This window comes from Abramis brama, assembly GCF_963993115.1.
Source record: "Abramis brama genome assembly, chromosome: 9".
NCBI lineage: Eukaryota > Metazoa > Chordata > Actinopteri > Cypriniformes > Leuciscidae > Abramis > Abramis brama.
Genome location: NC_139971.1, coordinates 5806539 through 5950717, shown reverse-complemented (window position 1 = coordinate 5950717; position 144179 = coordinate 5806539). Strand labels below are relative to the sequence as shown.

The 144179-nt window shown below is 37.6% G+C and overlaps 1 protein-coding gene across 10 annotated transcripts; it reads left to right on the top strand.

Annotated features, from left to right (window-relative positions):
• The first annotated feature begins 26607 nt into the window (after positions 1-26607).
• On the top strand, positions 26608-138552 carry large2 (LARGE xylosyl- and glucuronyltransferase 2). 10 transcript variants are annotated; one of them, XM_084124024.1, is made up of 17 exons: positions 69119-69285; positions 69604-69706; positions 89868-89956; positions 123246-123431; positions 125705-125994; positions 126435-126517; positions 127262-127385; positions 128549-128720; positions 128797-128901; positions 130134-130246; positions 130412-130537; positions 130816-130971; positions 133348-133511; positions 134785-135063; positions 135171-135317; positions 136537-136732; positions 136823-138552. In XM_084124024.1, the coding sequence occupies exons 4-17, from the start codon at positions 123332-123334 to the stop codon at positions 137018-137020; spliced, it is 2253 nt and encodes a 750-aa protein (XP_083980150.1). In that variant the 5' UTR covers positions 69119-69285; positions 69604-69706; positions 89868-89956; positions 123246-123331; the 3' UTR covers positions 137021-138552. The 10 variants fall into 10 exon arrangements, with proteins under 10 accessions (XP_083980151.1, XP_083980152.1, XP_083980150.1 ...); XM_084124021.1 differs by having other exon boundaries at positions 123243-123431; XM_084124023.1 differs by having other exon boundaries at positions 69545-69706; positions 123243-123431.
• The last annotated feature ends 5627 nt before the right edge of the window (positions 138553-144179 follow it).

The following is a 144179-nucleotide window of genomic DNA, read 5'->3' as shown; positions in this document are numbered from 1 at the left end:
CCATAGTGACCACTATGTTTTTAGCCTATGTAATTAAATTGAAATCATTGACCTTGTGGAACATATCATAATGTTCACCCACACGCAAATACACACTGACCGAAAATGTGCATATACTGTATGTGCATTCAGGGATTGTCCATCTAGTTCACCCTAAGCTTCATCCAGGCTTAGCACTTGGTGGATCAGGGCATGTGAGGCAAGAGGATGCCCGCAATCAAATCATTATTTCAGAGCTGCCGACAGAAACAGCATCTGCAGATGGGATGATAGGATTTTGCTCCGTTTTTTAAACACCACATTAAATTACAGCCATAGTTCAACAGTGCAAGTCCACAGAAACAAATAAATATATCAGAGCTGGACCGATTACAGCTGTTTGTTCTTTTCCAACATATATTCTAAGTGCAAACAGAAGTTGCCTAGTCATTCGGGTATGTAGCTTTAGCAGAGGCACATGTGGGAGTTGTAGACGCAGTTGGAATTGACATTATGAGATTCATCACAAATAATGGATTTCCATTTGTTTGTGTTGTTCAATGCACATTTTGCACTTTTTATTTCGCCACCTACCTCTTTGTATGTGTTTGTTGCTCGTGGATGATGCTACACTATAGCAGCCTACAAACAATCACATGCAATTAACAGGCAATTAAAATGACACACACAGCCTGTTTGTTTCTTTTATCCACATGTTTGCTAAAGCCTTGTCTCTCTTTCTCTCTGTCTGTCCATCACTCTTCTGTGTCCAATAAATTACTATAAACACACAAACACAACTGCACAATACCTCTGTCATTTCAACCCATTATCACTGTCAGGATTGTGGGACACATTATTATCATGTGCAATTATCATTTGCATCATTTGTTTTGTCTGTTTTATATGATATTGACGGCTTTTCATGTAGGCCGCAGTGTAAATTGCAACTATTAAAAGGGGTATTTAAATAATTAGTGCACATTTGAATTTGAAATACTAAAATAACACTGCAATTTTAATGGATGCAGTATATAACAGGGGACAGTGGGGTAATATGAGTCAGTTTCTTTTTTTATGAGCTGCTCTTTTATGTACAATGAAAATATAGTTACCAGGTGCTATCAAGCTGCACAAAGGACAAACAAGCTGCATAAAATTAATAGGCAAGTGCTAAATATATCGCTATCATATTGGTTATCAGATAAATATATTTTTATTTTTATTCAGTCTGGTAGTCGATATTGGATATCAATTGTTAAATTCCCATATTTTTGCCATTTAAGTCATGATTCATTGATAATATTCCTATCTGCCATAGCTCTCATTTTCACTTTTTCATATTTACATTGTATTTATCATGGAATTTATACACGAAAATGAGTTTTTACGTGCATACGCAGTTTTCGCGTACATACGATACGCACTTTATGGCGTGTAATACCCACGTACCCCACACCACTAATCCTACCCAAGGGGTTTACAGTGAGTATCATATGAATGTAAAAACGAATTCTCGCGTATAAATTGCACGGTAAACACAATGCGTGCTATAGAGATGCATTTCATGAGATCGGGTTGAATTTAACATCTATGTCATGCTAAGTCTGACGTCAGTGATGCGATTGGTTCGTGGCGAGTGGAAATATGCAGAGTCATCCTCTAGACAAGGAGAAATGGATGGATAGTATAGCCATGGATATATCTAATGGATGGATATGTAATATAGCCTACCTAATTATGTTCCAGGGTGTCTAATTTTAACTAAAATCTAAAAAACGCTGTAGTATATATATGACTTTGCAAAAAAGCTCCAGTGTCCAGACTTACCTTTTGACTTTCCTCAATGTATTCCTGTTAGTAAGAAGTGTGTGTGCGTGTGCGTGTGTATGTGTGTGTTTACCCAATATTTCAATGCCATGCACGTTTGTGAATACAAATTCTGATGCCCTTTTAGTGCCCTCCTCCAGGGGAAGGGCGCACTCTATTTTTAATCAAATTAAACAGGCACGGTGAGGGTGAAGGATGTCTATTTGAAAAAATATTCTTTAGAAAATTTCTAACACTAAGTTACATGCACCTTCATTCCCGTTAGAGGGACTAAATTGATGTTCTGTCTATTTTTTGTACGCATAATTATGGAACATATCACCATCTGATAGTATCACCATCTGATACCATCACTGTCCTATGGTACCGCCACAGTACTTTTTGTAAGGACAGAATGTTTAAGATTCCAGTAAGAAGAACATCAGCTGACTTTAGGAGTATAGTCTGACAGATCAATATTGCACTCATTGAGACTGCCGGTACAAGGCTAACTAAATAGACACTCCCCACACTTTCCTGTCTCAACCGGTGTATTTATCATTAGGATAACACTGCAGAGGATGTGCACTGCTGCAGCGAAACAGTCTAACACTAGAATGAGCAAGTAAATGAATAAATGGAGAAGGATGTTTCGGTTATTGAATCAGGCGTTTTTCTGCCCTTGTTCTCTCTCTTCTGTCCTCCGTTCTCATATTCTTTCAGCTTCTTTTGTCTTTCTTATGAAAAACTAATTTTTGCATTGTTGACCTCACAAGGTTACTGGATATTAATACTAAAGTTTATTGAGATATTTTCTGGGGTTTGGTGTTGTTTACGGCGCGTTTGAAATGTAAGTACCTCCGTCTCATTGATGCAATTTACCAAGCGTGTCATCCTAAAATAACTAGGGATCTTCCTGTCTTAGTCCTTGAACAGCAATGCAGCTGGACTACTAATCACTAGGAGCTGCCCTTGACCAACAATGCAGAGGTGTTTATGTGTGAGAGGAAGAAAGCTGAAGGCATCACATTCGTATGTGAAATAGATGTGGTGTGTGTGTCCACCTAAATATGTGGCCATCTGCTGAAAAGACTTAAAATCCCCCTGTCGTCAATAATTGTATTCCTTAAAATACATCTTTGATCACCAAAATGACATATTTGAACGTTTTTTCCTTGAAAAAAAAACAAATCGTTATGCCTTAAAATAGCTTGAATGTAACTCTACACCCTTGCCTCATTTAGTATACGCGGTTCTATGAATATGCAAATGAGCCCCGCCTCCACTCACTCACACCAGCTCAGAGATCCACTCGTTGATGATCACACGTTGACGTGATTGGTTACAAGGTGACGTCAGAAACACCAGGGATTTAAAACCGCATTTTTGAGACTGTCTTTGGTTCACTGCAGTTTTAAAGAGAAAATACTCAGCAATGGTGTTGACTTATGAATTTGCACACGGTTTGTCTTAAAGCATATTAAAAACACCACATAGACAACATTAAAAGCTTGATTTTCACCACAGGCGGACTTTAACAGCATATAAAGCCCATGTTATGTTTTGGATGCTGTTGAGCTTGTCTTTCCAGGCTTCTTATCTAGCTAAATTGCACAAAATAGCATTAGTTAATTTATTATGAACGAACATGAATTAACAATGAGCAATAGAAATGCACTGTTCTTTGTTAATTCATGATACCTAATGCCTTAACATACTGTTTGGCAGCTATAGTCTTTTCAGCAGGGTATTTAGTCCATTTTAAAACAAAGAAAGTCAAATTAAATAATATTTTTGCTCAAACTGACCTTATCCTCCTTTGAAAGATTGTGAAAGTTTTAAAAGAAGACTTTTGAGAAAAAGCCATTCAAGGGCATCTTCAACGGCTACGAAAAAAAAAATAAAAAAAATAATAATAATCTGCAGAAAAACTGAAAAGGAGTCGGTAACATTTTCTGTTAAATTCACAGAGACTTCCTTTAACTCTAAAACACAAAACAATGCAATGAGCAATTCAACAATATGGGGAAAACACATGTAAAAAATCAATAAGGAGAATTCTCTACATTAGAGAATCCTCTAATGCAGCATGTCTTTCAGGAAAAAGAATACAGCGCATTCATGTGTGGCTGTTAATAGAGTTCCTTTTAAATGCATCTTCATGAAAAATTGAACATGGTCTGAGGAAAGGGCTAACAAGAATAGATAGACCATTCACTGTGAGGGTAACAGACGTGCGGTAAAAGTGCTTATCTCAGAGAGAAGCAGAAATGATGCATATATGCCATAGTCTCTCTTTTTGTACATGTCTCATTCTCCTCTCTCTTTCACTTTCCCACTGCTGACAGCTGCACTGTAGATCCCTACTTCTGTGGAGTCAGGAGACTTCGCATGATTACTCTCTGATGGAGTGCCCCTGCTGCTCTTTGTAGTGGCCTAGAAAGCTAAGGTGGAGGCGGGGCAGGTATTCATAGACAAATACTGAGGTGACATTGAAAAACTTTTTCATTTCATAAAAAAAGAAGACATTTTATCCCCAGATGTCCTTCATGACCATGTCTCTAGATAGAAAGATTAAAACTGAATGAAGCTGCCTTGATGATTTTCTACTCATTCAGTCAAACCCCACACCCCGCGATGGCAAACGCACCTACATCTCTTACTTTTGTTTATTGGAAACTTGCAAGTGCAAATATACATAACCAACTTAATATATACAGTACACTTCATTCACCTTTGTTTCCACAATCAAATGATAATTGGGCTAAGCAAGGTGACACATACACATATGCAACAAATGCTGCTTGAAACACTTTAACATGCTTGCTCAATACTTGATCAGTGTTGGGGTTACAAGTAACGCGGGTTATGTAATCAGATTACTTTTTTCAAGTAACTTGTAAAGTAACGCATTACTTTTAAATGTACAAAATATCTAAATTACTTTTTTCAAATAAGTAGCGCAAGTTACGTTGTTTTCCCATTTATTGACTGACCGCTCTCCTGTCCTCATGTTGAGAGAAATCGTAAGGTTCAGACACGTTGTGTGCGCTGTGTAAACATGATGTTTATTGTAGTTCTAGACTAAATGTGAGCATGCATTTACTCGTCTCACTTGCACAAAAACAGATTCAGTATTCCTCAGAATTAAAAAAACTGTGAAATGCAACCTATATTCCCTGCAATAGTTAAATGTTAAATTACACAAATATACTTTATGTATTTAAGCTCACTTTATTAACCAATGTCTTTCCTGCTTACATTTGGTGATCCAATTCAACCAATAAACAAAAATTACTTTAGTTAAACATCACATTTGTGTTTAATTTTTTTGTTTTGTTTTTATTCCTTAAGTATGGCCCTTTCCCTAGTGGCATGCTAAACACTTGCGGTCTTCCGACGAGTCTGCACTTTTGTGACGTACCTTAAACAAACCTTTATTGTCATTCACAAAAAGAAGCTTTGTTTGGGTAGAAGTCTGCTGCAGAGCTCACTTCAGTGCGGGCTCAGCAAAAGTGTCCATCAAGGGCGCATATTGGCCACAAAGCGGGCATTCGTGAGGACCCTTTTGAAACCTAAAATGACAAATGGGACACCCTACGGACTTGTGCACACAGCAGCCATTGTAAGTCCACAAGACCGCAAGTGCACATGAAGTGTGCCATTTGGGACAGGGCCTTAGAGTATTGAACTTTCTTCTTCAATATGGTAATGCATTACTTTTATAAGTAGAAGTCCCCAACAATGTATTTAATTACACTTGGTGTTTGTTTTTCAAGAGTAGCCCTTCTCTCTTTGTCTCCGTGCGATGATGCGCTTTATGAGTTCATTACACAAAAGGTATTTGTGTCTCGTGAAGAGAAGCGTCTGGAAAGCGTCAAAACTTTATATAGGTTTAGATATTTTTAATGGAAAACAAGACAAATCTTGTTTAAGATCAGTCAGTATGCTTTGTTATCTCCAGATAGTGCCTGATAAGGTAGCATTTTTGAAGTGCTTAAAAGACCCAACACTAAACACAAGTTGAAAATTACAGACTACTCTGCTCTCGTTCATGGCAAAAACAGTGAGTTTTTTTCGATTCAGTGGAGACCAACATCTATTTGTCTGCTGGTTTGAGTCCTAGATCACAGATAAATTCTTAAGGGTATGTTGTAGGGTAAAGATGTATAAGCCACATCAGCTAGCCACTGAAATACCTCAGGGTTCGGTGCTTGGCCCTATCCTCTTCTCAAAATACATGAAATTGCTTAATTTAGGCAAATGGATATCCTTACCACAGCTACACTGCACTCACACACAGCTCTACTGTACTTCTTTTTCGCAAGGGTTGTAATATCATGGATTTAAAAAAAAAAAAACATTCTAGTCTTTCTAGATTTATCCAAGCATCAAGCTAGGACAAGCAAGTTAATAGTGAAGCTAACATTGCACGTTGGAAGAAGAGTAAATGTGTCACTGTGAGGACTTTTAAATGGAGAACAAATTAAATATTAACCTCAATTTGCTTGTTTTGTCCTCTTTCAAGTCTCCAAGGTCTGTTTGACTTGTACTGAGTTAACGTGATCATGAACTACAAAAAGCAGATCCCTTAATTAGTTCTGACAGGTAAGTGTGAGTCCCTGCATTTCACGACTATATGGGGAAGAGAGTATTTAATGTGGAAGAAATTATTGCAGAAGGAGGACGATAGCCTGAGGGTGAATGGAGAAAATTAACGTGTCACTACATTTATTCATGTGTTCTCTCTGCATTCACATACGAGGCTTTCTTAAACATTTCTACCAAAGTTATACTGTGGAATGGCGTGGGCTGTATACCGTATATATTTATGTGTATATATGGCATTATATCACAGTGATGCCACCACTACTTTATTACTTTATGATTTAATGTAATGACTTGAAAAAAATGAAGTGAAAAAAATCCTAAAGGAATGCTAATGGAATTTCTTTCATAATTTGAAACCAATCCAAATGGTATAAAATCAAAATCCGCTAAGAGTGAGGAAGTGAAAAATTGGGACATTTATCCAGTTTGAACATATACATTTGAATCTTTGTAAAGTCAGCCTGTTCATGTCTCAGCACTACTCTAATGCATTTATAGAGAAAACCGTGTCCTCAAAACCCTCAAACCTAGCCCTTCCATTCTCAGACTTACAGAGAGAGAGGTGGGGAGAGCCTAAACTCATCAGATCAGCCTGTCCTAGAAACATTTCTGTTCCATACTGTGAGGTCTCTCGGGACAGTCGTGTTAGTGCAGTCAGTGACCATAGAACACTTTAAAATAGAGAAGGAGAGCCTTTCTAAAATATCAGCATAGGGTTGTTTACCAGCGTGTTCCTCGTCCCATCACCAGAGGAATATTAGCTTTATTATATGTATATTTTTTGCTTTTGATTTTGATGTAAAATACGATCCGGAACGATTTTGACAGGCTTCATGAGATTTGCCCAACACCTTTGAATCAATGACATAGCTGTTGTCTCATCTGGTTGTGTTTGTCAGTATGAGGAAATATAGCTTTTAATCAATTTTTTGAACACATTAACTTCCAGAAGCATCACAGTATCTGTTACTGTAATATATCAGCAAATGAAGATCAGAGATGCACAGTTTCCTCTTTATGCTTTAATATATATGTTTTACTGCGCTTTGGTTTTTTGGTAACGTTGCTTAGCAACATTATAGAAAATAGAACAAAAGATCCACGTGCCACCGGTTAGCGCAGATCTATCAGCTTGCATTCATACTGTATTGATTTCGTTTACCAGACATTTACAGGCTTTTGAGCATCTGAGAGACACATTCAATTAGGCTTGTTGGTGAAAGCAATGACAAGGACTTCCATTTCGTCATCTGTCAAGCTTTGAAAAGCACAAGCTGATCTCTGCACTATAACAGAGATAATGAAACTCAGCCTCCATCAAGAGAAACACAAGCCTAATGAGCTGCTACAAAATGGACTAACTCACAACAACTGTCCATCCCACAACAAATGCCCTGAAAAGAAAAAAAAAGAAAAAAAAACAGCCTGTAATTACAGTTCCACAATGCAACATACTGGCAAAATAAGATTATATTCAAGGAAAATGAGAGGAAAACCTGCTTAATTGAGCAAAGGATTCTGCTGCAATGACTCTATATGTATTGCGATGTTATTAAAGGTTGCTACTAAAAAAAAAACCTCATCTCTTGGGACACATGGTGTGAACAGCATGTCGAGTAGCACATAATGCAGTTATTCATGAAGCATGGCCACATCAAAAATGGGTCTCACCTACAGACAATTTGCTAATTGCGTTTCCATTCTTTATTTAGTTGAAGATCCTTGAGTTTGCAGTGCCTTATGGACACCTGAACATGATTATTCATAATTATTGAGAGCTTCTCAAAGGATTTCTTCAGAGATGTTGAATATTGATGTCTGTTGTAGTCAGTCCTGAAGATCTGTCAGGGCCTTCTGAGCTTTGCTCTTTCTACATTTATTCTTATTCGGTCTCAAATGTTGACGTTAACATGTCTCATTTTGTTTCAAAACACTTGTCGGTCCAGTGCCGTGTAATGAATGGCGAATGACGTATATTTTTATTTTCCTGTCTTTGGCTGTCTGTGTAATGCATGACTCCACTTCCAATTAAAGGCCATTACTGAAAAAAAAGACTGCCTGCCTCCTTCATGGCCACTGACTGCATTAAGCTTGCTCTTATTCTCTCCCTGTTTCCTTCCTCTCTTTTAGTGTCATCTCGTCATGAATTTCTGATGTGTTTATTAGTCACTGTCTGTATTTGCATTGAGATCATCTGATGCTTCCTAATGCTGCTCTACCCGAGGCACCGCTCCCAGCTTTCACTGCAGGCACAAGCTGTTTTCTTTCTGAATTCTTAGTGAAAGGGAAGTAATTCACACTTGTTTCATGTAAGGTATGAAGTGGCATTGAAATTTGCATTAGATTCATTGACCATTACACTTCACTCTATACTTCATTTAAGCATGTATTAGCAAGACTATTTTATGAGATGTTACAGTATATGATCAGGAATGAGCTTGATTCACTGTCGTGTATGAAGAAGTGTTGCAGGAGCATTCATCTAGATGGTTTAATACAGCTTTAACCCCACACACGGCCCGCCCACGTGCATATTGCACAAATAAAACTTGCATTCATTTGTAGGAATTACAAGCTCTAATCAGACTGTCCAACTCTTATGCATCTTCCTTGAGGTGCACAGATTTTTGCCAGTCTGCTCGGAAATAAAATGGTTTTGAAGTTACTGGGTTAATATTAGTAGGGGTAAAAGGTTCGTGCAACTGAAAAATTTTAGGAACTCACCATATATCAGTGCGATATTGTTAATCAGCAGATATTTTACTGCAATTTATTTTCTTCAAGAATTAAATATTGATATTGGACATTTCATTGTGCATGCTCATTTATACTGTACAAATTCACATGTAGCATTTAAAACAATTTATATTATTTTGGCGATAATAGTGTTTGGACTGCTTTTTACAGAAAATTTGTGGGGAAAAAAAGAAAAAAGGTTTGGATGAAGTCATGTCATGCTTTCGTTTCCTCCAGATCGCTTTCTGATTAGGTATCGTTTCATTCCACGTGACAATCTACAGAGTGAGTGTGCGTTTGTCTTCAGGTTAGTGATCCTGAGGTGGAGCATAGTATCAAGGTCCCGCTCCCACAGACTCAGTCACAAGCACAACTGTCAATCATGATGTTACAGCCCTTTTTTATAGCATCCAATAACAAAAAAAAACAACTAAACTAAAACTAAAACACACTTGAACTTGATTTTTGAATTTGGCTCCTGTCCCATTGGATTACATGGAGGGGGCGGGGTTTATGACCTATACTGCAGCCATCCACCAGGGGGTGATCGAAATGTTTTGGCTTCACTTTTCAGGATGCGTGCGGCACACTTTTTACCAACAGAAATGTGTATTTTTCTATTGTCTTGTCTTTTCTGTCTTGTCTATTCTGATCACAATGTTTTAATAAGTGTTCACTGAGATTTTTGTTGCTTCCTATGTCGATCAGACCATCTGTTCCTGTTTTAGTCGGCGGTTCTTGGCCAAAATAAGCTGTATCTTATTATTTGCTTTGTTTTGCTTACAGCTTTGAGAGAAATTCAGAAATATCATTTGGAGAATCCATACTGAGAAACAGTGACTCCTCACAAAAATGTACCCTTGTTATCTGGTAAACTGAATGCATGCCAAGACAGCTTGCTTGTTGAAGTGGCATGTGTGTTTGCATGAACAGGGGTATACATTAATGTACATTTAAATTAAAGTCTAAAACATTCTCAGTGCTGTAATTACTAAGGAGGCCATTAATGTTTTAGTTCATTAAACTTATTTAAGTCAATCCTTCATCAGTTTAGGAAGTCACTGTCTTTGGCACACATGTAGATTGCTCATTTCAGCACGACACTGAAATGTTTCTGAATGCTTGTATTTATAGCGAGAGACTCATACTAATTGCCTAATACTGTCTGATATACTTTAATAATGTTATATCCCTCTGCTAAAATAGAGAAAATTACTGGCATTCTAGCACCCACACAAACAGTTGGCAGAGTGCTAGATTAGAGTTTCTAATTAGTAATAGATTGTGTTCAGCCGGTAATGATTGGTGATTAGGTTGTCTGGTGCTGAAGTAGTTTCCACAGTATCTGCTGTGCTGAGTCACTGACCTTCGGCTGACCAGCAGAATCATTTTCTGCCTCACCAAACAAATTGTCTTGTTGGGTTTCTAAACTGTCAAAATGAAGATAATTTGAAGGAATTGGGTCAAATGATTCGGCTTTAAACAACATTGTGTCAAGGAATGGCCTCATGTCTCGTGCTTAATAAAGTAATTTGTCTTTGGATCACAGACAGGGATACTGAAGGGATATGAAGTACCTCCATCCGTTTTTAGGACACCATAGATGTCGCTGCCTATGATAGGCTGTCCCACAATTCTGTGAGTGCAGTTCTGTGGTTAGTTGAAAGGGTGAAAAGATCCCTAGATTGATGTTTCTTCTGTGATTATTGTCCAAACATGTTAAAATCGATCATTGCTGCTCTCATTTGGCAGTACATTTTCAATCAGGACCAAAAGATTGAGTCAGGAACATGTTCTGGCTTCACTTCTGGTTGAGTCTTTTTGGGGGAAACACGATGGTACAAAAAGCTTTATATTTGTCACTGAACTTGCCCCCCATGAACATGAAATGTGAACTGAAATTGAGAGCCCAAATTTGTGCCAAATCTTATTAGATTGAGTCAGGACCATGGGAATAGATTTGTTTTGTGATATTCCTTGCCCTCAGCTCTGGACACATGTCTATATTGTCTCTAATGGCTCCAAAGTTGCTGACAAGCAAATAGATCCTTAATGTCTCATTAGTGGTTAATAGGCACTCCTGATAAGTGCTTGTGTTCCTTTGCAGAAATATGTTACGTAAGGCTTTCTCCTCTAGTGTTCCATCAGTCTGAAGAGGGTAGGGACCTATTAAAGTCCCCAACTGCTCTCTCCACACAAACACTCCCTATTCCCATCCATATATGTGGATTAGGGGGTCTAAATCTGGGGTTTAGGGTCTTTATAACCCACCTTTTGATGATGAGAATGTGCTTAAGATACATAAAAAACTCAGATCCTTTACTCCAACTTATTTTTTCCAATTATGGGAAATAACTCAAATTCCCTGCTGGAGACCAAAAAGTGTAGGTTATATTTCTCAATGGGTTGGCTAATTAAAGCGTTATGTGTTGTCAGCTGAAAGGAGAGTGGTGGCTGAGCTTTAGTGGAGGAAATGGGTGGAGAGAGAGAAAGGGCAGAGCTACATAAAGCTCAGGTGAGACCTTCATACTGCACACGCTGCACTCTGAGCAGGCACTGATGACAGAGAACCTGCCTCAGCACCAATCTGGGCTTGTAATCACTCCGATTTGTTAACTAAATGAATCGTGTCCGGGCCGGCATCTCCGGGGAGACATTTTTATAACAGAAAAACAGAGAAGCTGGCAGGAAAGGTGGGAGACGAACGCGGCAGCTGTCGGATGAGAGAGTGCTGGAGATTTCGGCTCGCTCGAGTAAATTTCTCATTTTTAAATCTCTAAATATTATGGAAGGGAACAGTTGGGGCATGTATTTTCTTGTGACAAAGACAAATAAGCAGCAGCAGAGAAAGCGTTGTTGCAGAGGATTAAATACACAGCCAAGATCGAGGATTTTTGGAATACCTGGAGATTAGCATTCACATTCATCTTAACGGCAATTGCTTGGCTGGCGGCAGGACGCATCTGATTTGATTTTCTTATGGGCACTCAATTCTGACCTGTAAATGTGACTAATCACTCTGATGCCACATTGAATGAATGTGAGGTGATTGGCCGCAAGAATGACAGTCACAAGCCTGTCAATAAAGAAAGATATTGTTTGCAATGAGCTGTAGTTACGGCATCTACCAGCAGGGACTAAACTGGGGCCAAGTTAGGCATTCCAATGTATAACATTTACATGTTTGCATTATTTTATCCAAAGTGACTTACAGTACAACAAACATAAGCTATTAGGCACTTAAAAAAAAAAAAAAAATTATCCCAAAAATACAGTGCAGGTCCCGCTTTGCCAATTGCCCCATAAAAAGAAAGGAGTCAACAAATTAAGTTGTTTCACAGCTGTTGATCAGTAACATTCTCTTCCTCCATAGCAGGCTAGGCCAAGTGATACATCATTCGTTTTATGTACGTATAAGTACGTTTAATGTTTTTTAGTATTATTTATTTTCTTTTTGCTATATGTTAATTATCTAGGCTACATAAAAACCTGTGATATCTGTGAGGTTTTTATTTGCTAATTAGTTTTATATTTAATTATAAGTAATTCAATGAAATGCCTTGTTAGTTTAACTTTCATGGTTAGGTGTGTGTGTTGTTACTGTCACGTTCACCGTCTGTCTCTACACTACAATTCCCAGAATCCTCTTGGCACACCTGCATTCACTCTCTCCAGATTACTAATCACCTGCACTTGTTCACAATCAGCAGCCTCATCAGCAAGCTCTATAAAACACTCACCACAGCCTCAGTTCATGGTCAAGCCTCCAACAGGAACAGACCCTTATCCATTGTCTCCTGAAGTCTCTGATGCATCACAATTCCGCAAAGTAACGTATACTCACCTGTGAAACACTAACCTCTGTATCATTGTTCCGCTGTCTCCAGAAATCTTGTTTGACTCCATGTTACCAGTGATCCTGTATCCTCCTGAGCTTCCTGTGTTCACTCCGAGCTTGCTTGCTAGCGACTGCATCTGAAAGGGAAAAGTATTATTGAACTGTAACTGCTTGACATCAATTAACCTGAAGATAACATGCTCACCTGTTGTCTGCCCCACACTGAGTGATCTTCACCGAATCTGCACCTGAACTCTGAATACTCACCTTGCACTCTTGTCTATTTGAATAAAACTGTGTTTGGATTCACTTACCTCTGTCTCTGTGCCTGTATCCTGACAGTTCCACATGTTTAAATGTTTTTAGGCTCCACTAGTTAAGTTTTGTTTTAACAGTTTATAGAGTTTTATAAGTCTAATAAAAAGCTGTCTGACTGTTTGTCATTTGTAGTGCTAGCATTACTTTATCTTATGGTCAGTTTAATTAAACGCAATGTTTTATCTCTGTTATTCTGAACGTTTAACATAGCCCTAATGTTTGTGTAATTTTTTTCACGGTTTCTACAAGCTGTAACAGAATGTTTCAGGGTGGGACACACCCCTGGCGAAAGTCATTTGATTAGCCAAAATTCTCTGATCTCTGAACAATGACCATCCCTGCCTCTACGGGGGACTTCAGATTTAATGATAATAATGCTTTTGGGAAATGCACCCGATCAGGGACAATCAGGGCTAGGTAGTGATGACCTTTACCAAGTTTAAATTCAGTACACTAGAGTTTAGTCAAGATACAGCCACTTCATGTTTCTCAGCTTTGGTGCCAAATTTGTTAATGCTTTGTTTATCAAAATGCTTTTAATAACTTTTATTGGCATTGTGTGAAGGAGAGAAATTTGTGTCAGATTACACAGTCAAGATTGATTGCTCAAAAATTATTGCTGTAGAATGAGGATTCCTCCCCCTCCCCCACAAATTTTTAAATGACTGAAAGGTTATATAACTGGCCTTGAAAAGTTGTCATTACATTGCATATGACCCAAAGAGTCTAACAACAGCCAAGTAAAGAGTAAATTGCTTACAAAGCAGTTTTTGTGATCTAAGAGGTGGCTATTCTCCCAAACTGCTTAGATACCCTGAAGCCATGATAATTACCAAGCTTCATCTCAAAGAACTTGAATTGCAAAAACACAGCACTATAGTTGTATTGCTGTGTCGGAACTTAAACAGATGTCACTTACCTCAACATGTCCCAAGGAAGAATTTTAGGCCATTCAGTTCAAAAGTATGAAGCTAAAATGTTAAAGGGTTTGAGACTCCAAATGTGCAGAAGACATGCAGATGGCTATGCAACCCGATCTCACAGGAAAACGTACAAATTCTACGAGGTGGCTAATTCATACGAATTCATACGACCTCACTCGTACGAATTAGTACGATTTTTGCAAAATCGTACATATTTTACGAATTGCCCAATTCGTATGAATTCATACGAATGACCTACCCCTGACCCCGCCCCTAAACCTACCCATCACGTGGGTTTAGACAAATCGTACAAATTCGTACGAGTGAGGTCGTACGAATTCGTACGAATTAGCCATCTTTTTATCATTCGTACGAATTCGTACGAATTGCTCGTGAGATAGTGTTGGGCTATGACATTCACCAGAATATTACAGTGTTTCTACTGTGAATGACAGTGAGACAGTGCTCATTTGTGGGAGTGTGCATGCCCATAATGGGTACCAGTGAGGTCAGGATACGAGGGCTGGATGTCTGATTGCTCTGTCTGCTGGGGGTCAGAGGGGGGGACAGAAGAGAGGGTGGCACTCAGGTTTTTGGAGCAAATTGCTTTTTGTGTAGGATGAAAGACACGGCGGAAAACTCCAGGGAGACACTAAGAGAATGAAGATAGACATAGAGAGAGACAGGGAATAGAGACTTTTAGAGAGTTCACTGAAAAGAGCTCGCACAAAAGTCTTATCATGCTTGACAAGCATCTCTCCTGTCAAAGTCAGGTTCCATTTGGCAAAAAAAAAAGAAGGGTATTTCAAATATATGCTTTAAACAGCGCAGCTTAAAGCCTGACTTGGAATTTAAACGTAAATCCAAAATATATTTCAAGGGGCCAAACATTTTTCAGTTTTAAAATATATTTTTGATAAATGCAAAATGTATCTTTTTAAAATATATATTATGTCAAATATTAATGTATTTAGATTGAAAATAAATGAAGAAACTAAAACTTATTGAAAACTTGTTAATTTATTTATAAATATCTTATAATCTGTATTAGCAATAGATTTTTTAAATGTATTTAAAAATGTATCCCAAAAGATGTTTGTATGTTTGTAAATGGTTGCTTTTTTTTCTTTTCTTTTTTGTTGCTTAGGCCAATGAGATTTAAGGAAATTGTGGATATTAACTTGCTAATCTGCAAACAACAATATACACAAAAAATATTTTATGAAGTTTTTATTCTTATGTTATTAATGTTTAATTTTAGAGCAAAAACCTGCATCTTATTCACTGCAATCCAGTTTAACTAGGCACTATATTTATGTCCCCGTTCTTATTCTCTGTGCTTTCTTTTAAAACATTTATCCAAGCACATTGATCAAACACTCAGTGTGTATGTGTTACGTCTATGTGGAAATGACTGTGTGTGCTTAGCGTACTGACCTGAAATGACCTTGTCCAGATCAAGGCAGCTTTTGTATGCCTGCCAAAACACTTAACAAGCTATATATACTCATTGTGATAACGGGAGTGTGCTGTCAACATTCATTCACTAAAGATGCACATTAACTCAGAATTCCCCTGACCCTCGATTTGAGACGGCACAGTAGGGTGTTTGGATAAGTCACCTCTCCCTGATGAGAACATAAACCAGAGCATCACTGCAGCTGCTGTGTAATCTAATCTACATACTGCTCTCCTCGCCTTAGTGCATTACAGACAGCGCTACCTTTTATATGCCAAGACTTAATAGTCTTCAAGTACACTCCTTAACCTCTGCCCACTCCCTACCCCCCACTTTTCACACAAGAATAGCACACCAATGACTGCGTATGAGCTCAGCGGAGGATGCTTTACTGAAACTGATCTGAAGGGCAGTACAGTAACCATTCTATGCCCTCCTTTTCCTGTAACTCTGAATAGGATTTAGGCCCATTATGAAAAGAATAAGCTTATGTAGACTGGCTGGTGGAAGTGTCCATAAATTTGCTAATATATAGCAGTGGTGCTTAAAGAGTAAGTTCACCCATGTCGTCCCAAACCCGTAAGCCTTTCGTTCATCTTCAGAACACAAATGAAGATCTTTTTGATGAAATCTGAAGGGATTTCTGTCCCTCCATTGACAGCTACACAACTGACACTTTGACGCTTCAAAAAGTTCATAAAGAGATCGTAAAACTAATCCATATGAATTGAGCGGTTTAGTCCAAATTTTCAGAAGAGACTCGATCACTTTATATGACGAACAGATTGAATTTAGGCTTTTCACTTGTAAACATTCATCAACGCACACATCTTATATGGTAAACGGAAGCTCAAGCAAGTTCGATTGACATGCGAGAACAAATGAGGTTCATTCTCATGTAACGCATCACGTTTGAGCTTCAGCAAGAACCAATGAAGTTCATTCTCGTGTTATGCAGCACGTTTCAGCTTCAGCAAGAACCAATGAGGTTCATTCTCGTGTTACGCATCACGTTTGAGCTTCAGCAAGAACCTGCTCATATAAAGCGATCGTGTCTCTTCAGAAAATTTGGACTAAACTGCTCAATTCATATGGATTGGTTTTAAACTGTCTTGGATTTCCTTGTAAAATTCATACCATGGACGGTATAGCGTAAGTGTATAGTGCATCATTTGGGATACAACTATTATAGTCTTGAGGGTGGGCTTTTTTGAACTTGGTCAGCAAGTAATCTCCTAGTGGCACTAGCAACCACCCAAAACTCACCAACTGCATCGCAATGCACTAAAAACCACTCAGAGCACCTTAGCAACCGCATGGCAACACCCTGACAGTCACCCTAACATTATGGAAGTGAGCTTCGCTCAAGCAAATGCTACTATTCAGATAATATAACTGACCAGCAGGGTTTTACATGGGAAATTTGCAGTCACTTTTTATTTAGACAATGTAAAAATCTAGTCTAGTGTTTACAGTTAATCCTAATGGAGCTAGTTCCTCCTTTGATCGGCTTACAAAACGTTCATACGGTTAGAGGAAATGCTGGGTTCACCCCAGTGCAATGTAGGGCTGAGAGGTGTCTGACAGTCTAATCCATGGAGGCTCAGAAAGACTTCTTGGCATTATACTGCATGGATCTTTGTCACGGTTTCACAGTGTCAGAATACAGGAATTCTGGAGTATTCACATTTGCTGTAGAGGAATGCAGGGATAACACTCAATAAATGTAAAACTGGTTATATATTAATGCACACTGACTGCAGTCAAGTATGAACATGCATAATTCAGTCCTCTAACTTCCCTTAAAAATGGACAGTTTAATTAATTGTAGACAAAGATATTTTTAAAACTACACTGTATTTTTTTATTTATTTTTTTGTAAACTAAACTTAATTTACTTTTTACCAACTGATTTGAATGTATTTGAAGATTTTTTTTTTTTTGAAAAAAAAGAAAAGAAAGGTAAAAATCTTTTTAGAATATTTTTTTTTTCACAGTGAAGCTATTGAAAGCGAGTTTTTATTTATTTATTTTTGTGAAAAATGTTCTATGTAAATATACACTAACCCGCCCACCCGCCCGCCTACTCCTAAATCCTAAATACACTCCTAAATACAACCCTCACACAAAACCTTCAGAATGTTTCCATTTTCTGTATACATCATTCTGTATGATTTATTATCTGGTTTCCCAATGTAGGGTTAACCAGGAACACACACTTGCTCTGCTGTAAATCACTGAGCCATTTCAAGTTTTGCTGATGATACTTCCTATTCTTTTGTTTTCTGCCTGCATTAACTATGAGTGAAACATCAATTCATCATTCTGTTTCTGCCACAGCCACCTTATGTAATAAAGGTGAATGGCACTTATTCAGTCATCAAAGATTCACTTATTGTTGTGCATAAAGAAATATACTTACACTGTTACACACCTCGAGTCGTTAGCGACCCTATACTAATGTTTACAAAAAATGAATGGGTAAAGAGGCATTCTTTTATTCTTTTTTTCTTGTTAATTTGTTTATAATGAATTGATTGAGTGATACTAAGAAGGTTGATGTCTAACTTCAAAAAATGAATGAGGAGGAAGGTAGTGAATGACGTTCCAGGTCACTAAAGACCCGATGTATGCATTTAAGGGTTAATAATGAATACTGAAAAGAAATAAGCAAACACCAAAAAGTGTATTAGCTTCCCCTACTCTCTCCCTAAGATCTCTTTTGAGTTCCATAGGTTTATTTGTGTGATGTAGCCAGGTGACTGATTCCTCAAAACCGATTACTCTTTGAGATGACAGATTTCGGACCCATCTCGGGTTTCCATTCATCTCTTCTGTCGCTCCAAATGAAATCAACCGTGCAGATTGCTTGTGTGAAGCTTCCTGTCAGGCTCAGCGCGCTCTGCCAATGCTATCATCTCAACCCTTCTACCCAAATTAAAGATCTGTTGCTTTGGCTCTGTTTTTTTGCTCTTTGATTACTGTTGAAGAATGAGTAAGTACTCCTCTAATGGCATTTCCTTCTACAGCTGTCTCTCTGCTGAAGTGGTTTGTTGTTGTGTATTTGTGTTCATGGGGACAGATCCTATCTTGCTGGTGATGCTTTGTATCATTGGCTTCCCTTACAAATAGCTGTTTTCAACAGAATACAGTTTTTGTGCCTGTCAGAAGTGCTAAATAAGGTTCTACTCACACACAATTTGGTTATGGAAGAGAATGTTCTTTAACTGTAGCGACACCATTTGTTACATTTTTAGAGTCACAGCCAAATTTTGAGAATAAGTTCATCTTGGTATAGTATATGCTGTATGAATGGAAACCGTTATCTAGTTGTCTGTGGACACTTTACAGGTTATCCTTTACTGTCAATTACTAATGTTAGTTAATTCTTAGTGTATACACTTCTCTCAGATCATTAACTACTGATTGGTTGATTGGAATGTTGGTCCTGGATCAATAAAGATGTTGATCCAGGAACATGTACCTGGTGAAATCACGCTCACCCAATATCAGATCTTAATTTCTGCAAGTTTGTTGCAAGTAAACAGTTTGTTGCAAGGTTTTTGTGCTGTGACACATAATTTTGGGTCAGCTGGGACTGTGTGACCCTAAAAAGGATGTAAATATTGTATGTGTGTTGTGCCACCAATTACAGCTCAAAAACAAATTAGGTTTGAGTTGCACCTGCTGAGAGGACATCAAGTGAAGGATGATAAGAAGGACAGAACACCCAAACCCAAAAACAGCCCAAGAAAACAGGAGACATTTCTAGTTCAGTGATCAATATGTGATAGAAATTATCACTTTTTACCTCTACAACAGGGGGCAGTTACAGTTTTGTGTATTTTGACTGTATAAATATCTGTCATACTCCTCTAAATTACATTTAGTCATCAACACTGCACTGTTCAGAGTAACACAAATGCTCATTCTCCTCAAACATTTGCTGGCGAGGAGGTCAACCTACATCCAAAACAATGAGCAGAAACATTTACCATTAGTACAAATAAACAATAATCTCTGAGTGAGAAGAGTGTAAACAAGACAAGCATTAGCCGTGAACAGGCTAGTGATGCTAACGGCTATAAGCTAGAGGATTTTCAGGAATTCTAGCATTCCAATTGCTTTTGATGTAAAATACTATTGGGATATGTTCACCTGCTGTTGAAACAGAGAAAGATAGGTTATAAAATTGATTTTAAGACAAAAACAGAGGATTACAAATCAACTTGACGGAGCTCCAAACTCAAACCACGCAGCAGCAACAAACAGGAAGTGACCAATAAATGTAACAAATGTTTCCTTATATTATGGTAGATGTTTTTACCAATTGCAGTTTTTGTTCTTAAAGTCTTAAACACATGGATGTCATAGCTCAGGATAGTCACTATGAATGGGTTTGTGACTATCAGTGTTCTTTATGAGCAACTATGTGTTGATCAGTATTATAATTTTATGGCTCCAAAAATGATTACTCACATGGCGTTAATGGCTTAGGTTATTGAATCAAAACCCCTGGCTGCAGAACCGAACAGCCACGATGAAGATTTCAGGAGATTTCAAATCATTTCAGGAGGTCTTGGATCAGCCGAGCAATTTCCATTGAGATGAACGGAAATGCTTTTGGATAGCTTTCTCCAGGTTTTAAAGATTTAGTTAGAACGCAGACGTAGGGGGAGAGGTGGACCAAAAGCAGCATCAACAGCTTCCCTTATATGCCTACATTGCTTTTTTTAGAGCATGTGGGTGTTTGTCAAGAAGAGAGAGGACTTTGTACATGTTTACTCTCTTTCTCTGTCAAATAATGTTTCCATCTGTCAGTTCAGATGGTATTGAATAAGAGGCTGTGTAGTTTTTCTAGAATCCAGCATGAGTAGTCTGAAGGATTGGACTTTCTCTCACATGGTTGCAATGTTTTATCATATTTGAGCTGTCTGGAACACACACCTCAGACAGACTGATCAAATTACTATACAGTTCTATGAAACTCCCGGAGTCTAATTCAGTTATTTTCACTCTGTCATAAAGAGTTCTCTGTTGTTCTTCAGTGTGACTTTTGCTCCAGTAGCAGGAGTGGTTTACTTTGTAGAGCAAACATAACAAGTAAAAAACAGATTACCCATGACACTCTGTGACTCCCTATCACTGCAGTGCTGTCAAGAGCAGCAAAACAGCGGCTTTGTTAAAGACGCCATGAAATCAAAATGGAAGTTTTTTGGCTTATAGTATGAATATGTTAGCCTTATTGTTATCTATAAGCTAGTGTGCTCCAAAACAATGACAAAATTGGTATTTAGATGATATAAGCGTTTAAAACTTACGTCACTTCCGCCAATATGGATCAATGATTTTGATGACGTCACTCTGTACTTCAGCTTCTCATCAGATTTTCTGTCCAATCAAATGCGCTCTAGAATCTGAAGCTCCACCCCCTACATTATAAATAGACGCTAAAGCTGCAGCTAAATCGGTCACTTTGTTCACACATTTACTATTTTCTACATGGTGAATGGCACATACTGCACTATATAGGGAAAAGGGAACGATTCAGACAGTGTAAATATGCTTTCCATTGGGGAAAATGAAGTCTGGGTTCACGTTAGTGTCACGCAAACCACCGCAGCTCCAGTCCAGAGACACGAGAGCACAGAGCGGATCATATGTGTGAGTCGGCGCAGACCACAAAACGTATCGGATCCATTTGAATTCTGCACAGAATGCTGTATTTTAAAGCAATATAGAGGAGATTAGGAGGAAACTGCGGCTTTACCGAGCTCAACAGCCCTGGCCGAGCTGTGATATAAACAAAACACTATTGGCTATTTTTTAAAAAGGGGAGGAGCTGTTCAATATGTTCCACTCTGTCTTCCTGTTTCAGTGGTAATTACATCATGTCAGTGGGCCTTTAAAGGAATAGTTCACCAAAACCAAATTAATTTTTTTTTTTTCTCATGTCGTTTTCAAACCTATATGACTTTATTTCTTTAGTGGAACACAAATAAAGATATTTGACTAAATGTTTAAGCTGCTCTTTTCCATTGAATGAAAGTGAAAAGCTTCATCATGACGATAATTTAGTGATTTGATAGTGAGTATTTGATGAGAAGTATTTGATAATCCATATTTTTTGAAAAACAAATATAGAAAGAATATGATTGTCTGTTAAATTCAATCATTCTGAATAACTTTTTCCATGTTGTTTTTATCAAATGTTGTTACATTTTTTAATTAAAATATAAAATGTTTGAATATTTAGTTAAATTTTGCTTTTCATAAACTAAAATGTTGTTTTGACGGAATAATGACTAAACTTAAAGTATATTTCAATCAAAAGAGAACATTTGTAAAAAATTAACACATCAACGACGAATGGTCACAAGGCACACAAGAAACAATAACGTCGACGTCAATGCTGATGCTACCCATCTTAAAGCAACACTAACCCCGGATTTCCACCAACTGCGGAACAGCTGCAGATCGGCTCCGCTGCGTGTCGGCTCCGTGCTCCGCCGTCCTTCAATACTCACCAGGTCCGGATTTGTTGCGGAACGGCTGCGGCCATGACTGACAGCTGAAGTCATGAGGACCCTCGAGATCTCGTGAATTCACGTATGATCACGCGATATATGTGCTGAATTGCTGCGGAGCTCTCCGGCATCCGGCAAAAATAGAAGCTCTGCGTATCTGCTCCGGAGGGCTGCGAACGCAGCCGTTCCGCAGTTAGTGAAAATACACACATTGACTTTAATGGAAACCTATTGACTCTGCCACCGTTCTGCAGCGGATCCACAGCCGTTCCGCAGTTGGTGGAAATTAGGGGTAAGGAACTTTTCCTCTTTGGTCGCCCTACAGGCTGGAAGCGGAATTGTCTATTACCGTAAATAATTTCGCTGCCCGCAGCCTACTGCACACACGCTCGCTGTTTATCCAGCACCGACTTTGGAATGAACGATGTCCACAGACAAGGTAGAGTATGTTGCATGATTTCATGAAAGTATGATGTATTGCGACATCAGAAACTAAGAAAACCTAGATAATCACTATTGTAACGCTTGACGTAAAGCAAGTCAAATTTTTTGTTTTCTTATGTCTCATTCGAACTACAGAAACGCTACCCTGGTAATCCAGAGTTCTCGTGAGAGCACAAGTTGAATTTGCTCAGCAAGTTACTCTGGTGTCGAGTAATGATGCTCATTAAATATGCCCCTCGATCTGAGCTGCACCAATCACATCGGGTTATCTGATATAGGCGGGCCAGAGGCGAGCTAAACAGATGAGGACAGCGCTGTGACGTCGAAGTCATAAGAAAAACATTGCAAGATGGCTATGTCACGGCTGGTGCAATGCAAAAAGGTGTGAAGACTCAAGTGCTGGAGAATGATGTTTATTACAAAAGAAAACAAACAAAACAAAACCCATGAGGGGGAAACATAACTAATAAATACAAAACAAAAACAGAACATGAACGTACTGAGAATCACGGGGAACGGGAAACATTAGACAACGTACCGACACAGACTGCAAACAAGAAGGGACTTATAAAGGGAAACTAATCAGAAGGGAACAGGTGGATGAACTCAAACAATAATCAGATAACAAGGGGGAGGGATCAGACAATGACCCGAGCACATGGCCCAAAATAACAAAACACCCATGTGCAGCACAAGACAGGACAGACATGTGACATTACCCCTTCCCTACGGAGCGGCTACCAGACGCTCCATAAGACCAGGGCGGGACGGAAGGGACAGACCAGGGCGGGATGGGAGAAACAAAACATTTGGGATGCCAGAGCGGCCCACAGGGTTCGGGAGACCAGGGCGGCTCGCAGAGTTCGGGAGGCCAGAGCGGACCATAGAGTTCGGGAGGCCAGGGCGGAGCAGGCTGTGCAGACGGCCAGGGCGGAAATGTCAGTCCATCTGGCGGCCAGGGTGGAGACTTTCCCTCGGGCGGCCAGGGCGGAGACAACCCTTCAGAAGGCCAGGGAGGAGACGACCCTTCAGGCGACCATGGCACAGAAACAGGGACAGGAACGGACACCGGCTCAGGAACAGGCACCGGCTCAGGAACAGAAACAGGCACCGGCTCAGGAACAGGAACAGGCACCGGCTCAGGAACAGGCACCGACTCAGGAACAGGAACAGGCACCGGCTCAGGAACAGGAACAGACACCGGCTCGGGGGCGGCCATCTTGTCCGGAGACACCGGCTCTGTGGCGGCCATCTTGTCCGGAGACACAGGCTCGGCGGCGGCCATCTTGTCCGGAGACACAGGCTCGGCGGCGGCCATCTTGTCCGGAGACACCGGCTCTGCGGCGGCCATCTTGTCCGGAGACACAGGACAGGCTCGGCGGCGGCCATCTTGTCCGGATACACAGGCTCGGCGGCGGCCATCTTGTCCGGAGACACAGGCTCGGCGACGGCCATCTTGTCCGGAGACTCTGGATCGGCAGATGTGACGTGAACAGTCTCTGGATCGGCAGACGTGACGTGAACAGTCTCTGGATCGGCAGACGTGCCAGGTCGCTGGGGTGGCGCCAGCAGGGCGAGCAGCTTGGGCAGGGCCGGCAGAGCAGGACGCCTGGGCGGCGCAGGCAGAGCAGGGCGCCTGGGCGGCGCGTCAGGGATGGCAGTCATCTCCGGGATGGTCTCTGGGTTAGGAACCACCGTACAAGTCGTCGAGGAGGCCTTTCCTTTCTTCCTCCGTCTCCGGACTACCGGACTCGAGACCACCGGACTCGGGACCACCGGCACTGGGACCACCTCCTTGGCAATTCTCTCCCGATGGCGAATGAGACCCTCCACCATCGCCTCAAAACTGACCCAATCGAATGCTCTTCAGATCAGCCAGTCCATCGGCTCGTCAAGCGCATTATTAAATAAATCCTTACGAGCTTCCTCGCTAAGGTTCAACCCCTCAGCTGCGCTACTGAACCTCCGGCTGAACTCTCACCTCCGTCCCCTGCTGACGGATGGAGACTAGCTCCTTAAATTGGAGGATCCGCTCCCATTGCGCACAGGAGACTGGTTGCGCACCTCTTCTCCGCTGAGTCCTCATGTGGTCGGTACGTTATGTCACGGCTGGTGCAATGCAAAAAGGTGTGAGGACTCAAGTGCTGGAGAATGATGTTTATTACAAAAGAAAACAAACACAAAACAAAACCCACAAGGGGGAAAACATAACTAATAAATACAAAACAAAAAAAAGAACATGAACGTACTGAGAATCACGGGGAACGGGAAACATTAGACAACGTACCGATACAGACTGCAAACAAGAAGGGACTTATAAAGGGAAACTAATCAGAAGGGAACAGGTGGATGAACTCAAACAATAATCAGATAACAAGGGAGAGGGATCAGACAATGACCCGAGCACATGGCCCAAAATAACAAAACACCCATGTGCAGCACAAGACAGGACAGGCATGTGACAGGCTATGGATGAACACCAGTTGTTTGAAAAGGCTTTGGCCGCTACAATGAACGAATTAGACTTGGCTTTTTATCTAAAACAGGAACAGAAGACGCCGCTTGAATCGTTCCTTTGCAAGAAGGACGTTTTTGCCGACCGGATACGGTAAGAGTATAATCTACCAGTTAGCTCCGCTGGTAGCTGGGGTTTATTGTTGTGATTGGTCGTAGTGTTATCCAATTGCGTGCAGTGAGATTTTCAAATGCACGCTTGGTGCCGCCCCTCAAGCTGGGCGATTTTCATTAGTTGACGCCAGACCATTAATCTTTCAGATTTAGGTCTGGATTTCCAGGCTACAGAAACGCAACCCGGTTTGGCAAACTTGCATAGTGTGGTTATAGCAGATATAGGGTTGCAAAGCGAATCCAGAAGTGCCTTTCACCCTGTTACGACTTGATGAACCACTGATGCGATTTTGGAAACATTATTTTAAGGTAAAAAATGTTCCTTAGTGTTGCTTTAAATGCACCATGTTTGAACTAGAGGTTGAACAGACCAGGCTGCTCTGCCATGACATCAGCTTTAACCTTGACGTCGACTAGTCACTGATCATTCATGGCCTATAGAGGGCGCAACAGTAAAATAAATCTTTGAAGTCCACTTTTACGCTTCCATTTCAGTTCTTAAAATTACAAATAAATGCATACTCAGAGAGCGCTCCAAAAGACATGTTTGATTATACCATCTGGATGCTCAAACTTGATTGTGTGAATGCACGTTTTACAGGTAAGTTAATCGCCGTTCCAGACTGTTACTGCATTGTAACGCACACACATACAGACAGTTGCGCTCATATCACGTGAAGGTCTTGTGCACACAGAATCATTCAGTAGCGCAAAAATGTATTGTAATTTGTAAAGGCTGTTCTGAAACTGAAATGTTCTAGCATATATTTCTTAGTAGCCTAACTAAAACCCACAGCTTCACTATTTCACTATTACGCTGCCAGGTGCTTCACACACAAGATTCAGGCTTATTTGTTCATCAATAACGACTTCAAAAAATCTGAAGTCGTTCAACCCCTAGTTTGAACTGAATGCAACCCCTCCTTACTTTCTTTAAGTAGGCTACACGTAAGTTGCCTTGTATTTAAATAATATTCATTTACTTTTTTACATATTCTAGAACACTTTTTCTACTTGTTACTCATTCTCAGAAAATAACAACTTAATCAAACACAAACGCTTTTGGATCGTCAGAGCTCAAAATGTGCTATAGTGCGATGCCCCCTGAGGAAATCAAATCATCAAAATATCACTTGTTTATGACTGACTCACAGAATTGCATAGATTCTCCAGTGAGGCATGAACCACAGGGTACATCACAACAAAACCCTCCTTCCCCTGTGATATGCTAGCTAGCGGATGCAGAGCTTACATGGTAGGCTAATTGTAGCACAGCAGTCCAGACTCTATTTTCAGCCTCTCTAGTGAGGAGCCAAAGCTTCTCCTGCCTGAATATAGCAGCAGTGATTCCCATCAAGGGGCCGTTGCTGTCTTGAAACTAGCTGCTCTTGAAAAGCACTCAGAATAGAGCAGAAATATGAGGTTCTCGTCTCCTGAGAGCACAGTTAACTGTGCCACAGGCCTTCAGAGGGAAGCAGTTGAATAAGCGAGATCTGGAAACAGGTGCTCTGTGTTTGTAACATGTTTCAGCTCAGAGAGGTGGACACAGATGTTGAGAGCTGGTTCGGCACTGTAAGTTCTTCACTGAACTTTAATCATAGATCTGCAGAGATGGAATAGATATATATCAAGAAGGATTCTCATCTTAAAAGTGTTCAGAGAGTAAGTCAAATATGTGTTGGTTCTGGGCTGGTTTTCTGGTTATTTAATGCTAAAATAGATAATATTTGTATAAGATAATATATCATATTGCTGTGTCACCTCAGGGTTAAGAAGAAATAATAACTGTCACATTTAAAGTATATCTGCACCATATCAGTTAGCTGCTGACATCATTGATTTTAACGATCTGTATTGGATAGATGAAATAGGGGGCAGATATATAGATATAATTTTTTTTTTAATATATATATGTATAAGTTAGTTTAGTTTATTAGTTTACTATATTTCATTGCTCTTTGTATGTACGTTGATCAATGTTTTAATGACCAATGATGTTATTCATCATATATAGCGATCATGTCTCTTCAGAAGACTTTTTGAAGATTAAAAGTTTTGATGGAATGGGTTTTCAATGGAGGGACAGAAATTGCTAAGATTTCATTAAAAATATCTTAATTTCTGTTTCAAAGATGAATGAAAGCCTTATACTATTTTTTTTTTCCAAGCATGCAAAACATGTCCAAATTGCACATATTTGGATTTGTGCTGAATGAGTAAGGCTTAGTGAGTGCAAATTTATTTATTAGTATTTGTATAGCGCGATTATGGCTTGCCGTTTATGTTGTTTATAATGAATGCCATTATACTTTAAAGTTTCTTTCTTAATACCGTTACATTTAAAGGATTTGTTGTGGAGTGAGGGGAACTCATAAACATGTTTATAGTCTTTAAAATGTTTATAAAAATTTAATTTTATTTACTGGTATTTTACATTATTTCTGAATGTGTTTTTTCTCTCAACAATGCAATTTTGCTCATGCTGTGCAACTTATTGTCAAGTGCAACTTATTTTCGTGAATATATTGGCTATCTTGACTTATTTATAAAACTGAAAAATAATAACGAGTTTGGTTCGGAATTAATTTTGTCCGTCAGGATTTGATAGGAGGGGGAAAGATACCGTCATACAGTCATATCATACAGCTATGATACTCTGTTATTACCTAAAATATTTTTTACCCACCGGAAGCTTGTTCCTGTGATTAGACGACAGGCATGCTTGTGTGTGTTCTGTGATGGTGCATTTGTGACTTTGCACACTCGGTGGCATTGGGGTCAGTTGGCAATGATTCATTTGCAGTCACTAAGATAGAACGGAACATCTGTGACTCACAGCACGGCACTAATAACTCACGTCACAGTGCATGTGTTACGGAGAGAGTATTTTGAGGGGTTGACTGCATTGTCTGATTGTGTTTGGGATGATAATCTTGCGTAGTATACTGTGACAAATGGGGCAAATGTATTTCCTGAATTGCAGATTTTGCACCATCATGAGCCAAGCTGGACTGTGGGAGCCATGCATGCACAATGTTCAGATTTGTCCTAGATTAACTGTTCACCTCTTTTCTTTTCTCTCAGTGTTCATGTCCTCATGAGAATTCCAGCTCATCCTTCTCTCAGTTACCTTGACAGTTCGCTCTTTCTGTTTTGCCTCCTTCTCTCTTCCCCTCGCTGACTGTGTCTTCTCACAGTATGGGTGATTTGGAGCTGGTCTGTCTCTGGGCGGGTTTGTTTGCGTATTGGGGTCTGTTCTCCCCTCTGGTCCTGAAAGACCTTTTCACAGAAATGCACTATGATGCTCCACATCCGCAGTGCTGAATGAGAAATGGCTTGTTTGCATCGTGAACTCTCATGCGTTTGATATTTCGAGGGCTCTCATATCATCATATTTTCAATTATTTTATTATTTTATCTTTTTTCTCTGTGGTCCATTTATACTGTACAGTAATAAGGTTTTACATGAATATTGTCCACCTTCTCTTTTTGGCTATTGAAATGATAAAGGCTGTTGTTTACTACTGTACCATTAAGACCTCTAAATGCTCTTTTTTCATGTGAATAAGTAAAAAAATTAAATAAAAAAAGCCTTTCACTAATGACTATACTGCTAGTGTGTGGACTGTGACATTTAAAGCAGCAGACAGAGAAAATATAAGTACATTTTATGCTTTTAAGAGCCCCCCAAAAATAAATTAATCCCAGCGACAAAGGAAAGTGCACTCTTAAGTTCAACTAATTGCATTTAATATCATTTTAAAGCATAATAATTGTAGATAACATGCAATTAAAGGGTTAGTTCACCCAAAAATGAAAATTCTGTGAGTTATTACTCACCCTCATGTTGTTCCAACCCCATAAGACATAGAAGCCTATGGAGGAGTGAGACGGCTCTCAGATTTAATCACAAATATCTTAATTTGTGTTCCGAAGATTAACAAAAGTCTTACGGGGATGGAACAACATGAGGGTGAGTAATTACTGACAGAATTTTCATTTTTGGGCGAACTAACCCTTTAAGTGTCGGAAAACTTTACATTCAATTCCCACTTAAAGTTCACTCAAAAATTAAAATATTAAAAATTAAAATTAAAATTCTGTCATCATTTACTCACCCTCAAGTTGTTCCAAACCTCTGAGTTCTGTTTAACACAAAAGAAGATATTTTGAAGAATGTGGATAGCCAAACAGTTTCTGGTCCCCATCGATTTACATTTTTCTTCTATACCATGGAAGTCAATAGTGTCACGGACACACAGGAAAAATAGATCCAAACAGGAAAAATAGATCCAATAGCAGTATGTAATTATTAAAGGGTAATCCAATATCGTAGTCATCCAGGCAGGGGTCAAAGTCCATATAATCAATCCAAAAACAAATAAACAAAACAAGAAACAGGCTAGAAACACAGACCTCAGAAGTGTGGACAATATACAACGACTCCGTGACAAACACTAACCAGACAGGGTATATATACACAGACACTAACAATGTGATAGGGAAAAGCTGAGTGCAATGAACAGTGATGAGTCCAGACAGGGATTGTGGGAAATGCAGTTCCAGAAGTAATGGTGACAGAATGGGGAAGAGACCTCTAGTGGACATCCGGGGAAACACAAACCAGACACTGTGACAAATAGGGACCATCAACTGTTTAATTAACAACATTCTTCAAAATGTCTTCCTTTATGTTTAACAGAAGAAAGAACTTCATTCAGGTTTAGAACAACTTAAAAATGACAGAATTTTCATTTTTGGATGAACCATCCATTTAAGTGTATTACAACTCAAAGAGTCAAGAAATTGGGAAGCTTTTAAACTAAAAACTTAAAACTTTTTATGCCATTGGTTTACATGACAACAGCGTTTTTGGTGGGCTGAAAATGCAAACCTTGGAAAACGGGTTTCGAAGTGCACGTTTTTGAAAATACCGCTATCGCCTCTGTGTAAACTACAAAAACGTGAATTTGCGAAAACTGTGGTGTCATACGCATACTTATGTATTACGTGTTCTGTCTATAGGCATGTAGTGTTTCTTTACAAAGTGACATCGCCATCTACTGGCCATCTACTGGATCATTTTGACAACGTTGTCATCTGTACGCGAAAAAAAAGGATAAACTTTTCCGTTTTTAGTGCATCGTTGTCGTGTAAACGTACCCTCAGAGATCCTCAACTTTTCTTGGGTTTGGAAGGAAACCTGTGATTGAATTTTTTATTTTTTTTTGGAAGGGTGTTTAGACATATAGTCATTGATAATCTCATTGTTGTTGATGTTTTGCTTTGTTGTCTACTGTCTGACAAAGTTGGCCTCAGAGAGATCATAATCAAATACAGTTTTCCCTTAATATATTCCCAAATACAGATTTATTTTACCAGTAAAGGGCAATTTAGAAGCGTTAGTTGCATATATTTTTAACAATCAGTGGCATGAATAAAAAGAAGAAACACAGCAAGTTGTGAACAACATGAATTATTCAAATATAGTGTAATTTGCCATAATAAAATCAAAAACAGTGTGCAACAGAGATTCCGAATAAAATAATGAGCCTTTAGAACAAAGGCCTCTCTTTGTGTTTTGGACACCCCTGAACAAAGCTAAATGCTGTCTAGCCCTTTACAAAGACTGTACACGCAAACAATAACAGCTGCAGAGGAAAATAAAATATAAAAACAGAACATTAACACTACTTACTGAACTGAATGCTCAAACACTATTTTCAGTTGCACGAACAGTCCAACAACACCTACTTTGGCATATTTGGCACATAGTAGACCTTATTTTGCAGATTTGATTACAGGTAAAATAAAAATAGATATGATAGTTCAGTCTGATGGGACTGTTGTCCCCCCAGTAAACCAATACCACGGTATTTAAGATTCTATGCTGATTGTATCTATGATTTAAACTTTAAAGTCTGTTTTGATAAACTGAAACATGAGCGAGCTGTTCCAGCAGCTTAAATATCATAAATTATTTGGACAAAAACACAATATACACGATGCCTAGTGAAACCTGAAGTTGTTGGAGTGCAGCGTTTCTGAGCGTTTCAGTGGAACGAAATGATTTCTTAATCTCATATTTTATTTACTTATTGATTTATGCATGGCCTGGCACATTCAGAAATGGTTAACTGTAGTCACGCCAGTGATGGCTGGTGCTTATCAAGTGGGGGAGCCCAGATGTCCTGGCAAAATTGCATATACAGTTAGGTCCATATATATTTGGACACAGGCACAATTTTCATACTTCTGGCTCTGTATGCCACCAGAATAAAATTAAAATGAAACAATCGAGATGAATTTGAAGTGCAGACTTTCAGCTTTAATTCAAGGGGTTGAACAAAAATATCAAGTAAACGTTTTAAGAACTGCAACCATTTTTATGCACAGTCCCCCCATTTTCAGGGGCTCAAATGTAATTGGAAAAATTAATATAATCATAAATAAAATGTTCATTTTTAATATTTTGTTGAGAATCCTTTGCAGGCAATGACTGCCTGAATTATGGAACCCATGGATGTCACCAAAGACTGGGTTTCCTGCTTTGTGATGCTTTGCCAGGCCTTAACTGCAGCTGTCTTCAGTTGTTGTTTGTTCGTGGGTCTTTCTGCCCTTCAGCAAGTGAAATGCATGCTCGATCGAGGTTGAGATCAGGTGATTGACTCGGCCATTGCAGAATAATCCACTTCTTTTCCTTGGAAAACTCCTGGGTTGCTTTTGCAGTGTTTTGGATCATTGTCCATCTGCACTGTGAAGCGCCGTCCAATCAACTTTGCTGCATTCGGCTTAATCTGGGCAGACGGTATATTCCTCAGAATCCATCCGGCTGCTTCTGTCTTCTGTCACATCATCAATAAACACCAGTGATGCAGTGCCACTGGAAGCCATGAATGCCCATGCCATCACACTGCCTCCAGCATGTTTTACAGATGACGAAGTATGCTTTGGATCATGAGCTGTTCCAAGCCTTCTCCATACTTTTTTCTTCCCGTCATTTTGGTACGGTTGATCTTAGTTTCACCTGTCCAAAGAATGCTTTTTTCAGGCTTTTTTAGATGTTTTTTTTTTGTTTTTTGGCAAAGTCTAATCTGGCCTTTCTATTCTTGATGCTCATGAATGGTTTGCACCTTGTGGTGAACCCTCTGTATTTGCTCTCGTGAAGTCTTCTCTTGATTGTAGACTTTGACACCTCCTGGAGAGTCTCCTTCACTTGGCTGGATGTTGTGAATGGGGTTTTCTTTACCATGGAGAGGATCCTGCGATCATCTACCACTGTTGTCTTCAGGACGTCCAGGCCTTTATATGTTGCTGAGCTCACCAATGCATTATTATTTTTTCTCAGAATGTACCAAACTGTTGATTTGGCCACTCCTAATGTTCCTGCTGTCTCTCGGATGGATTTGCTTTGTTTTTGAAGCCTAATGATGGCCTGTTTGACTTGCATGGAGAGCTCCTTTGAACGCATGATGAAGGTTCACAGCAATAGATTCAAAATGCAAATACCGCACTTAGAATGAACTCCAGACCTTTTACCTGCTTAATTGGGGGGTAGCTACTATCAAGAGCTGTAATTCCTAAACCCTTCTTTCAATTTGGATGTAAATACCCTCAAATTAAACCTGAGAGTGTGCACGTTCAGTCCATATTCATTATATAACTGTAGCTTGAATATGTTTTGGTAAAAACCTGGTAAAAAAAACTCTTGGTAAAAAATTTAAATTGTGCCTGTGTCCAAATATATATGGACTGGATATATATATTTATTATTATTTTTTGTTGTTGTTGTTGCTTGCAATGTTGCTCCTAAAGCATATGCTTCTCAAACTCTGAAAAGTGAAATGTATTAATAAAAATATCTGACCAAGCGCAGAACTGTAAAAAAAAATACAGATTACAATATGCAAGAAATACGATTATGGACACAGAAATGTTACGACACACTGTCTAATTGCATGTCTGTATCCAAGGACTTTCCTGGATATTAATTGTGTATTAATAATATATTATAATTATATAATAATTATATAATTAATTGATTATATTCATTTATATATATATTTTATTTATTTATTCATTAATAAATAATGTAATATATTACATAATTTATTTATATTTATATGCAGTATATACTGTTCAAAAGTTTAGGTTAGGAAGATTTTATTATTTTTTATTGATCAAAAGTGAAGTTTATGCTCCAACCTATTTCTAATTTAGTTGCTGTACTTTTGACCTTTCAATTCATCAGAGAATCCAGAAAAAAATGCATCATGCTTTTCACAAAAATATGAAGCAGCACAACTGTTTTTGATTTTGATGATAATGAGAAATGTTTCTTGAGCTGCAAATCAGCATATTAGAATGATTTATGAAAGATCATGTGACACTGAAGACTGGAGTAATGATGCTGAAAATTCAGCTTTGGTCACAGGAATAAATTACATTACTAAATATATTCAAATATAGAAAATATTTATTTGAAATTGTAATAATATGTGACAATATCATTGTTTTTACAGTATGTTTAATAAAATTTGTAATCAAATACAGTCTTGATGAGCATAAAAGTCTTTTTTCCAAAATATTGTAGCTTTTGATGGGCATGCTAAGCCACATTTAACTGCTATTAAAAATGACTGCACGCGAGCAACACTTGCAATGTGTCATGACAGAATATATTAAAAATATGGCAGCAAGGATCTATTTTTGTCAAGAAATAGTACCAGCTTATATAAATGACCATCCAGAGTTTCACTCCCTGGAGCCTCAGGTGTCTGAGCAAGTCTTGACAGATGGATTTATGGGTTTCACACTTTCACCGGTGGACCTCGTGTCACCCAGCGTACGGAGCTGAGTTAAGGGTCAGAGGCGTGCAGACCTGACTGCACAAGTGTGAAGAGAAATTCCCTGACACATGCCATGTCAGCTCCTCTGAGCACATCCCAGTCACAGGGTTAAAAACAGACCGACCACAGGGAACTACCATAGCAGTAATTGAAGACCACCTACATAGGGTTGTATAGAAGCTGAGAGTTGCTATGGTTATTCAAAAGGTCAGGTTGTGCGGTGAAAGTAAATCTGTTAGATCTGCTATAATTTGAATAGGACTACTTTATGCATCAAACTGCCAAGACCTTATAAAGTTGTTGTGTTCACTGTCAGATATGTGACAGTAGGGGAACTCTCCAGTCTGTCTGTGGCCATTCTGTGAATGTGATGTAGAGCGTGTGTTTGCAATATCATTTCAGCTGGGAGAGATTGGATCCCTTCACAAATAAACAATGTTTTATTGCTTGTCTACTATATATTTTATACTGTGACATCAAAACTGGGTTCCTGCTGTCAAAGAGGAGCCATGGCAACCCGCCACAGATACAGTGTCATAGACTGGGGGTGTGGTTTAGCTTGGGCGGAAACAAATCCTGATTACTATAGTTACACATCTATCTATAAATTACAGAAACGTCTGTTTGTCTGTCTGTCGTTAGTCCGATGGATTTCAAACTTGACAGGTGTCTTGCTACAGGCACGAGTAAGTGCAGTGCCAAGTTTGACGTTGTTTGGATTAGAAATGCAAAAGATATCGTTAAATATATCAGTAAACGAAGCTTTAGAAGGTTGTGGTTTAAAAATAAACATTCTGACATAAACACTCTGTCAGCTAAACATTAAGTCAGCTACACTGTTTACTTCTGAATATTATATTTTATTCACGACCATCATTTGTAGTAGCCTATTCACAAACTGTTTGCTCAAGCGTAGCGTTTTTTCGGAGTTCACTGTGTAGCCTGCTCCCTGAATCGACGCGCTTATTCATTTGTGGATGTTAACTGAATCTGTAAGTCAGCTACACTGTTTTCTTCTGAATATTATATCTATCTATAAATTACAGGAACGTCTTTCTGTCTGTGTGTGTGTGTGTGTGTGTGTGTGTGTGTGTGTCTGTTATTCGCATATCTCTCGAACCGTTCAAACTTGACAGGTGTCTTGCTACGTGCACGAGTAAGTGCAGTGCCAAGTTTGCCGTTGTTTGGATTAAAAATGCAAAAGATATTGTTAAATATATCGGTAAAAGATTCACACATCGGCTTTTGCTGCTCTAGCTGCTGGCCACTCCCCCTCTCACACTGCACACTGAGTGAGCACAGCCCAGGACCAGAGACAGAGAGGGTCGAAGAAAGCAGCGGAGCTTAAGTAGCGTTTTCTCGGAGTTCACTGTGTAGCCTGCTCCCTGAATCGTTGCGCTTATTCATTTGTGGATGTTAACTGAATCTGTAAGTCAGCTACACTGTTTATTTCTGAATATTATATTTTATTCTGGTGCACTTAACATTATCGCTACTGTGTAATAGTAGCCTATGCTATTCACCAACTAAACATATCCTATTCAATGCGTTCACAGTCTCTTTCATGGCCATCATTTGTAGTAGCCTATTCACAAACTGTTTGCTCAAGCATAGCGTTTTCTCGGAGTTCACTGTGTATCCTGCTCCCTCAATCATGTAGTTCAGTTTTCCATATTTATTGTATGTCATTATGTCAGTATCAGTATTTGCTTTCTACCATGCACAAATAAAAATGGCACTGAACTTTTGCTGTGTAATTGTAACAATGAGCATTCAGATACACAGAATCAACAATTACTAAAAACACACACAAAAACTGATTTTGCACGGGCACTTTGCACTAGTTAGAAATAAGAGAAAAACAACAACATGGGCTCATTGGAAAAATGTTCCTGTGGCAACATTTTTGCAAAACGCAAAACACTAGAGGCAGTAAAACAGCAAGCACTTTTAATCGTTTTCACACACAATTATGATTAAAGCGGCAGATTGTGAATTAATAAAGACTTGTTTTCACACGGCTCCTTTCACAATTATGTAATGACCTCAGAACACTTTTTACCATAGTGTATGATTTGTAAACTAATATATTTTACAATATATCTGCTCCATATGTTCGGTTTTACTGACTTAAAAATCTCGGGTACGAATCCTGTGAAAGATGAGTCACGATATAAGAGCAAAACAAGCTAAAATGCCATGATTACGTTTTTATGTCGCATTTGCTTTTGTCAACACTATCGGGTAGGTTTAGGGCAGGGTATAGTGTAGGTGCACTGATACGTACAAACTGCGACTTTAATAAAAAATTGCCATATTCATGTTCATCTGTTCCGAAAAAAAAAAAAAAAACTTGCTTTTAGCGCCACTCACTGGTCATTTCACTTTGAACCTGTCACGAAATGTGCACGATGCAACGTATTTTGCATTTCACAAAAATGTTGCCACAGGTAAGTTTTTCGAATGAGCCTGTGCTGGAATTTTTTTTGCTACTTTAAATTTTTAAGTACAATCAGCTTGTCTGTGTAAGTCATTTCAACTTAAATGACATCAAATTGACTTTTTGAATTTTGAATTTGTTGAATCTTGTATAACTTATAAAAAAGTTAAAAAGTGCTTGGTTAAAGTAGTGTAACAACATATGTTGTCATAACTTATTGATCATATCATTTTTTTACAGTTTATGGAAGCTTGTTTCTGCCATGAAAAAAAATTAAAAAGGTAATTGCGACTTTTTATCTCATAATTTTTCTCGCAATTGTGATATATAAACTAGCATTTGCGAGTTATAAAGTTTTATAAAGACTTTTTTTCTTAGAATTGTGAGATTTAAATGCACGATTGCCAGCTATAAAGTCAGAATTGCAGGATACAAACTCGCAATTGCAAGAAAAAGTCTTTTTTTTTCTCAGAATCGTGAGATATAAATTTGCAATTGCGAGTTATAAAGTCAGAAATGCAAGAGATAAACACATTTGTGAGAAAGAAGTCAGAATTGTAAGATAAAAAGTCACAATACCTTCTATTTTTTATTCTGTGGCGCAAGTTTCTATACATTTCTATGGGGGAAATGAATACACTGACAAAAAAAATTGGTGTAGTTTTTACTTTGAAACAATTTTTCACTCAGAAATTGTGTACTCCAGTAATTGTTTTGGATGGATTTATTTACTGTTTATTTTACTGCAATACAATATGCAAAATAAACATCAAAGGTAGCAGAAATAAGAAGAACATCTGAACATGACTTTTAAATTACCCTCAATGAAGTAAGATGCTGTTTGTCCTCATTAATGGTGTACTTTCAGCATACTGGACCGTGCTAACCTTCTAAACTTTGACCTCATGGACTGTAACTATGGAAACGAGTCAAAGCGCACAGCACCAGTTCATAGGTGGCTTTGGTCTGACATCTTTATAGAAAGCGATAGCCAGAGGCATGTTTGAGCTTGGAATGTCATTATCTTTAATGAGACTCACAAATGTGTTGCTCTTTTCTTAAAGGCTATTTAGTTTAATTGTGTTTACTCTTGGTATTGGCCATATAGTAGGTCAGAGTAAACAATCCATTGTTCACTCATAATTCACAGCTCAGTTAAGAACTGGGAAATGTTATAATGTAATATGTAGTGTGGAAAATAAGGAATATTGTGTGGAAAAAGCCATTTATAGGCTATTATATAGAACAGAAATGCAATACTTCAAAGGAATTTTCCTGGAATGTCAACTGTATCATAAAATACAGTATCATCTGCTGCCTGCTGTGACTGATTATGATCTTCAATTTGACCCATCTAATTTCAGAGAAAAGCAATATCACATGAAATTTCATATTCGGGTGGACTTTGTCACTTAAAATTGCACGGTAAACTGTTTTGGTGTTATGTCTTGGAATTGAGCTATATTTATCTTCTTGATATCAAAAGTCAATTTGATGTCATTTAAGTTGTAGAATGTTGGGGACACGCATAGCAATACAGAAACAAAATGAAAACACAATTAAGGCTTATAGGGGAATGATATGATACAAAAATGCAAGATAAATCTGGAATTTGTAAAAGTGTGGAGCATATTTTGTCATCTGAATCTATTTTAAGTTACACTTAAATTTTTTATTAATTGAAAAAATATTGAAACTATATATATATATATATATATATATATATATATTAGGGCTGTCATTAACATTTTTAATCTAATTAATTACATTAATTAGTCGGCACATCAAATTTGGCTGAGAAATTACCCCAAAAGATTATAAAAGTTATTATTGTGTTAAAGGAGAAAGGCATCAAATAAACATTACAAAAAGTAGCTTTAGAAGGAAATATTTTACTTTTTATATTTTATATTTTATAATATTTTACAAACTTTTAGTTAACAATGGCCATATATTTTTTCAGAACCTGCATTATATTATATTATATTATATTATATTATATTATATTATATTATATTATATTATATTATATTATATTATATTATATTATATTATATTATATTATATTATCAGTAAATAATGAAATATTAAACAAAATGTTCAATAAAATATTACTTTCTCTTTACATGCAGTGACAATTAAAGAGTTAAAGACAATAAAAAAAATGCTTTTCCAAAAAGCATAGGCTCTCTACACTAACGTGCATCTGCAAGTACGTAAGATGGAATGACGGCTAAATGTGTGTGTATACCTTACATTTAGATGGCAGGCAACTTCCCGTAATCACAGTTATTCTCCAGTCTGTACTGATACTGTTTCACTGTGACTTTCTTTGAAGTCAGTCCACTCTTCATAATGTTGTTTACACAAAATGGCCCCATGTCATCGACGGTTGTCATGGGAACACCACATTCGGCCCTGAGGCTTTGTATTATGAAGACGAAGGACAAGAGTACACTGTGTCATTAGGCTTGTCTCTTACATAAATGGATTATGCTCTGAATAAAACTAAATATTGATTACATTCACTTCACAACAAGAAAGCCAATCATAAAACATGAAGAAAATCATCATACTGCGAGCTAATAATGTTTTCACGCTGTTCATTTTGGAATTGATTTTGGTGGCGTCGGTTTTCGGGTTGTCCTCAGATGAGACTGAGGTCTGACTGAATCTTCTGAAAGCGTTTATTGTGAGACTGCATGTGTCTTACCTGAAATCCATCAGGCACACAGGCAGTGATGCTCATTAAAGATGACAGCTATGTGTTTCTCTATTCTTGGTTGTCTTTTTCAGAGCCCACCACAAAAAAAACACAAAAAAAAACGGAGATGTCGGAGACGTCAATCAAAATGACACAACGCAACAGAAATATTAATCTAATCCTCAAAATAATTCAGCATTTCTTGAAAGTTTTGCTGAGACTATAGACTTGGAATCATACTGAAGAAAGAGGACACCTAATTTCTTTTGTGGTCGTTTTTGACATAACATTATGTACCGGCAATTCAACTGTGCAAAGCATATGCCCATTTATTTTAAGCAACGACAGTAAATTTACAAGCACAGTTCTTGAACATTTGACAAATACAATTTTTTTTTCCAGACAGGCAATTGATCAAAAATGTTATTATAGGCTACATTTTTTTTTAGAAAAGAAAAACAACAAATGAAATCTCATCGTCACAGATGAGGCTGTATTGAAGCGAACGACAATGGAGTAGCAACAAAAAAAGTCTTTATTATAAAAATATTTATTATTATTATAATCCAGATCGCAGGAGATTTGGATCTAGCAACTAGAATTCAACCACATTAACATTGACAATAACGGACAAATGAACTAGGGAAACTCAGGGCTTAGATACACAGAGAACATAATCAAAGGAGAAACAGAACAGGTGCGTGGAATTAGGAACTATGGAAACTAATTAACAAACAGGCAAACAGAGTGAAAACCAAACTGAAACTAAACCGTTGCCGTCTGTACGGGAAAAACAAACGGAAAAACTTTTCCGTTTTTAGCACATCATTGTCATGTAAATGTACCTTAAAACTATATAAAACATTTCTAATAATTTAATTGAAAAAAAAAGCTAAAGTTGAACAACTTAAACTAAATGAAAATTAGAAATGTTGCCTTGGCAATAAACTGAAATAAGTTTAAATGGAATCACTAAAATTATTAACTGAAATTAAATGAAAACTAAAGTAAAACTGAGCTAAAATTTTAAGTTAAATATAGATAGATGGATAGATGGATAGATGGATAGGTGGATGGATGGATGGATGGATGGATGGATGGATGGATGGATGGATGGATGGATAGATAGATAGATGGATAGGTGGATGGATAGGTGGATGGATGGATGGATGGATGGATAGATGGATGCATGGGCTCAAAATGGGCAACGCAAATGGGGCCCATTTGGGTTTATCAAATGGGTTAGACATTGGCAGACACAATCAGTCCCATATAGGCTGCCTACGTGGGCCCAAGATAGTACCCACATAGGTAATCTCTATATGGGTTATGAATGGGAAAAAGATATGGGGCCCACTTTGATAAACCATATGGGTCAGACATGGGCAAACACAGTCAGTCCTATATAGGCTGCCTACATGGGCCCAAGGTAGTTCCCACGATGTCATGTCTTCAAGAAATACATAATCTTTTAATTATTATTATTTCTAATTATTATTTTGTTATTTTAGCATTGTATAATATTTTGATCAAAAACCACTTCAAAAATCTAAATTTATGTTAAAATCTAATCATATTATTAACAATAATAATAATAATGGATATAATTTCAATCTCAAGAGAGAAGTGACGTTTCAGAATGATTAACGGAGGCTTGGACTCAACTGTTAAACTGTACACTGGAGATTTGAATTTGTGGCGGAAGGAAGTAGTTCCGCATAAAAGAGGACTTTTCAAGGCACTCCGTTATTGTTTCTTATTTATTTACACGCTTGTGCCGTCGAACTGTTGTATGAGCTCAATTCGTAGCCATTCACAGCCATTGATTTAGAGCGATATCGCACGGCTACTCGTGATATTGCTTATTTATTATTTATTATAATAAATATTTATTATATATATATAATAGCTATTTATTATATAGCTCCTTTATGCTTTTTGCATGCCAACAATTGTCATTTCATCCTAAGGAATACATTTCTCCTAAGGAATTTTTAAGAGAACCATCTGAAGCCAAGTTGATACTTCACTTGATAGCTCTATTCTGTCCTCAGAGTCTCCCGAGGTATGAATGATCAACTGAAGAGGCTAGTTTTGGCTGCAGCCGACCAATTCTGTGTTTTAAGGTGATGTTTGTAATCTCTCACGGTAGACTTGTTGATCCTAAGTGGCACATTGTGCTGATGAGGGTCACAATGTCTCCCATTTGCAATCAAAGTGAACTCTTGAGCTGTCATTAAGTGTGTTGCGCACAATCAGGGAGCGACTAGTCCTCGAGTGTCTGCTAGCATGAAAGGTGACTGTTCGGACTTCATTTGTCCCCTGGTCGCAATTTTTTTACATCCACTTGCAGTTCTTATTGTGAGAAAAACTAACTAACTAAATGTCACTTATGAGTCAGCCGCTGCATAAACATTGTGATATGTTTCGCCACGTGCAAACATGGAACAGGACATCCAGAGTGAGCTTTGAGTGGAGGAAATGAGGGCTAAATTACAGGATGTAATTATACACACTCATGTGATCACGCTGGAGAACTTTGTTGCTCAGTGCAGTGGTTGCACTTTCATTGCTCAAGATGAATAATGGAGTTTTCAGTTCCGCTTAGGAGAAATAAAAACCATGAATATTAAAACTCAGATCATTTGGTCTTGGAAGAATTTGATGAGACATATTTGAGTTATTGGTATCTCTGACTTTTAATTGCAGATTTCGGTGTCTTGACAAACCTGAGCACAGTTTGAGACACAGTTAAGGTCTATTCTGAAATGGAGATGTGTGAGATTACTAGGGCCTTTGGTAACACTTTACAATAAGGTTCATTAGTTAACATTAGTCAACTACATTAATTAGCATGAATGAATAATGAACTGCACTTTTACAGCATTTATTAATCTTTGTTAATGTTAATTTCAACATTTACTAATACATTATTAAAATCTTGTTAACATTAGGTAATGCACTGTGTACTAACAAATAATGAATGAGTGTATTTTTATAATGTTCACAAAGATGAACAAATACAGTAACAAATGTATTGCTCATGGTTAGTTCATGTTAGTTAATACATTAACTAATGTAAACTAATGAACCTTATTGCAAAGTGTCACCGGGTCTTTTACTTTTGAGATTTAGAAGACTCTTCATTTATTCTCATTGCTGTCGACGCAAGGCGAAGCTGTCTGAAAGGGATGTCCAGATACTAACAAGGATTGTATCCAAAAAATAAAAAACCACAGTTGCCCAACTCACTGCAGAATTAAATGCCCACCTCGCCTCTCCTGTTTCCACCAAAACTGTTCGTCAGGAGCTCCACAGCGTCAGTATTCATGGCCGGGCTGCTACAGCCAAACCTTTGGTCACTCTTGCCAATGCCAAATGTCAGTTTTATTGATGCCTATAGTGCGAATCTTGGGCTGTGGACAATGTGAAACATGAATTGCTCTCTGATGAGTCCACCTTCACTGTCAAAGAAACGCCAAAGAAACTTAACACTCAGACTGTTGCGTTCCCAGAAACAGACTGTGCTTGATGGGCGCCACTGCCAAGGACGACCAAACCATTCTGGAGGACCATGCGCACCTAATGGTTCAAACATTGAACACCCTGAAGGTGGAGCCGTGTATCAGCATGATAATGCACCAGTACACACAGAAAGACTTGTGATAGGATGGTTTGATGAACATGAAAGTGAAGTTGCACATCTCCCATGGCCTGCACAGTCACCAGATCTAAATCTGTTTGAGCCACATTTTGGAGGCGTGAGTCAGAGAGCGTTTTCCTCTACCAGTATCACATATGTGATATTGGCCGCAAAAGGAGGCCCTACACCATACTAATTAATTACTGTGGTCTAAAACCAGGTGTTTCAGTTTCATTGTGCAACCCCTGTATATCGGCAAGATTAATATAGTAGCCAGGATTTTATTTTATTTTTATTTTTTTGTGTGGCTGATAAGTTTCTTAAGTCTGACTATTATTTTGGCAGCACTGTGAACCTTAGCGTCTGAACGCAGATGCACAGGAGTTTAATGTCTTTGTTTAGCAGTTCTAACTAATCATTTATTAGACACAATTGTTAAACAGTAAACAAAATATGAAAAAATATTACATTTTTTATTAATAATAGAAAAAATACAAAATTACTACTAAATACACATTTTCATCATTAGTATTCGAATATCTAAAAAAATGTATTCCCAGTGTGCACATATTCACCAGATTACTGTTGATTGCAACCTTTTCATCTGTTTTATAATTAAAAAATAATAATACTATAACTAAAATATTAATTGTATTTTACAGGTTTATCGTTTTTATTCTTTTCAGGTTTTTTAAATTTTTATATTGATTAATTTTCAGATTATTTATGTCTAATTTTGTTCAAAAAAAGAAAAGAAAAGTATTTTTTTTTGCTCACTTTTGATTGCAGATTTTGGTATCAAATGTGAGCACATTGCTGAGATCTCTTGTAAAACTCTAAACTCTAGAGACATCAGCTAAAATAATTTGCTTTCCATTTGATCTAATTGCTGCCTAGATAAACCATTGCCACACTAAAGATAAATCGTTTGTGATCTTTTCTGATGGACACACAAGGAATGCACCATGTGTATATTTGAACGTCTCCATCTCTTCCTCTATATGTGTGAACGATACTCAGACTGTCTCAGGGAATGACATACTGTCATGTCACATTTCATGCTCTGTTAGTGCCGCTGCAAGCATCTTCGAGGAGGAGCGAGATCCATGATTGAGATCAGATATATAACGAGAGACTGTAGACTGTCAGGGTTCGTGATAGATTTGTGTCTGAATGCAAGCTGCAATGATGTTTTACTTTTGAATTCAGGCCTAACACACCTTTATAGATTGAAATGCGAGTAAAGTAATATAAACCACAGTTTAGAAAGTAAGACACACATTTATATTTAATTACGGTTATATTTCTTTCTTGCCACTGGTTTGATTGACGTTGCTGATTTATGCACAAGAAACTTAAGTATATAATCACATTTGCATCCAAATGAAACCGTATTGCAGTTTCTCACAATGAGGAATTTGCTAAATTTTCATCACAGCTCCTCAATTATTCATTTTCACTGTTTCAGACTGCATTTGATCTTGTTTTTCAGAGCAGTTCACTAATTTAACTTTGAGAGGCATGTCAGAGCTCTGAGTTATCAACTATGGGAGGAAAAAAAACGTAATGTAACCCACTTTGGCTGGCATCCGCTGCGGAGAGACAGGTTAAATAGCGTCTTTTAACTCAGCAGGCCTAAGAAATTATGTGTATTCTCAAGCGCTTCTTCAGCAAATGTTGTCTGAGTCATCCATTTGACTTTCTTGCTTTAAAAAATACAGCCTGATATACTTTAAGGGAAGGGAGTGCTGGGAGAATCGTCACTGACCCTAGAAACAAACTAATTTTCAGACATTCTACTGTCATTTCATGCTGAATTATTTGTGTGCAACCAGACTATCAAGTGTCTGTCCACGCACACACACGCACACACACACACACACACACACACACACAGCTGCACATATTTAAGTGAGATAGCATAACCCTATTTTGCCGCTCAAGCAGATATTATTCCCCCCCTCTGCTGTTGTTCCTGTCCCCAATTTAATGATAGAGGGAAAGTGTTGGGATCAATTTAATTTAATGCTTTTGCCACAGATATTTCTTAAAGCAACAGTGCTTCACTTTTTCGTCACCTCATACCCCTGGGGGTTTTTCCTCCGCTGAATTATTCAATCAGTGAGCAGAGAAGCACGGGTAGCAATAAGTCGTTAAAAGAGACGTCCACTCTCCTCTGTCGTTTTCTACCTGAATGAGCGCTTCACTTTCTGTGTTAGGACTCACTCAAGCAAATGGACTGTTTCTTCTCACTGATCTGACCCTGTACACTCCCTTCTGCAGTTCCTCACAGCTAGTACACTTCAGTGACCGTTGGGCACGACCTCCTCGCTCCCCGCAGAACTGCAGTGCAGACAAAGCACTTTCGATTAAAGTGAAGTGCTACGCCCAAGGAAACCCTTTGAATTTGGCCTCAGGAGTGGAGAAAGTATCTGAAAGTACATCTCAGTGCTCAGAAATGGATCCAAAAAGTTTTAACTCTGAGAGGAGGACTTGTTTAAAGGAATAGTTCTCCCATAAGCTGTTATTTTGTCTGTGGAATTCAAAAGGAGAATCAATGAAAAATGACATCAAGGACGTCAATCCTGGTGTATCTGTGCACCATTTTTGACACATAAACATGAATGAGATATCATTGCAAGAATATGACTTGACCTCTTCTATGATGACCTCTTTTAGAATAGCAAAAAAAAAAAAAAAAAAGATATATATATATATTTCGTTGTAATCTAAATTATTCAACCCCAAATCAGGTTTATTGACAAACTTTACAGATTTTCAGCTGTTTGGCATTAACAAATCAAACACAAGTAATTGAAATAGCTCAACACAACAAATGTTTCAAGTGGTTTCCCCAAATTCAAAGTTTTTAAGATCCGGACAATCACATATATTCAAGGTGTGAGGAATCATTTTTTACATTTTTCTATTTATCAATGATTCCTGAAAAAAAGTATCAAGGTTTCCACAAAAATATCAATTTTCAACATTGATGATAATCATAAATGTTTCTCAAGCTGCAAATCAGCATATTAGAATGATTTCTGAAGAATCATGTGACACTGAAGACTGAAGTAATGATGCTGAAAATTCAGCTTGGTGTCACAGGAATAATTTTTTTTTTCTTTTTGAGTTTCACAGATGCGTGAAGGTTTGTAAAAAACATTCTCATTTTGTGTTCCACAAAAGAAACATTAAAGACAGCATAAGGTTTGGATGAGGGCAAGTGCATTTGGGTGAACTGTCCCTTTAAAAGTGTTTGTCTGACAGCAAATTTATGCTTGATGGCAGTGTGCAGCCATGCACTGTGCACCTCCTACGGATACTTCTCCAAGACAGTAGAAATGATTTATTACACAACAACTGCAAATGCAAGAGGACTCAAGGCGGTGGAGGATGCCGGTACAATAAGGCCAAGTAGTGCTGTGAGTTTAGAAAACACAGGGGAAATAACCAGTCCCAAGAGAACTTAGGCACATTGATGTAGTTTAAGTAGGTCAGATGTCAGCAGGTAGTCATGTGTGCATATACACTTACACATTTATTGACCAATGAGCACTTGCCACTGATGAGAGGACTAAAGAGCACAACTGGTATTAAATCCGTCCCTGGTAAACCAAGCACATTCCCCTCAGCCTTGTGAAATAAGAAAGATATTTTCAGTTGGCAAGTTTTAGGTTGCTAAGTGACAACTTGCTTATGTGTTTGCAGGTAAAAACACTCTCTCAAATGGAAAACTCACAGCGGGACTGGCAGTCCTGGAGTTACAAGCTGACTCATTCCTTTTATTCCTCTGTTGCTGTGCTGTGGACACTATCTGATCTATAAGAGGTGATGGAGTTGACCTTCTCATGCATTTCTATTAACTTCCTCTCCTCGCTATAGAGGAATCAGTCTATCGCCCAGGTGATATGTTTTTACACATTTCCAATGTGGAGGTTGGCAGTGTAGATGGAGTATAATGTGTGTCCAAGAATGCTTTTGGGTTTTTTTCCTGTGAGAAGTTGTTTGTTCACTTCAGTCTAGTTATGTGTAAATGCATGGTAAGTTGTAAGTACACTAAAAAAAATTATTTGTTGAATTGAATAAAAAAAATTATGGTAAGTGGTTGCACACAATTGATTTTAGCTACATTTAAACAAATGCATTAAGTTGAACTAAAATTGATTAAGTTCAACTTAATGCATTTGTTTAAATGTAGCTAAAATCAATTGTGTGCAACCACTTACCATAATTTTTTTTATTAAATTCAACGAATCATTTTTTTCAGTTAGTTTCCTATCCAGAACATCTTCACCCAAGCAGTATAAATACCAGGAAAATATGTTTTACTTTTTAATGTTGTGTTTACACTTGACTCAAAATCTGTTATGGCTGAATGATTATTCTCGTGCACAGTTGGCAAAACAAGACATTATGACTGTGTAGATTAATAATGAAAGATGAAAATAAAGAGAAACCTGGGACTAAATTGATGAAATAACAATGCGGCGTCTCATGTTTCAGGGGCACAACAGGTTCAAATGTATAGTTCATCGAATAATGCATAACTTAAAAATTAATAAGCAACAAAAATAAAATAATACACATTGCACAAGGAATAGGTCACCCCAAAATGGACATTCTGTCATAGTTCCAAACCTGTATGATTTTCTTTCTTCTATGGAACCCAAAAGAAGATATTTTAAAGAACAATTTTGGGTTGCACTTTATTTTACTGTATGTGTACGTGTACGTGAACATACTGGGTAATATAAGGTAACTAAATGGGTTAAGGTTAGGTTTAGGAGTAGTACCTAGTTATTACCCAGTTATTGTAATTAATGTTATAAGTACATTGTATGTATAGGGGGAACAGGAGTGTAAAATAAATAAAGTGCTATGTTTCCATCCAAAGAAGCAATTTTACCGTATGTGCAAAATTGGAATATTGCATAAAACTTTTGCAAATAAAGCACCATTTAATTTACTGGCTATAAATATCACTAAGAAAAATGGAAGTTTAATCCAGTAGGAGAAGCCACTGTATATATTAATTTTTATTTTTAGCCTATAACCGGGGTATTCAATTAAAGTTCCAAGAGGTCCGGTCTCTATATTTCCTTCCCAGCGGAGGTCCGGACAATACTTTTTTGGAACAGTTATACATTTCCATTGAGGCAGCCGTAGTAAACTTAGTAACTTTGTAAAAGTATAGGTGGATGGAAATATAGTTATTGACTTGCATTGTATGGACAAAAAAAACACTCAATCTTTTTTTTTGGTGTTTCACAGAAGAAAGAACGCCATACAGGGGTGTGTTTCCCATACAAAGATGTAACTCGCTGATTACTTACCATAATTTAGAAGACTGAAACCAATGTCATATTGACCTGCTTGATTTGTGTGTTTTTTTTTTTCATAAACCCCTTTGGGAAGTACGCTAGTCAAGAATGTGCAAAATAGGCGTTCTTCCCTTCCCTGAGTTCTTAACGTCAGTGTTTTGATTTGTGAAATCTTTTACACTGCAGTTTTGGCCAGTTAACCCTTCCACGAGTGCTTAACTTCACTATTGTGATTTGTGAAAGGTTCCAAGCACTCAGGAACCCTTCTCTGAGTGCTTGAGTTCACTCACCAAATACAATGAAAGATATAGAATTAACTGAATGTTATTGTGCCCAAGAGCATGATCTATTTAAGTCCCGTTGTCATTTAACAAGAAACTATGCTTCTAACCACAGCTCGAAAGCTGTAGTTTCAACCATGTAAGTTTGCGATGCTGTTTGCGAATGTTAGTTGGAACTATGGTTATGGAAACGCCAAATCGCTGAACTGTGATGGTAATGACGGAACGTGAGACCATAGTTGGCCAACGATGCTTTCGGGAAACGCAGCCCAGGTTTGGAACGACGTGAGTGTGAGTAAATGATTTTTGATTTAAGTACTTAAACTCAGTTAAAGTAAATAATTGAAACCACTGGGATTTAATTGAGAAATCATGTTGGGATGCCCTACACAACAGCCTCAGATGATAAGAGATGATATTTTAAATGACTGTGCCCTAATGGAAACATATGTGGGATGTGAATGAAGATTGAACGGTATTGAGCAGTTCCTCTTTAAACTCATCAGAACATGAGGTTTGTCCTCTATTGTATGATTTCTGCTCACCGTCCACGGATTAGAGCTGCAGCTGCGACAGACTTTTACAACGGCCAAATCCGCTTCAATTTCCGTCTCTTTGCACATATTCCAACATTCTTGCCTCATGTTTTCATCAGCAGTTCTTGTAGAGCAATCTCTCAGTCAATTACTCTAACTTGATTACATCTGTTCAACCGTAAGTCATTCTGTTCCATCTCTCTATCCTTTCCTAGGGAGGAGACTAACAGATTAAAAGAACAGGCTCTCCGCTCTCCTAATAATTGCTTGTGTTTCGAGAGGTAGGCTTTAAGCCTTACAAATTACTGTTTCTCATTTGTTGCTTCCTTTTACAATAATGCTGAAATTTTCTACTGCAAAAAGCCAGTTTGTGGTGTTTTATTAAAATGTAAAACCCAAAGGCCCAGGCTGCCTTTTAATATTCTCAGTTCTTAACCAAAGTGTTATTGTCATTCAAATGTTTTTGTACAGTCAGTGTCTTTTTTAATAATTAATTAATATAGATTTTCATATCTTTGATTTTATATATATATCTTATATATAGATTTTAAAATATATCTTTGATTTTTACACTGCAATAAAATGTTTATCAATATATTTTTTTCTAGCAAAATATCTTTAAAGCAAGATAAGTAAAGCTGCATTCAGTATTAAGATTTGTTTTATGATAATTTATCTTGAATTAAAATGATTTTTCTAACACATTGGCAAAAAGGTTTTTTTTAAAAGCATAAACCTCACTAAATTAGTTTCATATAGATTAAAAAAACCTCATCAAAAAACTAAATGCCAAATAGATGAGGAAAATAAACTAAATTAAAAGTCTTAATATCTTATGCAGTCTTGCATTTCTGGTTGTTTTAAGAATTTGAGATATTATTACTGAAAAACACAATGGTTAAGAAAATAATTTTTGATACTGTAAAGTGCTTATTTTGTCAAACTGAAACGCTGGTTTAACTAATGACTTAAAAAAATGGAAAGCTTTATTTTCACTTGTTCATGTTCATGAATAATAGTTATTTATTTTAAAGCTGCTTTTTGCAATTCAAGTCATCTGCTTACACACCCACTATGGATTATGACTTTTTTTTTGCCTTAGCTTCTCACTTCCTGCTTTCTGGCCCGATTGATTACCTGTTCTTTTCCGGGCTCAGGATGCTGACTATAGAATAGATGGAGGGAAAAAGAAGGACAAGCTCTCCTCATTTACCTCTTTTCCTCCAGGGAAACATTACTGGACTTAACAAGCAGTGTAATAGAGCACTCAGGCTTTATTGTATTTTCCACTGTCAGCACTTTCTCTTGTTACCACTGCATTCATGCATTCATCCATGTTTAGCCACACCGAGCGTCCATCTCCTCCCTCCGATCTACTCAGGGTGGACACAGCTGTGGTACTTTTGCACAAAAACCTTTCTTGCTGCGTCCACAAGCGCAATCGTGGAGTGATACGGTCCCAGAAAGGAAAGCATGCTAGATCACATAGTCTGCTGAATCCTTCACATTCGGACACTTAGACATTATGCCATGCAAATTCCATTATGCACAGATTTTACGGGAAGTTTGAAATGTGCTGCAGTTTGCATCATTCCTTTGGTGAAAACAATGAAGACAATGCATGCAAATAAACAGACACATCAACACTGCAAAAATCTTTTTCTTGGTCAGTATTTTTTGTCTTATTGTCCATTATATTTATCTATATATTCCTTTTAAGACATTAAGGGCCACATTTACTAAACAGAGCAAATTAGCATGCGGTCACAATCTAATAAAAGCGCCAATGGGAGTGGAAATCTACTGACAATGCACATATTCATGTCATGTCAGGAACAAAAGGGGTTAAGACATGCTTTTTTGAGTGTTAAAGGAATAGTTCACTTAAAAATTAAAATTCTTCCGTTGTAGGAAAATAAATACTATGGAAGTGTTTGGTTTCTGACATTCTTCAGAATATCTTATTTTGTGTTCAGCAGAAGAAAGAAATTCATACAGGTTTGAAACAACTTGAGGGTGAATTAATGATGACAGAATTTTCATTTTTAAGTGAACTATTCCTTTAAATGATGAACACCGCAAGACTTAGTAAATCACATTGCATGGTTCATTTAAATATTCTCCACTCATAAATTTAGCGGTCTGACAGGGAAACTACTACAAATGCATATGCAATAAGGTCAGATGCAAAAATAACTCCTCGTGTCCACGCCTTTTCTCACTGCGTGTCTTTAGTAATCCTGACAGTAGTTTTTTAACGCCAAAACAGGGTTTGCACGCAAGCTTTTAGGAAATCTGGAAATTTTTCTTGAACACCAGAACTGCCTTCATAGATTCAACAAGGTGCTGGAAACGTTCCTCAGAGAGTTTGGTCCATTTTGACTTGATAGCATCACACAGTTGCTGCAGAGTTGTCGGCTGCACATCAATGATGCAAATCTCCTCCAGCACGTCCTAAAGGAGCTCTATTGGATCGAGATCTGGTGACTGTGGAGGCCATTTGAATTTAGTGAACTAGTTGTCATGTTCAACAGTTCAAGAAACCAGTTTGAAATGATTTGAGCTTTGTGATATGGCGCGTTATCCTGCTGGAAGTAGCCATCAGAAGATGGTACACTGTGGTCATAAAGTGATGGACAATAATCGGGTAGGCTGTGGTGTTTAAACGTTACTCAATTGGTAATAAGTGGCCCAATGTGTGCCTACACCATCACAGCATTTTTCAAATCTTCTATTGTCCAGTTTTGGTGAGTCCGTGTGAATTGTATCCTCAGTTTGCTGTTGTCAGCTGACAGGAGTGACACCGGTGTGTCTTCTGCTGCTTTAGCTCTTCTGCTTCAAAGTTGGAGGAGTTGTGTGTTCAGAGATGCTCTTCTGCAGACCTCAGTTGTAACTAGTGGTTATTTGAGTTACTGTTGCCTTTCTATCAGCTTGAACCAGTCTGGCCATTCTCCTCTGACCTCTGGCATCAACAAGGCATTTCGTACTGCCGCTCACTGGATATTTCCTCTTTTTCGGACCATTCTCTGTAAACCCTAGAGATGGTTGTGTGTGAAAATCCCTGTATATCAGCAGTTTATAAAATACTCAGACCAACCCGTCTGGCCCCAACAATCAGACAGAGTCACTTAAATCACCTTTCTTTCCCATTCTGATGCTCAGTTTGAACTTCAGCTGATCGTCTTGACCATGTCTACATGACTTAATGCATTGAGTTGCGGCTATGTAATAAGCTGATTAGATATTTGCATTAATGCACAGCTAAACTGGTGTACTCAAAGATGCCAGTGAGTGTATAATAGCCTATATCATTTTCATCATATATACTTTTAGTACTTATTTGTACAAAGCAGGCAAAGCACTTCTGTAAAAGAAAGAAATGCTTCAGGGTAAATTCAATTTTGCTGAAGTACATTACATCCATCCTTTTGTATGATGGCTCTTGATCTGTTCTGTATAAAGTCATTCTCAAACAGAATATCTATTTTATTAAACCTCCAATAGGCCATCTGGATCAGATTAAAACATGCATTTAAAAGCAAAAGTATCTGAGGTGTCATTTGAAGCCCTGCTTGTCTGGTTTTGAGATCCTGACATGCAGAAGCTTCTCTTTCTTCAATCAAATCAGAGAGTAAGGAGTGCAAGAGTCTCAGTAAGACATAAAAGATATAGCTTTAAGGAAACATACCATAACAGAGATGAGTCAAGCTGCTGGATAATCAAATACTGTTAAAGGCACAGATATTTTTTCAATCTGTTATATTTCTTTTGAAAAGTATCTCCTCGCAACTATATTTTCAGCTTGTGGCTTCTTCTGCAGTGCGAGGATGATCATACATACATAAATCCCTCCAATCAAAGAGAAGGTTCACTTCAGCAATTTATACACTTGTTTTCCAAATTTGCAAGAATAATCCAAGTTCAAACTGTGGCATGTAGTTATTTGTGTCTACCAATCTGATAAAGAAAGGTTTGTGATGTATACCTTTCCAGGTTCACAATGTTAATGATTTGCGATTGCAGTTTTCTTTTCCATGGCAATACACTTGTGAAAAGAAGTAGGCTACACTTTAGCATACTTTTAAAAAGAGTATTACGTAAATAATATACTTTAATAGAATACAGTTTGAACTGAATGTGATGTTTTTGGACACATAATTGCATGTTATTTACAATACATGTAAATGTTTTATAGTTTAAATCTATATGAAATACACCAAATTGAAATACTTCTGTTGTCTAAGAAATGTGCTTAAAGTATTTATGGTAAACTAAAATATATTGTATATGTCATTTCTTTTAAAACATGTATGTCATATTTAAAAATATGTATGTAATTTAACATTTGGAATGAAGGTGCAATTTAGTAGATTTAAAATATATTAACTTTAGATGAAATTTCTAATAACACACTACAGTTAAATTATTATCAAGTGCTTTACATGTGCTTTAGTATGCTAGTCGGCTAAACAAAATAAGTTTAAATTTATTACAATTTTAAATGCAGTTTAAATTAAAACCTTTAATTTGACATTATTACAAAGTGCACTTTTAAAAAGTTTACTTAAAACTTTTTTGGGTTAAAAATTAGCAAGTACATAACCAGCCAGTGTTCAAAACTATCCGCTTGCCTTAGCTCGATTCAAAACAGTAAGCTTGTAATAATGTTTTTAATTCCAGTGAGACTGGTGGATTTCCGCGGGAAATGCGAGCATGTCTTTGCGTCATTACGTCACATCTCTACACATAAAGAAGGAGTCTCGGCTAGTAGGCTATATTGCGTGTGAGGATGTTGGAGGTGGAGATTTATAGCCTTTTCTCACAGCACTTGATATAATTAAACTTATCAATTTGATGGCAGATCCAGAAAGGTTCAAACGACATTCACCAGTGACAACTGGAGATTCACCCGTTGTAAAATGCAAAAGACTTGCAAAAAATTCTTATGTTGGTCATACTTCCAAAAAGTAGAATCTGTGATTTCGAATAACATTATCCACACCACCAGAGCGGTGACTGACAGCCGTACATTCTCCTCAAAACATTGGATTCATCCGCGCTGTGCCGTGCCGAGGCACAACCCACGTAAAGTTGATAATTCCTCGAATAACTGCAATTGCAGACTTCGAACAGAGATGGCGACAAAGAGGAAAAACTAAGGACTGCAGTTTTAAGTGAGTTAAGAAACAGTTATGAAAGTGTACTCACTTTAAGTAAACTAAAGTGACTTTCATAATACTATATTATCTGCAAGTACAGTTTTTTTTAATAAAAAATGTGCTTTTAAGATTTGAAACACACAAGTGCACATTCAAAACAAATAAGCGCACTTCTTTTTTTTTCTTTTTAAAAAAAAAGAAAGGATATCCTATTACAGTTGAGGGAATGCATATCGAAGGGCATCATTTAGTCAATGGCTAGCTAATATGATGGTGTTTAATTTAAAAGACATTTAATTAAAGATATACTGTATATAAGACTATATAAACCCAATAGTATACCAAAACCAGGTGAAATCCAACGCGTTCTCATCCTAGGGCGTCATATATTGACGCTTTTGACATTTCGTCTACATCTAACGCACATGGCACCCTTTAGCGTCAATATGACACGCACAGAGCTTTGTTCGGTTATGGGTAGGTTTAGGTCTGGGGTAGGACGCCTTGGGATGAGATCGTGCTGGTGAAATCACAGTGAGATTGTTTTGGAGACCCAAGGGAGTCTGATTTAGCAGGGGACTGAATCTTGTATGATACCAGAACTAAATGCTAATAAATGAAAGGACATCTGGGTGTCATTTTCCAGCTCTAGAGTAAGTCACATGACATTTACGGCTCAGTTGACTGGCGTAAAAACGAAGATAGCAGATTTCATGTATGCGCCAGCCGATCAACTTCCATTGAGATGATTTTCTAATCTTTATTGATAGTTTCAGACCGGTAGTATAATAATTTAGGGTGGATGTTCTTGCTCTACAATCTTAAAAATAAAGGTTCCAAAATGTTTTTTGCCAATTACGAACCATTTTTGGTTCCTTAAAAATCCTTTCAGTGAACAGTTCTTAAAAGAGCCACTGTTTGTCTTTGCGAGAAGAACTTTTAAAAAATCTTAAGAACCTTTTTTCTTTCAATATAAAGAACCTTGTGATGAACCTTGAATGGATGTTAAAGGTTTTGCAATGAAGATGGCAATAAAGAACCTTTATTTTTAAGAGTGTAGAGATAATTTTTCTGAACAAATATTTGTAGATCATCAATATTTATAGATAGATCTGCTGCAAAAGATAGCCTTTAGACTACCTGTAGTATTGCGAAATGTTTATTTTGCATTGGTTTAGGACTGCACTAGAATATAGATGATCTCAAAGTCAACACAAAACTGAAATTCTTTCTTGGTCTTTAAGCTGTGACAGTTAACTGCAATGAAAAGCACTATCATCTTTTAAAATAAACATTTTTCATTAGCCGTAATTCTGATCGGTAGTTTTGTGTCACTTTGACAAATTTTGCAGTCGAAATTACAAACAATCACTTTGACGAAATTCAATCTGAGAGGAGAAAAAACTTTCAGCGATTGAATTTATAAAGTTTGAATGTAAAGGTGAGCTGGAGCTATTTTCCCGTGAGGAGCTTGTGGTGGATACGTGCTCCGGTCAATGACCTTGCGTGCCTTTCTGCGTTCTCGTGCTCAAGCCTCTGACCCAGGTTTCTGAAGTATTGTTCACTTTCATTCCTCTGATATTTTCTTCTGAGCAGTCAGGCAGCAAGAAATCATTCCCTCTGAAATTGGCAAGCAAGTAGACCATTTAAAAATCACTCGCTGCATTATCAGTTAGCAAGACAGACAATTAAAAATCGTTATTCATTGTCCTGTGAGTGTCCCCAGTGGAGGATTCAGCCATTTGGATGAAACCTGTCAAAGCGATACAGGAATGTCTTCATCCCTTGGGTGAAGAACATAAATTGGCTTTAATACTAACAGTAGCTTGTAAAGCATCAAATCTTCTGGCAGATAAACACGGCTCTTCTGAGAAATGGTCAAATGTTGGCTGGCATTCTCTGCTTTGAACTGGAGCTTTGTGAAAGACTGGGTCAAGTTCATGGCTTCCTAACAAAGGTGTTAATTAAGCAGGGTTAATTAATGTCATACTGAAGAGAGTCGGTTTGGTTTGATGAGATGCTTCCGAAGAGGGTTTAGGAGTGCCTTGAATTGGAACAGGAGCAGAAGGAAGGACAGAGAGGACAAAGTAAGGGAGGTTGAGAGAAAGCTAGAATGCAGATGCCCTTTGGACTCCAGTGATAAGACTCATTCTGGCTTTCTTTTGTCCCATACTGTCACTGTTCTCTTTTTTTAAGAGAAAGTTTTTTTCTTAATCTTAAACTTCTGTGTATGATTTAGTCTGTGTCATTGCACATGGCATAGACGGAATCTTTCACCTTAAATACAGGGCTTATTCACCCAAAAATGGAGTTGCAAAATTGTTTTGCATACAGGTTTGAATAACATGAGGTTGAGTAAATGATGACAGAAATTTCATTTTTAGTTGAACTACTCCTTTAACTGGAGGTTTGCACTGAATGCAGAGATTGTCCTTTCAGATAATTTTTCTAATTTTCTACAAATTCTAACCATAGCATTACAAAAAGCCTGCAGAAATATCAAATTTTCTCTGCAGTCATAGATGTAGAATGGGACATCAAAGTTAAGCAGGATGTAGATTATTTTGCGAGTAAGAGGATTAAGGTAATTGAGTATTTGGGGGGCTGGAGACGTGGACGGATGGCACCGCATGTGCGTGAGCAGCTGATGGAGCGTTTGCTGGTTAAACAGAGACGTTACTGGATGAGAGAATGATCAGAGAGGTGAGGCCAAGGTTACATTAAAGCAAATACCCTGAGCTATGACCATCTGTTGAACTGAAAATATATTCTAAAAAATTACATTTATTGGATTTCTAGAGGATTGAACTGCTTGGTTTTTGCTTTTCTGAAGCATCACTGTTGTTAAAAAAAATGGCCACATTCTCTTTCCCATGGGAACAATTAAGCCATCAATACATTGATCAGACACTAAGTCAAGTCACCTTTATTTATACAGTGCTTTATGCAATACAGATTGTTTCAAGCAGTGATAACACTAAAATGGTGCATTTCAGCTGTTGTTCAGCTGAAGTTAGTTCCGTTGTAAAGATTACCAACTATTAAATTAGTTCATTTAATCTATAAAGCAGTTCAGCAAAAAATGATGTCATCGTCCAGGGGTGCTTTTCCCGTACAACGACGTAACTCGCTGCTTCACTACCATAGTACGACGCATCGCCGAAGAAATCAACTAGCCAGTCACGACTGTTTCCCGAAACCGTATTGTCGCAAAGTGGTCGTTCAACCACGTTGGTTAATGATGTCACTCACATGGTGGAATAATAACTACTTTAATGAATCTGTTTGAGATCGAATTAATGCTAGATGTTTTGCTATAAATTACGGACATGGCATCTGAGGACTATTTCTAATTTTTCTCAGTTATTTTGCTTTATTTCCTGATTCAATCATAGGCTCGTTCTAACTAGAGCACGTACGCACATGCGCACTAATCAAAAAAGAGCAATCTATAAGGAAGATCTTGAGTTCAATTTGAGAATGGGGAATTTAGGTTCTGTCTGGGAGGGGATGCATTTAATAACAGGTCAGGATAGTAGGAAAATAAATAACAGAATTAGTTTGAATGGATTCAGTTACAGGATTTTAATCATTTTTATTTAAAGTGGTGGTTGAGTATGATTTCACTTTTCTAACTTTAGTTAGTGTGTAATGTTGCTGTTTGAGCATAAACAACATCTGCAAAGTTACAACGCTCAAAGTTCAAAGCAAAGGGAGATATTTGCTTTTAAAGAAATAGCTTTTTAAGGACTACAACAAACGGCTGGTAGAGACTACACGACATTCCTCCCGGGTTAGTGACATCACTAACCCTAAAATTTACATAAACCCCGCCCCTGGGAACGATTTATAGATTATCATGACAGAATATGCTAATCATTTACTAGAAGATACGCTACCTAAATTCACCAACTAACCATTCAGAAACGTCCTGTTGCATTCTACATGTTGTCAATTCTTCTTGTGTCTCTCCATCTTTGTCTGACGTTTTTTGAAATTTTCAGTGCATGTCTGTGTGAGGTAAAGGGACACAAGCTGTTGAAGCTCCGCCCTCTGTGCCGGGAGCAGCAGTTCTTTTGCATTTAAAGGGACAGACACAAAAACGGTGCGTTTTTTTTCTCACCCTCAAAAAGTGACAATTTTAACATGCTATATAAAATATCTGTGGGGTATTTTGAGCTAAAACTTCATATACACACCCTGGGGACATCAGAGACTTATTTTACATCTTGTGAAAAGGGAATTATACCACCCCTTTAAGATTTGATTCTTACGATTATAAACAGGAAATTGAGGGTTTGAAAAATGAATGTAGGGTAAACGGGGAGCATGATTGCGTCTTTTTTAATTTGGGGGATGTGATAACAGTGTAAACAGTGTTTTTTAAACAGTGTAAAATCAGGAAGGCACCTGGGCCTGATAATATAGGGGGTTGATTACTTAGGGAATGTGCCGAGCAGTTAGGACCAATATTTAATGAAATATTTGCTCCGTCCCTTCAACAACAAAAAGCATTCTACAGTGATTCTGGTACCAAAGAAGCATAATGTACAGACATTAGAGCACTTCAGACCTGTGGCGCTTACACCTTTAGTTATGAAATGTTTTGAACAATTAGTAAAGAGAGAAATTATCCTAAGGACTCTAGATTTTAGACTCTAGTTTTCTAGATCCCCTTCAATTTGCACACATAGGGCTAAGCAAGGTTTAAAGGACGCAGTAGTAACGCTCTTACATTTAATACTTCAGCATTTGGATGTTGAAAACATTTGCTAAATTACTTTTTATTGATTTTTTCATCTGCTTTCAATAACATTCAGCCACATATTTTAGTTGAGAAACTCATTAATGAATTTAAGTTGGATTTTAGTCTTGTAGGATGGATTTTAGATTTCCTTGTGCAGAGAATACAGAGACTTCAAGTAAATGACTGTTTTTCTGAATGGTTGGTGTCATCTACTGAGTCACCTCAAGGATGTGTCCTCCTTTATTATTTATCGTGTACACTAATGATTGTAGGAGTAGTTTTAGAAATAGGCATATTATACAATTTGCTGATGATTCTGTAATTGTTAGCCTATAGTGAGGAGGACTAAACGCATTGTCCTGTGATTGATGATATTAATATTTGATGTCAGAATGCTTTTTTAAAACTTAATGTTCTTAAAACCAAGGAGATGACTATTGATTTTAGCTCTAAGAGGAAATATATTCAGTATAAGCAAACAAGTATTAATGGAGTGGGTATTGAGAGTGTTGAACAGTACAAATATTTGGGTACTGTCTTAGATAACAAATAGTCCTTTTCTCCAAATACCGTAGGTTTGCGTAAGAGGGGGCAGCAAAGATTATATTGCTTGCGGAAACTCCTATTAGTAAAACAAATAGGTTTAGACCTTCATTTATTTAAGTAAAGTTCTTAAATTTAAGGTAAATACTTTTTAGAAAGGATTTTTTTTTTTTTTGTATTGTGTGTATATGTTGTCTTGTGTGACATGCTTGTATCCTGCAACCAAAATGCCTTTGGAAAACACAGACTCATTGAATTAAGCTGATAGCGACAAAACTTGCGACCACTGTTGCCTAACGATGCTTTCGGGAAACGCAGCCCTGCTCAGTTCAGTTCCCAACACAATCAGTAGAGTCAGATTAATAATATTGTTGAATATTAAGTGATTGAAGATTATGCTTTAAAAGGTGTACTTGTGGAGAGTACCGAGTACTGTAGTACTGTAAAGGGGCATGGAGTTAACCTGGCATAGACAGGTAACAATGTTTTGCTTCGCTGGTTTTACCAAACATATTCCACTGTGCAGGTATAGAATTTAAAGCACAGATCTGTTGAGGTGTGAAATTGCTTGTGTATGTTTAATTGCATTGACAAATGTATCGATCAATCCCATGTCTATTTTCTCTCTGTTTTTCCACTATGGTCATTTATGTAGCAAGTCAATAACTCAACAATTAAAGTTATTATTCTATGGGGAATTTGAAAGGGCACCCTTTAACTAACAATTTTCTTTTGGGCAAAGATGGTTCAAGAATCATGTTGGAATCTGAAGGCAAAAACCCCCCAAAAACCTTAAACTTGCATATTTATTCCTTGTACCCAGCACTCCAGTTCCGCAGCCAGTGAAACAGCTGAACGCAGGAGCAATCAGATGTTGAAAGCTCCCTGTGTGATTGCCATGCATGATTTTTTTCATCAGCTTCATTATGAAACATGGTAATTATATAATTACATATCAGGCACCGTGTGGATTGGGCATCACTGCAGGAGGGAATCTGCTTCCACTATTTGCATTCTCATAGTGCTATTAACAGCATAAAACGTTGATCAGATTAAATATGGCGTGGTGGTGCTTTTTCCTCACTTGGCATTATACTAAATGAGCCGCCTAGGTAGGGAGTCTTTTAAGCAGTTATGGGGATTGAAAGCTTTCCCAAAAGGTAGGAAAAGTAATTATGTTGCCTTCATAACATTAATATGCTGTACATATAGACTGTTGTTAATTGTTCATAATAAATTAACTAGTGTTCATTTATAGAATACACTTGTGAAAAAGGACACTTTAGTATATACTTTTAAAAAGTACATATTACAGAAATAATATACATTAAAATAAAATACTTAAGTGTGAACTGAATGCAATGTTTTTGGACACTTAATTGCATGTTATTAACAATTAAATAAAAATGTAATATAGTTTAAATTTATATTAAATGCAGCTAGTTGAACATGAGAGTGGGACTTTAAATGTATTTTATTTTTAATTTTTTTAATTTTATTTTTTTAAGAACGTACTGACAAGCATTTATGGATGTTCACTAGATTAGGAACAAAACAACAGAGTTCAGATAGATTGACGTGGGATGCTGGAATAGCCTATATCTGCAATAAAGTTATTTGACTGAAAACGAGGTGCTTGCAGAAAAAAACAACAACATCAAAACATTTATAGCCTATGAAAAAGTCAATATAAATAAACTCTTGTTTAATGGCGGCGGTACACAATAAAAGAGCAATAGTGCTTTTGTTGTATTCTAAGAAATCACAGTCTCTAATGCTATCAATACCGTTTCACTTCACTTAGGTATCGACAGCTCCCCTCCAGCTCATGCTAATTGCTAATCAGGAATCTCATGAAGCCGGTGATTGATTTAGTTAAGGGGGTGAGAAACGGCGGCACGGTGTGTTCTGTGAAGCTCTGATTGTTTGTTTGCGTTTCCTTAAAGCTGTAATTGGCTTCTTGATCAGAGGAAGAAAACACAAAGGAAAGCGGCAGATTAGCGCACGCTTTGTCAAGCACACACACTGTGCTTTAAGAGTGGAAAGGTTTTGATTAACTGGGCTCATAATCCCTCTTGAGTTTCAGGAAAGGACTCAGCCTTTGGTCCGGACTCAGCGGTGCTGTTCCGGTTCTGGAGGAACTACGCAGGAACAAGAAAGCCATTAGAGAGAGACAAATGAAGAGAGCAGAGGCAGCTATTAAAGCAGGAAGAGAGATAAACAGGAACCGATAGGGAAGGAAAGATGGAAAGGAAAAGAAGAGTGAGAGGAATTTTGAATGCCTCGTTTTATGAGTACAGAACCTATTTGTATTTCTGTAGAAGTTTGGTACCATTCTGGGCATTATTAGTGGGGTAATTTACGAGATACAGCCTAGGTTCCAGTCATTCTAGACCGATTCATAAAAAAAAAAAAAAAATGCAGATTCATTTAGTTACAAAATGTGCTTTAGTATGTGTCAACACATCAAAATAAGTGCACTTCTTTACAACATGACAAAAGATCATTACAACAATAATTTAAAAAATGTAGGTAAACTTTTGACATTATTACAAAGTGCACTTTTAAAAAGGGTTTAGAAACATAGTCATGAAAGTCTACTCTCTTTAAATACACTTTAGTGGCCTTTTATTTCATTAATATTATATTATCTGCAAGTTCACCACACGTGCACTGTGCACATTCAATATAATTACTCTAAGTGCACTTCTTTTTCACAAGGGTTGGGAGGCCAGACATTGAGTGTGCTAATAATATAAGGTAGGGATAATAAAGGGATCATAATGTAACCCTGGTGAACTACACTTCTTAAAGATCTGCTATCTTTCCTGCTTATACTCATGAAATCTCCCAAAATATGTCTCAGCATCAGATTAACCTGCAACAAGGGTCATGTCAGGTGGTGCACAAAGCACTTGAGCTGATTTTGTAGACTATAAACAGAGCTTCATTCATCGTATGTCATTGTCTTTGTAGCCCTGAATGTGCATGTGTGAAAATGTGTGCGTTTTTGTCAATCTGCACAGCAGGACTCGCTTTCAATCTTCTGCTTTAAGTCTGTAACAGCTCTCTACCATGTAAAACAGACAAACACCACCTGCTGCGCTTTTCCTGAATCCTTTTGCGTGTGTATCATAGATTCCTTTAAGTGTGTGTGTGAACGGAAGATAGCTGAATTCTGGGCTTCAAATTGGCCATAAAGGCTTGATTTATTTGAGAGGCCAGCTTTGAGTCCAATTACATTCTGCTTCCAACAACAGAGTTTAGAAGCAGACCTTTGCCAAGTTTACTCTAAGTTTTACTAGTGAGACACCTCACTGTTACAGCCATTGTTGATTAGCTTTAATAGGGGGGAAACAAATCCTCATTGCCCCATACAAAAAGCTTAAACTAGCCAAAACAAATCTAAACTGGTCTTAGATGGTTTCCTTTGTGGAAAGTCATTTTTTTACTTTTTTGGGCACTGGTCGGCCTAGGAGATCAGCTGACCAACTTGCAAAACCAGCTGAATACCAGCTTGTCTAGTCTGAGAGACCAGCTAAACCATTTTTAACCAATCTAAGCTGGTTTTAGGCACTTTTTAGCTGGAGTTCAGCTGGCCACCCCAGTAAACCAGCTAAACTCCAGCTTAGCAAGGCTGGGAGACTGGAAGACCAGCTTAAACTAATTAAGACCAGCCAGCTAGGAAGGTTTAAACAAGTTGCCATCTACAATGCACAACAACTCTCTGATTTTCTTACTACAGTTCTCATAAAACATCAAAGCTTATGCCTTTTTTGTTTCTCAATATTTTTCCTGCAGGTCTCTGTAACTCTCTATTTGTCAAAGATGCCAGGACAACAGATTGTTTTGCGCATAGCACTGGACAAAAGGCTTTATTGTGAGGGTTCGGCATGATGGAGTGGAAGGGTTGTGACAGGCCAAAAAATGACTTTTTCTTGGGAACGTCTTTCATGTTGGGATGACAGTTTGCCAATATAAACTCTTATTCTATTATCGGCTAAACGTCTGCGGTCAGTGTGGATGTGTCGTCCATTCATAGTAACTCTCATTTTGTTGAAAGTAAAGTTAGTGTGTAGTTTTATTGTGGTATTTGCAGTAATGACAGAGGAGATGACCTTTGAGCTGGAAAGGTGATTCCAAGTATTTTATGGTCGAACGCTTATAAAACCACAACCGGACTCTGAAAATATGGTACATGTTCATCATGACTGTCTGATTTCATCAAATTGCATCTAAACGTCTGTTTGTACATTTTACGGATGACAAATCAATTTTCAGGACCATTTGCTCACAAATTGTACATTCAAATGCCTTGCAAACATGTTTTAATGAATTATTTTATTATACAATATAACTGACTTATACGATTTTATTTGTTTCCATAACTTGGAAATCCAATCATTAAAAAATAAATAAAAACATTTCCAAATCAGTTTGACCTTTTCACTGAAAAAGAGCCATTCTGAGAATGATTTGCTCACAATTCAGACATTGCAATTGCTTGAACTACAAAAAAGCAACATCTAGCTGATTACATATTTTTAAACAAAAACTAAATTATGTAAACCCACATTTACAATTCTCAGTTATTTTCTTGGTTTTCCGTGACCTCGGGAACCCTGAGCTCTGCATTTTAGTCAGAAGCAAAGACATATTAGCAGTCAAATTTGTGCCACCCTGCAGTTTACCGTCTCAAATTTGCAAGGCAGATACATCTATTACATCCGAGTGTGTGTAAAGTGACCCTCTAGCCCAGTAAAAGCTGTCCCCTGACTGAACGGGCCACACACTGAAGGTCTAATGCATCTGTTAGGGAGTTTTTTTACTGATCATATGAAACTCAGAGAAGCTGTAATGAGATACAGGAATATGAATGGCCATCTGCCTCCATCTGCCATGACATTCCACAACATCAGATACTCCTCTGCCCGTCTGCCTACGCCGAGAAAACTACACAAACTTCTCTCCATCTACACGTGCCAAGAAGCTTCTCCAACGTCTCCAACTCACTTCACCAAACTTCTATTCCTCAGCCAAATCCTTGTGGCTGTCAATGTTATAACTACTGAGGTGGCATTATGCTGAAATGAAATGCTTAATTAAAGCGGCGGACGGACCTGTGCCAATGTTCCAGAGGACAGTAGACGCTGGGTGATGCATTAAGGTTTTTAAGAGGTTTAAAAATTGTATCACTTAAATGATGTGTCAAAATTGTCACAATTAAAAAAAGTGCTTCAAGATGGCAGCACACACTCCCTCGACGGTGTCGCAATGGGTTAGCAAACTTCAGAGCTGTTTGCAAAGTAAGTTGTACACTTTAAGTGTCCTTGTTGGACCCCACACTGTGCTTAAGGTGTGGACCGCTTACACTATGCTAATTGAACACTTGGGTAGTGAGATGTCCTTGTGTATCCAGTCTTTCCTCCACTGCATTGCAGGGCTTTTTAAGAGCCCTCCTGGCCCGGCTCATGCCCCAGTCCTGCTGGCCTCATTAAACAGAGTTTGACGGAGTTCAGGGTTGGACAACCATGTCATGCGGCTGAATCCCGCTGAGCTGGCAGTGTGATGGACCATTCCATGTTTCCCATATTTTGACTCTTAAAAGTATTGCGGGTCTGTGAAAGTAAAACACAGTTGGTGGTAATGGGAGCATGAATAAACTGCAAACACACACATACATGGACTTGCTGGAGAGAGAAACGGAGATGGAAAGTTTCGCCTGAAATCAGACATGTGGGCGTGAGTCATTGCTGTTTTCTGAGGTCTGCTGGCTGCTCGTGATTAGATGGTTCAAGTCGCATTTATGTCAAAGTGTAGCCATGCGACATGCTACTGTGTGTGTCTTGTGTGCTTTAGATTCCCTGCTCTCTCTCTCTCTGTGTGTGTGTGTGAAACTTCTCCCGCTCTACATCATGGGATCCACTCGATCCACAAGCAGCATTAGCGCATCTTCTACTTCAGTTGTTCCAACTTTCATTCCTGTTTGTGCTTTGAGCATGTCTGAGTTGAGTTGAACTTGGCCGCCATCCAGTCCCTGTTTACACACAGGTCATTTATCTGACAGAATGCACCTATAAAAAAAGGAATGAATAGCATGCTGCCTATGGCATATTCAAATCCCGGCAGAGGATCCTGTGTTGGTGTCGGGATTCCTCCGGGTGCTCCAGTTTCCCCTACAATCCATGCAGCAATTAGAGACACTAAATTGCCTGAAGGTGTGAGTGACTGATGTTGGGATAATCTTCAGCATCCCCGTGACCCTACATAGGACAAGCAGTTTGGAAAATATATGATATTTATGACTTTTTTGCAAAGCGCTGACAATGATATGACACTGAATATCTAACCACAAAGGTCTATTCTGTCATTCCATTTTCAATTCTAATTTGTGTCTTTGTGTGTTAATTTTGGTCAGCCGTGGTACATTATTGATAGAGTATGTTCACAGCCTTTGATCTAGGGGGTCATATGTTAAAGATAGCCATTAACAGACTCCCGATGCCACTGGGGACGCATCAAATATTCAGCACTTGTCTGGACATTGGCAGGCATCCTCCCCAGAGGCGTTCGCTTTGTCCAGTAAGGCACAAAGAGAGAGAGATGGAATAAAGAAGGATGGAGGTGGATAGTCCTGAGAGAGACAGAGACAACCTCACACCACCCCCAAGATATAATCAATACCTCCCATCTCGACAAACAGCTGTCAACAAACTGACCACTTTCACAGCTCCGCCAGAGCTCCCCGCATGAGTGAGGCAGGTGCTTCATGGGGGGTTGTGTTGTCTGTATTTGGCCAGAGCTCCTGGTGCTCTTGTGCAACTCTACGATTTCTGGAGCATGAAGTGCTTTGGTGTGATGGTGCATGTCTGTGACGCCCGGCTGAAAATAATGCCTTCTGTCCGCTGGGTGAAAAAGAGCACGGAAAACTGCAAAGAGGACTCGGGCAACAGACTGGAGAGAGGGGATGACCTCTGACCATCAACTGGACTCGCTGAGAAACTCTTAATTTACTGATGCTCTGAGCATGCGTGCAAACACACTCGCGCTCAAAAGCACTGCCAAGCTCCTATCCTCCAGATGCAGTCCTGACAGGCCCATATGGGCAAGAAATCACCGTCACCCTCCCATGTCTACCGCTCACCTTGGATTAGCGCTGCGGATAAGGAAACTTCCAAACTGTACTGAGACATATGCTACTAAAAGTGTGACCATACGTTGATAATGACAGTGACTGAATCGCTGGAGGCCGCCTATTGTTGGTCACTAGAAGGCATTCTTGCTCGACTGTATCCATTTGTATCATCAGGCGCTTGTTCTGCTCGACTTTCTGCATTGGTAGTCATCGCATCACATTGCTGTGCATTTACATAAAGTTGAACAAATTTGTCGCATCACCAACTGTTGCTGTCAGTCATGTCATCTTAAATTGCCAACTCTCGTTGAACTTCAATAACTTTTGGTTGCTTTGTCACGTAAATCACTGTCAGTATGAACGCCCATTGTGAAACAATTTGTGTCACCCATATAAATCACTGTCACACTTCCATGTCTACCGCTAACCTTAGATTAGTGCTGCGGATAAGGAAACTTCATAACAGTAATGAGATATATGCAACTAAAATTGTGTTGTGTGACCATATGTTCAAAATGACAGCGAATGAATCGCTGGAGGCCACCCACTGTTGGTCACTAGTAGGCATTCTTGCTTGACTGATGTATTCATTTATATCATGAGTCGCTAGTTTTGCTCCACTTTTCTGCATTGGTAGTCATCGCAACACGTTGCTGAGCATTTACATACAGTTGAACTTTGTTCAACTTTGTTGAATCGCCAACTGTTGCCATCAGTCATGTCATCTTAAATTCCTAACTCTCGTTGAACTTGACTGACCTTTGGTTTCTTTGTCACGGCAAATCGCTGTCAGTATGAATGCCCATTGTGAAAACAATTTGTATGTCTGCTAACACCTGTACTAAGTGAGATGCATCTAAAAAGTGTGAACTTGCATGCGTTCACACTGACAGCTGGAGGTCGCCAAGTAGCTTACTGTTAGTTGCAGTAGGAGTTCTTCCTTGAGTTCAGTTTCCATGAGGTCAATACAGCTGTTACGCTGTCTGCATTCCCGTTTGTATATGCCATATTGTGCCACTCTGTGTTTACATAAAACTGAACTTTGCTCAACTTTTAGTTGCATTGCCAACCGGCATCTCAGACTCTCACTGAAACTAAATGAGTTTTGGTTGCTTTGACTGCATGTCAGTGTCAGTGTAAATGCCCTTTAAGAAAACAATTTGTGTAATTTATATTTTAATAAATTTATATTCAATTTGAGTTTTTTTTCCAACTATGGGCATTGTGAAACTCTCTTTAAACACACTTTTCACACTCTCACTAGTTTATATAATTTATCTACTATTTATCTACTAATGTTCAGCAGTTTTTGTCTTTTCCAACACATCTCAAATGATATACTCTGTTTTACAGCATTCTTTGGTTAAAATGACATTGATGCAAATTATTTTTATTTTATTTTTATTTTTGTAATAAAAGGACACAATCATTTGCATTTTATGCATTCTAAATACACAATTAAATAATATTTTCACGCTTTTTTGCAGAATTTGAGAAATTACAGCTGAATTGGAAATGACAATAAAACAACTGTACTGTATCAAGCGATTCATTTCTCTTCACCAATAAATCATTGTGACCCTCTAATGTTTAATACCCTATCTTAAATTAGAGTTGTGGAAAAGGAGAGTTCCTAACTGTACACTTAGCAGTATCCAACCATACAGTGAGCAAGATAATGTGAGCTCCGCTTTGTCATTTTAATTCAGCACATTTACATGAAGTTAAACTTAGGCTAATTTTGAGGCTCAGAGGTTGCTCATTAATAGCTCAGAAGACCTAATGAAGTTCTTAGTTATTGTATTATTTTATATATATCAACTTTTATTTCATTGTGAAAACTAAAAAGAGTAAATTATAGACATACAGTAAGAGTATAGAGCTATAAAATGAACACTGATAGCAGTTCAGATTATTTGATAAATGTTCAGATTGAGATCTGTGACTTTTAATTGAATACTTTGGTATCATGGCAAATCTAAGCAGTTTGTTAAGGTCTCTGATGCTCAAGAGGAGACGCGTGACTTTTTCACACAAGTGAGTAGCAAAACAAATATCTACAATCTAATTGCTGTCTTAGAGAATCTGTCGAGACACTTGAAATCATTTGTATTTTTTCCTTCAAATTTTGTTGCATTTTGTTGCATATAGCCAACAGTCAGTGTCCCTCATGTCTTCAGAAATAAACTCTTATTGAAAACAAATGACTCGCATCAACACAAATTATATTTGAACATTTAGTGGAGTATTTGCTGAACCCCCATCTGTACATTTTCAGATCCAGACTTTGGAGTTTTATTGCATCAGTCTGTCCAGTGTAATAGAGTATCCAGTGTATAATGTGTCAGTGTTAGTGCATGAGAGAGGGGGAAGAGGATGGAGGCAGACCTGGAGGCGGAGCCTTCGCTCTGATTGGTTGCAGCAAAAAGGGGCTGTCACAGAGTGGGCCGGATTAGCAGAGGTGGGGGAGGTGCCTCGCTTATTCTGTACCTTTCAGCTGCAGATCAGAGCACAACGGCGAGAGATTAACACTGTTCACAAGCCCTGAGACGTGAGGAAGATGGAAGAGGACCATGAATGCGTTCGTGCAAGGGACAGAAAGCTGATTTAGGGATGCTCAGCACCGGTTTCTTCTTCTAGGAGTGCCTCAGGGTAAGGACTCACTGTCCCTTGTATGTCTCTTTTAGGAGTCTCTCTTATCCTTTGAGGCATGGACTACATATTATTTCAACCTTCCTGGGACTCTTCCCCTAAAATTCCGGAGTGTCTTTTTTCACCCTGTTTCTAAAAGAGTGAGGGATATTTGTGTCACGCACTGATTCTCTCAGACTTGTGAGGCTTCATTCCAGAGGTCCTTCTCTTCCTTTCTCTCTTTCTCTCTGTCTTTGTGATCATGCACTGAAATCATCAGTTCGTACACTGAGGGCACACCTGTCTCTCAAATTCACTCACTTGTGTGGATCTATCCAGAAGTCTGCAGCTGGAATTTTGTGATGGATATTGTGATGGATATTGGGATTGCTGTATACTTCATTTCACGCTGAAGCTGCCGCACAAGACAAGGTGAAAAAGGGTGAGAACTTTTTTTCATCTGTTTCACTTTTGTGTATGATGTTTTGTTTATTAAATATATTATGCCACATATATTAAAAAAAACATTTAACCCTCAATACTGAATAAAATTATATATATATATTTGAAGGTTATATAAAATTATGTATATAGTCTGTATATAATTCATTTGTACAGGCAGTCAGATGTTCTTGGTTTCAGTGAAGCTCAAGATGCTCTTTAGATAATCTCAAATTATTCCCGAGAACAAGATCCTTTACATAAATGTATGTGCCATTAACGTAAAAGAGACAAACCAAATATTAAAACATTCTTATCATTTCCATTTAAACCACTCATTCAAATTGTTTAGACAATATAATTTGCAATACAAAAAAAAAAAACCTAATATTTATTACAGATTATTATTTATTACAGATTAGGCACTGATTTTTTTTACCCCTAAAATGTGAATCCCTTCAGTAGTGAACGTACTGTTACAGATTTATAAACATGACATGCTTTATTTGCACATAAACATTGACTCACCTTGACGCCAGTAGCCGCTGGTTGTCATATTAAAACTTTCTGCCCTTGTGGCCGAGGATGGCCGCTTTTTAACTACTGGCTGTGTGTGTGAGGTGAGGTGTGTGTGTGTGTGTGTGTGTGTGTGTGTACTGCCATGTGATGGGCTAGTCTCTTGATACCGAAAAGGTTACTGCTAATTAAACCACATTTCTCTCCACTGAAGCACAAAATGTGGGACTCCCTGTGATCCTCCCAAGCAGCTGTTATTCTCAAAACACACTCCAGTATCTCTCTCCACTCACACATCTGTATATCAGCGTTTAGCAATCTCACACTCTCAGCTCTCCACAGAGCGCTGTCCCTGTTTCCCTTCACACAAGCTGAGCGATCTTCAATCAGTGTGTGCGAGTGTTTATACACTCAGGGAGGGGTTCACGTTTGTGTGTATGCACTCAAGGGTGAGATTGTGAGAAATTGCGTGTGTGAAACAGGTGTGTATCTCTTCGTTTTGTTAGTGACAATAAGCTTGTGGGACATAAAGTCAATCAGTTCAACCTTTCCCAGCTTATGCACGTCTTTATTTTTCCATCATGATTGTGAAGGTACAATGAGATTTGTATTTTTGGTGCTTCATAAAATTGCTGCAATTACAGTGAATGTAAACATCAAAATAGTCCCTATTTACTTTCTTAATACACATAAAACCACTCTTATTGTGAACGTTTCATCTGTGCACATTATTCCAATGAAAACATGGTTAGTCTTTGTCATTTTTCCTCAAAAAGAAATGATTTAGCTTTTCCGATGAAATCATTTGACCCATGTGAATTGGATAATGTTAACCAATAGCCAAACACATATTTAGTCATCATTTTAGCAAATTCAAATTTGGTCTAGCTCCATTTGTCTTTCAGGAAAAGCAATTCATGTTTGCTTAAAAATGTAGTAAATAATAAACAAATCAAAAGAGGAAAATACATGTAAAACAAATTTAAAAAAATATCTTATAATATATATATATTTTGGCATTCAAATTTAACTTTATTCACTTAAAATACATATTTAAGAGTGTGTAGAAGAGTCAAGGTAAACTAAATATTTTACAGATAATTGGCTTTGGCTTTATGTCAGTGACAAGATTTAAAGTTATAAACTAAATTCTTTTTAATATCATAAATGGGTCTTTACAGGCTACGTGAAAATATACAGCTGCCATCATATTTTAGCACGGGTGTCCTTTGCAAAGAGATCCTCATATTTAGGCGTCCTTGGCATTAAAAAGTCCAGTATACTAAGACAAATGTTACAGCAATGGCAAATAGTAATCTTGTTATATGATAATTAAATCATAATATCGCATTGCCTTGTCCTCGTTTCACATCTCATAAAGTTAATGCCTCGTGTCACTGTTCATATCCATGTCTTAAGTGCCATTCCCTCATTTTCGGAGGTAACTTCATGATATACGAGCAGGAGAATGTAGTGTTAAAGGCTTCCTCTGAGCCGAACCAAAGCTTTACTCTTGTACCTGTAATAGTGCTGACACATTTCTGTTGGTTTTGCAGGACATTTACACTCATTTTATAGCCTGCTGGAACGACGGCAAGCAGTTTACTGACAGTACAGAGCTCAGTCTCGTCACTCATTCTCATGTCTCGTTGTTGTGAACAGGCCCTGTTTGTGATCGTGATGGTGGTCACCAACTGTGTACACACACATGTCTAAAGCTTGGCTTAGGATGATTAGATGCCCACTCTATCCTTCTGAACCACACACACACACGCACACGCACAAGGTCTGACAGATGGCCTTCCTTGAGAGAAAGACAGTGATCCTTTATCACCTTGTCCTGTGTAGTATCAACAGCGTCGTTTGAAGAAATGAAACAGGCTCCCTGATTGCACCAAAAGGGCAGTTTGCTGACAGAATTGCAAGGATAGTGACCCCCAGAGTGATGCCGAAACAGCTTGTTTCTGATTCAAATCACATTTTAGCATTCAGACAGCTCCTTTTCATCCTTCTCTGGTTACTCATCTGTTATTCCTTCATCTTTCTCTCTGTGTCACTCTCAGTAAATGTCATAAATTCAGTGTGCTTCACATTAATGTGGGCTAACTGAATGGTAGATGTTACCGAAAATTCAAGATTAAGGGGTAGGAGTGACCAGAGATGGAGAAAAGGAATGTTTTAACAAAATTAAAAGGAAAAATATAAGAAATTGTATTTTGAATATTTTATGGAAGCAGCAAAATGTTATTATTATTATTTTTTTTAGTCTCGTTTTTCTCATGATCACTAGATAGATAGATAGATAAATAGATAGATAGATAGATAGATAGATAGATAGATAGATAGATAGATAGATAGATAGATAGATAGATAGATAGATAGATAGATAGATAGATAGATAGATAGATCAAGATTTTTTTAGCAACAATTCAAGGTGTCAAGAGAAAAAATATTTGTCAAGATATACTGTATAATATTCTTCATCTTCTTGACAAATAGTTTTTTATCTATCTATCTATCTATCTATCTATCTATCTATCTATCTATCTATCTATCTATCTATCTATCTATCTATCTATCTATCTATCTATCTATCTAATATGAATGAAACATATCTTTGTGACGATACACCGTACATCTTGCACACTTTATGCTCTAGAAGTGACTCATGACTCGTGTAAAGTTGGTTTGACAGAACTGGGGTTGTTTGCATGCTGGTTTTACAGCCTATGGTCACACACACAGTGATTAGCACATCATAAGCTCAGTCTCACAGGTGCACGCAGATATCTGTGACCTCTCAGTCTTAATGGAAAACCTTGCCACAGGTCTCATCGCTAACACTAGAGGCCTCTCTTTGTTGTGAGATGAGTTATGCAATGCAAGACTCCACAATGCTGTTTTTAGCATCAAGGTCAGTTACAGCAAAGGAGCTTTTGATGGTTTGATGGCCGAGTTTTTGGTGCAGTAACGTATAATCCCACACTCACGTCAGCTGAAACATAAAAATAAAGACTAAAGGTGAATATCGTGAATAGTGTTATACAAGACAGCGCTGAGAGAAGAACTGAAGTGACCCTGAAATGAGGATTGGCTTTACCGCCCACATCCTGCTTCAATGCACCCACAGAAATGCACTGAGAGCATTAATGACTGGCGGGTCAGCACCCACGACACACGGCCGCTATTGGCGCACTCCAGAAAAAAACAGTTTTTAATTGATTTTCTTCTTACTCATATAGAAGTAGCAAGAAATAAATGGTCTTGAGACAAATTCTCAGCTTTACGGTCCTCACTTTTGGCATTCATTCATTGGGAAAGTGATGGCTGACAGGAAATTATAGGGGAGGAATGGGGTTAGGCATAATGAAATATTACAGATTCTAACCAGCATACTTGCAGGAGCGCGATATGTTGCTCTCACTGTGTGTTATGTTCTACCAAAGATGTATTGTGACCAAAATTTATGCAAACAAAAAAAATGTAAATGTAAAAATGTAATAAGGTTTTCATTTTTTTTTTTTTTTTTTTTTTTTTTTTTGCCGTTTAGTGCTAAAAGAAAGATTGTGTGTGTACTTGGAAAAAGAAGCACACTTTAGCATACTTTAAAAAAGATTACTTGTTATGGAACTAACACTTTAAAAGAATTTACTTTAATTTGCACTGAATATATTTTTTTCCAAATACTTAATAGCATTAAAATGTATTATAGTTTACTATTACATATAGCTGCACTTTTTGTCCCACTTAAGTAGGACTGAAGGACATTTTTTATGTGCAATTTCATAATTACTTCTATTATCTTTGAAATTTGGCTAAAGTGTTCTGCTGAATGTGCTGGCAAGCATTAACAGTAAACTAAAATATACTTTAACGTAATTTCTTTTGAAACAAATATATTTGTAATTACACATTTGTAATAAGGAAGTTGCAATTTAGAGCATTTAAAATATATTCATTCAAATGTATAATATTAAAATCAAACCAAAATTATAATCAAGTACTGTAGATGTGCTTTAAAATGTTAGACAACACATCAAAATAAGTGTACAAAAGAATATTAAAACTTAAAGATTTAATATGTACTTTAAAACTTTAATTTGACATTATTAGAAAGTGCACTTTTTAAAAGTGTATTTTTAAAGTGTGTACATACTTTTTCAGTGTGTTAAGAAACTTAGCCTTTTATTTCATTGATTTTATATTATCTGCAAGTACAGTATTTTTTGAAAATACACTTTTAAGAAGTCCAAGTGCACATTCTATACAACTAAGCACACTTCTTTTTCTCAAGGATGTTCATATAGTTTGAAGATACGTTCTTGCATTGACAGTGCCATAATTATTTCATTAGATATTTGAGTTTTTGTAAGTCGCACCACTGCACGTGCTGAGACTATGATCGATCTGGGAAAAAGGGTGGAAACGATGTTCAGAATATTCGCCTAAACATTAAATATTTAATCACAAACTACCTTTGTTTCCTCCCTGTACAAGAACGCAACGTCAAGCCTCAACAGAAACCCTGTCAGAACAACATGTCTGACTCGCTTTCATCTAACATTGTCTACAACTCTTCACTGAAGACATTTGTTCGTACATTTGCTCAGGGTGAGGAGACAAACATTATGTTCAACAAAAGCCCTCAGCCCTCAAAAGTCCTCCCTTTTCTCCTTGACCCAGGGTCAGAGAAGGTACTGAGAATGAGAATGATAGGGCCAATGTCAAAAGCCATTGTTTCTTTTTTAATTCAAATCTGGTGTCTCCAAGGCCCTAGAGTAATTTTTGAGGAACCACCAGCATATACATATGTGTGGTTACGACCAGTTGTGATGATCCTTCAGCTAAATCATTCACATTCGTAACCCCCATCTGGCTCTTTTACACATATAAAGGCCCTTTACAATCTCACAATCTTGTGCTGTTGGATTTCAAGTAGGAGGTGGGGAATGTGCCTGATCAGCTGCCGTAGGTGTGAACGGTTTATGGCGTTTGCATTACAGCAGGCTAGCTCTGGTTTTGTGTGTAATTTTCTTACATAACGCTTGTGAAAAAGAAGTACACTTTGGCATACTTTTAAAAAGAGCATTTATATAATAGATAATCCATGGCTAGCTGTGCATTCAACTATTTTAACGGATGACATGGAGGCAAAGAATCTCCGCAAACCAGCATTAAAATCGCTTATTACATGGTCAGTGTGAACTGAATGTAATGTTTTCAGACACTTAATTGCATGTTATTTACAAGTAAATGAAAATGTTTTATAGTTTAAATTTATATTAAATGCAATTATTTGTTGTTGTTTTTTTGTTTTTTTTTGTTTTTTACCCCAGCAGGACTATATGTAATTTTATAATTTGTACGACTGTTTTTGAAATATGATTAAAGTGTTTGCAAAATGAATAAAGTAAATGTACAGAATAACAGTTACAATTGTAATCAAGTACTTTACATGTGCAACTTTAGTATGTTCAACACATCAAAATAAGTGTACTTCTTTGAAGCATATCAAAAGATTATTAAAAAATAATGATTTAAAATGTACTATAAAGTAAAACTTTAAATTTGACATTTTTACAAAGTGCACTTTTTAAAAGTGTTCTTCAGTTTTAAAAAAGCAATAATGAAAGTGTACTCTCTTTAAGTACACGTAAGTAGCCTTTTATTTCAATAATATTATATTATCTGCAATTCATTTTTTGGAAATATATATAAAAAAATTGAAGTACATTACAAGTGCACATTTGATACAATTAAGCACTTATTTTTAATAAGAGAGCGCTTTAGCACAACAATCTGCAGCCTATTCATATTAGCTAGTTTCTGAAGCACATCTACTTCATTAAATGTTTAGCAAGACAAGTGTGTGATGAAGCCCCCCGGGCTCTTTTTCCATTTGGGTACAATCACAGGTCCACAATCAAAATGTCTCATCCCCCACAATGCACCAAATTGCAGCTATATTAAGCCACATTCATTGGTTTTCTCCACATGTGAAGTCAGATGAATGAGAATAGAGAATATGGCTGTCCTGGGGGATGAGGATCGGGGCCCGGTCCCTGCAGTGAGTTCTCAAAGGACACTGGGGAGGTTATCTAAAAACCTCAATGCCCAAATCTCTCTGCACAGAGCGAGCTCCCGAGAGTCTTGGGAAAAAGCAAGCGGAGGGCCTATTGTTAAAGGCCGGTCCACAGTGTGATCTGATATTTGTGTGCTATTGCTTTTCTTTTTATCGCCATTATAGAAGTATGTCGTTATAAACGAACCCTCACAGAATGTCCTTACCGTCAGGTGAAGTCAAGTCAAATTTTTCACAATACACATTGTTTCAAAGCAGCTTTACAGAAATTCATGATGCTAATGTTTATAATATCTTAATATCATCATGCATTATAGTCAAATTAAGCAGATTAGAGTTGGGTGATAATATAGGCCTAGTTTAAATTCTGTGATGATACAAGCAATCAAGCAGTGGAGATATGCTATAGCATATATCGCTCTATACTAGTATACTTTATGTTTGCGGATAAAGATGAACATACTTATATTTCCAACTTTATATAAAGAGCAGCAGTTACATTTTTTGAAGAAATAAAAATTCAGGCAGTTGAGATATGCTATTCAGTATATATTGCCCTACATGAGCATGCTTTATGTATGTGGATAAAGATGGACATACATATTTATATCATGACAACTCTAGCAAGTTAATAGATATGACAATGTTCTTATATTTGATCTTGGTGGAATAGATCTTCTACGCTGCTGCTGCTGATATTGCTGTTGTTGTAGATTATTGCTGCTGTTGCAAAGCCAGTACAAAGACTTGCCACTGCCAATACACACACTGATATGCTGCTGTGAGCATGTAAGACATATTGCTGCTGTACAAATAGCATAATTTCCCATAGCAGATCTACACAGGTGGAGCTGGGGGAGGGGGAGGGTTTCAGAGGAACCTCTCTGAAAGTGTGCGACAAACTGCTATAGTAAACGCTAACCAGCTATTAAAATGTTGAGCAGCAAGCTCTCTGGTTGCAGATGCGATAGGAACCAATCAGCTTGTGCCATGTAGTAAGCATGTGACATGTAATAATGTCATCAGGTTGCGTTAAGGACCCATCCGCCTGCGCCATCTAGAGTTTCATGACATAACTTGATATATATTCACCTTTACATAAAGACCTGGGCAACATTTTGCAACAAAGTAAATCAGGCAGTTGTGGTTTCTTACTGAGTGCATATAAGAGTCTACTATGTATGCGGAAAAAGTCTGATATAATATATATCCGACTTTATAGAGCTGTGCGATAATACAGTTTACATTTTTGCGATTATATAATCACACAGCCGAAATTTGCTATATATTACTTTATGTGAGTATACTCTATGTATGCAGGTAAAGTAGGATGCATATCCAACTTTTAATTTATCGCTGAACAATAATATAGTTACATTTTTCCGACTACATAACAATCAAGCAGTTGAGATTTCTATATAGTACATACTGCTTAACGTGAGTGCACTGAATATATATATATATATACTTAGTACTCTGTTTGATGGACTGTTTGGAATGGCTGGTCTTTTACCCACAATCCCCCATGGTCTTTTGCTTGCCAGCTGAACTCTTTCTCCTCTTCTCCTGCCTGGAGACTGCGTGACGGATCACGCTGGGCCAAATCCTTGGAAGTGTGGGATTTACTGCTGACTAAGGACTCGTTTGACGAGCTGGAAAGAAAACGAGGGGGAAAAGGGAAGATATTGTTAAATATTCTGTAAGGACAGTTGCTTTGCTGCATAAGCGAGAGAGATCCAGGGTGACACAAACATGTGAGGATCTGAGATTTGCTGTCGACCAGCATCACATGTTCACTCAGTCAGTTATAATGGTCATGCAAATATAATATCAGCAAATAAATATAAAAATATCAGTTGCCCTGCTCACGCTGTGCTTGTTTTTCATTGTAATTGTGTTTATGGATGCATTAGCAGCACTTGCCTGTTAATGGAACATTACCTGATAATTCATCTTGTTGTCTTTTCCCCTGAGAGGTGTGATGTGCGTTCAAAGACTTGCTGTTAGTAAAAGCCATGGCACAGGACACTGCTGTATTTATGAACTGCATTCACACATTGTGTAAAAATATTGGATCTAATTTATGAAACAGAACCTCCATGTTTGTCTCCAATGCAATGGAAAAGAGTGTGGCTATTTTTGGAAATGGAATACTAGAGTTGCGTTCACACCATGTTGAAATTACAATTACTGAGAGCTCCGACTTGCACACATGTCTTTAAAACCAGGGTCCCCGCGAGTCCTTAACAATTTTGGGGATGGAAAATCAAGATTTGTGATATATAAATAAATGCGAGCACGGCAAGTTTAAAATCAAAACGCTACTCTACAGGCTTGGTGTTTCAGTGCAGTTGTAATCACTGAATACCACACATTAATGCCAAGCGATTGCTCATAATACTGTTGATGAATTATGACAATGTTTTACTTTATGGTGTTTATATTGTAATATGTTGTGTTGTAAGAGTGCATATTTTATCTCCTTCATCTTTTTGAATGAGCAGCTACAATTGTAAAGCATTGATATTTCAAAATAAGAGTCCTTGTGCATATTGGGCTTATAAAAGTCCTGTATTCTGCATATAAAGTCTTTTTTTTTTCTAGATATTATTGGTATTTTTGTATTTAATTCAATGTAAACTCTTGTGGCTTCTATCAGGAAAGCCCCATTACATGAAAGAAAAGACTAAGAACATAATTTAACATATTCAATATATTGATTTTACTAGTATTGGTACAGTAGTCTTTTTATGCCTTTATTCAAACACATCGCATCAGCAAAATCCAATATTGATCAACCTTTAATTTATATCCTGTTTTGCAGTTAAATGTGTGCTCCACCTTGTTAATTAAGTTCAATAATCTGAGATACACACAGAAACTGTATGGGTTTGTTCTGTATAGACACAGTGTTTATTTTATTTGTGCGTTTAAAAAAGGTCTTAAAAGTAATAAATTAGATTTGCAGATACCCTGGTTTCAAACAGTATGCCTTTTATAACAGTTTACAACAGCTCTATGCTTGTCATCACATGACCTCTTTACATTGCATGTTTAATTCAGTGAATGGTGTCATTGCCTCTGAGATAAATATGGTTATGTGCAATTTTATTTATTTATTTATTTTGATCTTCTGCCAGTCTGGTCAAGCAATAGGTAAAAAAGATGATCACGGTTGATACATTGGAAACATCTTACTATGGAAATGGAATGGGATTTTCAGTAGCCTATAGGCTTTCCAGGTTTTCCATAGCTCTGTTCCCAAACCCGGAGAGCTGGCTTACTGTCAGTGTTGCTTTGCCAAGTCCACGGTTTTCCCGCGGAATTTGGCTACTTTTAAGTTGTTGCCGCGGTTAATTTTTTTTGATTTCCACCCACGTATGTACAATTTTGGTGCTCCAACACTCCCAAAACAAATTCAGTGGAGAATTCATCTGCCAGATGGAGAGACACATTCGGCTATTTTTGGGCTACTTTTGACTGGCCATTGGGCTACTTTTGTTGCACAGACCTGGCAACCCGGCTTACGGTCTATACTGCCAACATAGGCAGCTGTCTTTCAAGACTGGATCTTAAATGAAACAAAATAAAAATAAGTGACCATATCTGGAATGCTCTAAACAGACATACAATCATCCAAATAGTGCTACTCAAGTGAGGTGCATTGATTTAGTGTTAGCATGTCGCTAATGGCACAATACTCTATACGCATGAGCTTGATGCACTGCTTTGTGAAATTGCCTTGTCTATGAAATACACAATTGATGCTACCTTAGACTTAGCCACAATAGATTTTTTTTTTTTGCAACATGTGCACAGTATGCATAGTGAATATTGCAAAAAAGATTATGCCATACTGTGGCAGTACTTGAGAGGCCATATGTCTGTCTCAACTACATCATAAAAGCCATCATACCCTCCAGTTAACTTCTTAAGACTGATAGCTAGTAAAGGGTTTAATGTCATATATGTGCTGTTGTTTGTAACACTATTCATTTCTTGTTGTAAATTATTCAGTTTGCATGTTACCTAGCCCTGTGGAAACTGTGTTGGAGGAGTGTTTTGGACAGAAGAGAAATTAGTATTTTTGGTCTGCTCGGTATGTTGTTTGTTTTCCTTTGAAGCTGTCTGTCTGGTTGCTGAAATCTGGAGGGTTTTTATCTACCTCCAGGGATTTAGATGCTCCAGCTACTTTAGTGAGCTTTAGCCCTGTGGGACTTTCATCGTCTAAATCGGATTCATTCACAAAGTCCCTTGTCCTACAGATTTCCTTTCATTTAAAGCTGAGAAACAGTCAATAAGGCAACTTGAGTGACAATTACCTGATTTATCTGTTGTATGACTATTATAATTTAAAATAACAGAGCAGATAATGCCCTTTACATCCACAGACACACCCCAGCTGTCACTGACCATTTTATGCCTTAACGGCCCAGTGAACTTTACTCAACCTCCCAGCACCATGCAGCCATTTGAGTTTTAGCACTGTGTCATAAAACTGCATCGACTCTGGATGGACGATGGTGCCTTTTGCTTTTTAATCCTTATGGGCCAAATCAATGTGTTTTGTTACAGCTCCTTATCGGTTCGGGGCAGAAGTCGGTTTTAAGGCTTCGGAGGCGGTTTATAGCCCTGCCTATGGTCTGAATGGACATGAGGCGAGTGGGGGAAGGGGTTGGATTCTCCATTAGAAGAGCAATAAAACTCAATAATCTTCCCATCGGAGTGCAGTATTGCCACAGGCTAAACACAGACAGGCAGCGTAATTAACTCTAAGCAGCCTTCACAACTGCATAGATCTCTTTAAATAGGGGAGCTAATGGCTATTGGGCGCTGATCTGATTTTGCCATTGGGACCTGATGGAATTGCGCTCGGGAGGTATAGGAGAATTTGAAAGTGGTGAGGAGAGGGAAAATGAAGAGAAATTGGGTGGGAGCCAATTATGATTCCTGCAGGATGCAATGCTGACAATGAATTGAGCAGACTCGAGTCACTTGCTTCAGATAGTCAATGAAACAAACATTCATCACTGTAACTGATAGACGGAGTTTGTAAGCTGAGAGGTGCCAATTAGTTTTTACTTTATTAACTTTTGATGTAATTATTTTGGTTCATCATTTTACCTCTATTCACAAAGTTCACTTTCCTCTGTGCCTGAAGGAAAGACAATTTTGTTTAAGACGATAGATGTATTTTGGAGCAAAATGTGTAGTTTCTAGCTTCTCAAGGCTGGTTATTATCTGGTCAGAGATGGTCATTAGTTGGTTTTCCAAAACATGGCTACCAGTCATGTTGGTTTTGTCAGCAGGGCAATTGCTAACAAGATCAATTTAATATCTCAGTTTTTTTTTCTCATAGACAGCATGAGATCAGCTAGATGGCAAATGGAATCTTTCTCCTGACTTCAGATGTTTCTCCTGAGAACAACACACCAGTAATCTCGCATAAATTTCCTCTAGAATTTCAATGTCAACAATTGTCCCTCAGAAAATTGTTCACATTTTCACAAAATTGGCCCCCAGAATATTTTATTGTATAAATATCTGAATATACAATAGTCATTGCAAAAATCGCATTTTTCTCAGCTTTTTGTTAAAATTGTTGCTTTATATTATTACATTTACCCATATTCAAGTGTTGATAAAAAAAGAAGGAATGAAGCTAGAATTTTTTTTTTAAACATCTAAGCGATGTTGAGTGAAGTCACTTCTTGTTGACGTTCAAAGTATTGTCAAACAAAACGGAGGCTAGCTCGACCCTCCCTCCTCCTCACCCCGTCCCCTCCCCTTCCCTTCCGTGCTTCCTGAAACAGTCATGAACCATTTAGAAAAAACAAACTGGATTTACACACCTGTCCAGCAGAAACAGAGCCACCTGAATGTTGGATTGGAAGCCCTTCTGCCGGCGGAGTTCTCGCTTTTCCGATGTAAATTCGGGACTTCGCGCGTTCCTTCTCCTTTTCCCTCTTCTTTGTTATTTGTTCATCGGAACGTGGTCTCTTTGGTCGTGTGTCGGCCATATCAAAATTCTCAAGAATATACATTTTTAACGTTAGTCGTTGTCGTTGTCTAGGATTCTCTCCTCTAGCTAACTTCCCTCTTCATTCTTCTCTCTCCTCCACTCCCCCCACACCGTTTCATGTGCACGCGCACTAAACCCCCAACCCCCACCCCCAAATCATTCTTGTCGGTTATTGGCTGGAACACTGTTTGTTATGTTTCGTGGTCCAGGCTGGGCCAGTTTGTTTTTCTTGCTGCTTGTGGAGCCTGGGCTGTCTACAGAGACCGCATTTTTTTACAGTGTGTTCAGGGGACAGGCAGCTAGCAGATAGTGAGGAGATGTTTGCTGTATGTGACAAAAAATGTTTTGGCCTAAAACGCATGACATCACTTAGAGCACCTTTAAGTAGAGGCTCAGTTCTTTCTTTTTCAGTTCTTACAATTCTTTCAAATTGTCAATGACTACATTTGGACCGGATTCAGAATGATCTCCCATAAAGCTTTACAATCCTACAGTATATCTCGTCGTGGGTCGACATTTCATTCGTAGGCAGTTTTAATTTATATGCTGTTTAATGTTTGATGATTGATTACATGTGCATAAGCAATACTTCTATCACCTGTTTCTGTTTCTTCTTTGCTTTTTTAGATCTGGAGATGCATTATTATTTCCGATTATCCGTAACAGCACCCTCTACGGCATAACAGTGAAAACATGGATTGCCGTAAAAACTCGTCAATGGCGGGGCAGCGTTGTGTAAAAAATGATGGAAAATTTCGTCAAGTTAATGATCAGAATCATTAGGTCAACTGTAGGCTGTCTATGGTTGCCAGGTAACTGAGCACAGTTATATAAAATTCAATTGATATGCGGTCTCAAAAGTGTGTATATCAGCTGTTTATTAACTGCTTTGAATGTTCCTCATGCAATCAGATTTTACAGCTCAGGAATATCTCTTTTTTCATGATCAAAGCACAGCAAGGTGTTGTAGGGCAGTTTTCAGATGAAATCAGCATTACAAATCATTTTTAATTACAGAACATTTATATCCTCTGTACAATTCCTGAGATCTGTGTTTCACACTGGGCAATGTCACCTTCACCTGTCTGTGATGTTATTTTAAAAGGGAAATATTGGGGGCAGCTCATGTTCATTCCACTTCAAACATGTTCAGATACTTTCAGTGGTGACAATATTCCACAGTAAGTGCATAAAGGTCTTGAAAAACGGCAGAAAATGCCTGCTTACCCCCAAGCTCAGTTGCACTAGTGAGTTCCTCAGTAATTTTTATGCCAGGCATTTCAGGGCTGGTGTAGACTGCTATTTCAGAACGTCTCTTCATTGAGTTTTGTCGTGAATTGAATTAGCGCCATAGGAAGATAAAGCCATGTAATGGTGCATAAAGCGATGCAGATACGTTCATTAACCCGAGGGTCGGTCCTGAAAAGAGAACAGCCCGTTATCTAATGATGGTATTGTTCTACTTGAAGGCTGGGGCTGTTGTTTGTTGTTTAGCATTATTCAACGGAGCGTACATCCTTTTTTTATTCTTTACAGGCAATTTCTTCCCATCGCAGCTGCAAATAGCAGGGGCTAATTCAGAGAAACGTGAGGCGTGTTCGAGCCATGATATTGTAATTTCCTCACATGCATTCTTACACATGTTTATATTCTGAATATTATATAGCTCTGTTACAAAAATCCAAGTGAGCTTCCTTGCTGTCTACCAACAGTACATGGGCAGCTGCCTTCTGAGAGTCTGTTCAGACAGGATTTGTTCTCGCTTTAAAAACAGTTAGACAGAATGCAATGATGTTGAATAGAGGGCATTGGTAGGCATATTGACCCTTGTGAAGTGCACTTAATTGTATTGAATGTGCACTTGTAGTGTACTTCAAATCTTAAAAGTGTATTTGGTAACACTTTATATTAAGTTGAATGAAATATACATTTTATATTGAATTAAATATAATTTAAATATATGATTTTTTTTTGTCCACCATCATTTTTATATTGTGATGTGCGTTCTGGGATTGGCTTCTTTGTGAAGGTACGTACTAGGGGTGTTCGATTCCGGGTTTTTTGGAGTCGACTCCGATTCCCGACTCCTAATGTTGGAGTCGGCGGAGTCGACTTCTCGACTCCATTTACTTTGAATCAAAATAGGGTCAGGATTAAAAAATATAAGATAGCAGTTCTTATTACACATTTAATGTATCTTTCCCCTCCTAAAAGTTGTAAAAAGTACAACACAAAGCACTATACTTTTTATTTATACAGCATACTTTTACGGTCTAATTTAGACACAGGATGGCATTATCTTGAAATTATGAATGTCAACGTTGTTCTATAGAAAAATAAAAAATACCAGCGTTCGCTAATTTTGAAGTCAGAACTGGAACATCCTTTTATTATTGAAATGTTTAATAAAATTAAGAGGTATGTGTAATTGAATTATCTGATCTCTTGCTCCAATCACAACTAATTGACTGGTTTGAGGCACTCACCACATCACGTCTTTACTGGGAGTCGATTCCTGTCCTGGAGTCGATTCCGACACTAGGGCGATTGAGAGTCGAGGAATCGACTCTTTTGGAGTCGACACCCCTTCACTAGAAGGTACCCTAGAAGTCAACATACTTATGGAGTCTATACCTAGAACAGCTCTAGCACCAGATGCATGCCTAGGAGGTCTGCACACTAGCTTGCTAGGTTTTGAAACAAACTCATGTTCTCCAGTGAGGAAGAGCCCTGAGGAACCAAGCAGTTGTTGTAGGTCCTGGCTATGTAGTTAGCTTAGTGACAGGGCAGCTGATCTGATTAGAGTCTGTTTGCCTGACCTCTGTACCTCTCTAATGTATTCCTCAGTGAAGTGTCTTAGATTGAGAGCGTGTGTTGGCATAGCTGCATAATACGGAGCAGAGCTGTGCGCCCACATGCACACACAGATGTGTTGTTTGATTATGAAATTAAGAGCCTCTCCCCAGCTGCTGGACTTTTATTTGCCATGGCAACTCTTTGATTGACTGAAGACTGATTTGATGGATAGGAGCAGTCATGGCAGGTAACTAACAGAATCTGGCCTTTTGATGGGATGATTGACTGTTTTTTTTTAATGCCGATGACTGATGAATTGTTTGACTGGAGATTAGATTCTGGTATGCATACCTGGAAAGTTTCTCCAGACCGTTTCTAATTTTTTTTCTTTGGCTCTGATCACACGCTCTCCACCCTTTATATGCATTACTGTTTAAAAAATGAATACTTTATTATTTCAGCAAGGATGCATTAAATTGATCAAAAGTACAGTCAATTGTACTTGTACAATTTTTTTTTTTTTTTACAATTTGGTCACACTTTAGTTAAGGGTCCTCACTATTAACTAATTATTAACTATGATTTTGCCTCAATAAATTCCCAATGACTGCTTATTATTAATAGTTAGTAAGGTAGTTGTTAAAGAGGTGGTTGATTATGATTTCACTTTTCTAACTTTAGTTAGTGTGTAATGTTGCTGTTTGAGCATAAACAACATCTGCAAAGTTGCAATTCAGGCTTGTGCACAAATCAGAATTGAATTGAGAATGACTCCTTAATTCCAATTCAATTCTTGAATTTGAATTGAATTTAAATTGATGTCAAAAACATGATCTAGAATTACAATTCGAATTTGAATTAAAGGAAGCAGAATTGCAATTCAATAAAAATTCAAAGAAATTCATATACATATTTTAAGTGAAGTGTTTAACAATGAAGCTTTACAGTATATGTCAGATATGATTTTTTCAAGTTTGAACTACTTGTACAGATTACATTAAAAGGATATGTTTTCCCCCAGCAATGAACGTTAAAAGCTCTAGTCACAGAACAAATAATTAAGTTTGATTTATTGTAATTGTAATTTTGTGGAACATGATGGAACATGACTCTAACCAAGTATTTAAAATGGTTGCTAAACAATTTGAGGTGGACATTTGTTTGAAAGCACAATTTGATGGGCAACACTGGACCTTTTAAGTTTCAGAAGTCCCTTACAACTTCACTCTGCACCTGTTGAGAGAATCTTTAGTGTTGCAGGAAAGATATTCAGACCAGAACGGTGCAGACTCAATGAAAAAACATTTGAGGAGCTATTGAGAATTAGATGCAACAGTGTTGCGCAGTAATTTTTTGCATTGGAATAAATGATAACTGCATTTACAACAACTTTGTGTTTGTGTGATTACTTTGAAATTAAAATTACATTGGAACAAAACTAATTAAACAACATTGAGGGGGTAATTTATTTCAAGAATTTGATCAATATCTATTTAAGAACAAAATGTATGCAGGGTTGAGGAGTAAATAGTTACGTGAAATGAAATTTCTGTTATTAAATTACAAAATTAATGTAATTGTATTTAGTTGTATTACTGAGGTAAAATGTTTAATTCAATTAGTTACTAATCAACTTAAAACGAAATTGCTTTGCATTGATAAAGTTATCCAAATAAAGTCATCCAAACCACATTTATAATGGGTAACTAATAACAGTAAGCAATAACATTTCCAAAGTAACCTTCCTAACACTGAATGCATGCGAGACTCAACACATTCTTTCTGTTGTGTGACTGTGTGGAATTTCTTTGAATTGCCATGAATTTAATTCCACTTCCTGTCATTCCAGTTCAGATTCAATTCAACATCCTGTGGGGCGGAGTAAATTCAATTCAAATTCCAATTCATGAATTGAATGGAGGCCAATTCTGAAATTCTGAATTTTGCACAAGCCTGGTTGCAATGCTCAAAGTTCAAAGCAAAGGGAGATATTTGCTTTTAAAGAAATAGCTTTTTAAGGACTACAACAAACGGCTGGTAGGAACTACACGACATTCCTCCCGGGTTAGTGACATCACCAACCCTAAAATTTACATAAACCCCGCCCCCGGAACACGATTTATAGATTATCAAAACAGAATATGCTAATCAATGACTAGAAGATAACTTCACATAAGCTACATAAATTCATCAACTAACCATTCAGAAACATCCTGTTGCTTCTACATGTTGTCACTTCTTCTTGAGTCTCTCCATCATTGTCTGAATATTATATTTTATGTACCCATGTATGTTAAATACACATTTATATACACATTTATATAAAAGAAAGCATAGTAATTTATAACAAATTTATTTACAAAGGTATATAATGTCATCATATCTCAAACTTGAACACACTGCACTGTGTGAATGGAATCATACTTCGCGGCTACTTGTCCCTTGTTTGTTTTTGTTTTGTTTTTTTTTTATAGAAAATGAGCTTGACTGTTAAATCATACAGAATTCAAGCTACTATTGCAAACTGTTGTTTTAATATAACAACTTGAGAGTCAGTCCTGCTAATGAAAATGGTTATCAGTCCAAACACTGTCTGTGTGAACGTAGCTTTTGGCCGAGAGACTCTACCTCATTACGGTAATCTCCTCAGGGCAATAGTCTACCTGTCCCCCCACACTGTGGAGAGATATCGTTTCCCCCAGGCTTTAATGACTCTTCCATTATTTTCCACTCTGGTCTTGTAATGACCCCTTATGCTGTTTGGACACAAACTGGAGTGACAGCACTGCAATTGAGAGTCACAGGAGACTTCGAATATCCGCACTCCACCTCAACTTCACACGTCCCTCCCACAGCACTGTGTCCTGTGATCAGTCTTGGAATTTTGACTGGAATTTAAAGCTCATGTGATTCACAGCACCACATTAAGAATGTCAGGTATTCAGATATTCAATTTATATAGCATTCCAGTGGTCTGTTGTTATGGACTTGATGTTCAGCCCATTGGTTTAGATGTGTTTTTACTGTAGTGTCTTGTGTCTAATATACCACATTGTTCAGTGCTATAACCCTTGTGAAAGAAGCACACTTTAGTATACTTTTAAAAGAGTACAGTACTTATTATGCAAATAATATATTTTAAAATAACTGAATGCAATGTTTTCATACTTAAAGAATTAGTTCACTCCAGAATTGAAATTTCCTGATAATTTACTCACCCCCATGTCATCCAAGATGTTCATGTCTTTCTTTCTTCAGTCGAAAAGAAATTAAGGTTTTTGAGGAAAACATTCCAGGATTTGTCTCCATATAGTGGACTTCATCGGGGACCAATGGTTTGAAGGTCCAAATTGCAGTTTCAATGCTGCTTTAAAGGACTCTACATGATCCCAGCCAAGGAATAAGAGTCTTATCTAGCGAAACGATTGGAAATAAAAAAATAAATAAAAAATTATACTTTTTGACCACAAATGCTCATGCTGCACTAGCTCTGCGATGCACATCCACGACTACATGCATTATGTAATCACCAACTTCAAACTTGTCCGACATCGTTGTTTTACCTTTTTTTTGTAACGGGTGTTAACCATGGTGTTAACGTAGTCTTTGCACGTTTGCTTTGAAAATACTGGGATCGGTACATCCGTCTACGTCATGCGTGATCTTTCAACGTGATTATGTGATGCGTGAAGTCATGGATGCACATCGCAGAGCTAGTGCAAGACGAGCATTTGTGGTTAAAAAGTAAATGCATTTTTTTTTCTTTTTTTTCTTTTTGAAAATGAAAAAAAAAAAAAAAAAATCATTTTTTATTTTTGATGCTCTTTCCTACCTTATGATGATGGTGTCCATAGCAGACTTGCTAACTAGCTTAAAGGAATAGTTAACTAGAAGCCATGATAATTTTATTGCAAACCTGTATGACTTTTTAATTCAGATATTTCGAAGCACCAGACAACATTGAACCCCACTTGGCTTTCATTGGATGAACAAAAAACTTTCTTCAAAATATCTTCTGAGCGAGATTTCCAGCATTTCTATAGTGGTCCACCTGCTATGCCAGTACCAAACCAGCGCTAACCAGCCTTGACTAGCATTCACTCAGTTTCCATACTAAGCATTGCGAATCCCCCTTTCATTTTTCTACAAGTGGTCTGTCTCCTCCTCCTCATACCGTCTCTGGCTTGCACGCTGATCACGCTTTCTCAGCTGGAGCTCTGAGATGTGCTATCCTCAGTTCAACAGGCTCTTGTTCTAGGTAGGAGGACACAATATGTCTCTGCATAGAGAGAAACAGTGTGAGATAAAGCATGTTTAATTTACAGCCAAACAGACGTGTGACTCAGAGCTACGTGTTGAAGGGACGACATCCCGCAGAGCACAGATGCTGTATCTACTCATGATTTGTTCACCACACGGTCCTGAGTTTGACCTTTTCTCTACTCAACCTCAATCAATATCAATGATCTTGTTAAGTTGCATCCAAACAATCTGAAGTGCTTTTAAAAGCACAAGTTTAAGTGCTGGAAATGTTCCTTTTGATTTGTGACTCATTTTCTATGTTAGTTTTTAGCAGCAAATCTAAAGCACCGTAGGCGTGTGCAGACACATTGAGTTCACCCTTGCACCCAAGTTACATTGTAGCCTCAGTTTATGTAATATTTTATGTATAGAAGCTGCATATTAATGTGGTAGGTATATAAGGTTGAAAATATGTCTAACAGTGTTTATTACCTTATGTTTCAGGTTTCAGAGAGGTTGAAAGTAAAGGTTTCTCAGTGATTACTCAGCAGTCACGTCTTCTTGGCATCATAGATCTTCCAGGACGCATTCTGGTGAGTCATCAGTAGAGTTTTATATTTTAGCATTTGAAATATTATTATGAAGGCCTATTCACATAGTTTTTATTCCGATGAAACCCAGTGAAGCATCAAGCTAACCCTGGCGCCATGATGTGCACTGGTCAACGGTTGTGAGGTTCAAACTTTGAAACCATTACTCCTGATCTTTTGAAGCACCACTAAAGACTATACTATAGACAATTTTAATAATTATATGGGCAGTGTAGGGGTAAAAAATTAGCAAGAAAGAAGTCTGATTTTGTGCATCTAGATACAATAAGGTGCAAAAATGGTGGGTGCATTAAAATTGTTGTAGTATTTTGCATTATTTTTAATCTCATGACAATGAGATGATTTAGCTTTTGCAAGATTTTCCTCTCAAAATTGAGACAATCATTGCAGCACTGTCATTGTGGAAATCGCAGAAATGCAAAATGAACCAGTCTCTCTCTGGGAAATGGCACCTGTGACTAAAATGGAAGGACACATGAGATTATTTCCAAAATTTGTTATGTTTTGGTGGCTTACTGAATAGTTACAACCCATTTCCAAAAGCATTTTTGCAAAAATGATATTACGTTGCTACTAGTTTCAAAATGAAATGTCCAGTGAGAGGTGCTAAAAAGTGCTGCTTCAATTTTCTCCGAAACAGATAAACATGACTGTGACATTATTTTATTATGTGAATTCATGCATGTATCGTGGCAGCATGTCTGGTGGGTGGCGCTAAAAGATTAATGTACTATCACATTTGAAAGCAACGTACCACCTACACCAAACTCTATCCTAAACCTAACTGATATTGTTTAGAAAATACATTTGCCGAAGCAACCATGCCACTTTACCTGGTTTTGCTCAGCTTTGAGCACTTTTGTTCAACCTTGTTTCATGGGACTCATAACTGAACACTGGACCAGGTGCGCTATAGAGCAAGTTTACTATGTCAGAAAAGCCATACATATGGAGTTGGATATGTAATGCAATTATCAAAATGTATTAATTTACAAATCATGTACTATGGTAAAAGTGTTTTGAGGTGATAGTATTGTGTATTGAGTATTGATAGTATTGCATACCCTCCTAGAAAATCCTGCATTGCTGGTCACCATGAGATGCTGGTTTGTTGATACCCGTCATTGGAAGCGGGAGAGTTGGTGGATCAGCAAACCAGCTCAGTTTTGCTTGAGAACAGCATGACTATGCTAGTCCACCAGCTTGACCAGGACTATACCAGCTTTAACCATTATAAACCAGCCTGGACCAACATGGATTTTTCAGCAGGGTAGACTTCATTAATTGATCTGCCCCTGTAATCATAATTTGTGTAATAAGGAATACAAGTTTTTGGTGTTTCACTGCCACTTGTGTTCATTTCAGCTGGAAACTGCAGTGAATTGGATGTACAGTGAGCCTGGGTTGAATATTTCACATTGCCACATGGAGAAAAAACATTATTTAGCCATTTTAGATAGTAGAAATTCTTCTGATTGTTGATTTTTTTTAAAAGACACGCAAGTCATGGCAGATGTTTTGTTATTGGAAGGTTTGATTTTGCACTTTAGTTACATCAGTGTGGATCAAATAATCATTCTTGCAGTTGACCTAAACCATGTTCCTTTTAATCAGTGATTTATTTGGCAAGTATATTTGTATGATCCTTTTTTCTCTTTCTGCAATTTTTCTACATTAAACTCTTTTTGCACATTAAACTCAAATACTCTTTTTGTAGTGTATGTTCACTCTTTAGTGTGCATACTTCTTTTCTTAGCAGCCCTGCCGTGATACTATCTCCAAATCTTTTCATGTCGAGGTCAAAGCATGACAGGTGAGATGTGTTGAAGCTCTGACATGAGTCATGCAGAAGGGACTTAACACCTTCAAATGAAGATTAAAAAGCAATACCATGTCAGTACAGCAAATGTTAAATAAAGCCACGTTTTATTTGCTCAGAATCAAGCTCGGCATCGTCATTCCTTAAGTGGTTGTCAGGGAAAGAAATCACTGCAATGCTAAAGCCCTAAACAACTCACATAAATGTTATGTTTTCAGCATCTAAAGGGCAGAGATGCAAACATATTTGCTTTTATATCCACAAACAAACAATCCCTTGCATTTGTAACTGGAACATTTAAGAGGGTGCATTAGCCGAGCTCATGAAATATTGATTGTTACGCATTATTTAGTTTTATCTGTGATAATGGGTGCTTTGACATCAGGCTCTGTAGAGGATCTGTTTGGTCTCCGGTCAAGCCGTGTTCATGTTACATACACTGTCAGGCAAAAGAAGATATCGAAATGTTCAGCACTGATGTATTAGAAGCAGCTGACCGTTCATCTAAAATGTGAGTTTTTTTTCCATTAAAAAGAACACCGTGATTTTGTCCTTGAACACCACACTCTGATGTTTCGAGAGTGTGTAGGCAGGTTGCTAGAGAATTAGCGTGTGTGGAGGTTGTGCAGACCACAGCCCATGGCCTACAATTGGCTTTGAGGAGGCTGAGAAACAATAAAGGGCTCCTGAGAGGGGGCAGAGAACCCTGCTGATACATGCAGCTTACACCGCCACGCATTTATATGCTGGTCCAGTTCGGTCTGTGTGGGTTAGTGCTGGTAATGCAAGATCAACCTCTGAACAATACAAATTTTCTCTGGGAACCAGAAAGGACCAATTTTTTACCAGGAAGACCATGCTGTTTACACGTACTGAAAAAGTTGTGATGAATTCTGTCTTGCTGGTTCCCAGAGGTAAATGTTATTGCTCAGAGCTTACTCCTCCAGCTGAGGAGACTTGGAGTTATTTTTCATACAAGTATCACCTTTATCCCAGGTTTATATCTTAGAAATAAAAATCGACAACTGAGACAATCAAATTATGTGGACCGCATAACACAGATCATTTAACTTGGAAGAATTTGATGAAATGTAAATGTTTGAGTTCTCTGACTTTTAGGGCCAAATGAAATCTGTTTTATTTTTTCCAAAATTATTATTAGATGTTTTTTTTGTTTTTGTTTTTCATTTCAAATGTTCTGTAATCCATTTTTTTCCCCATTTCTGGATTCCGTTTGACTGATTTTAGTAATCAAAATGCATGTCTAATTAATTGAAGTAATGAAACTTGTACAACTTATACAAATGATGAAATACTGAATATTTGTTATAATGAATATTAAAATAAAATAAAATAAAATGCATATTTAAAAAATAAATATTTTATATCATTTCAAATTAAATAATATTAATTTAATACATTTACCCCTGGTTTCACAGACAAGGCTTAGTCTCAGACTAAAATGCATGTTTGAGCTGTTTTAACTGAAAGCAACTTGCATTGACAAATCTTAAAATATGTCACTGCTATTGTTTTATCTCAAGATGCACACCAGTAATTATTTCTAAAAATTTTCTAAGGCACGTTTATAAAAACCACTTAAATGCCCGAACTGAACTAAGTGAAACCGGGCCTTTATATAAGAAGTATTAAGTATTATTTGTCTGATAAAAATAATTGTTGAGATCTAGCCAAAAATTTTGATACATTAAAACATATATAACATTTAATATTTAATAATAAAAAATTAAGAGTTAAAATATATATACAGTGAGTATACAGTAAGTATAAGTAACCATTATTCATTATTTATTTATTTTTAGTATTGTTTTTAGTATTATTTTCCTGACAAAAACAACCGCCAACATAATCTGATTGCTATATTGGATATTTAACAACAATTTATTAAAAGTTCAGCAAACATGAGAATTAGTCCCCTGGCAAATTCCATTTTTATGACTGGATTACGCAATTCTGTCCGCTTTTGTGATAATCATAAGGCCCTAGACTTTTGCAGACAATGTTTAGAAATCTTCTATAACTCAAAAGGAGAAATGATTATTATTATTATTATTACATGTGTCCAACAAAAATAGCAACAAGCCTCACAAATGTAAGTGTCTGCACATGTGCCTGCAATTCACTGGTGGAAACACTCACCGTTGGGCTGTTTCTTTTAATAACTACATGAAGAAGAAGATGGAAAATGACAATAAAATCAACAGAAGAGTGTGTAAACAATAAAAAATGAATATGCAAGCAGGTGCTGGTCGGAAGGTATCTGCATTTGTAACTCAAATTTGATACAGATAATGCAACTCCTGAGGAAAATGTTATTGCACACATGGCTCAGGAGATTTGGAGTTATTTTTAATTTAAGTATCAACTTTATCTCAGATTCCTCCTAAAATTCCTTAGAAGAAATAAAATAGAAACAACAGAGACAGTTTTGTTTAGTAAGCTAACAAATTAGCATCGCTCTGATCATTTGGCAAAAACTTTGTTGAGTTCAATCTCTGACTTTTTATTGTGGACAATGTTGGAATTCCTTTAAAGGAGATTATTGGGGATTTTCCATTTGCTCTCCATTTTATTTTAAATTCTATCATGGAGAAACCATCAAGATAGTTAAGAAGCTTATTGAGCACGAGTTTCTTGACGTCCACTTGTAGCCTGACCTCGGCCTGCTCTGACCTTTCACCCCCACCTGTGAGTCAGCAGACCTTCTTGCTCTCCCACAAGGTGTACTGCGAATGCAAGAAAAGCCATAAAATGGACCAAATAAATCATGTTCAGTCTCAAAACCCTTAGGGTTCAAAAGAGGATATGCTTTTTGGGGGTGTTTTATAGCCATTTCCGGAACTTTTATCCCAGTCTCCCTCTGTAAACCCTGTGTTAATACCTGGTGGTGCTCTCTTTCAACGCCGAATTGGATTGCTTAGGCCTTCGGCACCAAACTCGGATAAGCGTGGCAGATGCAAGCTGTAAAGACTGTCCCAGGGCCGTGCTGGTGTGGAGCAGAGAGGTCTCTGACAGAATGAGAGATTGCACTAGCTAGTTCAGATGAGCCTACTGGAGATCACTTTGTTTTGAAGGGCTGTGAAGAGGAGGAGAACGCACTGTGATTCATGCTCCCCTAATGGAAAGCTCTCAGTGCCATGGAGTACACACTTTAGTACAACACACTCACACTTTTTCATCCACACACAAAAACCTCTTCTTGTCCCCCCGAGAAAGTAGAAGAATAGGGGAACCATTGGTGAAAATGCTGCCGGCCTGATCTTATGACACCCTGTTAACCTATACCTTCTGAAAATAGATAGTGGCCCGCTGGGATTTGGCTGCTGCTGTCATCCTTTATCATAATTTGATGAAATTTTGCACCGTTAGCCTGAAATGCATCTCTGATCAAATTATAGTTCAAACAGAGTGTCTTATGCAAATGTCTTCGAAAAAGGAGACAGAAGCAGATGCCTTTCTAGCCGTTCCAGGTCAATTTATGGGGCTTTCAGCCGTGACTTAGTGGAAGGAGTGTTCCCTCCTCTTTCTCTCACATAATTGAAGAACAAACTCCTCGAAGCGTTTGACTGGCATATGATCTCTCAGAGAGTTTTCGAACTTGAACTCAGACTCCTTTAAAGCGGATTGAACTCGACCATCTCGGGTGATAGTCTGAGTCGAGGGGTCAAGGCTTGGCTAATTAGCTTTGACAGTCTGGTTGATGCCGTGACTAATTATGAGGTTAAAAGTATCTTTTAAAAAATGTCTTCCTTCAGTTTTATGCAAAAAGGTTAAATGAAATTGACAAAATCACAAAGGCAATAAATGCGTAATGGTTTTTACGCATTGGGAAAACACTTTATCCTTTGTGTTGCTAATGGAGCATCTGTGCCACAGAAACACATATTACTGTTGTATAATCATTTTCTACTATCCCTATTAATTTATTAGTAATAATAATAATTATTATTTATTTTATTGAGTTTTATTTATTTTATAGTCATAATAATGAAAACAACAAATTGTTTATAAAAAAATAGTTTTACAATAATTATAAATTAAATAGGGCTAATAAAACATTTAAATAATTTATATACCAATAAAAACAATTTAAAAATTAAAGCTGCAAGCAGCATTTATCGGGGTTCAAGCAGTTAAGGCCTTTAAGGCATTTAAGCACAAAAGCATCAAAAGTTATTAAGATTTATTTAGCAAGCATGTAACCACTGACATAATAGATGGAAAACACCATTTACAGCCAATACAGGCAGTTTACCATGGGATATATATGGTTTTAAAGCTTTTAACAGTTATAGCGCCACCTATGGTCCGATCTCCATAAAATTGTTTACTGTGACCTCAAATTGAACCCATACACATGTGTACTGAGTTTGGTGAAGATATCTCATTTACTTCTTGAGTTATAGCCATTTTAGTAAAATAGGCTCCTCCCACAACAATTTACCACATTCTAGTATTATTTTCTATGATTCTAGCATGATTTGCCATATTCTAGCATGATTTACCATGATATACTACATTCTAGTATGATTTACCATTGTTTACTGTGATTCTAGCATGGTTTACCATAGTTTATCATGATTTATCATAGTTTACTATGATTTATCATAGTTTACCATGATTTACCCTGTTCTAGCATAGTTTACCATGATTTACCATGTTCTAGCATGATTTACCATGATATACCACATTCTAACATGATTTACCATAGTTTATCATGATTTATCATGGCTTACCATGATTTACCCTGTTCTAGCATAGTTTACCATGATTTACCATGTTCTAGCATGATGTACCATGATATACCATGTTCTAGAATGATGTACCAGGATTCTAGTATGATTTACCTTGATACACCACATTCTAGTATTATTTATTATGATTTACCATGTTTTTAGCGTAATTTACCATGATTTACCACATTGCTAGCAATTATGTGAAGTATCAGTACAAATGAAGTGATAAACTCTGACAAAATATGATTGTGCTACAATAGTAATTGTTATATAAGTTATTTTTTAGTGTCTTATTGTTATATAAGTGATTTTTAGTGTCTAATGAATGCAAAAGCATATGTGAGTAGACTTCATTAATAAGTAGAATGACCAGCAGAAGCCAGTAGAAGACCACTTATTGGCTCACTTTCACTTTAAACTTCATGATTTTCACCATTTTTCTGCACTAAAGCAAACCAGTTTTTCCATTTTAACTCCATAATGCATGTTTACACACACACACACACACACACACACACACACACACACACACACACACACACACACACACACACACACACACACACACACACACACACAAAGACAAATGTTGTTGTTTTTTCAATGCTATTGGGATATGTCATTATGAAAATATATTTGAATGGTCTATAAACATTTCACAAAGTCTTTGTAAGTTATTAATCAGATTATTCAGAATTTATTCAGAAACCTAAGACTACACACACACATTATGTTGTAGATACAGATATTTGATATAAATTATGTGATCAAACTGTCAATACTAATACTTTAACAGATGGATTTTGACTAAATGTAATTGTAAATGTTAAAATAGTGATTTTATAAAGTCTCAATATAAATTATAGAACAATATGACAAAATGACTATTTTAAACAGCAGGGGGCAGTAAAATACCACTTACTGGCTTAATATGCCATTATATTCATATCATTTTCACCTTTTTAACTGTTATAGAGGCAAATTTTGTCCGATCTGTCTGAAAATTTTCATGCATGTTCAGAGTGATATTTCACATGTTCTGACTTTGTTTTTAAGAAGGTTTGAACATTCATTAAAGAGATATAGGCTTTCGGGGACACTTGGTAAAGGCCACATTTTGAAGTGAACCTATTATAGCTATCCAAATTAAGTAGTTCAACTTTTTCTGACAATTATTGTTCTAGTGAGTCCAGAGAATTGTATTGCACTAGTTTTTAACATTATGATATGAAAATGATATGATCAGAGATGGAAAAGACCATTTATAGCCAATACAGGCAGTTTACCATAGGAAATAAATGGTTTTAAAGCCTTTTAACAGTTATAGCGCCAACTATTGTCCGATCTCCATAAAATTTTGCATGCTTGTTAATGATGGTATGTCACATATGTTCACCAATTTTTGTGAAGTTCTGAGTTTTTGTTTAGGATTTATAGGCTTTTGATTGCATTTTGCCACGCCCATTTTATAAATGACCCTATTAGAGACATCCAAATGCAAAAGTTCAACTTTTTTTTTGATAATTATTGATCTAGAGAGTCCAGAGAATTGTCCTAGACTGGTTTGGTTCCGATCGGGCGAAAAACCAGGGACTAGTTCGCAAAAGTAGGTTTTGGACAAAATTCGACATAGCAGAAAATTTCCCCTGCCTACATCCAAATCGGAGATGGCCATTTTTTCCGCCTTGAGCCAAGGATTCCAACGATATAAGACACTTGATCCTGGGACAAACGGTCTAAGAGTTATGAGCGATTTTGAACTTTTGGTCGCTGTAGCGCCACCTATGGGCCAATCGGGGTCATACTCTGATAGGTTGTCCCCAAATTGAGGCCTACCATCTGGCCAGGTTTCAAGTCTCTAGGCCTTACGGTACGTTCACACGGGGCGTCAGCGTCAACGCTTCCCATTGACTTTGAATGGGTGACGTCAAGCTTTGCCGAAAAGAATTGTGGATCCGTCGGCGGCGCTTCACTGGCGTTGCTCGCGGCAGAAGTTGAGAATTTTTCAACTTCTGCCGCGAGCAACGCCAGTGAAGCGCCGCCGACGGAAGCGTCAGCCAATCAGATCGCTCTATGCAAATACAGTAGCCAGGCGGCAGCCAATCACGTTCATCCTGTTCAAGAGCAGCAAACTGAGGATAAATTTTAAAATGGAGGAGAAACTAATTATTGCGGTGGGCAATCACCCGGTCCTTTATGACCATTGAATGACAATGAAGCTTGTTGTTGAGTTCCTGTCTAATTTCATTGGCTGACGCTGCTATGACCATGGCGTCAGTGCCAAACTTCAGCCACGCCTTCCGTCAAGCGTTGATGCTGACGACCCGTGTGAACGTACCGTTACGGTTTGTCCTGCACGATGCGTTTTACAAATCCTTACAATTACAATAGGGTTTCAGCATTTCATGCTTGAACCCCTAATAAGAATGAAGGCTTTTTGCCAGTTATAGCGCCACCTATGGTCCGATCTCCATGAAACTCTGCATGCTTCCTCACCATGTTCTGACACATATGCTCATCAATTTTGGTGAAGTTCTGAGTTTTCATTTGGGATGTATAGGCTTTTTAGTGTATTTTGCCACGCCCCTTTTCTAAATGACCCTGTTACAGCCACCCAAATGCAAAAGTTCAACTTTTTTTCGATAATTATTGATCTAGAGAGTCCAGAGAATTGTCCTAGACTGGTTTGGTTCCGATCGGGCGAAAAACCAGGGACTAGTTCGCAAAAGTAGGTTTTGGACAAAATTCGACATAGCAGAAAATGTCCCCTGCCTACATCCAAATCGGAGATGGCCATTTTGTCCGCCTTCAGCCAAGGATTCCAACGATATAAGACACTTGATCCTGGGACAAACGGTCTAAGAGTTATGAGCGATTTTGAACTTTTGGTCGCTGTAGCGCCACCTATGGGCCAATCGGGGTCATACTCTGATAGGTTGTCCCCAAATTGAGGCCTACCATCTGGCCAGGTTTCAAGTCTCTAGGCCTTACGGTTTGTCCTGCACGATGCGTTTTACAAATCCTTACAATTACAATAGGGTTTCAGCATTTCATGCTTGAACCCCTAATAAGAATGAAGGCTTTTTGCCAGTTATAGCGCCACCTATGGTCTGATCTCCATGAAACTCTGCATGCTTCCTCACCATGTTCTGACACATATGCTCATCAATTTTGGTGAAGTTCTGAGTTTTCATTTGGGATGTATAGGCTTTTTAGTGTATTTTGCCACGCCCCTTTTCTAAATGACCCTGTTACAGCCACCCAAATGCAAAAGTTCAACTTTTTTTTCGATAATTATTGATCTAGAGAGTCCAGAGAATTGTCCTAGACTGGTTTGGTTCCGATCGGGCGAAAAAACAGGGACTAGTTCGCAAAAGTAGGTTTTGGACAAAATTCGACATAGCAGAAAATGTCCCCTGCCTACATCCAAATCGGAGATGGCCATTTTGTCCGCCTTGAGCCAAGGATTCCAGCGATATAAGACACTTGATCCTGGGACAAACGGTCTAAGAGTTATGAGCGATTTTGAACTTTTGGTCGCTGTAGCGCCACCTATGGGCCAATCGGGGTCATACTCTGATAGGTTGTCCCCAAATTGAGGCCTACCATCTGGCCAGGTTTCAAGTCTCTAGGCCTTACGGTTTGTCCTGCACGATGCGTTTTACGAATCCTTACAATTACAATAGGGTTTCAGCATTTCATGCGTGAACCCCTAATAACAGCAACTACAACAACATATGGTCAGATATAAGGTCAGAACTCATAAAAGTGCTTAGAAATGTTGGTTCATGTTTTAGTCCAGTGAATTAGGTTTTGTTTTAAAGAGGGCTGTCTATTTTAGCACTGCACTGATATATGATTTTTTTTTTTTTTTTTTCATTAGAAAACATATCACACCCAGTTCCCAGTAATGTATCCTCAAACACAAGGTGGCATCCAAAAAAGCTTTCATATCTGGTTTTCCTGCTAATGCTAACTGGCTCCTCTGAGATCCAGCAAAATCCTTCAACATCTGAGCTGAAGTATGTGTGTGTGTGTGTGTGTGTTATTGATGTGTAGTGGTGAAAGTGAGTTAGAGATGCTGTTTGTAAATGAGAGATGACAGTGTGAGACATGACAGCTCCTGCTCGGTTTTTATCCTGTTCGTATTTTTATGTGCAAACAGGTTCATGAATAATGCAAAGGCAGGTTAAATGATGTCACAGATGCAGAATAAGCTCAGTGTTTGTTATTAAAATGCATGTGCTGTTTCCGTGAACGTGGGTGTGTTTACTGTGAGGGGAAGTGAGTGCGTGAAGCCTCCTGCTATTTTGTGGGCAATGAAACTGGGAGACATATATGCCTTGGTTGGCTAGAGAGATCGAGGAGATTTAAAGAGGCGAGTTAGTCTCAGCAGCCAGAGAAGTAGCGTCTGAGTAGATAGACAGATAGTCAACCCAAAATCTGGGTGAAAATAATATTGGCAGCTTCCCATTCCCCTGCTCACAACACAACCTGCTTTCTATTTTCCTAGTTGAAAGGCTAGGAAAGGCCAGGCTGCTTGCGCAAACCCCCAGATTCAAAACACTGTTGTTATGTAGGAGCGGTTTCAGCTTTTCTTTGTGGAAAATGAATACATAAGGATATGGATTAAGATCTGCTCGGGTTGAGATGGAAAGTCACATGACCTTCAAGACTGCAGACTCATTCTTATACAATAATCTTTTTAAACAGCTTGTGAATGTATGTATTGACTTTTGCTGTGAAGCCCATGTAGTCTGATTGGATCTTGCACCACACCATCTGGGACCAGAACAAAAGAAATTCCTCATAAGTGGTCATGATTAATTCTCAGAAGGTCACAGCAGACGTCCAGCAGTGCCACAGCCTCGGACGTGATGTGTGTGCGCCTTTCCAAAGTCTCCACAGCCACAGTCAGAGGTCGCATTAACTGAAGATTTTTTTTTAGCACTGACGGAAAAATCTGAATGCTGTCCGTCATTTTGACAGATACACCGAGGGTGATCTGATTGTAACTTGTAACTGTTATTCTCACTCCTGTCCACTTGGTGGCGAGTGCGCTCTTGCTGACTATCAAGAATGGCTTTTCTGAGTTGCGTGACATTGTTTACAAGCTGTTTTACAGTCTATTGCTGAGTCCCAATTCGCATACTATCCGTCCTAAATAGTATGCGAAACTAGAATTAGTACGTCCCAAATCGTAGTATGTTGAAATGAGTATTCCCAAGATACCCGGATGGTCTACTATTTCCGGTTAGAATTCGAAGTGCAGATCAATGCACACTCTAACGGCTAATATTGCCCACAACCCATTGCGTGCGGGAGGGAGGAGCTTTGTGGTGATGGTGGTGATGATGTAAACATGACGCAGCAGCGGAGATGCGCCCTCAGTTTTTAAGTGTAAGAATTCAAATGTTTAACCCTAATTAAAGCTATATTTAACCACACTGACTTATTTGTTGTAATACTGTGGCTGTACAAATGTTAACTTTATCAGTCCAACTAAAAGACACATGGTTACTACACTTTTACTATAGTAAAAGCATGGTTCATTTTCATCGGGGTATTTTTGAGTATTATACATAATGATGAAATTAAGTTTAAAATTTGTTAAACAATAGTTATAATATAAACTTTAAATATTTTAACTCAGAAAATAAGTAGCTTTCGTTACACACATTGCACACGATTGCACATGAACGTCAGAACCAGCCGCCACACACGACCTGCGTTTGGTTGATCTACGACGACGCCCTGCTTCACTCCTCAGTTTGGTAGAACACATTGTAAATGTATTGTGGAAAAAACGATGAGGATAAAAAGATGGGAATAGTAAATAAAATTATATTGGATATGAATGAATGAAATGTAAAATGTTTTGTTAACAGTCGCGGTGTGCGTAACTAGGCAACCACGTTCAAGTTCACGTTGCATGAGGTCATCGAAGTATGTCCCAGAACGTGCATACTCTTTTGCTACACACTCAAAAGTATGTACTTTTTCCTCACAAAAAAAGTGCATACTTTTAGGTCGTAGTATAAGTAGGCGAATTGGGACTCAGCAAGTGTTTTATTGACGTCTTTCTGCCTATGAGAGCGATTGCATGAGAGACATGATACGGATTTCGGTAAGTTGGACTGTATCTTTCAACGTATTTTCTGATGTTCATTCATGTTTATTTCGTTCTGTAACTTAGTAAAGAGGAAGGGAGGGTCGTTCACTCGCACTTCGCTTGAACTCAACTAGTGATCTCTCGCGCCACATTAAAGAGCGCCAAAACTGCATTTATTGTTTGAATTGACAGAATTTGAAAGCTGAGACTTTTTTTTCATATCAAAAGTAACAAAGCACAAAGCTTATTGCGATTTACTGGACAAATATTCATGATGAAACCTGAAAAGTGACCCTGACCCACATATAATGCACATGTGTTTATAAAATGTGTTTATAATGCACAATCTAGCCTAGGCTATATGCTTGTCTTGTAGGTTCGTGAATGAAAATTAAAATGTGAACAAAAACAGAGCCTATGAAATGGCTTATTATCATTAAAATATGAAAATTAAAATGACGGGCAATAATAGATTATGACTATGGAGTTAATATTGTGCCATATTTAAACAAACAAATAAAACTCGATCTGCTTTGCAAAGGAAAACTCGACTCGCAAAGAAACAGAAAGCAATGCAAGTACAAAGGTAAATTTGAGCGAAAATGCAGTGGAGTAACAAATATGTATTGTGTTTTACAAATATAAATAAATGAGCCAAGATAATATTTCACAAATAAATACAAACCATCCTACAAATTGCATGTAACCTTTGAACAAATACCAAATCGAGTGCATACAAATGCATATCTGTCTGTTATGATTGTGAGACACTTGGCTTTTTATGAGATCTCTCGGCTCGATTTTCTCACAAATGTGTCCAGGCAGATTTTCTCACAAATGCAGTTGAGCAACTTCCCCTTCTAAAACAGTAGATGGCGCTAAGCTAGGGGATTAATTTAGCGCTAGTCTCCCGGGAGAAGCACTGATTTGAAACTTGCCTTTGCCTACAGCTGAGGAAAATGACCGGTGAACGGGTGTGTTTCTGTCTTACTTTATAATTAACCTTTTTAAGGTTTTCTTTTGCAAAATGTTATTACATATCTAGACAGAAATCCACATTAGTACTTAGTAGCACTTCCCTCTCTCTAGGATAGGGGAATCTATAATCTGAAAGCTCTGCCATCATATGTTGCACCTTCAACGTTTCTGTAACAACATCGACAGCACAGCCAAGATGGATGAACAGTTGATCATAGCTGTACAGGATGGGTTTTTTATTTCTCATCTCCACAAATATGAAAGGCTGAAAATCCATTTATCCTTTGCTGAAACTTCTTTGTCTTCATGGAGTTTTCCACACGTTTTTTTAGATGCAACATGTGAACATGTGAAAATAGCAATGATTTGCTTTTGTTAAAGATAGCATGTAACGGAATTTGCAACTTACACTTTGGAACTTGATTTTGTCCATGGGAAATCGATTAAATGGTTAGATGGTTGTGGTTTGCTATTGGTCGATCTCATGTGAGTGACAGGTTGTCCCGCCCTCGCGCCAATAAACACATCATCAGAGAAGAGATGTCGCTGCAAGAGGAAGTTACTTATATTAAAGATTATGAGGGCACATGAATTAAAAAAAGTAATGATGTGCACGGATAAATCATTTAAAACAAACACTGCAATATCCCATTAATAAATAATATTTTTCCATTATGATTTCATGGTGACTTTAAAACTATTGGTTAGGTTTAGAGTAGAGTTTAGTATGTATGTTATTTTCAAACACAATATACAATTTACCTTTTAGTGGCACTCACCGGACATTTCATTTCCAAACTGCCACGATATACACAACAAAAAAATATAATTAAATGTTGCAGATAAAACTGAACATTCTTTAAGTGCAACTTACTGGACTTTAAAAGAGTTGCGAAATATGCAAGAAGCAACGCAATATGATTTTGCAGAAAGGTCGCCGTTGGCACTGTTTTGCAGTTATTGATACGATGACTGTTCTGACCTTTAATCCCCCAGCAATAAGGGTTAAAGGTCACATTTCGCTGATGAAAGGGATGTTGAGCTAATGGATGGCTTCACCACAGAAATTTCTCACACCCCTCAGCTACATGTGACCTTTAACCCTTTATTTGTGGGGCGTGAGAAGGTCAGAAGAATCATTGTGCCAATATATAATAACAGACACAAACGATCTCCATCTGTCATATTGAGCACATGCTCAGCGTTTTCATCTTCATCCCTGACAGGGTTTCATCTGGAAACATCTGAGAATTTTAAAATCGCAAATTCCAGGCCTGGAAACTTGATAGAAAAATCATATATTGAATGTTTTTGCAATTATGCTCAGCTTGTAGATATTTCATCCAACTCGTAACTGCACTTTGTATGGAAACTTGTTTCTGCCACAGAATAAAACAATTTAAAAGATAATTGCGACTTTTGATCTCACAATTCTGACTTTTTTTTTCTCACAATTGCGAGTTATAGAGTCCCCCCTCAGAATTGGACTTTATAACTCGCAATTAAGAGCGTATATCACGCAATTCTGACTTTATAACTTGCAATTGCGAGTTTATATCGTGCAATTCTGAGATAAAAAGGCAGAACTGTGAGATGTAAACTCGCAATTGTGAGAAAAAAGTCAGAATTGCGAGATAAAAAGTCACTTTTACCTTTTTAATTTTTTATTCGCTGCCAGAAACAAGCTTCCATAACTGTGAGTGAAGTTTCTATAAGATAATTTTTAGATATCTATATCCTGTAATCATGACTGGATAATTCATGGAATATTCTAGGAAGTGTCGTGAGAACCCTGCACTGGCCAATCAGCCGCTGAGCTCTCATAATACCTCCCCCAACACCATGGCAACATGTTTGGTAACTATGGTCAACATTTCAAGAAGCGGCCTTCTTAATTAGTGTAATTAGCCCAATCAGTAAGAGACATAGGGATAAAGAGCACATTCTTTTCTTTATATCGAAGCTGTTTGCTTAATGAGACGTTTTCTCTCGTTTAAGAGAGAATAATAAGACTCTGGTGTGGACGTGTGGGTGTATGAAGATCTGATTAAGTTCACTCAGCAGAGTGCAGGCGGAGGCAAGATGCTGTCTATGTTATTTCAGTCATGTCTGAGGTCTCGGAGACAGTCGCCGTTCGGGATGCCAGAAGCTGACGCTGCGTTTGTGTGAAACTCTATTTAGAAAAGCTGTCTGGAACCGGAGATTGGGGTGACCGCAGGCCAAAGAGAGACAGCACTTAGTAAAATTTGCTAACCCCTAAGCCCACCTCTCCTGCGTCTCATCCTGCACTTGTCAGGACTAAATAAATTGTCGCTTTTCCATCAGCTTTATGTGTGTGTGTCAGTATCGATCATTTTCGCTCGCACCCACAACAACACCTCGTAGTCCTCACGCTATATTCTGTTCCCATCAGCCACGGAGAGCGCAGGCAAAGCACAATGCCACTTGTTTTGGAGACTTTTTGACCTCTTGACCTGTGTAAATCCTCTGTGCTGGACTAGGTATTATATTTCTTGTTGTTTTGTAGTGGTCGTGTCAAAGCCGTCTGTCCTGACGGCGCTCATGAGTTTGTTCACACTCAGAGAAGAGGATTAGGGAATGTTTTTACTGCAGGTTGGCATTGTTAACATCGTTTCCTTCCTACATCACTTCATGAGTCATAAAATGTGCTGTCTGGGAGAGAGGAAGACTGATGAAGAGAAAGTTTGTGAATAAATTCAAATGGCAGATGTCATGCAGAGTGTTTTAGTGGATATAGCAGGGGACAACCAAGGAAACGCTCCAGATGATTCTGTTTTTATCCCTCACACAATGGCTAAACCAGAGCTTAGTCCTTAAATGCTAATCTCTGGGTTTCTACAGACATTATTTTTCAGTGAATTTGTCACAGAGATTGTTATATTTTGTTCACAAGGATTAGAATATGCAGCTGTCGCAGACGTAAACTCGTATGCACCGACGCATCGGGTAGCGCCACTCATGTGCAATGCAGGTTTTGTGTCTCAGGTCAATCTCCATTATGGTCTTACTGTTTGTTAATCCCAAAATCAAAAGAGAAATGGTGTTTTTATTACTTTTTTATGGTGAATTTATGATTTTCTTTTTTTGTATTACGTAACAAGAATTGGATGTGTAGATGTGATCTGATATTTAAAATGGATTTTAGATGTTATCTAAAATTTAATATTTTTGCATTCTTTTTTCCTAAATTTCTATTGTTTATGGGTTCCGTTTTAATGGTTTAATTAAAAATGAATAGTTAAAAAAACGGCTAACTTTGATTTTATTAATCTGTGAATCTAAAACATTTTTATTAATCTTTTCAAATGTAACAATTATATTAAAACATTAAACAAAAATGTGTGATAAATTGTATTATTATTACTTTGAGACGTACATTCTATTCTACAAGAGTTATATATTTCTGTCACAATTTCTTCAAGTAAAACTAAACTTTTAGTTTGGAGGGTTGTAGAATAATTGTAGGATAATTTAAATCACAAATCATTTATACATCAGGATGCTATTTGCACTGTATATAATGTATGCTGATTAAAATAAAAAATAATTGCATTACAGTAATATTTAATGAGAATCTAATTATATAATTATCATTGAAAATAATAAAACATTGTAAATCTTTGAGAGTACTGAGAAGTGCAAAAAACTCTTTTATGATAATGCAGGGGGTTTTTTGTGTTCAAAGTTATGAAAATAGTCACAATGCAAAAAAATAAAATATTTTCCTAAAAGTGGGTTTTATTTTCTTAATGAGATGTTTGGGTAAAATATGAACTGGACATGTTTTCATTAGTTTTACTCATTAAATTTACAAATAAAAAGTAAGTAACCAAAAGGGACATATTTATGTAGCCACTGTGTACTGTATAAGGTGAAGTGATTCATCAGTTGTAGTGTGTGTGTGTGTGTGTGTGTGTGTGTGTGTGTGTGGCCTAAACAGTTGTTAGAGAAACCCAATGCCCCCCCCCCCCCCCCCCCCCCATCCTATGTAAAGGACTCCCCTTGGTGTGATAGATTAGTAGTGTCTCACTCCATGGTGTCTTGGTTTACCGTCACACCTACCAGTTCCACCCCCCAGGCTTCTCCAGTGACCTTTACTTCCTTAATGAGGAGAAAACACAAGGTGTTAACTTATCAAACATTCATTTGGCTGTCATCTTATCCTGAGTACAACTGCAGAAAGCTTGAGGAAGTTTATTGTCAAAGAAGAATGACCATCTCTGATAGTAACAATAAAAATATTTCTGAATTAATAAATTATCAATGCATGGTGCGACCTGATGTCTCAGTTGTGATTAGAATAGATTGTTTGGTAGATTGGATTAATTGGCTAATATTTTGACTCTGTTTATACTATGTTTTGGTGAATGATTATGAGTTGTCTGCTTGTAACATTGTAACTTGGTGCAAGTTTGACACTAAACATTCAAAGTGCAGACAATGATTACCAGACAATTCACATGATGTATGCAATGTTTGCATTGCATTGACAGGTACAACTTCACACATAAGTGATTTTAACACCTTTTACTTCTCAAACAGTGTCTTTTAGAGTACAAAACAGATGTATAAAACTATCAAACTTTATGGTAACACTTCACTTTAAGATGGCACAGTTACACATGTTACTTACTATAGTAATAAGACTAAATGATGCATAATCACAAGTAACTAACCCTAAACAAACCGTAACCCTAACTCAATAGTAAGTGCATGTAGTTAATTAATTTTACTCAGTACTTATTTGTGTAATTACACTGTAACAACAACACCTTCAAATAAAGGGTTACACTTTATTTTAAGGTGTCATTGTTACAGTGTAATTATATATTTAAGTACTGAGTAATATTAAGCAACTACATGTACTTACTATAGGGTTAGGGTAGGATTAGGATTTGGTTGAGGGTTAGTTGCATGTAATTATGCATAATTTACTGTTATTACTATGGTAAGTACACGTGACATACAACAAGGACACTGTCAAATAAAGTGTTGCCAAATAAAGAGTAACCAACTTCATCAAGCTATCTTTAATGCTTCTTTACATAAGGGTACATGGGGATGGAAAAAAAGATGAGATGGGAATAAAAATTATTTTTCCTCCAATGTCATGTTTTTTTCATCACCCTTAGGGGCTCCATAGATATGTTGTTTCACATGTTATCATTGTGAAACGGTATATGTACAACTTTAATATGGGCCTTTAGATTAATGTATGCTGATGGACTGCAAAATAAAACCAGGAACATTTTGATTTCATATCTTTATCCAGTTTGTTCTTTTCTGATAACAAATGTACAGTAATGGCCAAAAATCATGTCTGGCCTAGGAAAATGTACATCATCACCATTCACCTTTTATTCAAATATAATCAAAAATTGTTAAAGGTTTTGTGAGCATATTGCGTAGTTGTGCTTAAGATTCAATTGTTTTATTTGTAACAACAAAATGAAACATGCCAAATTGTGCAGACATGATTTTTGAACAAATGCAAAAACAAGAGCGAACCAGTGAAATATTAATAACTGATTATGTTGTAGTCAATGAATGTTTTTTCCTGTGAGCCTTTTGTTTTTCTATGCATTTTTTGTGTGTGTGTGTGCATAGTATAAAACCTGTAGCTGTATCCTAGACAGCAATATAGTGTCGGCCCAGATCCGGCCCACATCTGGTATACGCGTGGAATCCACATGTACCAGATGTGGCCAGGATCCGGATCTATTTCCCCCCAAACAATTTTACCAGATAAACACCTAAACCAAATTTAGTACTTTGTTCTTCCCTCATATTTGAAATATTTTCCCAATATTTTGATGGTTTAATTGAACTCGTAAGGTCATTAAAAACAATTATCCCCTCTGGACTTCACTTCTTGTCACTACTGTATATTCCAACCTTCTCTGGAAGTGTGTCAGTCATTGAAATCACAATTCTCTTAGATATACTGATTACAGCGTAGAGATGATGTGTTTGATTAAGAGACTCTCCAGCCCATCTGCTGCGATAAGAGCTTCTAATGAGAGCCTGTAGAAATCTGAATGACAAAACAAGCCAGTTCATTGTCTGATAAGAATGCTTGATTACACCGGCTCGCGTCGTCTGTCTGTTCTGCAGGATCATGGTCAGAGGAGAGGCAAAGCTTCCCAGACTCCTGCATTCCTGCACAACCCATCTTTTGTCATGCAGCAGCAGTTATTTGGAAGGTGACACCCTTCCCCCCTCTTTCTCCCAAGTACATGCCAGTCATCTTTCATTAAAGGAAGAGAGGGAGGAACGGAGGAGGAGTGAGAGTGAATGAGACAGCGGAGGTCAGGGCATGTAGTAAATCAGGTGTAGCAGAGGCTCACAAAGAAGGGTTTACTGTCATGGAGAAGTCAGCAGCAGCGAAGTAACTTTAAAAGCAATTACAATATAGTTTAGAGCAGAAAGAGAGATTTTGGGGAAAGACAGAGCAAAGCAGCGAGGCTGAGAGATGCCTTTGATCCGAATGTGAGACGCAAACCTGCCGTGGCATGCTAGCGGAGAGGTGGAGGGAAAGAGGGAGGAGTTTTGCTCTCCTTCCCTCTCAGACACACATGAACCCACACAGGTAGAGCAGTTCAAAGTTTGCCACTCGTGATTTATATCAGCTCAAAATCTCATGCATGTCGGGCACTGTAACTTCATTCAGCTGTCAGACCGTCGTCAAAGCGCGCCGGACAGAAGAAGAGAAAGCGAGAGAGAGAGAGAGAGAGAGAGAGAGAGAGAGGGAGAGCTGGCCTTGGCGCTGAGCAGAGGTGAAGATAAGTGCGTTCTTTCTCCCGCTTTCAGCTCTATGAAAGCAGGCTTTGTGTATGTGGCTCCTTTTTCTTACTCTGTTTTTCTCCCTGGTGATATGAGTCTGACTTCTATTGTAGCATGAGGTATTGTCCCACTTTTTCTTCTTTCTCTCCACTGTGTAAAAGTTGCAATGTTTTTATGGTGCGCCGATACTTTACTGCACTTTACAGGAAAGACGAGTGAAGAGTGAAGGTTGGTTTGGGGTTAGTTGATAGATTATACACCGGCTGTACAGTATCAAATCTCTCCAGTCTATGGAATGTCCCCATAAAACATGGAAACCCATCGTATGTGTGTTTGTGTGTGTGTGTGTGTGTGTGTGTGTGTGTGCGCAATGGGTGTGTGGTGTTTGCTGAGGTGAAGTCCTTTATGTGTGTGTGAGGGGGGTGGGGTTGCACTTTAGGGAGAGTATTATTAGATACATTTCACAAAGAATATATAAAGTTTGGAATCATATATATTTTTTTTTTTTAAATGTATTTATGCTTACCAAGTATATACAGGTAAAAATAGTAATATTGTGAAATATAATTACAGTTTAAAATAACTGTTTTCTATTTTAATATAATTTAAAAGGTATTTTATTCCTGTGATCAAAGCTGAATTTTCAGAATGATCCTTCAGAAATCATTATAATATACTGATTTGGTGCATCAAGAAACATTAAATTAAATATTTTTTTTTAAATATTAAAACAGAAAAGAGTTCTGACTCTTGAATTGTCATAATATTTTACAATATTTCTGTTTTTACCGTATTTTTGTTCAAATAAATGCAGTCTAGGTGAGCAGAGGAGACTTCCTTCTAAAGCATTAAACATCTTGTCTTGTCGGGAAGTCCCCATAAAACATGAAAACACAACGTCTCTCTCTCTCTCTCTGTGTGTGTGTGTGTGTGTGTGTGTGTGTGTGTGTGTAATGACTTGGTGAATAAAGCAGGTTAGTCTTACCCTGTCAGCCTGTGTGACCATTTGAATGGAAAAAGTTTAAGACAATGGCTTAATGATTTACATATTAATTATCTTTAGCTGTGTGGACTTTTGTCATGTGACTTCTCACTGTCTCGTTTTACTTAAAAAGAGGTCAGCCTGGATTTCCTCACTGAGATTGTAATGCAAATAACTGCAGAAGGAAGCTCATCTTTATCACTTTAGATTAACTTCTTCTGAACTTAGAGTTGACCTCTCTCATCTGTTGTTTGTAGTATAGATATATTTTATAATAAAAAAGAGCTTTTTGTAGAAAGCTGTTTGCTGATGAACCCTTCAGATTTGATCAATGTTCCGTTCTAGAATTTCTGATGTTGCTTCAATGCAGGCAAAAAAAAAAAAAGAATATAAATGAATGATTGGACATCTCTACCTGGAGTCACTGATTGTCAGTGTGGAACTGAAGCGGAGAGGAATATGCAGTGCTGATACATTTTTGAGACAAGGGCCGTATCCTTGAACAGTGCAGAGATTTGAATTTTACAGCGGCTCTAAACACAGTCGCAAAAATAATGTGTTTCCAGACATACTGAAGCCCACAGAGGTTGTACATTATTTTTTGTCTTGTTTTCCTAAGACAATAAGAAAGAGATGTCATACAAAAAACATAACAAATCTTGAGCAAACCATGAATAACATGAAGAAAAAAATAACAGCAATACACAGCTTCTCACAAATAACTAGTTGTAGACAAAACATGGCACAGACTAAATATCAATATTCTACATAATTTTCGAGAGAAAAAAAAACACCTTTAAGGGTATCTAAGCTAAGCTAAGCTGCTGTCTAAGATTCCTCTGTCTGCTAGCTCTGAGTGGATTATTATTATTATTATTATTATTGTTATTAATAATAATGGGTTTGTAGACAGATCTAGTTGCTCGCTTCAAGTTTAGACTGTGGCCGCTTAAAAACGGGGAGAGTTTTTAACATATTAAAAATATGTTTAATATTTTTAAACATAAAAATATTTATTATATATAATAAAAAAGTATGTATTATTGTTAAAAGTACAGTATTGTTATTTCAACAGCATTTTTAAATAGCATTTTACTACACACAAAAGTTAATTAGTCACAGCTCACTAACATTTCCGTTAGTAATATGTGCGTCTGTGTGTGTGTGTAAATCAAACATAAATGAATATATGTATATATAATATATGTTATATAATATAAACTATATAATTTAAAACTCAGCTCCGCAGGATTGATGGGTTTGAGAAGCTCTGCTACACCGATGCACAACTGAAGCAAGTCTTTTTAAAGTACTGGTTGTCTCATGGATGGCAGCTCTCTCTTTCTCATTATCATCTATCACTCTGTCTGTATCTGTATCTCTCTCTTACGCTCACACACACAAACATATGATTGAGGCTTTGTGGGGTTTTTTTTAACTTTAAGACACTAAGAGATAGACGCTGATTTGGTTTCCTGGCTTGGAAGAGAGAAAGATTAGCCGGATTTCAGGCCTCAAAGGGACAACGGCAGCATGTGAGGAGATATTAAGTGGAAAGAGGGATTGAGTAAGGGAGGGAGAGAGCAGTGTTTTTGAAGATTAGCCCCCTAATGCACCGGGTATCAGACTGGGGGACGGACTCACACACTGAGTTTTTATGAGTGATATCCCACGATCCCTTGCTGCAAAGCCACTGGAGAGAAGTTCTTAATGGCTGTCAGTTCTTCTCTGGTGGCTTAAAGATGGAAAGAGACATTTCAAACCTGTGCGGTTCATTCTTCAAACCTCTGAAGTTCACACATGCCTAGAGATTTTCTGTTGTTAGTTCGGGGGAACTAATGATCAGACGCTTGCTTGTCTCTGTTTTGTGGTGTTGTATTAAGCCACATCCAACAAATCTGTTCTCACAGAGAGGTGGCAATAAGAATCATTTTATAAACACAAATATCGGTCCAGCACATACTCTCAGTGTGCTGTCAGCTGCCTTCAAACCAAAATGAAACCTCTTTGATAGAAACGCTCTGCATAGGCTGCAACTCACTTACGGGCCTTTGTGTTCAAAAACAGCTTGTTGGAGTTCCACTGAATCGAATAATATGCAATGGTTTAACTCTTTTTTTTAACTACTTTTAGCACAGCTTCTTAGCAATGGAAAATGCAGTACGCTAAGCTGTCGAAGACGATTGCCTATCATGTGTTTAAATCCACAAACAGTTGGGAAAATATTGTTTTGCATGCCATAGCACTAATACTTAGCATGTTGCTAGTATGCTGCTAAGCAAACATCACACTAATCAAATAAGAATAGCATTTTGTGAAATATTGCACAGTAGATGGAGGTATTTTTTATTGATATTTATCTTTTTTTATTCAGGCTGCCATCATGATAATTTTCACTGAGCTCATTGCAAGGCATTTTGGGATTGTCATTTCACATTTTGTGAATATAGTAGCATTATCCTGTACAGTATAAAAAAATGGATATTCATTTTGAGCAGTGTTAAATTATTAATGTTTTTTTTTAAAGGGACTGTTACATGATGGCAAAGATGATCTAAATGCATCACCAAATAAATATCCAACGTCGACCAATATCCAATACTATTAAAAAATCTCTAATGTCAGCCAAACAACTGATACGATGCATATATATTGGGCATCCCTTTGAACAAGGTATCTTAGAAGGCAGTGCCTATGAATAAATTGTGAGAAGAGCTTTCTAGTTAGATGCTGGAAATTCAGAACTGCCCGTAAAACACTGTGTGTGCAGAAAGTGCTGAAGTGATTGTGCTTTAATCAAAGAGATCTCATCCCTTGATTTGATTCCCTGATTATATTCACATTACAAAGTCCCTCATTTAAAAGGGCAATGCTGTTGTAATTCCAGGTCTTCTCCACAGAGATTCCCTTCCATATTAAGGGCATTATCATTCTGTGACTGACAGCCGCAGTGGAGCTGGTCCCACCTGTCCTGTCCACCAACAGAACATGAACATGACAAAGACAAAGTGGAATAGATTAATTAATTATCTTAATGTAGCATTTTATACAGTTGTCACAGGAACAATCCCACAGGAACATGGGGTTACCTTAAACACTTAGCTCAAGGGCACAATGGCGATAGTTCACAGTGTAGCATGTGTACCATGTACAAAATATTGAGTGATGCTTTATTACTGAATGAATTTTTGTGATTGAATGATTCAATGACAGTTGTTTCTTTATTGATTCAGTATTTTTGAATGAATCATAAGAATGATTCAACGACTCTCTCATAAAAAAGGTGGCTGCATCCAGAATCATATACTGTACTCAGTAGGTGCAACTTTTGAATGAGTAATTATTCATTGTGACCGTTAAATAAGTATGTTTTCATATGAATACGGTTGATTTTCCCTTTTTCCCATAATTTTTATGGGAAAGTTTAGCTTTGGACTGAGCTGTGATGTTGCCAAACCATACAGTATATTCATAATTGTCCTATACTCCATTGGTTGCACACTTTGGAATCACATTGAAAGTTGTAGGTCAAATTGGTACTGTTTTATAAATACTTTGAATTCAGACATACTACTCTTTTCGCCTACTATACATGATAGGAAAGTATACGATTTCAGATGCAGATTCGTTCCTGAATGAATCAGCGATTTCGAACAAATTGGTTGGGTGAGTGATTCAAACGACTCACTTATAAAGATGGTTAACTTGTCGCCACCTACAATATAACCTGTCGATGAGTCAGTTAAAAATCGGCACCACTAACACACATCTCCCAGACTGACCTTTTTTTCTGTAACAAACACAGACAAGCCTTTAAACTTCATATCAGCGCTCTTGGAATGCTGCTCGTGCCAGTCAGATTTGAGAAATTAATAATTGGACATTATGCATATCTATATACATACAGTATACTATACTATCTCCACTTCAAACTGTAAGAATACATGCATCAGCTTCAAGTATTACCTTATAAACCGTGCAGTCCTACCCTGCTCTGTAAACACTATACAACAACATTTTATGTACAATGCTTTTTCTACAAAATAAGCATCTAAATGGATGTATAAAGGTATGTAAGCTGTTATAGGACTGTCCTTTTAACCATTCATTGAACTTCTATAGATTGATAAGTGTAATGTTGAGATAAGATGGTGTGCAACTGGATCAATACTGGAATGCACTAAAAGGGGCTCACTGGTTTAATGTGTACTGCCTTATACTGCAGATGAGATGAGTATGTAGGCTATAAAAGCCAGCGGGGGCTGAGTGTTATGTATAGTATTTCACCTCCCTCCACTACACAACCTCAGTAATTCTTGTTTTACTAGGGCACCTGTCCCTGTAGAGAAGGCTTGTGAGGCTCGTTGCTTGTTCAGCTGAAGATCCTTATGAAAGCTGCCCGGCTAGCTCACCTTGACCCGGCTCTCTCCTTCTCTCTCGCTTGCTTTGTGTCCTTTTTTACTTTCGCTATCACTCTTTCTCTCTATTTTAATGGATTTGGGTGATAGTGGAGGCCTTTCACATCTCAAAAGTGTCATAAAGATCCTCTACAAAGTGACTTTAAACAGCATAAACTGTTTGGAAAGATTGACTGAGCAGGACAAAATTTGCCTGAGGAGGCGTTTTAGTTTTCAGCCTGAGCAAGAATAGGCAGGTTTTGTAATATAAGACACAAAAATGAGAGTTAAAACCCAATGTGACCTCAACTTTAAAGCATTTGTGGCCATTCTACTCCCACAAGCAATAGAGACAAGCCCTGAGGTGATGCTGTGTCATCTGTGGTTTCTCCTTACTCGCTCTGTTCAGAGAATATTAATAAGCAGCAGATGAGAGATATGAGCAGAGAGATTTATGTGCTGCTGATCAGCCATGGAAAAGGCAGGTTTCAGCTTACCTGTGCCAATTCAAACAGAGGAGACGTTCTCTCCCTGCAGGGTCCTCCAAACAGGTGCCACATCCATTACACTTCGGTAAACAAGTCAGGGTATTTTCATCTACTGCACATGAAGAGAAGTTAGATGCAATAGGTAGATTAAAAAAGAAAGCATTCTGAGCTTTTAGATTGGGATTGTCATGGAAAACCTTGAAATATCAGAGTTTTAAAGGTGAATTGTGTGTAATTTCTGTGCCACAAGCAATATAGAGAAAATTATTCTAGAAAGTATTTTAACATAAAATACACACCTCCTTTATGGAAAGTCATTGAAAAAAGGGTTGGACTTTATTTTGATGGTCCCCTTCATACATTCTGTTGACAAGTCAACTTATTAAACTCTTATTAGAGTATTAGTGGAGACTGTTAGGGGTATGGTTCGTAGAATAAGTACTTGCAAAGTTACTCATAAGCCCTATTCAGACGGGACTAGTGTAACATGGAGAGGTGTGGTAAAGTAATAATTACCAGAGCTTCAAAGTGATTTTAGTCCCGTCCGAAAGTGCCATCTCAGTAATCATTACGGACAATGTCAGTAAAGATTACGGCGACTTTTACCTTCAGTAAAAAGGTCTGGAAAAATGACCTCAGGTAATACTAATCCCGTGTGAATAGACCCGCTGTAAATATGTAAGTAAATATTTGGTCATTTCGTGTTTAAAAGTAGTTTCCCGCGTTTTTTCAAGTATGGAGACGCTTGAAAAAGCATTCAGTCGCGTTCTAGACGCTGGGACGAGTCTGTGGCAAAACTCAAGTGTTTTCCACACACCATTCAGATCAGAAAGAAGATCCAAAGCACTTGTTAGAGGCACGAAACATCTTTTAGCATTAGGTAAGTGCCTATTACCAACACAATACAATCTGAAGTTAATTAATACATCGTTCGACCGGACATAACTGTTTTATATATATAAATATAGGTTATATGTGTTTGCGCACGTGATATCAGGAAGCAACGTAATACACACATGACGACAGCAGAGTGACGGCGATGTGCAAATCGAGTTACCCCTCCCACTTCTGCTAGTTTACTGAGATATCTTATCCTGTGCGAATTGGTCATTAATATTACAGATGTCCTGTGGTAAAATTACATTACTCCATCTACCCTTGTAAAGTTAATCCCGTCCGAATAGGGCTATAGTCAGTAGAATGTCTGTTGGGGGACCATCACAATAAAGTGTTAGCAGATATTAAGCAGGCAGTCTACTAATACTCAAATGAGAGTTTGTTGAAATGTATGTGCAGCGTTATCAGAATGTCTAAAAGAGACCATCAAAAATGTTGGTAAAAGTGTTACCAACAAAAGATGAATTACATATCAATCTGTTCCGTTATGCTTTAGCTATTTTTGAACTGAAGAACACACCTAAGAAACGGGTCTGGTCGGAGTCGGATGAACCAGAAAACACTGATTAGTTGACTAGTCACTAGATATGTTTCCATCCAAAGTTGCGAAATGAACTTATCCTTAAAATTGGAATATCACATAAAACATTCGCGAATAAAGCACCGTTTCCATCCAATAAGTGGAATCAGTTTATACTTCCTGATAAACTACATATCACTAAGGAAAGTAGGAGAAGCTCAGCTGGGTTTACAGGGGTGAGAGGGTGTAATGATCTGGAGGGGTGCTCTGAGGACACCGGCTGCTGGCAGCAGTTGAAAGACATGCTTTAACTGCAAGGGGGCACATAGTGGGAACCTGGCCGTTTGGATTTACAAAACAGCTGACCTTTAGTGCTGGACGTCCACCACCAGGAGGCCTGTAAAGTCTGAACGGACAGGAGAGGAGGAGGAGAAGAAGGGAGTCTAAAGAGAGAAAGGTGTGTGTCCAATCACATGTTAATGATCTTTATGCAGATTAAATGAGAAAGAGCAGAAAATTGGCCATATGAGTTTAGCTGGTGTGAGCGCCTGTGATAATTCAGATTTGACTATTTTTATCAGAGCATTGCAGGACTAGAATCACCTTCTCGAGCCCAGTGCTCCTTTGTCAATAGGAGTCAATGACAAATGGATGTCTGATGGAAAAAAAAAGTTTATCAGGCAAAATAAATCTAGTTTATAAGGCAAGTCAATTTGACACTTGGATGGATGAGCAGGATTAAAAGTGCTGTAAAATAGCCAATTAATGTCCACCTGCAAATGCTCATTCTGTATTACCATGCCAAGATGCCACATTGCTTGACAACAGCCAACAGCCGTCAGGCTAATTAACTACCATTTATTTAGAGTTTTATCATAATTACATGCAATTACTTATTGAACTTTGGTGTCTTTTATTAGATTGTTGTTGTTGCTCGAGGCCCTGTGCATGTTCCAAAGTTCTAGTCTTGGTTTCATATGTTGATACCATTTCCAAAAAAAGTTTTGATTTGTGTGTCATTGAAAAGGAAAAAATAACAGTGTATTGAAAATGTCATGTGGTCTAACCAGCAAGCTAAAATGTACACTTTTACTGGATATACATGTTAATCTTTATTATCAAATATATTTGTGAAGGTGAATATTAATTTCTGGACAGGTCTGTATGGGTCTCTGCAATGTCATTTTTGTTTTATGGTTTTCTTGTCACATGACAGCTAAATAGATAAGAAATAATATATGCATTAATTAGACTATACTATTTTATGGTCTAATGAAAATCATACCATACATTTAGTTCAATAGTTGACATTGATTAAAAAAGATTTCTCATTTATTGTCTGAATGAATAAATTTTTTTTTTTTATACAAAATAAAGTAGTAGATAAGAGTCATGTAACTGACCCATGGAGATATTTGATGGATGAACGAAAGAGTCACATTGCGTCATTGGTCAATCGTGGGTGACTGAGTTATAGGTTATGTACGAATGAAGGAGACAGTCAGTAAATTTTTTCTAGTTAACCTTTTTGTATCCCTGTCAGTGTGCATTCTGTCTGTGTAATGAAGAGTAGTTTTTAGCGGTATTGTTGGTTTTGAAAAGGCTGCAGAATACACTCCAGAAACGGCTGCCTCTTTTCTGGGTTAATTGCTTGAGGTTACATTTCACAAGGCCCATTAATGAAGGCCGACTATGTGCCTTCAGGACTGCATTCTCTTTATAGAGACCCAAACAGTTCATGTATGCTTTATTCTAACTTATTTTTCTTCAGTCAGATAGCTTTGACTCGAGACAAGTAGATTTGCACACTGTGCTAGCACACAAAAACATTCCGCACACTTTCTGCTTCTCTCTTTTTTTTCTCCATCAGCCGCACACACTTGGCATCCATCGCTAAAGTTTTGAGAGAGTGTTTTCGCAGCCTTGGCAAGTGTGTGTGCGCGTGGGTGGTTGTAATCTGGTAACGAGCGTTGAAGAGCTCAGGATGGCCTTGAGTGTGCAAGAGTACCACACATAGAAGACGACAGACAAACAAACAAAGGCTGGTGTCAGCAGAGTCAGGTGACGGACATCATTTTGGTGACCACACACACAAGCTCAACACAAGCTCAGAGGCAAACAATACACACAAATAAACCAACATCCTCACTACAGACACTGTGCAACTCCAGTAAAAAGGGTTGTACGCAATACAGAAAAGCAGTTGACTATACATCCAAATAACGTTCTTGATGCTAGCGATCACTGATTAAAGGGTTAATTAATTCTGTCAGATAATTTCAAACCTGCATTTCATCCTTCCCAAAAAACACAGAGGGATTTCGTTTTGTGTTTAATTCTGTGTTAGTAATGAAGCATTGCTAGCATTTTATGAATCCTAAAACAACATTTTCACTATGTTTGCATAATTTGACAAATCAATTATAATTTTTATCTGAACATTTGACCAAAGCAGTGGTTCTCATTCCCTGTGCTGGCTCTACACTGCTTTGCACATTTCGTATGTCTCTCTTATCTAACACAACTGATTCAGGGTGAGTCATCATTATTTTTGGTCTGTTTCCCTAGAGAAGAAAGACTATTTTAAATATAGAGTTACATTTACAAGCTAAAACTTTTAGTAACACGTTCTATGAAGTCTGTATTTCAAATAATTTATATGGGTATTCCTAATGCATTATAATACATTCATAATACCAGATAAAAAAATAAAATAAAATAAAACTTGTAAAAACTTCTAGATCTATCTATCTATCTATCTATCTATCTATCTATCTATCTATCTATCTATCTATCTATCTATCTATCTATCTATCTATCTATCTATCTATCTATCTATCTAGTCTGTCTGTCTGTCTTTATTATATAATTTTATATTAGATATTATATCTATCTATTTCTAAATTATTTCTTTATGTATTTCTTTATTTGTTTTTTTACTGTCAGCATCCAATCTTGTTTCCTACAGGCGTATGTCTAATTATACAGAAGCATGATTAATTAAGCTCATAATAAAACAAAGACGATTTTGTCTCTCTTACGGTTCTCCTTTCTCCCACTCCCTCTCCCTCTTTCTCTTTTTTCTGTCGTTAATCTGCGTCTGCCGGGGTGATGGAGAGCCTCCCACGGCTCGCTCTTTAATTAAGAGTGGTGTAAACAACAATGGCTGTCGTGTAGCCCACGTGGCGTGAACACAGACATGAATGCGTGCCGTAAAGTGGCTTGCAGAGAGGCTTTCAGAGAGTTAGTCTGGACCAGCCAAAAGCCAGGAGTTTAGTTAGGCTGGAGGCCTGTCATGCTTTTAATGCAGACACAATGCTGAACGAGGAGGGAAAGCAACATCGGATCGATATTTATTATTATACCAATATCTGCCATACTGGCACTTTTATATGGCGGCTGAATGCAATATAAATGTGTGTTTAGAAGCTTTGATGAAAGTCATTCCTGTGATGTATAATCAGATTTTCTGCACTGATTTTGGGAATAAATTCTGTGAAATGCTTTCGAATATGATCAAATGTGCTGAAAGTATTACACTTGTATTGGTAGCTCAAGGCATAATTAACCTAAGAATTTAAAGGTGCAGTGTGCTATTTTTTTTTTTTTTTAATGATAAAATGCTTTCTCCTATCTCACCTACTGTAATATGAAGAGACAAGTATAAACATGGCATTCATAGATTTATTTATAAAAGTGTGAATACTGCAACTCTGTGGTGCTAACCAAACATTGTTCTGAATCAAGGACAAACTGAAATTCACTTCAACAACATCTGCTCATATATGTGAAGGCTACTATTGGATCATTGAGGATAAACATCATATTATGATAATTTGCATTACTTTACGGAGAACTTACGACCTGCAAGCCTGTTGGTCAACATCGGGCAGCGGTTGAACACCCGTCAGCTCAGTTTTTACGGTGTGTTCCACACCGTCGGCACTAGTCAGACCTCGTTTGTGGCTTTTTAGCTGATGGAGCATGTTGAATCTGCGTTGGGCAGACTGATGAGAGTGAGACAGATCACTCTTATTTGCTGTTCAGCTTAACGAACCAGTGCACGAGAAGAAAAGCGAATGTGATGATTGTACGTGCTGGTTGGATGTTGGCTATAGTCTTTGCAGTGTGTTCAAGGACGCATGCGATGCAATAGCTCAGTCAGCTTTTGCTTTCGCCAGTTCTGTGATGTGTATCATGGATGTTAGGGTTAGTTCACCCAGAAATTTAAGTTCTGTCATATATTACTTACTCTCATGTCGTTCCAAACCAGTGTAACTTTAATATATTTTAATGTCCCTCAATTGAAAGTCTAACACCCAAAACTCGTAAAAGATCGTAAAATAAATCAATGAGAATCAAGTAGGCTGTGTTCGAAATGCTATTCCCTACACTACTCCACTAATATAGTCCACTTGAAGGAGTGAATTCGGACACTGAGTGCGCTGGAAGGGCTGCTGTTTTGCATAGTTTGCGCTTGGTGTTTAATAATCATTTGAAACTTGGCAAACTGGCAGCTACAGTAGTAATGAAAAGATTTATCTTGAACTCTGTCATGAAAACTAGCATGTATAAACCTTAATTAAACAATGTAATAATCGATTAAACAAGGAATTTATACCTGTATGATATTACTCTATACGCACATTGGACCAACAGTTTGGAAAATGGACGGATGGATGATTCAGCTGCGGGCGCCATCTTCTGGTCAGACGCGGGAATTCATTCAGCGCACAACCCTCACAGTGCATTATGGGTATTCTTTAGATGTTTAGCGTACATCGGTTGTACACTCGTTATTGCGATGTCTTGTAGGATTGAATGAATGCACTCGATAACGTCCACTATGGTTTGGGACACCACTAAAAATGGCTGTCCCATCAAATAGTGCCCTATTTAAGAGTATCGGTGGGGATTTCGGACACAGCTCAAGTCTTCTGAAGAGACAAAGTCTTTTTGATTTTTTTAAGATTTAAGATTAAATTTTTCACTTTGATCAACTCGCATACATAGAGCACTCAAATATGGTACGATCTTTTAATATAATATTTCATTAAAAAATATCTTCATTTGCCTTCCAAAGATGAACAAACGCCTTATTTATTTGGAACGACATAAAGGCGAGTAAATGATGACAGAATTTTAATTTTCGGTTGAACTATCCCTTTAAGAACAATTGGTTCACCCGAATAAAGTACAGAGTTAGCTACAAACTAGCTAGTCACCTACTTGGACTTCACATTGCAATTTTAGTAAGAACTAATATAATATATCCTCAATATGACTGACAAGCTTTCTTAGCTTACCAGTTGCCCCCTTGAAGGGCTGTCACATGTATATGTCAGTGATATCTGTCAGGTAGTGGGGACATTTTATGCACGGTACTCCTAAAAATGAAGAAGCCAACATGCAAGTGGCAGTGGATATGTAGAGCTCTATGATTGACAGGTCAGATTCTGTCATGGGCCTGTGCATTACTAAAAAATTACTTCTCTCTCTCTCTCTCTCCTCCAGAAGAAAGGATGCTGCAGGAGACCAGTGTGAGAGTAAGCCCAACCTGATCGCTCCATCCACTCCCCTGCCCAGTCCTCCACAATCCCAGGATGCTCTGCCCCTGCCGAGGGAAGCTGAAGCTGCTGGTGGTGTCTCTAAGTTTCGTCATCCTGTTCACCTGGCTTTACCTGCTCGTGGGGAACTCGGAAAGTGAGTATCAAGCACTTATCATCAGATCTTTAGATTTCTGGAAAGAAACGCTCTCTATGACGTTCATTTTCTGTTTTCTGATGTAAAGGCTGGATCGACAAAGAGTTTTCCCCTTAAGCTAGGTTGACTTGAGTGTTGAGACTGTCAGTCAGTCTTATCTCGGCCTGTGTGCGAAAATCCTCATCTGATGGGTCTGTCATCCTCAGAGACGCACAATAACGCTGCGGAGTGCTGATAGCAGAACTGATCTGCAGCCAGATCTCAGAAAGCTAATCATTATAAAAGCTCCTTCCCTTGCTCTCGATCTGGCATGTGAACATATCTATCTCTGTCTGCAATCATGAGAAAGGTCCCACGTATGCACAGATTGGCCTACGCGGTGCACAGAAAGGGAGATTATCAGAACATGATCATTAGTAATTCATAAAACTAAAAGAGTTTGAGAAGACATCATTCATTGAATGAATTCATTCATTCATTCAAGACAGTCATTTCCTTTAAAACAAATAAAAAATAAAATGCCAGATGTATTTAGGCACCTTTTTGTGGGTCATTCTTTGAAACGAGTGCATTTGAAAGCAAGATTTTAAACATTCTTTTGAAGAATGCCTTGAAGTGTTAATAAATTGCACTGAATTGTGCCATATCAAGTTGAATTAATATTTAACCATAAGGTATGAGTGCCTGAAACCCCTTCAGCTGTGACTGTATTCACAATAAAAACATGCCCTGTGCACAATTTATGAAATATATTAAGAAAACACATTTTAATTTAAAGTTTTATTTTCATTCAAAAGTGGCATCCTTCCGCTATAACAGGGACTTTGGACTACTGTACAAGGACAGTACTCCCTGTGATTTAAGTTAACATTTCAGTTATTTAAATGTGTAAGTGATGTAACGTTTGGCCCTCTAGCGGTTAAAAAACAAAACTGCATGTATTTTGTGGAAGAACATTGTTTTGATTGTGCTTCGGCTCTGCGTGACTGTGCGAATGAATATGACCCTTCACAATATCTGTTCAATACAATACCTTACTCTCCCGTTGAGTAATAAAAACGCCATCTCCGCGTCGCTTTTACAACATTTCAAATCCCTCAGTTCTCGCCATCTACGAAAAGCTACTGTTGATTCTGGTTTTATTACGAGCTCAGTCACCTTCTCTTTTTGCAAGCAGAAGCTCCTCTGTTCTGCGTTTTTTAAAAACTTCTGGAATCACAAAACAAATCGTGGTGCATTAATTTAATAGACATCAATAGTATGTCAAATATTGTATGTCAAATACTATACAACATGTATAGTGTTGGGGGGCATTCAAAAGGCTGAGAACTGCCGCACCTCATGGTGCTTTTTGGAAGCTGAAATTTATATTGATATTTATATTGATATATGATATTTCAAAAAAATATATATAATCCTTTTCAATTATCAACTGCATACTAAACAAAATCTTTGTAACAGGATTGACATTTTAAAAAGGATTTATTTACTTGCAGAGTTCACTTCCTGCCATTTTCCAGTTTTTTGAAATAGTACATTATTTTAATAAGAGGGTTTCGTATAATAACCTTATAATGATAGATTATATACTGTAGTTTTTGGAGTGCTCATAAAAGCATGAAATGGACTTTTCTCCGCCTGCTGCCTTTTGACACCACAGCTGATGGTGGTGAAGCGACTGTGTGTGTTATTGTGGTGTTGTCAGCCAATCACTTTCCTGCGGCTCTAGAGTCATTAATCACATGCCATTTACGGCTCAGATGATTGGCTCAAAACAACCTGGTTGGTTGCAGAACTGAGGGCCCATAAGCAAAATGCAAATTCCATATCACATACTTCCAGGGTTTCTGTGCCCAACTGCCTGAGATGAATGTGAATGCTAATGGATAATGGAAAATGGATAATGGATGAAAGATGACATGGTTACACTAAGTAAGACCCAACTCTGGTTAACAGGGATGAGTGATCTGCACTCGCTTATACATGAGCGCAATGCAAGAAAATCCATCAAATTGTTCTGATAAATTCAATGCCTGTTACTTTGTTCTCCCTGATCACATCCAATTTTCTGCTACTTTAATCATTCCAGCAGAGAGCAATGTGTAGATTGAGATACTCTTGGAGTCTGTCTTAAATCTGAATGACATTCACGTATATTGTCTCTCTGCAAGTTCACCTCAAGCTTCCTATTTCCTTACCTCTCATCCATCCATCTCGGGGGTGTAATCTGTCAAGATCACTCGAATGAAATGAAATCTGTTGTGCCGTATCAGACGGGCGTTCCCTGCTCCTCTCCGCATGCTTGGTGGAATCTACAGAAGCACGGCTGCTGGAACGGGATGTCCTGGCATCACGGGTTCGAGAGGTAGAGGAAGAGAACCGGCAGATCCGACTCCAGCTGAGCCAATCGCAGGGCCTGGCTGCCCAGCCTGCCGAGGGTAACTATGGCAACCAGCAGTGGGTGGCATCGGCAGACACCGGTCCAGAGGACGTGGAGAACACAGCAGAGGAACGGGCCAATCACAGCGAGTGTTCTCGCTCGCCCACCGCGGAGAAGTGTGAGGTTAGATGGCATATTACATCCTGTCAGATGTGGGAATAAATAAAGGAACATACGGCGGCCCCAAAAAGTATTTCGACACTTGCGTGAGACAAAAAAAGTTAAACAAAGGAATTTCCAAGTGAAAAAAAAAAAAGCGTTTACAAACACTTTTCAAGCAAAAGCAGGTTTGATAAGTTGAAATATGGTCCTAAATGAAGATATTTAATATATCGACTTAAATACCACCTCAACACCAATTGGTTAAAAACAGTAATTTGATATTTTGTATTTATTGCAATTTATAGTGTGGCATATGTTTCCAGATTATTTCTTTTGGGGCCGCTACATATTAGAAGCTGTTTAAAGTCTACACAGGCCGCATAATGAATCTCAAGAATACCTTAACAAAGCTGAAATTCTTCAATCCAATCTGAAACGTTGGCTCTTCTCTCCACACACAGCTGATTCACGTGGCATGTGTATGTGCGGGTCACAACGCCAGTCGGGACGTGGTCACTCTGGTCAAATCCATCCTGTTCCACAGGTAAGAAACAAGGACAGCGAAATTAATAGTAAATAAATAGCAATATGATGGTATATTGTGTGGTAATAGAGCTATGTTGTGCATATGCAGTATTAAAGAACAACAACTGGGATTTAGCTATTCTCCTGTAGAGTTTATAATTTTATTTAACATGTACTCAGTTGGCCTGAAATGAAAGTCATAAAAGTTTTTTTGTTTAAGTCATAAATACTGTGAAGGACACATATTGTCACATATTTTGTCTGTAAAGTACATTCATTGTCACACCACAGGATCATTCGGTTTCACTTTATTTTGATGGTCTCTTTAACACATTCTGTGGACTATAAGTAATGTATTACTGTACATGTCTACTAATTCTCATTACAGTGTTAGTAGACTGGTAGGGTTAGAATAAGTTTACATGTAGTTGCAAAGTTACTTATAGTCAGTAGAATGTCTGTTGGAGGACATTCACAATAAAGAGTTATCAGATATTAAGCAGACCATCTACTAATAAATGAATGAGAGTTAGTTGACATGCAGTTTCAAAGTTACTTATAGTCAACAGAATGTTCAAAAGGGACCATCAAAATAAAGTGTTACCGATCATTCAAAATAAAGTAGTGAAACCAGCCAAAATCAAAATCAGCCATCAAAAATGGTGAAAACCTCAAAAAATGGTGACCATTTACAGCACCTAAAATATAGACTTTACCTTATTGCATACAAATAAAACCTAACATGTCATTTCTCCCTTTTCAGGAGAAACCCACTGCACTTTCATTTCATCACAGACACAGTGGCCAATCAGATCCTCAGCACTCTGTTCCAGTCATGGATGGTACCGTCCGTACAAGTCAGCTTCTATGACGCCGATGAACTCAAAGTAAGAACCTGCCTCATAATGCTCTCATGACACCCCTGCCAGTAACCACCCTTGCCCTTTGACCCAGAGATAATGACCATGTCACAGAGCATCAGTATAGAGACTTAATGTCTTAATAAGTAGCGATAGTTTTGAAACGAAGCAGATCGCAATCATCCCTGAGCTCATTCAGGCACAAACAACTGGAATGAAATACATGTCACATGTGCTTATGTATTGCAATGAGGGGGCAAAGGTCCCCTTGGGACAGTACGGCATGTCTGTGATAGTGGAAACATTGAGCTCGCTGTTTACACCCCAGCGATCTCAAGAGCTTTCACTCTCTGAGAATTCTTGCACGCTCCAGAGGGAGTCGAAAGCATAGAATTATTCATTTCTGTTCATATATTTAAACTGACAGTGTGACTTTTTTCCACGACTTGGCATGCAAGTGCTGCCTTTGCTGTGGCGTTGAATTATTCACTGTCTGTTTGTGATTTTTTTTTTTATGCAGCGCACGGTACGCTGAAAGAGCGAAGTGACAATCAAAGAGCTTGCCTCCTCTTCACACACATGTGCGCACATATTCTAGGAGAGCGCATTCTAGTTTACATTACACTGCACACTCAAGGACACTCACATGAATGGATGCACAATAACACAAACACAGTCTTTCTTGTCCTGTTTTGTGCCCTCGTTCTCCTCCCGGACTGCGTTCACCTCTGATTGTCAGCTGTTTGGCTCGGAGCCGTCTCTAATCACGCGGATTTTACATCCTGTGTCTCTGCTGTGCATAGAGACCTCTTTGCTCTCCTGAGTATATGAAAGCTAAGCTGCAGGAAATCTAGTCTTTTTCAATCAACCCCTCTCCGGCAGATTATTATTAAACCTGAGCTCAGGTCATTAAGAATGTATGCTGGAAAGATGAAGCGCACAATAAGAACTGTAGTGGGTTATTTCCACGGGTGCAGATGATGCTATAACCGCAGAATACAGTTCAGAGGAAAACATGGAGCAGACAATGAGCTCTAGTAGGTGATAGTGAACACATGCAGGGTTGAGATAGAGATGGTTGATTTTAGGTTTTGAATTCTCTCGGGAAAAAATGAATGAGAAAAATACTCACAGTTTCTCACAGATGTCTCTCTCTCTTTCTCTCTCTCTCATTCTCTTGCTATGAATAGTCAGAGGTGTCGTGGATACCAAACAAACACTATTCAGGAATTTATGGCCTGATGAAGCTCACTCTCACCAAAGCTCTGCCATCCAACCTTTCAAAGGTCATCGTCCTCGATACAGACATCACCTTCGCCACTGATATCGCCGAGCTGTGGGCCATCTTCCGGAAGTTCACAGGTAATCAGTCACTTTCCTTCCCGAGTCCTATAAAGCATCGGGACAGTGAAATGTAACCCTGATGTTGTGATTGCAGAGAAACAGGTGATTGGTCTGGTGGAGAATCAGAGTGATTGGTACCTCGGTAATCTGTGGAAAAATCACAAACCCTGGCCAGCCCTCGGACGGGGGTTTAACACAGGTACGGACACCAGCTTCCATCTCAACTTTCACTGGGTTCCAAACAGCATAAATGTTTTCTGTCTTTGTAACTGGTTATTGACATTGGAATTACTTTACAAACACAGATTAGTTTGATATGCGAGTATAATAAACGGAAAAAATTTAAGGGGAAAAGGGGTTAAAGGTAGGGTAGGCAATTTCAGAGAGGCTAGCAATAGCAAGCTAGCTTCGAGAGTATAAGATCCCACCCTCCCTTTCAGAGCGTCTCCAAAGCCACGCCTTCTCCAAAACACATATTATGAGGTGAAATATTATTACAATTTATTTAAAAGAACTGTTTTTCTATTTTAAAGCATTTTAAAATATAATTTATTCCTTTGAAAAGCTGAATTTTCAGCATCGTTACTCCAGTCTTCAGTGTCACATGATCCTTCAGAAATCACCGTAATATGCTGATTCACTGCTCAATTATTAATTAATATTGGTGCTCAGTTGTAAATTACGTTTCTTATTATTATTATTATTAATGTTGAGAACAGTTTTTGCTGCTTAATGTTTTTGTTGAAACCGTGATTAATTTTTTTTCAGAATTCTTTGTTGAACAGAAAGATCAAAAGAACAGTATTTAATTGAAATAAAAATCTTTTGTATCTTTTTATCAATTTAATGCTGAATATATATATTTTTTAACTTTCTAATGAAGTAGTACAACATTCAACATAATTAAGATACGTTTCTTGAGCTGCAAATCAGCATATTAGAATGATTTCTGAAGGATCATGTGACACTGAAGACTGGAGTAATGATGCTGAAAATTCAGCTTTGCATCACAGGAATAAATTACATTTTAACATATATAATATGTAACCGTTATTTCAAATTGTAATAATATTTCACAATATTACTGTTTTACTTTTATCAATAAATGCAGCCTTGGGGAGCAGAAAAGACTCTTATTTTTTCCAAACTTTTGACTTGTAGTGTATATATAATATTTAATTAATTAATTACTCTTTAAAGTATTTACCCCTTTTTCGAAGGGGTTATTCATCGGGTGCGATCAAGTATAAAGATCAAATTGACATACATACAGTCTGTGTAGCCTTCGCACGAATGAGCACACAGGGATGATCACTTCTAAATGGAGCACACTGCTTATGTCACATTTCATTTCAGTATGAAAAAAAAAAATAGAGCATAGTTTGCACCGGGGTCCATTTGACAACAGGTGTTTCTTTTTTTGGGCTGCAGGTGTGATTTTACTCTACCTTGAGAGACTGCGCAGGATTGGCTGGGAACAGATGTGGAGACTGACGGCAGAGAGAGAGCTAATGAGCATGCTTTCAACATCCCTGGCAGACCAGGTCCATGTCCTTCATGAACAATACAAAAACACTTCATAAGAAGCATTTATTTCATAGGTCATATGAGATTGTGCTTTGCGCAACAGTAGTCTAAACGATGATGAAACCATTGCTGAATATTGTTGTATAAAGCAACAAAAATGTTATTGTTTTACGTCTTCACAGGATATATTCAACGCATTCATAAAACAGAACCCAGTTCTGGTGCATCAGCTCCCGTGCTTCTGGAACGTACAGTTATCGGATCACACTCGCTCTGAACAGTGCTACACTGAGGTGTCGGATCTAAAGGTAACTATATTAGGTGAATGTTTAGGTATTCTGGGTATAACCGACCAAATTTACCCAAAGGAATTAAGAATAACGAGTTGTTCAAAGTAAAAAGGGGCCCTTTAACTGGTTCGAGCTTTGCTTTAATCATTGCCAAATTCATTGTTTGTTTTACAAATTGTCTCTAATGCAAATGTTCACCCGACCGTCACATTCATTTCCTGTCAAACTTCCATTTTAGTATGGAAATGATGTCTTTGAAGTTGTTTATTGCTCAGTTTTATTACTTCCTCCTGCAGGTCATTCACTGGAACTCTCCGAAAAAGCTGAGGGTAAAAAACAAGCATGTGGAATTTTTCCGTAATCTTTACTTGACATTCCTGGAGTACGATGGGAATCTTCTCCGACGAGAACTCTTCGGCTGTCCCAGTCAGGCCAGCTCAGAGAGCACAGTGGTGAGTTACTTAAGTAGTTTGTTATGCAGAATTATGCAAATATCTTCTTTTGTCTTTTTTGGAATAGCATGCAGATAATGTTTCTATTACATGACAAATAGCTCTGAAATACAAAATCCATGATACAATTGGTATTGTGTATTATTGGTATCATATTCCTTTTCATTATATATGTTACCTCTAGGTTCTATTTTTCACAAGCATGGAGTATCCTTTCATTGTTACGCAGATGACACTCAGGTGTATCTACCGTTGCGGAAACAGGACAAAAATTATTTTGAGTCACTATTGAGATGTTTACAAGAAGTTAAATCTTGGATGTCTGAAAATTTTCTGCATCTGAATGAAAGTAAAACTGAAATAATCTGGTTCGGGGCCCCTGACACTAAATATTATTTTGATCTGGGTGAGTTAGCTCCTTTTTGTAAATCTGTAGTGAAAAACCTTGGCGTCCAATTTGATAGCTCTTTGAAGTTTGACAAACAGATTAATTCTGTGGTGAAATCTTGTTTTTTCCATTTAAGATCAATAGCAAAGTTTAAACCGTTTTTGTCCTCCAGTGATTTTGAAAGGATTATTCATGCTTTTATTTCTGTACGACTAGATTATTGTAACTCGCTATATGTAGGTGTCAGCCAAGCACTTCTGAATCGTCTTCAATTGGTTATAAATGCGTCTGCTAGACTTTTAACAGGGACTCGTAAAAAGCAGCATGTAACACCGATTTTAGCCTCACTTAAATGGTTGCCGGTGGAGTTCAGAATTGATTATAAATTATTGATATTTGTGTACAAAGCCTTGCATAATTTGGCCCCATCATACCTTGCGCATCTTCTTCATATACACAAACCTTCTAGGTCTCTCAGATCAGCAAATCAGATGATCCTAGATATTCCAAGGACTAGATTAAAATTGAGTGGTGATCGGGCATTTGCTGTGGCAGCTCCAAAGCGCTGGAATAACCTGCCTCTACATCTCAGACTGGCTCCTCCCTTAGGTTATTTTAAAAGAAATTTGAAACTGCATTTGCTAGAATTAGCGTTTGGTTCAGTAGGTTAACTAGTAAGAGGCTCTTTTCAGATGTTTGTTAGTCATTGTTCTGTCTGAAAAAGAAACATTTTATTATGTAATTTTATTGTGTGACTGTACAGCACATTGGTCAACATCACGTTGTTTTAATTGTGCTTTATAAATAAAGTAAATGAAATGAAAAATATTCCTGACATTCCTGGGCTATGGAAGTAAATTTCTAACTGAGATTATATATTTAATTCATATTTTTATATATAAATAATATAATAATGTGATTTAGGCATAAAAGAGAATAAATACATTTACATCTGTAAATTTAGATAAATTTGATTCTGTAAATTTGGTTTAGCTATGGAAGTGTTATGTTCACGCTGCATTGAGCATGTAAGATATGCTGCTGCTGCATAAATAGACATAAATCCCATAGCAGATATAGACAGGTGGAGCTGGGGGAGGTGGAGGGGTTCAGAAGAACTCTACAAGGACTAGCGTACAGCAAACAATGAACCCAGACTATGTAATTGAGCAAGCAATCTCATTGGCTGCAGGATCAGCAGAGGCCAATCGGCTTGTGCCATGTGGCAATGATGTGATTGCTTGCTGATTGCATGTAACTGACCTATCATATATAATGTCATTTATACATAAAAGGAACTTTACATCTACTATATATTACACTCTTGTGACTTTCTCAAAACTTTATTTCTATATTTTCCATCTCACAAAAATGTTGTTTATATTAAGTTTAAATTAACTTTCTTACTTCTCACATTAATCACTTACATTTTTATATGAAAATCCCATACTAGGAAAAACTTTAACTAACTTTCCTCCTGTCACTCATTTTGCACTGTCTCACAAAAAGCTATTTGCTAGCATTGCTATTGACAACTAGCTCATTGTTCAGGTTTACTGATAATCAAAAGGCACTTGATTATATTTTACAGACCGATCGGTGTAAGACATCGAAAGCATATGAGCTTCATTTATGGTAATTACGAAATGGCGTAAACACAGCAACACAGAGCCTAATTTATGGTAAAAACGACATGGCATGAATGTGGGCTGGGTTTTAAAAAGATGGGGCGTGTCTTTAGCACCCTAAAGCAGCAGATGGCCATACTTATATCTTAAGAGAACATGAAGACTTAAAAGAAACAGAAACAAGGGATTTTATAGTCTTAAGCTGGATCATTCTTAATAAGTAACGAATCCCCATGTCTAAAAGCAGCTCGGCCTTGGATTTGAAAACAGTATTGTAAAGTTGCAAAGGATAACACGGCCAGAGCTTGCTTGATGTTTCCTCCTAAAGGAATAAAGCATTTTATTATTATTTCTTTCCAGCTTCAGCAAGCACTAGAGGAGCTAGATGAGGACGACCAGTGCTATGATTTTCGGAGGGAGCGAATCATGGTGCACAGGGTGCATCTGTACTTCCTGCAGTATGAATACACACCCACAGATGATGGTACGGACATCACGCTGGTCGCACAGCTCTCTATGGACAGGTGAGGATGACAGACTGTCTGATCGAATCTGCAGACACGTTTGGGCCACTCATGCCAAAGCGATTTAATTACTGAAGTGTCAGTGTCGTGTTTAATGAACCCTGTGCAACACTTTGATTTGAAATGAGAAAAGATTACTACAGCATTGCAAGTTAATAACATCTTCAAAACATGTTGAACCCTCTTGTTATTTTCAGAAAGACTATTAGGGTTGCTGATTTAAAATAAATAAATAAAAAATATTCATGCCATTGATCCATACATATGTGACCCTGGATCACAAAACCAGTCACAAGTCGCACGGGTATATTTGTGGCAATAGCCAACAATACATTGTATGGGTCAAAATGATCGATTTTCCTTTTATGCCAAAAATCATTAGGATATTAAGTAAAGATCATGTTCCATGAAGATATTTTGTAAATTTCCTACTTTAAATATATATAAAAAATTCTTTTTGTGAGTGGATGCAGCAAAATCGCGAACATAAATGGACAAATTTGAAGGCGATTTTCTCAATGTTTAGATTTTTTTGCACCCTCAGATTCCAGATTTTCAAATAGTTGTATATTGGCCAAATATCCTAACAAACCATACATCAATGGAAAGCTTATTTATTCAATTTCAAAAAATTGACCCTTGTGACTGGTTTTGTGGTCCAGGGTCACATATGTTAATGTAATGTAATGTAAATGTAAACAATAGAAGAAAATATTAGAAAAAAAGGAGGTCAAAAAATATAAAAGTGTTCAGTGCATACCAAAAAAAAGTAAATATAATAATTATTGATAGCATATATTGCTATTTGTGATTAATTCAATCATGGCATGACATTAGTTGGCATGACGTATTTAATTTGATAAAAAAAATCAAAAAAAAAAAAAAATCATTTGATTGAAGTTTGGGTTATGTGTTAATGTGTATGTTAATGTGTTAATGTTAATGTTATGTGTTAAATGTATAATAGTTAGGAAAATAATGGTCTTTTAATTCTCCCCACTGAGCTATTTAAAACAAAGTCAGGCTTGAATCCTCTGTTTTCCCATGAAGTAATTTTGCCACTTTCACAAAGATGATTGTTATGCAGCACAGCAATGTTGTTTGTGTTTCAAACAAGTATCAACTGGAATTGTTTGACGTAGAGAAGATCAGAACACACCATGCTAATACTGAAAGCTTGCCCTGCAGGTTTGAAAAGTGTATCAAAAAGAGCCTGTAATCTTGCCTCACTTTGCCCAAAATTTCACCAGAGACTCTTTGTATTTGTCCACAGACTGCAGATGCTGGAGGCGATCTGTAAACACTGGGAAGGCCCCATTAGTTTGGCCCTCTACATGTCTGATGCCGAGGCTCAGCAGTTCCTGCGCTACGCTCAGGCCTCCGAAGTCCTCAAAAACCGCAAAAACGTGGGCTATCATATCGTTTATAAGGAGGGTCAGTTCTACCCTGTCAATCTGGTACGCAATGTGGCGCTCCACAACGTCAACACACCCTACGTTTTTCTGACTGATGTAGATTTTCTGCCCATGTACGGCCTCTACGATTACCTCAGGTAAGACTCAGGGCTGTCAATTTGTTAGGAATAATCTGTTAATACAATGGATATATTTCTGTAATTCATCTGTGGTTTTTTTGTTGTTTTTTTACTTTTCCATGTAGAAGAAGCATAGTCCAACTGGACATGGCCAATACCAAGAAGGCTCTGGTTGTGCCGGCCTTTGAGACGTTGAGATATCGCCTTTCCTTCCCTAAATCCAAGGCCGAGCTGCTGTCTATGCTGGACATGGGGACTCTCTACACCTTCAGGTACAGCAGACATTCAAAATAATCATATCTCAAAGAAGTTCATTAGGGTCGATGACAAATAAGAGTGTCCGCAATAAGGAAAAGGACAAATCTTATGACAATTCTTGTTTAAAACACATGCATGTTTTTAGAAATGTACTCTTTGTATTGATGTTGGTTTCATGTGTGATTTTAAAAACTATACTATTATAAACTATATTTATATAAACCTATACCTATTACACATGATACTTGAAAATAAATTCCAACACAGCCCTTCACAATAGATAATGCTTTACTATGAACTCTGTTAGAGAGCTACATATGGTAATTTATCTGTTCAATAAAATACTTAAATCTTTGAGTAATAAAAACACCAATCTCTGCATCAGTTTTACAACATTTCAAATCCCTTAGTTCTCACCATCTCCGAAAGGCCATTGTTGATTCTGGTTTTATTATGAGCTCAGTCACCTTTTCTTTGTAAGCAGAAGCTCCTCTGCTCTGCGTTGTGATTTTCTTAGACATTGAACACATGTGAGTGTACATATCTTAATCATTTCACAATATTCAGAAATACTAGTTTTTGGGCAGTCATACCATATGACATTTTTCAACCTGGTCTAACATTGCTTTGTCATAAAAAGGTCAACTTATCTGATATTTTAAAAGACTTATCCAGTGTAACACTTAATCAGTGTTGAATTTTAAAAAATAATAATAAATGATTATGATAAACTACTTAAGATTTGATTTGCTTCTTTAATTGGACTTTTTTTCTTGATTATAATATCGGGACTGTATCACTCCAAAAATATCAAAATGAATTTTAATTCAGAAATTAAAACTTCGGAGAATAGCAGGAACGGCTAATAATCAAATCATTAAAATGTAGAAGTAAAATAAAAAATGTTAAAATAAAACACATTTTTTTATTTAATTTTTTACCTGCGTGTCATGTGACTATCAGCCACAAAACCATGAACATGTGAATATATTGTTAAATTATTTCAATATTAACTGAAAATCTTCAAGTAAACTTTTTAGATCAATGGGGTTCATCTGACAAATAAAAAAAAGTGTGGGAATCCCTGTTATAGATGATGATGATGTATGAAGATGAGGTTTAATATATTTCTGAATGAATTAATAGGACATAAATGTGAGCATCACATCATTGGCCTGTTTTTAAAAGACCACACATAATAGTTCATGCATGTGTTACTTTCCTGAAATGTAGGTATCATGTCTGGACAAAGGGTCATGCGCCAACCAATTACGCCAAATGGAGGACAGCCACAACGCCATACAAGGTGGAATGGGAGGCAGACTTTGAGCCGTACGTCGTTGTGCGACGAGACTGTCCTGAGTACGACCAGAGATTCGTTGGCTTTGGCTGGAACAAAGTATCCCATATCATGGAGCTTGATGCTCAGGTAAGGTTTTCCAAAAAAAAGTTTGGCCTGTTTCCACCGCCAGTTCAAGTGTCCAGTGTCCCTAACCTGTCGCATTTCCTTGTTCCAAAGGAGTATGATCTTATTGTGTTACCAAATGCCTTCATGATCCACATGCCCCACGCGCCCAGCTTTGACATCTCAAAGTTTCGCTCCAGTCCAAGTTACCGCTACTGCTTGACGACTCTGAAGGACGAGTTCCACCAAGACCTTTCTCGAAAGTACGGATCTGCTGCTCTCAAGTACCTCACGGCACAGAGGAACATCTGAAACCTGTTTCAAATGTACTTTAGCACACAGGAGAATGGCTTGGTCTAGTCGTTTTGAGGCTCAACAGCCAACATGCTGCTCTGCTACATGTTACGGTGTGAAGAGGTACGAAGCTGCCCTGCTAAAATCAGAGCTTTAATCTTCTTTTTGATAAGTCATACAGCAGAGAACTGTGAAAACCAATGACATCAGCACCACAACCATCTCAGACTGGTGGCGAAAACTCGACCAAACAATTCAACTGCTAAAAAGCGCAAAGGACACCGGCATTCGTTTGTGATGACTCACTTTCTTATAGTCTAAAATGAACGTCATTATAAAGACCTTTTTTGACAATCAGGGCTTTTTCTTCACTAAAGATCTTCGGCTAGTGATTCATGGCGCTACGCAGCTTTGGACCTGGCTGAAACCATTCGATGAAGTATCGATGGGCCGAAAAGGACAAGACATGAATGAGCTTTCCAAAGACTCTTCTGCTGGACTGAAGTGTGAGGAGGCCATCAAGACAAGAGGGACATTTAAGCCTTATAATTTCCTTGTTATTTAAAATATTTAAACTTTTTTTTTTTTTTTTTTTTTTTAACCAAGACGAAACAGTTTATGAACAACGACCTACAGCCTATGTATGTTTTACAATATAAAAAAAGAAAATCATTATTTTTTTCTAATTTAGAAACACTGATTTGCTTGTAGCGAAAGAAGCTTGAATGCTTGATAGGGGTGCAAGGGAGTATTCTGTGTGGTTTCGGAGGTCCCGAATGTTAGTCATTTATGATTTTGGTGAGAAACGATCGGAGCGTTATAACTGCTGCATTTATAACAAATGGCTGAAACATCCAGTGTCATAGTGTATGCCAGGACACTTTCTTGCTCTGAACTCACATCACGTTCTTCACTTTTAAAGTTTGCACTACATACTGTTACTCAAAAATGACATTATCAGCTATGATTATATGATATATGATTATATGTACATTTGCATTGAGATCCACTTAAGGGACCATGAAAAAAAAAAAACCGGAGCATCCAAGTTTCTAAAGGACTAAATATTTGTTGTCGGTGATATAAAACACGTTCTGTCATTGAAAGCGATATTTATTGTGTGAAATGTCAGTCACGTTCTGGTCAGTCCTGAAATAATAATCCAATGTCCAATTCAACATCAGTCACTCAAGTTATAAAAGAAAAAATAACATTGGAAACCTGACAAGAAAGTTTGTACGATCTATTGTACCAGTGGCTGCTGTCGCAATGTTTTGTTCCATCTTTATGAAGTATCGCTCCTCCAGGTCATATTGAGTACACCCCTCACATGCCCCCCATGCCCTTCCGCTCCATCAGACTGCAGATTTACGGTAAATACCCGTGCCTTTGCTGTGTTGCGAAAACTGGATATTGATTGTACTACTGTACGCATCAGCGGGGCCTGCAAGAAAACAGGTACTCTATTTATTATTGTTGACTTAAATCAATCATATTTTTCTATGTAGGGGACAAAGTGCTTTAAATAAATTCTCCCTGTTTCTATAGTTTGTCAAAGTTCTTGTGCTCTTTATTTTACAAGTGTAGATGAGTCAGGCTGCTCTGTGCTTTTCACTTTTGAGTTGGTTCTATAGTTGGAAGGTCTACAATACAGGGCAGTGCTGATAAGAAAAAGCATTACCTCGTCTCTTTCTCCATACTAACCTCACAAAGAAAAGGAAATTTCATCCAAAATATGAAAATCTGTCATCGTTGACCTTCTTTTGTTCCAAACCTGTTTGCTATTGTGTTGTCTGTGCAACACAAAGGGGATTTTTGTGAAGAATCTTCACACAGCTCTTTTCAACAACAGCTCATAGACCTGGGGACCTTTATAAAAGGTTGCGTAGAAACCGTCCTACATTTGATCTAAGATCATTTCTCAAATGGGCATACTTGTGATTCAGAGAAAACTAACACACGCACTGAAAAGTGCGTACACCCCTCTTCCAGATGTCAAATCTATTTCTGCATTATAGGCCATTTTATAGCCTATAGATTGCCCGAAATAATTTACTTGTGTGGAACCAAAGTATGCTAACTAATTGAACTTTAATGCAGTGCAATTATGCTAACAAGCAAAAGTGCGTACGCTTGCTTAGAATCTGACATGGCATTGAGACCGTTTTTATAAACCTGAACGTTGGCGTGGATTTTAGCGTACGCACGTTTTATAAATGAGGGCCCAGATCTATACATTTCCTAAACAAACATAAAAAAAACATACAATTGGTCAATTTCTGAAGTCAAACCTTGTGAAAAAGAAGGGTGCTTAATTGTATTGAATGTGCACTTCTAGTATACTTAAAATCTTAAAAGTATATCAAAAAAGATAATATACTTGTATACACTACCGGTCAAAAGTCTGGAATCATTAAGCTATTTTTGTATATGTTTGTGAGTCTCTTCTGCTCACCAAGGCTGCATTATTTGATCAAAACTACAGTAAAAACTGTAATATAGTTTTGTATTTTATTACATTATTACATTTTAAAATGTAATTTATTTCTATGATGGCAAAGCTGAATTTTCAGCATCATTACTCCAGTCTTCAGTGTCACATGATCCTTCAGAATAATCTTCTATGCAAAATAAAAAGGCCACTTAAGTGTACAGAATTAAGTACACTTTGTAATGACGTCAAATTAAGTTTAAATAATTAAAGCACACCAAGTACTTGATTATAACTTCAACTGTAGTGTGTTTTTTAATAACATTTAACTACAAATATATTTAAATACATGACTAAACATTACATTAAAGTATATTTAATTTACCATAAATTCTTGCCAGTACATCCAGCAGTACAAGTTGCCAACTTAAGAAAAAAAAACTACATTTGTATTAAATGCAATTAGCTGAACTTTAAACTTTAATACATTTAATAAAGATGCAACTACGTGCAGGAAAAAATAGAGAAAAATGAAGTGGCTGGAGAAGCAGCAGTGCATTAAAAAATAGAACTAGCTTTACAGTATAACTATCACCTTCAGGGGCTGGATATGGCCCGTGGACTGGGAGTTAGATATTACAGTGGGCTTGTCATTACTGTTGACTGCAAATGACTTCAGCCAACCCATCTGTTAGTGGCAAGAGGCTGAAGTTGATCAATTGTTTTCCAAATGGATCTGACTCGTGTTAAAACAAAGTTAATTCCGGCAATTTCAAGAGAGAAACTGCAGTAACCGGAGCCCTGAGAGCGAGCGAGAGCTGTTTCCTGCACTGTGTGGGCTAATGCATGTGTAATTGCCTGAAGTGGCCCTTTATGACATCATGAATCAGAAACTATTGCACACAGTGAAAGAGTTTCAAGCAGCTTTTTCAGCATTCATTCACTCTACCCAGCAGCACATTACAGGAAAGGGCATGCAGGGGAACTCTGCTCTCAGTGTGCGAGCGGTGCGGCTCAGGACGCCCCAGCAACAATCTAGTAAATGGACTCACATCAGGAAACATGCTCAAGCTTGAATAATTCATTAGATGCAAGACAGCGGCAAGTAAAAGGCTGTTTCTTGCTGATTCCAAGAGTCCCAGATGAGTCTCTGTTCTTCCAACTTGGGAAATTTGAATTCATTTCATTTAATCTAGTTTATGTCCACACTCATGACATGGCAGAAGGAAAAAAGAAAACTTTCACATGTGCATTGTTAGGAAATCAGGTCGCTGTCACAACTGGCAGACCAAGCTTGCACTTTCTCATTAGTAACCGCTAGGGCATTATTTCCTCTGTGGCTTTCCCCCTTCGTAATGAAATGCACGTTTCTTTGGGAATTTGGCTTAATGAATCGTAACTATAATTTCCTGCATTTTACATCATTATTAGGGAGAAGTGTTTGTGTTAATAAAAACAGAAATATGGAAGCTGGAATTTCTCATTAATGGTATCATCTAAAGTGACACCCTTGTGAAAAAGAAGTGCACTTAATTGTACTGAATGTGCACTTCAAATCAAAGGCCACTTAAGTGGGTTTAAAGAGAGTACACTTTCATGACTGTTTCTAATACACTCAAGTACACTATTAAAAAGTGCACTTTGTAATAATGTCAATTAAAAAAAGTACTTTAATGTACATTTTAAATCACTATGTTTTAATAATCTTTTGCCAGATATAAACACATAAATTTCACTGTATTTTGTTATTCAGTATTACATTTAAAGTAAATACATACTACATGTACTAAATTGCAACACCATCATAAATATGTGTAATCAAATTTAAATACATAAGTTTCAACAGAAATGACATTAAAGTGTATTAGTTACTGCATAAATGCAGTACATTTGACAATACACTTCAAAGGTTATAAGTGAATAAAAAGCCTCAATTCAATCTGTTCATCATATAAAGCGATCAATTCTCATATGGATTAGTTGTACGATCTCTTTATGAATTTTGCGTAGCTGTCAATGGAGGAACAGAAAGCTCTCAGATTTAATCAAAAAATCTTCATTTGTGTTCTGAATATGAACGAAAGTCTTATGAGTTTAATGACAGAATTTAAATTTTTGAGGGAACTATCCCTTTAACCATATTTCAAATGCAAAGATGTAATTAATCCCTATTTAAAGGATAGCTGTCACCAAAATGCAACCTATGGTCTTTTTGTTAATCTACCCGAGGCAAACTTTCTTTTAAAAGCATAATTAGGATGGAAACGCCACTTTTAAGATTGACCGTATTTTCGTTTTCAGTCAAATTGCCTTTTGAATGGGAGTGCTTGGCGCACTTCTATGATAGCATCAAAATCACTATTTTTAAAACACTAAGAAGGCTCGACACAACATGAAACTTTGCTCGAAGTATCACCAGAGGGTCTACACATGAACTTGAGCATTGAGAACATTGTTTGTGTACACAGAGTTTACTAAAAAGAAAGATTTTGAACAACTCACTGCAACTCACGGCATTTTGACAATCAAAAATAGTCGATCTCCAAATGCAACGTAAAAGGGAGGAGAGTAAAGATGGTAAAAGCTCCTAACGCTTAGTTCCATATAAATTCACGGATAATTTGTTGTTTTGTCGTTAGGGAAAATCAATATTGACCTTGTATTTGAAAAAGGATCCTCATATAAAAAGCATTACTAAAATTCAGAGTCAGTTCATTCACATTCGGAGATCGACTATTTTTGACTGTCAAAATGGCGGTGGACGGAAACAACAACAGCTACAGTGAGTTGTTCAAAATCTTTCTTTTTAGTAAACTCTGTGTACACAAACAATGTTCTCAATGCTCGAGTTCATGTGTAGAGCTTCTGGTGATACTTCCAGCAAAGTTTCATGTTGTGTCGAGCCTTCTTGGTGTTTTAAAAATAGTGATTTTGACGCTATCATAGTAGTGCCCCAAGCACTCCCATTCAAAAGGCAATTTGACTGAAAACGAAAATACAGTCAATCTTAAAAGTGGAGTTTCCATCCTAATTATGCTTTTAAACGAAAGTTTGCCTCGGGCAGATTAACAAAAAGACCCTACGTTGCATTTTGGCGACAGTTATCCTTTAAGTGGGTCAAAAAAGCACTATAAAGTTTGTCTAATTGCATTTTATATGAATTTAAACTTGCAAAAATGCAAATAAGTGTCCAAAAACATTACATTAAAATGAAAGTTCTCGTAAATGGTGTCACCACCTAAATCGATGAATTTCTCCTGTGCGAGTCAAACAGAAGGAAGTAATTCCTCTAGATAGTCTCACACAGATCAATACCAATAGCCTACTGCACCATTTATTATCTCTTAAGTTAATGACAGGAATCAAAACACTCTGTTTATCAACTGGTGACAGCCTCCAAATATCTTCTCTTCTCAACAGCGACTGCTTGATATTGATATTGATATTGATATTGAAATCCTCATACCAACTTCAGTAATGGTTGCTCAGTATCACTTGCAGTGACGTTTAGCAGGAGGTCATGATTTGTGCGGTTCTCTTTGTCCCCAAGCTGTCGTCTCACCTTCACGCTCTGTGTAACACAGGCAGTAAATAAGGAACTATCAATATTACCCAGATGTCATTGTGGGGTTTACAGAGCTTACTAAGTTCAAAAGGGTCGCAAAGTTTTTCTTTGACTAATCTTCAAGTGATTTCTCAACTTGACATTTCTGATAATGAAATTGCGTAAGCTGTGCACCCTGGAAGTGTGGAATTACCCAGCACAAGGGTTCCCACACTTTCTGACCAATTTTCATAACCTTTCCAGTGGTTTTACTGGATAAGGACTTCATTGAAAAACAACAGGAAAAAAATGACATATTTTCTCATAAATCATTCCAAATAACATGTTAATCAGTTCAAAGAGGTGGTTTGTCAATGCATTTGGTTGTTGAAGCCACATGATAATTTTACTTTATACCAGCTTCAGCTAGCCAGATATGACAGTACTACTGTCACACACACACACAGATATGGATCGGCCATCACTCTTCAGCAAGCGGATACACAAACTGCTGCAAATGAAACTCAACACAGTCACTTTCATTAAACACCAAATTGTCTCACCTGTGATGATGCTGCTTTCTATCCTATTGCAGACTTTGATCCTTAAATCCGCATGATAAATAAAATGCAACACATGCTGTATCTGTTTCTTTCAGTGACACTGAATTTGCATATGGCTTGAAATTGAAGATCGGATTTATATTTGTTTTGTGCAGATGCATATGTGACCAAGTGTAAATGGAACAGTTATGTCTATAACAAATCGGATAGTTTATCAGAGAAAATGCATGAAGTGACCAAGTGCAAATTGTCCCACAAGAACATGGTTTTACCCACACAAGAGCATCTAGATGATGAAATATTTAGCATACTAGAAAACTCACTTTAGAAACTTTTCTGGAACTTGAAAATGTTAAAATTCAATCTGAGAGTTCTTTGAATTTTAAAGAGGCCATATTATGCCCGTTTACAAAGTCTTGATTTGTTTTTTGCATCTACTAGAATAAGTTTTCATATTTGAATGCTCAGAAAACAATATTTTTCATATTGTTGCAGCATCTCTCTTCCCAGTCTGTCAGTAACGCTCTGGGCTACGTTTCCCAAAAGCATCGTTAGCCAACTATGGTCGCAAGTTCCGTCATTATCAGCATAATTCAGTCTGTGTTTCCCGAAACCATGGTTCGCAAATTTGCGTGGTTG

Excerpts from the sequence above, each read along its gene's own strand:
- large2 (XM_084124025.1), top strand. The coding sequence starts at position 123,332 with ATGCTCTGCCCCTGCCGAGGGAAGCTGAAGCTGCTGGTGGTGTCTCTA. Across the intron at positions 130,247-130,411 it reads CAACATCCCTGGCAGACCAG|GATATATTCAACGCATTCAT; the intron begins GTCCATGTCCTT and ends ACGTCTTCACAG. Across the intron at positions 130,538-130,815 it reads CTGAGGTGTCGGATCTAAAG|GTCATTCACTGGAACTCTCC; the intron begins GTAACTATATTA and ends TTCCTCCTGCAG.